Source organism: Glycine soja, chromosome 8 (genome assembly GCF_004193775.1).
Source record: "Glycine soja cultivar W05 chromosome 8, ASM419377v2, whole genome shotgun sequence".
NCBI classification, from domain to species: Eukaryota; Viridiplantae; Streptophyta; class Magnoliopsida; order Fabales; family Fabaceae; genus Glycine; species Glycine soja.
In genome coordinates, this window is record NC_041009.1 from 43,738,412 (window position 1) to 43,858,093 (window position 119,682).

At 31.4% G+C, this 119,682-nt stretch overlaps 10 protein-coding genes across 14 annotated transcripts; 5 read left to right on the forward strand and 5 right to left on the reverse strand.

Annotated features, from left to right (window-relative positions):
• Positions 1–2,461: 2,461 nt before the first annotated feature.
• LOC114423403 (purple acid phosphatase 18-like) lies at positions 2,462–7,146 on the reverse strand. Of its 2 annotated transcripts, XR_003668839.1 has the most exons (6): positions 6,809–7,146; positions 4,867–5,535; positions 3,935–4,123; positions 3,754–3,842; positions 3,216–3,570; positions 2,462–2,850 (listed from the first exon to the last, which is right to left on the reverse strand). XR_003668839.1 is itself a non-coding variant. In XM_028390152.1 (5 exons), the coding sequence occupies exons 1-5, from the start codon at positions 7,049–7,051 to the stop codon at positions 3,351–3,353; spliced, it is 1,410 nt and encodes a 469-aa protein (XP_028245953.1). In that variant the 5' UTR covers positions 7,052–7,146; the 3' UTR covers positions 2,924–3,350. The 2 variants fall into 2 exon arrangements, 1 of the variants encoding a protein (XP_028245953.1); XM_028390152.1 differs by lacking the exon at positions 2,462–2,850 and having other exon boundaries at positions 2,924–3,570.
• An 8,448-nt stretch (positions 7,147–15,594) lies between these two features.
• LOC114423404 lies at positions 15,595–21,706 on the reverse strand. Its single transcript, XM_028390153.1, has 4 exons — positions 21,303–21,706; positions 18,528–18,954; positions 16,444–18,158; positions 15,595–16,148 (listed from the first exon to the last, which is right to left on the reverse strand). Exons 1-4 carry the CDS (start codon positions 21,678–21,680, stop codon positions 15,672–15,674), a joined length of 2,997 nt encoding a protein of 998 aa, XP_028245954.1. The 5' UTR covers positions 21,681–21,706; the 3' UTR covers positions 15,595–15,671.
• An 11,299-nt stretch (positions 21,707–33,005) lies between these two features.
• On the forward strand, positions 33,006–41,466 carry LOC114423405 (nuclear pore complex protein DDB_G0274915-like). 2 transcript variants are annotated; one of them, XM_028390154.1, is made up of 11 exons: positions 33,006–33,358; positions 34,229–34,350; positions 34,448–34,599; positions 37,502–37,583; positions 37,681–37,717; positions 38,211–38,470; positions 39,068–39,307; positions 39,415–39,516; positions 39,611–39,661; positions 40,048–40,129; positions 40,902–41,466. In XM_028390154.1, exons 1-11 carry the CDS (start codon positions 33,139–33,141, stop codon positions 41,069–41,071), a joined length of 1,518 nt encoding a protein of 505 aa, XP_028245955.1. In that variant the 5' UTR covers positions 33,006–33,138; the 3' UTR covers positions 41,072–41,466. The 2 variants fall into 2 exon arrangements, with proteins under 2 accessions (XP_028245955.1, XP_028245956.1); XM_028390155.1 differs by having other exon boundaries at positions 38,226–38,470.
• Positions 41,467–44,073: 2,607 nt separating this feature from the next.
• On the reverse strand, positions 44,074–47,900 carry LOC114423406. Of its 3 annotated transcripts, none has more exons than XM_028390159.1 (3): positions 47,750–47,900; positions 44,673–45,897; positions 44,074–44,512 (listed from the first exon to the last, which is right to left on the reverse strand). In XM_028390159.1, exons 2-3 carry the CDS (start codon positions 45,870–45,872, stop codon positions 44,381–44,383), a joined length of 1,332 nt encoding a protein of 443 aa, XP_028245960.1. In that variant the 5' UTR covers positions 45,873–45,897; positions 47,750–47,900; the 3' UTR covers positions 44,074–44,380. The 3 variants fall into 3 exon arrangements, with proteins under 3 accessions (XP_028245960.1, XP_028245957.1, XP_028245959.1); XM_028390156.1 differs by having other exon boundaries at positions 44,074–44,521; XM_028390158.1 differs by having other exon boundaries at positions 44,074–44,521; positions 44,673–45,893; positions 47,750–47,898.
• Positions 47,901–56,958: 9,058 nt separating this feature from the next.
• LOC114423407 (heat shock 70 kDa protein 16-like) lies at positions 56,959–63,205 on the forward strand. Its single transcript, XM_028390160.1, has 10 exons — positions 56,959–57,111; positions 57,486–58,792; positions 59,109–59,321; positions 60,087–60,182; positions 60,273–60,419; positions 61,032–61,226; positions 61,686–61,832; positions 61,904–62,032; positions 62,120–62,250; positions 62,751–63,205. Exons 2-10 carry the CDS (start codon positions 57,623–57,625, stop codon positions 62,830–62,832), a joined length of 2,310 nt encoding a protein of 769 aa, XP_028245961.1. The 5' UTR covers positions 56,959–57,111; positions 57,486–57,622; the 3' UTR covers positions 62,833–63,205.
• An 803-nt stretch (positions 63,206–64,008) lies between these two features.
• Positions 64,009–77,507, forward strand: LOC114423408 (dipeptidyl-peptidase 5-like). The gene is made up of 18 exons (XM_028390161.1): positions 64,009–64,367; positions 64,865–65,052; positions 65,680–65,784; positions 65,897–65,968; positions 66,409–66,556; positions 67,486–67,568; positions 68,243–68,298; positions 69,057–69,193; positions 69,278–69,371; positions 69,660–69,725; positions 69,801–70,023; positions 75,401–75,502; positions 75,759–75,844; positions 75,932–76,054; positions 76,454–76,523; positions 76,614–76,705; positions 76,846–76,950; positions 77,022–77,507. The coding sequence occupies exons 1-18, from the start codon at positions 64,009–64,011 to the stop codon at positions 77,133–77,135; spliced, it is 2,223 nt and encodes a 740-aa protein (XP_028245962.1). The 3' UTR covers positions 77,136–77,507.
• A 2,317-nt stretch (positions 77,508–79,824) lies between these two features.
• LOC114424604 (E3 ubiquitin-protein ligase XB3-like) lies at positions 79,825–83,135 on the forward strand. The gene is made up of 7 exons (XM_028391473.1): positions 79,825–79,942; positions 80,079–80,150; positions 80,470–80,591; positions 80,711–80,842; positions 81,300–81,407; positions 81,833–82,076; positions 82,689–83,135. The coding sequence occupies exons 1-7, from the start codon at positions 79,847–79,849 to the stop codon at positions 82,893–82,895; spliced, it is 981 nt and encodes a 326-aa protein (XP_028247274.1). The 5' UTR covers positions 79,825–79,846; the 3' UTR covers positions 82,896–83,135.
• Positions 83,136–83,705: 570 nt separating this feature from the next.
• On the forward strand, positions 83,706–86,312 carry LOC114423409. The gene is made up of 4 exons (XM_028390162.1): positions 83,706–84,187; positions 84,271–84,366; positions 85,620–85,792; positions 85,924–86,312. The coding sequence occupies exons 1-4, from the start codon at positions 83,875–83,877 to the stop codon at positions 86,116–86,118; spliced, it is 777 nt and encodes a 258-aa protein (XP_028245963.1). The 5' UTR covers positions 83,706–83,874; the 3' UTR covers positions 86,119–86,312.
• Positions 86,313–89,390: 3,078 nt separating this feature from the next.
• Positions 89,391–94,457, reverse strand: LOC114423410 (myosin-11-like). Its single transcript, XM_028390163.1, has 3 exons — positions 93,815–94,457; positions 92,512–92,640; positions 89,391–91,565 (listed from the first exon to the last, which is right to left on the reverse strand). Exons 1-3 carry the CDS (start codon positions 94,229–94,231, stop codon positions 90,015–90,017), a joined length of 2,097 nt encoding a protein of 698 aa, XP_028245964.1. The 5' UTR covers positions 94,232–94,457; the 3' UTR covers positions 89,391–90,014.
• Positions 94,458–106,004: 11,547 nt separating this feature from the next.
• On the reverse strand, positions 106,005–109,879 carry LOC114423411 (peptide methionine sulfoxide reductase-like). Its single transcript, XM_028390164.1, has 3 exons — positions 109,685–109,879; positions 107,669–108,198; positions 106,005–106,509 (listed from the first exon to the last, which is right to left on the reverse strand). Exons 2-3 carry the CDS (start codon positions 108,026–108,028, stop codon positions 106,258–106,260), a joined length of 612 nt encoding a protein of 203 aa, XP_028245965.1. The 5' UTR covers positions 108,029–108,198; positions 109,685–109,879; the 3' UTR covers positions 106,005–106,257.
• Positions 109,880–119,682: the final 9,803 nt, after the last annotated feature.

Genomic DNA, 119,682 nt, shown 5'->3' on the forward strand with positions numbered 1-119,682 from the left:
TTTAAGATATAATAATAATAATAATAATAATAATGTCTTAGACAATTTTAATACATATTATTTTATAGTATATAATATTATAAATATTTTTAGTTATTTTATGAAATATATATTTTAATGTAAGCATAGTCAAATATTTTTTAATTTACTATTTATGTAAAATTTATTATTTAAAATAGTATCAAAATTATATAATCAGTGTTCATATATTTAAATGACTATTGATGAACTTAATGTAAAATTATATTTCCCAAATAAGTTAACTTAAAGTTCAAGTTTATTTATTTGTTTTTTTTATACCTAAAATTCAATATATATAACGATTTCCTTATTTAATACGATTTAATAATATTTTAATACATGTAATCATTAAATTTTATTGGTATTCATTGTGTAAATTCAATGATATTAAATTAATCTAAAATATAATTAATTTTTTTTCATCATTCGAAAAAGTTGTTTTAGAAAATATAATTTAAAATTAAAAAATATTATTAACTTTATCATACGATAAATTTTGTAACATATATTTTTACATATATCTATTTTTATGTAAAAGTGAAGCAAATAATATTTATTATTTAATTATTACATTTATAGTTTTTTTTAAAAATTAGTTTATGAAATAAAATTTACAATAAAAATAATATAAAAATTCTTAAATTTATATTAAATATTAGTCTTTTATCATTAATTTACACTTATCTAATTAATTTTAATTTAAATAATTAACATTGAATATAACTATTAATAATTTTTGTTTTAAATATATATATATATATATATATATATATATATATCTAATTTTTATATTTTTTATTTTCATATTATATTATATTATAACTTTAAAGTCATGAATTTAATTTATTATTTTGCCATAAATATATTTTAAAGTAACCAATTATAAAAATAAATAAATTTGTACATAGATGATAATATTAGATCAATGTAAACTTTTATATTTATTTTATTTATAATTTTTCTTCATATTAATTTAATTTTTAAAATTAAATACGTAAAATGTTATTTTTTTTTCAAATTGGTGATGTGATAGCGTGATATTGAGAAGTTTTTTATTCCTTTAAATCATTAATTTTACTGACTTAATAGTGTGATATTGGGAAGTTTAATTTTTATATATTATAAATAAATAGATTTGATGAAAGAAACTATATATATATAGGATTAGCTAGAGTATGTGGTAGGAGATTTTCTGACTATAAAAAACTGATAAAAAAAACCAATTTATATATAGTTTAAACTGTGGAATTTAACTAAACTCATCATTGCACGCATGGAATAAAATAGCAAATGTTTAACCTCATTCTTTTCTTAAGATGCTTCATATTCTCTCAATTGATGTTTAAAATTAAAGTTGGAATTTCTTCAATCTGTTACTTGTATGATAACATTTCAGTTACCACTTAAATAATAATCATATTTCAGAATAAGCTAAGGTTTAGAAATTTAAATTTATAAAATCAAATTTAATACGTATGTTTCTATATAAAAAATGTAAATTTATAAAATTCATACTTAGCAAGCCATGCAATTCTTTAGGTGAATTTCAAGTCTCGGGCAGAGAAAATAAAAGGGTTTATGATTTAAAATGTATAAACTATATTTAAAAGAATAAATAAGATATGTACTGAAATTAAAATTTGCAGTACTGCCACCCAAAAGAATAAATTACTGTTTTTTATCTTATGCAGGTTCACAATTTAATGAGCTAATTAATAATAGAATTGTTTTAGAAAATAAAGAATTTATTAAATTAGAACCACAAAAACAATGAAGACAAGAGTTAAGAACATTCTTCGCTTCAGAAAATGATAAAAAAAAAAGAAGGAAATCTTCCATTTGGTTTAACTTTTGCAATAAATTATTCCAGCACACAATGGACAAGCAAAGAACCCTATAAAGTTTGACATGGTTCTTATTTCACATGAAACATTGGCATGGTAGAAATTACTCTTTCACAAAGGGAACCTATTTCTTCATCGTGAAATAGAAGAGTATCAATTTATCAATTTGCTAATGTTCTAATTAATATAAGTTTTATTATGGTATACAATAGCAACAACAGCAAACTATCCAAACTCATTACCACTATATCCACCCTTGGGAATTAATTAACGTCAATATATTGAAGTGTACTTTTGCAGCACTCTGTTTGCTTAGTACACTATTTTCAACACCAATCCTTATATCATATGGGAAAATGTTTGATAAGCATCCCAAATGTTATCCAACACTTGGATAGAGAAAAAAAAAATACAAGTATAATAAAATTTTTGATGTAATAAGATTAAAGAGATAAAAAAAATAAGATGTATTGATAGGGTATTTAAAACAAAAAGTGATTCATGTATCATCCCTCTATTATATGGAAGGTTTTAAATTTTGGTTGCGACCTCTACATTGCAAGTAATGGTGGGAAACGTGATTGATGTGACCATAATTGCAGTTGCAAACAATCGAAAAAGCATTACGTTACAGTCACAGGTACAATTGTGGTTGCGGACGGAAGTTTAAAACCATGATTCTATCTTTACATGTTATAGCTAATGATCTTAACGGGTTGGCCTGGTTTGGTTGAATAAAGCTCAACCATTTTTATTTCAACAACACACACCTTTCCTCGTCATAAGCACAATCAGTTATCAGGAGAGCATCATAAATGAGAAACTTCACCAACTTGCCAAATGCCAATCACGTGTTCATCCCCTCCTTGGATATTAGAACCTTGGCCAATTTTGAATATGAAAAGGGTCTAGACAATACCCTCCATCCTCCAAAATATCTAATAAGAAAGTTTACCATTTTCCCATAACAAGCAACAGCATCATGCTACAAAGAAACAAAAAAACCAACATTATGCATAATTCTAAATTATATACTTAAAGAGTAATACAAGAGCAAATGTAAGCAAAGTACTGATATATCGCTATCTACTCAAACGACACAAGGTCAACTCACTCAAGCTGCTAACACTATAGAGTTACTTCTCACAACTTTAATAAGAGTTACTCAAATTGCTATCAGTATCACTACTTCACTAGAGTTACTTCTCCCACAACTCGCAACAATCAATACCATCAACCGCAAACAGAGTAACAGATAACTAGCCTTATTCTTAATTTATAGATTATGTATTTAGATTAAATGCATGAACAACCGCAAAATAAAGTACTGAAATATTACAATTTACTCACTCCAAGGACCCAAGGTCAAACTACTCATGCTTCTAATTTAGTGCTATTTACTAGTATGAGGAATTGTCTCATGATTTGCATACACGACCAAACTCTTGCTATTCTGTCGTTGAGAAATAACAAGATCAGGGGATTTTAAGGTGTCATAAGTTTATTCCTGAGTTCATTTCTCTTCTGATCAACACATCCTGAGCAGGTCAAAGATGTTATCCAGATATCATCGGATTTTACTGGCTCATCATCATCATTCCTGTGCCAACTCCAGAAAGCATGCGTAGAGTTTACAATCTGTAGCTCACCATGACCAAAACTGGCTTCACGGAATTCTGACCATATTGGCTGTGGATTTATATACCTGTCAACAAACAATGATGTGACCATAAAAATGGTAACAATGATATAAGAGCAAATACAAGCGGCATGCATGTTGAGTGTTGACAAATTGAGTTTGAAAACAATCTCAATATAGATATTTTGGGATGACAAATGGTTCAGAGAACAGATTTATTCGGAAAGTTTATGGCTAAACCAAACTTACTTAGGAGCTAAACCTTCTTTGTTTCCTCCATCACCGATGGTTATATGGACTGAACCACAAGGATCAAGTCTTTTATTGTATACACGTTTCTGTCAATCAAACAAACAACAGTTTAAAATCCTAATACAATTAAGAAAAAAATATTTAAAAAGAAACGGAACTATGAACTGGATAGGCATACTGAGCGTTCATAAGCATGCACATGACCGGCAAGAACTAAATCGGCGCTAGCAGCATAAAGCAATGGCTCCATAGATGCCATCATATCAGCCCCTTCACCTTGATGAGCTGTGTTACTATTATACCATGGTACATGAAATAACACAATCAACCAAGGTGTCCTTTCCCTATCCACCTTTGACAGATCTTCCTGTAGATCACAGACAAGAATAAGCCATGTGCACATAAAAACATTTAAGCAAGACAGGCTGTATATATATGTGGATCAATTGACTTTATTGAGAATATCTATAACAAGACAAATGAAGAACAATGGAAACAAGCTAGGACATTGTGACAGTTGAAAAGTAATATAATGTATCAACATATGAAGAATACAGGACAACAACCTTGATGCTTTTGGTTTTGATTTAGAAAAACTTCTGTTGGCAGGTATAATCAGAGACAATTCGCCAAAAGAAAGGTATAATCACAGTTGTTTATAACTGCAAGCAATCTCTGCATATCAAGAAAAATAGAATTTCCAATGCAAGATATATCCATGACAGATTCTCTTTGGAAAAACAGATGAAAGCTAACATAGTTTAAAATTTCAAAGTGAGGATCCTTCTGCATGGCTATGATGAATCATGCATTAAATATCCCAAGAGTCCAAGACGGCGACAGACATCAAACTTAATTTTACCCTGTGATGTGATACGTGCTATTCCTAACAATGAAAAACATTATGTGCCTCTAGCCATTACCGAGAATGCTTTTCATTAAAAAGGTGTAGACTAAAACCACAAAATAAAAAGTGAAAACTATGGCAGAAGAAGCTCTTGTCTTCCATATTTAATCTCTCCAAGCACTTACTACTTATTAGTGGCAATAGATAAAATCAACACTTGTCTGAATCTAGTAACTCCTAATGAATTGGTGCAACCAACTAACCTTTAGCCATCCATATTGTTCAGAGTACTCATCATAATCTGCATAGGACCCAAGCATGATAATGTGAACACCTGCAACTTCAAACGAATAATAGAGATTTGAATTTGATCCGCTTTCCTCAAATGGCATTTTCCATCTGGAATTATAGGACAAAAACCCATCCTTTAACAAAGGTATGCTCTCTACTTCATGGTTTCCTTGTGTTACCATCCATGGTCTAGCACTAGCAAGTGGCTGCACTAGCCTACCAAACGAGTCCCAGCGATGCTGGATATAATCAGCATATGAAAGGTCTCCCGGAAGCAGGTGAACATTATATTTACATTGGTCAATGTGATCCAATGTTGATTTAGTCCATCCGGTTTGACCCAAATCACCAGCCACGGCAAAAGTGATTGGAAGTTGAGCTGGAGGAGTTCTGAGCTGGAACTGAGGACCTTGTCCACCACATCGGTAATAGTACACAGAATTATGCTCTAAAGGCCCAATTACAGTATGGTGTATCTTTCCTGAGCTATACAACAGATAACTGTAAGAGGTGGTTTCTCCTTCAGCTACAGAGTCATATCGCCCTGGTGATGTTCCATATTCTACAATTGAAGGTGCAGAGTTATCATCAGTAATCCAGGTAACTCTCATGTGCTGTTCTCCTGCTAAAGAAATGTGTACCTGAAATGTAATACACTTTGCCGATAAGAATCTGAACCATCTGATACTAATTGGGTATCACAAAGTAACATTCACATACTTAAAATGGTTGATATGATTAATTAAGCAAAGAGTCATGGTTCAAAGTTCGCAGGTAATTGTCCAAGAGTTGGAAAATAATTCACCAAATTTAAGTTCCAAATAAGAAACATTTAAATGAAAATACGTGTCTGAGTACAAGCATTACAACAAACAGACAATCATTACAAATAAATATCATTTCAAGATTCCTCACCACTTGTCAGACATCAAAATTAGCATTATTATAATCCCAAACATAACAAGGACGGGGATTGAATACCATCCACATTGCAGTGCCAACCTCCTAAAGAATTTATCATCATAACATTATCAAGAACAAACACATGACTACAATTACAAAATGCTGCTAATCAACTAGTTTAATGTCACGTTACTCAACCAAGTAGTGACAAATCAAACTAGTGGGGCATCGCTGAATCTCACAACTCTCCATAAGTCACTACTTCTATCACCCAAAATCCGTAATGGAAAATGAATATGAAGGAAAGCACTACTGTAGCAGGGGCCAGAAACCAAAGAAGAACAAGGAATTGCACTAAATGAGGACAAACAACAAAGTAACTCCTTCGTGTATGCAATTTGCAGAGTAAAGGGAAACATTCTAAATTTAGACATTAGGGTCAGTTTGATTCTCTTTTCACTTTTGGGGTTTAAAAACTATTTTCTAAAACAAATTCACAATACTCACCAGTTAATTTCACATCAAAATTCTATTTAAGTTCTGAAAATTAGTTCCAAAACAATTATCTAAAAACCAAATAATAGACACACTTAGGAGATGTTTTCCCATTTTTATTTGCATCTTATTCAAACTCTCTCAATTCTACACTCTGCCATGTGTCTTGTACCACTCTTCACCAGCTCTCCGAGCAACCTTGTTTAGTTTCATTTCAAAACAGAAATGAAACACACCCTTATTTTTCTCTTTTTTTTTCCTTAAAAAAACACAGATTCAGAACCAAAAACACAATAAAAATGGAAAAATTGTGACACTGGTCAGCTAGTAAGCAAAAGGGTATAGAAAAAAAAGTGATTTTTATTGAAGAACACGACTCAGTGATGAAATATAAGGTTGGTTTAAGAAAGAAAGAAAGGGAGAAAAGTTGTGGGTGGATTCCCCTGATAACAAACAAACAATTAATGTTTGCCGATTAAAAAAAAAACGATACAGTGATGAGATGAAGAGTGTGACCTGTTGAGGGTAAGAGGAGGGTTTAGAATGCCATGGGAGATGGAAGGTTTTTCGAGGCTGAGGTCGAATGTAATCAGCTGCTGCAGTTGCAGAAAGTGACACCATCATTAAAACCGTTATTAGAAGTAGTTTCAGTTCCATTTGTGTGTGAACTGTGAACACAACAGAAACCTCTGCAAACGTTGGATCAGCAGCACGACAACAATGTACTTCAAGTTCAGGAGAATCTATTATCATCAGCATTCACCACGCCGTGATTGAGGTCCGTGGATTTTGTTTCTCAATAGTACATCCCTTTTTTGGTCACTGTGTGGCTAATTTGTTGCATAATTTCATATTTAAATAACTTTTTTGTTTCGTGCAATATACTTTTAATTTTACTACTTTGAATAAAGTAGCATTTGGGTCCCCAAAAAGTCTAACGTGTTGTTGCGTCAGTTTCTCGAATTAAGAAAAGTTTATATAAATCTTTGATATTCCAGTTGTTTTATCTAATTAAATTTTTAAATTAAATTATTTACTGCTATTTTGATTTGTAAATATACATTCGTTTTATTACTTAAATGATGTATTTTTCTCTCCATAAAACAACTTAAAACTGATATGTATAAAGAGAAAAACTGCTATCCAATTACAGAGTAAGTATAGTTAATTGTTTCTCATTAAATATGTTAATTAGAATTTTATTTTTATGCAAAGAAATCAAATTATACCGATATAGCTTAAATAATTATTACACTATTTAATAATTTTGTGATAAAATGTGATATTTATTGATCCAACAATTTAATTATATATATATATATATATATATATTAGTTAGATTATTTATGTTAAATTTTATAAAAAATTAAATCACAATAAAAAATAATCAAATGATTTTCATTTTAACATATTTTAAAATTTTTATATTATATTGATTTTAATCAATATGAATAAGATAATAAATAATTTTAAATTAATATAATTTTTTTATATTTAATTTATATGAAAATAACATTCAATCAAATAACTAGTTTTAATAAGAAATTATTTAATTAAATGTTATTGAATGGTGTAATAATTTGGTCAAAATTATATTAGTATAATTTGATTTATTTCTTTTTATTACATATAAAATAAATTTATTAAAAGAGAAAATATTATTTTAGAAATATCTACCATTAAAGATTTAGTATCTAACTATAAATTAAGAATCCATTGGTCAGAGACTGCGAGAAAAAATGTATGATGTCGGTTGTCCCTTTTTTAAGAGTGGTGGCATGTCACGAGTGGTACAGGGCTCAAAGCTAAAGGATGTGCATTCTAGTGAAGTAGTGATTCTACTTTTTTCAGGTCCCTTATGCACCAAATATTTATAATCGATGTTGACCCTATATTCTTGAATAATATAATTAAACTATACAATATTATAATTAATGTTGAACATGATAATGATGTTTTTATAACCAGGACTAACACAACAATAAGGATTAATTAGACATTTCGATAATTAAGTTTTGGTGGCTGGTGGCTAAAAATGTATTGGGGAAGTTTTAGGACCTTTGTTTAAGTTTTTCTTCAAAGCACTTTTTTAGTAGAATAATTTTATTTTAATTTTTAATTTGTTTGTCTAAATTATTTTTAAAAAATATTTATTAGGAACAACTTTTATTTACTTTTGAAAAAAAATTAATTATAAAGTTTTTTTACGTTTAAACAAATTAATCTTTAATATATATATATATATATATATATATATATATATATATATATATAGTGTGATATATAATAATGATTGTATACTTAGTTATAAATAATAATATAATGTAGAAAGAGAGAATAAATTATTAAATGGGAAATAAAACTTATTAAAAATCATAATTTTCAATAAATTCTAACTAATACTAGAAAAAATCACCAAAAGAGAGTGTTAGAGAGAATATTACTAGTATCTTTTTTCTTATTTCTTAATAGATTCATCCATTTTTTTCTTTTTATTATTATTAGGTTAAATTATATTTTTGCTCTCTAATTTAGTATTTGAATTTAATTTGGTTCTTTAATTTTAAAATTGTTTTAATTTGTATTTTTTATCTAAAGTAAATGATGTGTTAGAAAATATGTGTTTTGTGACAGTTTAAAATCACTTAGTGATAATTTTAACCCACCACAAAATGTACATTGCTAAAAAAGTGCTTTTTACGATAGTTCTTAGGAATTCTTTTACGATGATTTTCAATTGTCATCGTTGTGAAAGTCATGACTTTTCATGACGATTTTAAACTGCCTTAGAACAATATAGCTTTTAAGACGGTTTGGTCTTAAAATCGTCTTAGAATGTCTTTTTTTAAAAAAATAAAAATAAAAAATTAAGAATTGTAAGACGAGTTAGACTTTTTAAGACAGATTTGAAAAAATTATCTTATAATATTTTTTTAAAAAAATTGAAAAAATTGTGGATTCTAAGATGATTTTTCCAAAAACCGTCTTAGAATGTAAACTTTCTAAAATGATTTTTCAAATAACTGACTTAGAATGTCTTTTTTTAAAAAAAAAAAAATATTTTTATTCCTAGCCACATGCTATTTCAATTTCTTATATTCTTATGATAATTCATTTCACATCACAAGTTTTATAAATTTTGAAATAATAATAATAATAATAATATAACTATTAAGCATAAATATATTACATTTATACCAAATTTCCCAAAGCATTGGTATCTTTTTTACTATGAGAATACATATACAATGATCTTGTAAAGATTTATTAAAGTATATAAGTTGACCCTTAGCAGTTATTTCTGGTAATTGTTTATGCTAGTTTTACTCTTGATAGTTTTATGCATAAGGGAACTCGTTAAAATTGTATACAAAGAAACCAACACAAAAGAAGTAAGCTTTAACTCATTGATGCAATATGGTGGTCTTAAACCCAATAATAATCCTTGCATTGACATTTACATGAGATTAATCTCTTCATTAAATAGTTATTCATTGTAGGAAAATAGATAAAAACATAGTACAGAACAAACGAGAAAAGAACTAATTGAAAGTTTTGTTGTGCCGTGAAAACCACTTCCCTGAAAGCGACATTCGACTAGACATCGGTGCAATCCAAATTGTCGACGGCTCCCCAAAGGTTAACACAACGAGCCTATGAGCTCGTGCACTCGTGGTCTTAGGCTATGAAAACCACAGAATAATTACCAAGATTATTGACTTGGGAAAATAGAAAAATGAATAGGAAATCATAACAAAAGAGAAAGCTTTTCTGAACACACATTTTCCAAGTTGTGTGAAGCCTTTTAAAATAAAATATCAGTGTAAAAATGATTCCCCTTATTTTTCTCTAACAGCTCTGCCACTTCCTCAATATTAGCATCACCACTAATAGCACTTCAACCTATTCAAAAAATGCTAATAAAGTGGATGTTACAAAAAAACTGATTTGATAACTAATAAAGAGCATTTAAAGAAAATGTTTTTTAAAATTTCTACTTATGTGGGACAACAAAAGGCAACTATAATATATGCTTCTGTTTTCTATGGTCAAACAATCATTTTCAACTTTATAGCAAGATTAATCAATCAAGTGGTTCATAAGTCTTTTTGTAAGTGCAACCATTGTAAATTTTCTTTTACTTGTCTCACTTCTTAATATTATGATGTGGTTAATATTAAACAAACTTGTGGAAATTAGAATAAAGGGGACCAACATGTTTACCAATGAGGTTTGAATATGAGATAACCATTAGTAAACCACTGAAATTGAAAGGAAAAGTTAATAGAAACATAATTGGCATTAATAGAAACACACACCAATTATGCAGCACAACACTTACCACAGAGTAAAATATTCCAATTAATTCCAGTAACATTGGGAAAAGTGGCAATTTGTCAATGGCCTACATACAATAATGACAAAAACAAAATCTGTAGGGTGCAAGCATTAGGATAAGATCTACAAACACTTATTTTTCATGGTAAAAATATGTACATGCTCAATAGCCAAATGAAGAAAGAAAGAAGGAATATCTTGTGAAGTTGTTTTCACTTAAAAGATTTTTTCAAATCCTTAAAAAATAATGATTTTCTTATGGATCAAATTATGATAGCCCCAATGGAGTTGTTCTTCCACCATCAGATCATTTTTTTTCTAGCAGTGGCCATATCAGTCCATATGCTATGAAACACTTGTACGGTTGTACCTGCATTTGCTTCACATGTCCATAATTCAAACCCCTAATATTTTTGGATACTTCATTGATACACTTGTACCTACATTTACTCTGTCACCAATCAAATATTACATCACAACAAATTACAATGTTGTGCAATTGAGTAGTCCCAATTGCAATAAAAACTCAAACAACTTAAATATAATGTTGAATTCCAATGAACTAAATAAAGAAATGAAAGCACACAAACATTTGATATCATACCTATGCCCAACATGTCAAAAGAATAGACCAAAGGGAGTATTTGATGCTTTTGAACCACCAGAGTCTGTTGTTTTACCAACCTAAAAGTAGTAGTTTTTTAGCTTGACACCAAAACTTTTAGATAATAAAAATAAACATGCAATATAGGAAAAACAAAATTCATGCATCACCATTAGTGAGATAAATCATAAGAAATTAAAAATACAATAAGCAAGAATGATAGAATAGTTATAGCCCATCAAATCTCATCTTGGTTTTTTACAAAAAGGTCTATTTTTTTTTTTTGCCAACTGGACTCTATGCATGACTTTACCAAGTAGTGATAATTTAGAGAATAAAATTATCATGATAGGACTAGCCCGGCTAGAAATAAAAACATATAAACAAGAAGATTCTTCCAAATATTTTTTATGTGTGACATATAGATCTCTTATTTTTCATGGAAGGGCTCAAACAACAATAAAAAAAGGCCTGAGAATTTAGGTTTTTCAGTAGCTCTAGCACTCAAATAAAATTTTTAAGTCCATAAGATCTACATTTGATTAGTATTAGTATAATATACAAATTCACATCTTATAAAAAGAGAGGTGGCATGAGACAAAAAGGTCCCAAATTTTTAAAATACCATCTTAAGCAATACTTCCAAATACAAAAGACTTGTTAGGACTCCACTGAAACAAATCAAAATTGTAGGTTAAAAAACACTCAATTGGGTAATTGATTATAATTGACATATGACTATTAACCAATTAGCTGGTTGTTGTAAAAAATTGTCCAATTCTTTGACCGTATAGTCCCTGAACCCAGTGTTAACCTAGACCCTCTTTTTTACTAGGTGGACAAAGCTTTAAGCAATAGATGTGGTATGGGTCAAAACCAATGCAATGCTGCCACTAAGCATTGGCAACATTTGTACCAAGAGACTTATATGCTTAGATGGTAATGGTACTCAATAAAATATTTCAACAAAACAATTCAAATTAAAATATGCAAACCATGGTTTTTATAACACAATCTAATAATGAAAAATAGAAGTGAATACATGCACAAACACAAAATGACATTGAAAATAGGAAGGGTAAAAAAAAATTAAGCCTTAAATTTCAAATAAAGAAAATGGATGTAATATTGATACATATATTAGAATAATAAATGTGTAAAGAACATATTAAATATGATGGGAAATGTCAACCTAAATATTAAAATATTTGGTTAAAGAATTAAAAATAATAAATATTATTCAAAATATTATCAATTCATTCGCACTATAATTTTAACTATGCATTTCTAATTGGATGACATCTAGCTAAAATAAATTGGTTCGCAAAGGATATGGTATTGCTGAAACCTGTAAACATGCTTATCATAAGTTGAGTCCAAGACTCCAAGTTTAGTGTGAAAGTTATATAACCACTCCCCAACAAAGGCACAAGAAAGATACACACATTAAAGCTCCACTACGAGCCTATTATATCAAATGATGCCTACCAAAGACAAAAAAACTCTCTTATATACACAATATACCATGTGAAACATATTTTTTTTGCCTTTATTGCCTACACTTAGATTACCAATATCTTGTAAAGTACCACCTTTTGGTAAAGACATTTGATAGTTAAACCAAATCTTGCAAAATACTTCTCCCATATAGTTGAGTTAATAAAAAATGAATGAATAAAACAATTAATGTGATTCATATTTTTGCATTGTATTGGATGGCTGTTAATAAAAAAAAATGATATCATGATACCCGAGTAGTTATTTTTTACATCTCCTAAACTCTCACTGCTCAACTGTTGCTCGAAAAAAATGACTAAATAAAAATTCAACTATCTCAAGGGAAAAGTATTAAATATATTTGATTCACCCCCTATCTTTTTTTAAAGGAAAAGATAACATCCATATATACATATATATATATATATATATATATATATATATATATATATATATATATATATTAAAGAGCCACATGTATACAAAAGTATAGTGAGCCACTATACATATACTACTCCAAAAAAAAAATACCAACCCACACCCCCCTGCATCACATTCATCGTTCGATTTCAAGTCATACAGACACACCTAAATTGGTTTCATGTACTTGTACCAAACATGTTGATCATCGAGAACCATTTTTGTAAGTGTGGTCTTTCTCGTGCCACACATCCTATGAATCCCTATAGCCTTAAAACCATCATTATTTGATTCAAGCCAATTCACAATCTTTTTTGATTTCTTCGATGAATATAGAGAAGATTGGTGTGTTGTCCTTTCTTCTAGGGTACATGCACGAAGTGTATAAGGTTGAGGTTGAGTTCGCTTTCACTTTGGTCATCCCCACCTTAATGAGTTTGTATTTGATATCGATCAACGCCTTCTCGTTGGAACTTTCTACCGAATCAAGACGAGAGAACAAGGAGAAGGTTTTCTGGTTTGCTCTACATTCAGCAAGTGCATGGTCAAGTTGGTACAAATAAGAGAGGGACTCAACAAGGGGAGGTGATCAATATACATTGTTCTTTGTGAATTCATTTTTTATTTCATTTAATAGGGAAGTGATAGTAGTTGATAAGTTAAGCTCCTTCTCTTAGACAAATTTCAAGAAATTTTCTTTAAGGATTTCAGTAATGTTTGAGGCCATGATGGAGGGAATTGAAGAGCTAGGGTTGGATGGATGAAAGGAGTTATAAGTAGTGGTGATGATTGGGAATACAAATCAATGGTGAAATGTTCACTACAAAAAAACCCGCTTTCCATGACGTTTCTAAGGGGCTTTTTATGACAGTTTTCAACCGTCTTTGAAGCTCTCGTCATAAAAAGTCAAAGTCTTGACTTTTCGTGATGGTTCTCAAACCTTTTTAGAAGGTCTAAATTTTAAGACAACTTTGTCAAGAATTGTCTTAGAAAGTGTTTTTTGAAAAAAAAATATGGATGTTTCTTAGGTGGTTTCTGGGAAAAATCATCTTAGAATATGTTTTTTTTAAAATAAAAAAATAAAGATTTTAAGGTGATTTTCCAAAAACTGTCTTAGAAATAGAAAGTAGACTTTTTAAGAATGTTTTTCAAAGAACCGTCTTAAAATGTCTTTTTTTAAAATAAAAAATCAAATATTCTAAGACAGTTCTTTAAAAAATCGTCTTTGAAGGGGTATTTTCTAAGATAGTCTTCTAAAAATCATCTTAGAATGTCTTTGTTAAAAAAAATAAAAAAAAATTAAAGAATTCTAATACGGTTTTTTGAAAAACTGTCTTAGAAAGTGTCCATTCCAGAATAGTTTTTTAAAGAATGGTCTTAGAAAGTGTTATTTTTATAAAATGTACATATATAAATCATTTTCTTCCATTATTTAGTTATATATAATTAAAATTAATTTTTAAGACAGTTTTTATAAAACCGTCTTAGAATGAGAACCTTCTAAGACAAGTTTTACGAAACGTCTTAGAATGACAATCATTCGTAGATGGTTTTCATGAAATCGTCGTGAAATGATAGTTTTCAAGATGATTTTTGTAGAATCGTCTTTGTTTAAAAATCATATATTTACAAAATTGTTACCGCCTTATATACTAATGCGGTTTTTGAAAACCATTGTGGAATGTACATTGTAAAGAAACCATTTTTTTAGTATTGATTTTCACTTTTGTTTCTACCTTGTGATGGAAAGGCCTCGGGTGATTGCAAAGTAAACATTGTTAGTTGTCTCAATCACCAAGGAACATAAATTTGGGATTAGATTCTTTTCTTGAAGAGGGGAACAATGTAATTAATGGAGTAGCATGCAAGTTTTCTTGAGGGGAAAAGAATGATGCCATCTCAACTTTGGACCTGGCTTCTCTGATGTCCTTTTTCGTGTTGTCCCTGTGCTGCCCCATTAAAATAACAATGCATAGCAGTTGTATTAATATTTAATGGTGATATTTAATTTTAAAAATCATGAAAACTGTATAGTTTTAAATGGCAGCACAAGGACAGCACAGGAAAGGACAACAGAGAAGCTAAATTTCTCAACTTTTCGTATATGTTTCTTGATTTTTGGTTTATCCACCCTATTTATTAAATTAGTTCCAATTTATGTATTGTGTAGAATATGGCCCATAGGTGATAAGTGGAAAAACCAAATTATTTAAATTGCTAAGTAACATTTCTCGTCTTGAAACATAGCCAAAGGTTACTTTGTACATGGATAGATAGGTACCCTTACACTCTTTTAATACCAATATATTTTCCTTGATAAAGAAAAATATACACCAATTCTTTGGAACCAAAAATCCTGCAAAAACATGGATTGTTTAGTCTCTATATTTCCTACCAACAGCAAACACACATGACACACTGTTTACGCATGATGTCACATACATACAGAAAATAAACAAGGACTTTTACTTCTTCAGGTCTTAGGACAAGGAAAGAATTAAGTAACAAATTACAACTAAGTTATTGTTTAGTTTTAGCTAAGTTTTGTTCAATCTGTTCTTCTTCACCTACTATCAATTTTGCCCTCGCATGGCCTTCCTTGATTTGAAACTGCTTGGCAAGGCCTAAATGAGTCATCAATAGCCAAACAAGGGAAAGGAACTCTCCACCTTTACTAAGTTGTTGGACATGGGTAATGGGTATGCAATTAGCTGCTGCATATGACAATAACTCCACCCATACTTGTGCTATCATTTTCCATTTGTCTGCCTTTTTCCATTTGTCTGGCTCTTCTAATCTTAAACCGTCTATAACACTGGCCAGTTTACAGGCATCAAATAACAAAGATTTACTCCTATCTCCCTTCACAGCTGAGGGTTCATGATCAACACACACTTCACGGAGTCTCATGCATGCCTCCTGCTCGTCACTCTTTTCTGTTCCATTCTCTTCTTTAACTTGGAAAAAGTTTCGACGACAGCTAATGCTGTTAAACACCTGGAGAAGAAAAACGTATAGATATAATAAATGACATAACTTGATAAAAAGAGAAAAAAAATAATAAGTGCTGATATAATATTTAAAAGTGATTAAAAAATTATTATATATCCTGGTTTTAAATTGTGGTTCACAGCTAGTTAGGATTACGACTAGAAAGGAATGGTTGTTTAATTTACCATGACCATAATGACTGTATCAATTGCATTTTCCAGCAATTTTCCATATTATAAACTGCAAATTTAAAACCATATGCTATGTAGCATCACTCTTTTATGTTTTCAAACAACTTTACCTTTTTAAAGAACTCAATGAATCCATCATAAAGTGTCTTGCACATGTCCTTTGCCTGCAGAGCAATACGCTGATCCGGTGGGAGCCTCATGGTGTTTGATTTTTGAAGTGCTTTTTCTTCGTCTCTCTTTCTTTTTTTCCCCTGTGCTTCCATTTTTCTTTCTCCTTCTGCCATCATTTGCCTCTTGCTAAAGAAGTTAGTGGCCTCAGCACACGTGTCTTGGAACCTTATCTGTGCAATTCCCCTAACAGCAGACATCATGTTAGGTTGCATGATTACAAGGTACAACAAGTAATCCGACAGTAGCTTACTAAAATCCCTGAGCTCATCAACATCTCCAAAATCATTTTTAACAAGGTCATCTTTATGTCCAGCATTTTCATTCTTTTTTTTCCCTTCAGCACTTCCTTTGTTCACATCATCTGGAGCAATTTCATTCTTTTTTTGCCCTTCAGAACTTTCTTTCTTCACATGATCATCCGGAGCAATTTCATTATTTTTCTGCCTCTTATCAATAATTCCTTTCTCCAGATCTTGAGCATCATCATTTTCATTATGGTTTTGCCCATCACCACTTATAGGTCCTTTCTTGAGATCCAGAGCATCATTTTTTTTGGCGTCATCATGTTGTTTCTTTTTTCTCTCATCCTCTTCATCTTTATCTGCATAGAACAAGAGGTCAGTGGCAATGTGCCAAAGAATAAGACACTGATCAAAGGTAACTTCGTTGCGCTCCACATAAGACATCAACTTGTTTAGATCCTTTCGCGGTAACTCGCCTTCTTGGAGAACCCACTCACCTCTTGAAGAGCATATTCTTTGAATAGTTTCAACATCATCTGCGTCCGAAGATTTTCTTTCCAGCTCGGTAAATATAAAAATCCAAAGCTTTTGGAGCAATGGCTGCTTCTTCTCACATAACCATTGTTCTAACGGCTCTTTGAATCCAATGTACTCGATCACCTTATTATCCACCAAACGTAGTTTCCTCTTATGTAGGCAATACGATACCAAGTTGAACCCCGAAATGGACTCAGACCATCTACGAACTAACATGAACCTACACAATATCTTATAGCTCTTATTTTGAAGCCATTTTGGCTCCTTAAGCTTCTGTTCTCTCCATTTCGGTCTCTTAAGCTTGAGGAAACAACTTAAAATAGAGGCTAATTTGGATGTTTCTTTGCCACCATCAGAATCACTAATTTTTTTAGAGATGTGAGGGTAAATTAATGCAAATGAGTGGTCAGAAAAAATGAGCATGAACGCGGACACGAGATCTAAGGCCACAGCACCATATAGTAATGTGTAGGTGACTTTAACATCAAAGGGATTGGAGCCACGCTTTTGGTCATAAACAAAAACCACCAAGGCCGCCACGAGTGAAGCAAAGGACCCTAATCGAAAGAAAAAACCTACCTTGTTGGTTATGACTGATGCCTTGGTGTAGAAAGCTTGATAGATGAAGTTGAGTTCAACCTCTATTACTCTCAAAGCATCTAGTGCTGTTCTTTGGAGTAAATAATTGCGACTGTCACTACGTTCCTGGAAGCTGAAGATCATGTCAACAACAAGCCCTTTGAATTTGTTGAAGTAGTCATAAGCACCCTTCACTACCTCCACATCGGTTAGCACTTCTTGATCATTGATCTTGGCATTAGCATCATCATCAAGTGTTTTTGGGGGAGCACCATCTACGTCTTGAGCCTCTCCATCTGAAGAGCCAGTAGGATGGTGAGTGTAACATAAAACAGATTTTGAAAGAGACTTTTTTACTTTAAACGAGGGAATTATATAATGGATGAGTGCTAAAAACACACATTCTTGAACTCGTTAAAATATATTAAAAATTATAAAATTATTATGGAAGATCATTAAATATGATGAAAGATTTACAAAATTGTAATTTTCACTAAATTTTAATCAATAAAAAATGTGTTTAAAAGAATTTGTCCCTAGCCTTTCTCGATCTCATGTAAAGAACTTTTTTGCCAACATATACATAAAATTCTTTATTAAAACTAATAGTAAATTTTTTTTTTTTTTTTGTTGGTGAGCTAAAACTTGAATTATAGATGTCTTACTGTTGGGCTGGTCCTGTGCATTATCATTAGCATGTGGTTCTGGCTTATCTGATTGTTGGGAAGTGTTATTAATGGCACCAACTACTTCATCATCTGTTTTGGGGTGTTCATGATCTGGATTGACACCACTTGTTTCGGGCTCATCAATGTCTAAAAATGGATCATCTGAGATTTCTGGCATGGTTACTATTTCGGTGGGAAGTCCAGCATCAACCCTAGATTTCAATTCCTCCATGAGCTTTGCATAATTGGGACCTGGATCTGGTTTGCGAACTATAGATTGTCGAAAGTGGCCAACACTTGCAAGTTGAAGAGACCGAGTCCGTTCTGCAAACTTGATGATCCCAGCAGTGAAAACCAGGGCTGTAGGGATCCATAAAGTGTTCTCAGGCAGTGTCAAGAGGAACACATAAGCAGTTAGACATACCTGTAAATATAAAAGGTAAGCTCCATCTAACAAAAAAAAAAAAATTAAATAAATACATAAATATATGATCTTTTAATGAACATGATTCTCTCATGCATGCATCAGTATGATATCCACCTTAATTTTATTTTATTTTTAATTCTGGAAGGGCCGCAAAACGCCAAGGAAACAAGACTACCAGCCTTACAAAAAACACTAGTTGATGAGTCAGCTAATAAGTATAAGAACAGAGACAAAAAAGAAGGAGCAAACTCAAACATCAAGGAAGTCTATATCAGTTGAATGAATAAAATGTATTTTATTCAATTCCTATAAATAAAAAAACACCATACACCCGGACTACATATGTTTAGCATGACTATCAAAATATAATAAAAGAGACAATACCAAATAGTAATGAATCTATCATAATCTATACATAAAGTGTTTTTTTTTTAATTAATAAGATGTAAAAACACAAACCAAGATTTAAATTATACAGGAATTAAAATTAAAAGTTAGCATAATGATAAAGAACAAAAATATATGTAAGCTTTAATATGAGAATATGATATTTTGTCATAGGCAATAAAATAAGAATAAATTGAATAAAAAATGTAATACATATTTGTTAGATTTATTAAAAATATATATATTATTCATTTAGTGTAATAAAATTGTGTTACAAAAACCAAAAAAAAAATAGTAAATATGTGAAAAAGTATAATAATTTTATAAAATTAATCTTATTCACAATTTTCTTTTGTTGGGAATGATGTAGCAGAAAGCAACATTCTAAAAAATATAGTTAGGGGTATAAATGAAAAAAAATATAACAAACTTACTCATTTGATCACTAGAATTGTACAAACTTTATCTTTTAATTCTTATACTTAAAAATCATCCATTTTAGTCTATGTATAAGCACTTTTGGATCCTTCTTGGTTCCTCTTGTTGCACAAATTTTACCTTGTAGGGAGTAAAACGTAAAGTTTGTGCAACTAGATCAAATGCATAATTTTTCTAAAAAAGTATTTAAAATTACATTTGTTTTGACTTAATTTTTATTTTAACACAGCACTTATTATAGGATTAAGAGGATAAATTTTTTATTTCATCTAAATTTTAAAATAAATCTGCAATGTAACAAAAATTAATTTTCAGCTCGTTCCTTATTCATTTTCTGGATTCTATATATTCTTTCTTATTATATTACCTCGAAATATTCCCTAACATACTTATATCTTTTTCTATTTTATATCATTATTTTACTAGATGTTAAATGATATTTGGGGTCTAAAAATATTTTTGAATAATAAATATATCAATGAGGAATGGAGGGTAACTTATTTGTGGATTGCATAAAAAATTAGAAAGGTGAATTAGGATAATGTTTTATGGATTTCAAAAGTTACAAGTATCATGAAAGAAAGTGAACAAAGAAATATATATAAATGATAACGTGATAAGTGATATGATATAATATAAAGATATATATCCTCTAAAAAATAATAAAAGATATATATACACTGGGATTTGGGATTTGTTAATGTACATATTGCTATTGTTAATTAATGCAGCGAAGCATAAGGAAAAGGGAAACCAGTGTTTAACATCTTATTGATTCCTAAGAATACCAAGGATTGAAAATTGAAAAAATCTAAATTTTTATTCAACTAAAGAGTCTGCCATCATAAGGAGGCTTAGATACATATAATTAGAAAAACACTAATCAACAAAAATCCTAAAGCAAGAAACAATAAAAATCCCAAAAGGCTCTTACATAAAGAAAATACCAAAAATACCCCCTAAAATACGATAAACGATAAAATTGTCATTTTAACTCCTTAGATGATAAAATTTGGCTAAAATATCGACCAGTGCTTTGCCTGAGGGAAATGCAATCTCGATTAGAAGGTTGTTCGCATACGAAAAAGTGTATTCATTCGTAAAAAAGAACATAATTGACTTTTTGGGTCTATTCTATTGGTACCCTACACTGCATCACTAATGATGTAACTCTACTGCACTCATTAAAAAAATAACCATGCTTATGTTAACAAATTTCATATATATATATATATATATATATAAATTATTTATATTATTTAAGTGTTCATATATATTATTATTGGTGAAATTATCATGAATGTGAATTTGATGACTTCCTTAAAACTTATAAGAATTGTAAAATAAATAAATATAAGCATATATATATCAATGAGTCCAAGCATATATATAAAACTGATGAAAAACTTAAAGTGATGCAGAATATAAAAACTGTTTAAATACATCCTATACATATACAGAAATTTAAACAAAAATTGATACAATATAAATTTCAATAATCATTAGCGTTACATAGTTACCTGAACAATGAGTCCAAGCATGTGCCTGAGCCAAAGTTCATTATCCTCCAGAGCAAAAGCAGTGATGGTATCAGGGCCTCCCAAGTGCAGCAGCAGAAAGGGTGTCCAGAACGCGAGCAAGAAGTCGTTGACACTGGAAATGGGCGTGTCTTCATCCCCATATTTGTTGGAGATGAGTCCAACACAGAAGTTTGCAGTGTAATCAGCAAGAAGGTATGTGGACCAAAGCAACAAAACCAAATAGGATTTTCTAGACCTTTTTCTGAATGGTGCTAAGAAGATGAGAGTTATCTGCAAGCAGAGACTAACGAGGATAACACCACGTATGTTCCACTTGGACCATACATTCTTTGCAAACGTTGGGATTGGGTTAACCATTTTTCTTTCTCTTTCTTTTTCCTATGGTGTTACAACATTATAAATAGGAGATTGAGCGTGCATAAGCATGCATGATGTACATGACATGACATTTTTTTTCATTCCTTGGAGTTATCTTTTTTTTTTTTTATGATGCTATTGATACCAAATAATACTTACTAAAATTGGTGATTAATCTTCTCAAGCTCACATAAAATAAGTATTTTTTTTCCAACCTAACATGACATTTTTTTTATTCCTTAGAGTTATGTTTAATTAGTAGTTAATTAACATAAAAATAATAATTATTGTAGAATGACCACACAAACAGTTTCCACGTTGTGCACAACAATTCAGCAAGTTAACTTGTTACTTTCTTTTCTTTTCTTAAAGAAAGATTCATAGCCAGTGCACAAAAAGAGCCAGTGTCTCTTTAATAATTTGCTTTCTCTGATCAAATTATTCTTCCTTCCTTCTCCTTTTACCACAGTTCAGGGCCTTGGAGTGGTTGTGGTGTAGATCTTCCAACATACTCTTCCGTTTCATTCTCTATCTTTATGAAGTTGGCTATTACCTAGCATATGGGAGAAAACTGTGTCCCTTCCCTGCTTTATTTCTTTTGGTTTGCTCTTTATTGTCTTTTTGTTCACAGGGAAATGCTTCTCTTTTGCTTTGGCTGTAGACAAGTTACTTCAATAAACGAACATGACTTTGTGCTTTAAAAACTACTAGCTTGTTATCTTTCAAGACACGCACAATTTTAATTTTTTGCAAAAATCTAACCGCGTGTTATGAAATGAAATATTTGGTGATACTACTAATACTTATAAAATTTAGAAACGAATAAAATCTTCTCTTGTCTGGTGAGCTTTTGAGTTACGGTAAAGTTTGATACTTTAAAACTGTCTTTTTTTACTATTAAATGTTAGGATAAAATCATAATTAACAGAAATATATATTAGACTAAGAGTATTTTTAATGAGAGTGAATGAGTTGCTTAACTCTTTTTTTATGACAGATAACATAAAGTTGTTTATATAAACAATTATTGTTTAACAAGATTATTCTATAAATAACATATTTTTTGAACATTGTGGAACCTATAAAATTAATTTAAGCATTCAATTTAGCAACGTTAACACTGGAATGAATTTTTGAATAGAACATTTAAATTAATATGAAATTATAAGACTAAAAAATTAAGATAAATAATTCATCTAAGCAATTATTGATTGTAGATGCTCTAAAGAATGAGTCAAAAATTAATCTCATAACCAATTCAAAGAACCAAAACTTATGGTATATTTTGAGTCTCGTTAGGAAATCAAAAGTCTTATTAATGAGATGGAATAATCTCCCAGTCCACTTTTATATGGCTATCAACCCAATTTTTCCTCTCTTGGTTCTCATAGAGTGGAATATTTCCTAAGCAAAAATGATGATATTAACTTTGTCTTCCGGAGGGTTATGAGCAACCAAATGAGACATTATCCTTTTGAGTTTAAATGCAACAATCATGATTTTAAAAATATTTCTGCAACCATATTGCATCTGTTATATCAAGGTATTTTAACTCATTGCAATGCAACCGTAATTGTGATTACATCAGTTGTATTTTCCTACAATTATCCGTAATATAAAGGTTTTCTTGACTTATCACAATGCAACCGCAACTGCGACTGTGACTGCAATTAATTAAAACCATGGCAACAAAGTTTGTAATGGATTAATTTTGTAGATCACGTTGCAAGGAATTATTGGCTTAAACTGAATCACTAACACAGTGTTATCAACTATTGGTATATAAGAGTAGAATTAATGTCCTCATAATTATCAAACTCTTTAGTTAATTCATTAATTTTTACGAGTTTACAAGTCCACTTGTCTTTTACGAGTTGATTTATGAGTAAAAAAATTTTAGTAGACTCTAGACAAACTTTATAAACTCCAAGTAAACTCGGTAGACTCTCGAGTTTATTATTGAGTCAACGAGTTAACAAGTTAAAAAAATTATGTCAAAATATAAGTTATTTTTTTATTGTTTTTTTGTCTATTTAGCATTCAACATAATTTCATTTAGCGTGTTATTCTCAAATACAAATTTTTACCTTTAATAATATCAAATCCTTATTCTCTAAAAATATCACTATTATAATCTCTATAAATTATTATCTAGTAGTGATGTGTTATTACTAGACTTGATTATTTAAATATTTTAAATTTCATAATTTACTATTTTATTTTATTATATTGTTGAAATATTTAATTAGTATATTATTTATAGATATTTTATTATTATTTTTATATAAAGTAGACTCTTCCGAGTGTACAAGTCGAGTTCACGAGTCGATTCTATGAAACTCTCATGAGTTTATTTAAATTCTCGAGTTTGATAACCTTAAATGTCCCTAATCTTCTCAGGGACGGTGGAAACACCCCTCAATGACCGGATTACAAACAGATTGCTGAATGACAAGGGTAGAAAGAGATCATCCAATTATTTTGCGAGCAGCAAAACATCTTGTGCAGACAGCATTGGGTAAAAAGACGGCAAGCGAATCTCTTGCTATAAATGATAGTTGGAAAAGCAGTACAGAACGGTTGCCAAATGAAGAAACGATTTTTTTCGGGTATAACACGATGCCAAATCTTCTTCCAGATTCTAAAGGCGTGCATGCATAAGTTGGATGTTGAAGATACCAACTATAAGTCGAAGAAGCCATATAAATCCCTTGAGATGGAGTTGCCAAGAAAAAATATATATGACATCGTTGCCTGAAGGGTTTCAAGACATAGGCACTTGAAGGGTAGAATTATTTTTTTTGGGGGGTTATCAGTAAAAAAGACTCATTTATAGATAAAAAGGGGTACCCAAACCCTAAGCACAGCTCTAAACTTGTTGCCAAGAGCAAAGAAACACATGGATCCGGAACCAAACCAACGTACATGCAATTGCATATATTCTGTTCCCCTCCTTAAATTATGTTTCTTTTTACTGTAACTAGGATGCTAGATGCTATTTGTCGCAATGTAGTAGTAAAATCCTATTCCTATGTGCTTTACTCTCTTTGTATCCCCTCAAAAATCAAAATAACTACCTCACCAAATTAAATACCCCTTCGATCCGTCAGCTCCAGATTTGTACCGGGGAGAATCTTCAGCTATATATATATATATATATATCCACCAATTGGAACCCGCCATCATTAATCTTAATTTGCTAATTCTACAATGTTATTTTATGATAGGTACCTTTAATCGTTTCCCCACCTGTCACCATAAGCTGTACCATGCTAAGGAAGCAAATGGCATAGCTAATTGGCTAGCTAAACCTTGAGCCAAATTGCAGTAACATTTGATTCATTTGGAATGTTTGTCCTTCGCCTATTAATTGCTTCTGTTTTGTTAGCAAAATGCATTAGGACTAGCTTGCTGTTCCTAGCTAGGCTTTAGTTTTGCTTGTAATTGTTCATACTAAAAAAAATCTTTATTACAACAAATTATCAGTAAAATATAAATATAAATAATATAATATTAAATAACTAGAATATTTAGGGGGAAAAATTATCATTTTCATCATTATTTTTTTTAGACTATAGCTATTATTTATGAAAGGCATTCATATTTAAACTAAATATGACTATTATAAGTAGTAAAACATTTTCTATATAACGTTGTTGTGTAAATTTAAGGCTTGAATTCAAGATTACTATTTAGGTTAAAATAATGTCGTGCGAGTTCATTTACACATTGCTGATATATAGATATTATAATTTAAGTATTCAATACTTTTTATTTATAGAATTTATTAGAATTAATCAAATTAATAATTAAGATAATTTTCAGACCTAAAATGCACACTATTATAGTTATATCGAATTTTCTTGGACATGTTAGTATGCACACAAAATGCTATTAAAGGTATTTTCGTCATATAAAAAACTAAATGCGATTTTGAAAAAATGCAAAATTTTCCCTTTGATTTTTTTTCATACACTTTAAAAAAGATTTTGCAATATTCTTATTCTGATAGTTGTTTTAAGAAAAGAATAACTAAAACTTCATGACTCACTAAAGAATTTAGAAAAACTGGCAGAATAAGCAAAGAATATCTCATTCTAAGTTTAAAAGCTCTATTTTCTTGTGCAGGCTAGAGCTGAATGTCGAGTACTTGCACAACACATTTTGATTTGAGGATATGAAATCATCTTTCTTCATCAGTTCGAATCCAAAGTAAATAACCAGAGAAACATACATAGACAAATTAGTTTCTCCCAGTTAACAGTATTTTAAACCTTTTGTGTCTAAAAATATACATATTTCAATCTTTCTTATGTTTTTTACACAATTAATAATTATTATAGGTATTTTTTGGGTATCTTTTCCTGCAAATTTATTTTTTATTTTTTATATTTTAAAATTTTTTACAGCTATGTTTTTAAATTCACAAGAAATCTTTAACATGAAAAAATTTTGAAAAAAATATCATATTATAGATTTTTTATAGGTAATTTTTGTGTATATTTTCTTGCTAATTTATTAATTATTTTTAAAAAAAATGCAGGAAGACTTAAAAGTAATTATTTTGATTTTCACAAGTAAAAATTTTCGAATTCACAACAAAAAATAAATAAAATAAAAGCAGAAGACTTTACATTTGCCTTTAATAAATATTATTAGTGATAGCTCTCTTCACTATTTGATTGATCTTCTCTATTTCTCTATAATTTTTCTGCATGTTAGGTGCTTTAATTTGTTATTCTCTTAATCTTTCAGCCCCAAGTTAGCTATCTCATCGTCCTCTTTTCACTCAGGTACTCGATCTTATTTGTTTAAATATATCTACTTGCTATTTTGCATCTCATTTTTTAATCAATTTTAGAATTAGGGATGCAGGCTAGGATTTGATTGACGTGTTCTACCCCAAATAAACTCATTTCAACATTAAACAATAATTAAGTAATGGATCGAAATTTGTTTGTCAGGAATAAGACAAACGAATTTCAAATCAGTCAGACAAATTGAAAGTAGAAGCTATATATTCACTTTAGGTACTCTTTTCTAATTGCTCCATTCTCTAATTCATGAATTTGAGCTTGGTATTCTTATTTTAATTTTTAATATAATGATTAAGCTTTTCCTTGTATGATTGATTGATTCCTCAAAGCTGAAGTTGGCTAATGCCTGAGGTATGTATATATGCCTGTAATAATCTTCAATAGACAAATTTTAAATTGTTTGAGGTGCAAAATACATTGACAACATAATTTTTTGGCCGTATGTCAAGTGAAAAGAGTGTTAATATGAGAGGGCAAGAGAGACAAATTTGGACCATATAAACATACATTATTGTGTGCATCTTGGTGTTCTTGTTTTTGGTGATTGGGATCATTGTGTGGATCTTGGTGGTGAATTGGCATCGCGTGGAGCTCACGTTGAGCATAATCGGGGTCGCTTCCCACGCACTTTCAAGGAACATGGCTTTGTTCAGGGTGCTACCTTGTTTGTCTGATGGGCTGGTGTTGTATTTTGTTCCAATCGTGGTTTTCATGGTGTTTGCGAGGTTTAATGGGAAGATTGTTGTGAAGAATTTGAAGAGTGGATATGATTGTGAATGGAAGAAGGATTCTTTGGGTGCCAACTTATTATGCTTTGGTTGTTCTCACCATGTTGTGGTTTGTGCCAGCTATGGTTGAAGATCAAGTTTATGTCAGTGAGACTATTGCTAATTGGTAATTCTTCAAGGAACATCAAACTCTTAGAGTGATAGAGTGATACTTTTAATGTGAATTAAAAAATATGTGAAAATAAAACAATAAGTTTTGTTAAAATTCATCCTAACCATTAATTTTAATTCAATGATTATTATTTATTTAAATTGAAATTATGTAATCATTTATAAATTGAGGAGATCCATTTCCATGATATTCTCCCGTTGCAACAAAGCTTATGAAAATGAAAGTTCTCCTTCACAACTTCACACATTCAATAGACATATGCCAAATAGCTTGGAAAAGTCACCGCCACTTAGAGCAGATTTTATATACAACCATGATCCATGCATAATGAAAAGACGATTTTCTCTGTAACATTGAGACTTCTTCATCAATTTGTCTTGAAAAAAAAATACAATCAATAAAACACCAATATTTTTCATAATAGATATTCATAGGTAAATAATTAGTGGCAAACTCCTATCTTTACCATAGATGTTCACAACATCTATTTCATAATGATAATTCAAACCTTCGTTTCTAAAACTCCAAAAGAAACAAAAATCACTAGATCCCAAAAAAGTTTAGTCTAAAACTTTAGATAAAAAAAATAGGATTTAATTTTTTTTGTGATTGAGTTTCTTTCTAAATTTTCTTTGACATTGTTGATGAAACATGATTTTCTTTATCTGGACAAGTTGTAACATTGTGATCACTTCTCTTGCAAAACGTACAATTTCTACCTTCACTAATTCCTTTCCATCTTTTGTTATCTGGACAAGTTGTAACATTGGGATGACCTTTTGCTATTGAACTTGGAGGATTGTTGATAAAATCAGTAACCTTATTCCCAACACTATCAATAGATGGACCTTTCTCTATAAATCATCCTTCACTTGGCATCTAAAAAGCTTCAACTTGTCTATGAAATTCATCACGACACCAACGTAATGGCAAGTACCTAATTGAAACTTGGAAATAATCCATATGGAGGAATATTGTTGATACATGACGGCAAAGAATACCCCAAAATTCAAAATTCTTACAACTACAACTAACTACATCACCATCCCACAAAACTTTATGCTTTTGTGAATGTTGTTCCTTGTAATGTTGCACAATGTATTCCACGTGATTTTCTTCATATATTTTGTATTGAGCTGCTCTCTCGAACTCCTTGTGAAATTTTTTGAAAGCAAATGTTGTGAAGATATTATAAACTTGCTCCTTTAAAGGGGATAAAGTTCAAAGTGAAGAACCCTTTATTTGTATCCAACTTAGTATGATATAATTGTTGTTGTCCAATGGCCTCAATGGCAAGATCAACCTAAAATATTATATTATATATAAATATATATATATATATATATATATAAACCAATTTAGAATATAAGCTATTTCTTAGGATACTACAATCAAAGTGCCACCAATTATTAAATATTTGGCGATGTAAAAATAATCCACACAAGATAGACAAGAAACAAAAATATCATATGAATTCTTGTTTGAAAAGTTGGATTAAACACAAGTGAGATGAAGTGAAGTGTTTCACAAATTCATTTATACTCTCAGATCTTTCAGTTTTCATCATACCACCCATGCAGATATGATGGTATCCAATATTGCTTGACTTCATACAAATCTTTTGTGTGATTATTTGCTATAGATTGAACTTAGAAACAATGATAGGTCATTCTTTCTCAAAATCATCAATATTGTTGAGGCTGTAAACTCGATAAAAATCAGTACACCATGATGAATATTGATTTTGAAGAATATAAGTAAACCAATCACTAAATTTAGTAGTAATGTGCCATATACAAAAGGCATGTTTTGTGAATGGTATTTCAAGAGAAATTGCTTGAGTCATCCATGGATCTTGGTTGGTAATTATTGTATTTGGAGGCTTCTTCATCAAAGAAACAAAAGTTTGTATGCAAAAAAAGTTGTCAATGAAAATAGACATAATAAGATTACTATTTTTAAAAGAATGAAAGTAAAACTACAAAATTTAATAATAAAAGAGATGTATAATAACTAACTTTCATTAGCCATAGAAATGTAGAAATTGTTTCATTTTGAAGGAGTGCACATCCAAACAATATTGGCCTTCCATGATTGTCAACACCAATGAAAATGCCAAAAGGCATATTATAAGAATTCACCTTGTAAGTAGTGTCAAATGCAACAATATCTCCATACTCTTGGTACAATTCAAAGCAATGAAGCGGTGACAAGAAAATATGCTCCAACCTCTTATGTTCATCAATAACAAATGCAAATTAGAAGCAAAATTTTTTCTCTCTAACACGCTTACATAACTGTAAAAGATCACTAGCATCATCATTCACATTTTGTTGGTGAATGTTAATTGTAGACGTTATGAACATCCTTTTGAAGAAATGGAAGATCTTCATGCATCACATTTTTCTCAAGCTCCATAACACACATTATTTGCTTAACTGAAAGGCCAACATCTTTTAATAACAAGATTTGCTTCTCATCTTCCTCAAAAATGTTCCAATAAGATGCAAGGAAGCGCACTTACTCTAGAGGCAACAATTCATGATTGTAGTCAAATATAAATTCAACAACTTGCCATTCTTTTGGAAAAATCTCAAAGAATTTCTTCAATTTGATTGTCAAGACAGCCTTATTACATCCACATCATTTTTTTTATCTAAAAATCCCCCGTGGTGAGAATAGTAATCTTGCCTATTTATTTTCTCATTTTTATTAACAAATCGACATTTTTGAATTGAGAACTCATTCCTTTTGGCATAATTCTCCTAAAACATATAAGCTTCTTCCTTAATTAAGAAACATTGTCCAATAAAAGATTCAAAATAGTTTTCAACAATATTTTCAAGAGAACCTTCATAGTCATTTTTACTCATATCAACTAGTTCACATCCAAGATTATCACATGGTTCCTCATTTGGAAAATTGTTCAAATCAATCGAATTTGTAACTCTTAACCTACATAGACAAATTGATAATATCATTGGATAGTTAAAATTTTCACACAAATATATCCATATTAATTATTTAATTTGGCTACAAATTGTTTAAAATTAAACAAATAAATTGAAAAAAGAAACATTGAATGTGTAATGTTTAGTAGTCACAAATCTATCAAACATAAACAATCAGTGTCACAATTCAATTGAACAAATAATATACAATTATATATAAAAATTATTATTATTTGAAAAAAAACAGAAGAAAGTAAAATACTCGGTGACGTCGTGGCTTTCTATTAGCTCGGTTCCTTGAGTCTGTGGCATATCCAGCATTTTGGGTTGAAGACTTGAAGTCGATCCACCGAAGGCAAATTTTTTTTTTTTTCTGAATCACTGAAAGCAAACCTATAAATTTATTGTAGTAAAATGTTATAAAAAAGAATCAAATTATTTTAACAAAAACAAAAAGTAGCTACAGTAGTTTTATGAGTTTTTTTTTCTATCTATTGCTTACACATTGTTTATGCTTATCAATTGTTTTCTACCACCGTACACACACAAATCCATTTAACAAGATCACAACAAGTTTACAACACCTAGTGAGGTTATTATAGTAAAGGACTGAGAAGATCAACAAGATATAAAAAGTTATACATGCATGCATTTAAGAAAGCTCAATCATGGACCAAGAAAGGACACATGAGAATCCTCGATTCCAAATCGGAGGATGCGCATCTTTTTAGCCTCAAGTACAAAAGTGAAGAAGCTCGAGACCGAAATGGAACATCGATTCCTAAACCCGAATATACAATCTTTATCCTCTAAACAGTAATCGAGATGGAATGTCAGTTCATGGACTCGGAAGGTGTAAAAAAACAAGAGAGAAATTAATGTAACAACTCTAAGTATCCGTGAGCCTATTACTGAATTATCTCTTCTAAGACTTTAAAAGATGTTTTGTTAGAAATTACTCAAACTAGAAATGTTCTTATAATTACTTTGGCTCATATCTTCTAAACAGTAAATTTCACTCTTTTATATAATTCCTTAATGTACTAAAATTAATTTAAAGAAAAGATTTTTTTTTAACATTTTTTAATATATGAATAAGAGAGAATGTTATTTGTCAATCATATCATACCATATTACTTAACCCTTAATAATGAAATTCTTTCTATTAGTATTATAAAAAGCCTTCATGTAATAAATATGTGAGATGGAAAGTCTAATAATGATTTTAGGATAAAAGGTGTTTTGGCTTCTAAAAATATAATTTTAAAAATTAAATCAGCGATCAGTTGATCAATGATCAAATCAATGTGTGACTAATTAATCTAGATAATTCGGTATAAATAATTACAATATTATATATACTATACATATATATTATTATTTTCTTATAAAAAGTAATTTGTTATAATAGTTTGGTTGTTAAGTTTCTATCTAGAGACTTCAATGACCAAGGTTGGCTTGTGTCAAATTTTTATTTATGTTAAAATAAAACAGGATAAATAATTAAATCATTACATATGTTAACTAAACAACAACAATTGCCTTCTATTCATGTATGTCTCATGTTGGAATCCAGCCTAGTGCAATTTTCAGTAGCTTTTACTGAAATCGACTTGAGTGCAACACATGTCTAGACTTGAGCTATTACATTAATCTCTAAAAGAAAATTTAAAATAGTACTCAAAAGTACAATCCGTTAAAGGACTTACAAGAAAATTTTAGAGACTTGATCAAACAACTTAGTGAACTTACACTAAGAACTATTTTTTTTATTTTCTTATTTTCAAATACTAACATGATCACGCTATATATTTTCAGGGAAAAAATGACCTTTTACCTAATGATTTTATACAAGAGTTGCCACTCGGGACTAAGACTAATTATTGTAAAGAACAGTGGCCATGCATATTGCAAAACTGAACAATCCTCCTAGTCCTACTATTAGGTTTGGAGAAAGAAAAAAAAAAGCATGAATAAATATTAAATAGGTTTATTACTAATTTGATTATTATAATTTTATCATTTGTAACTTTTATTCTTTATAGTTTTAAAATGATTTTCTTAATTTTTATAATTTATATTTTAATTTTTTTTAGTCCAATTTGAAAGTGATTTTTTTAATCCTTTGTATTTTAATTTTCTTTTAGTCCTTATAGTTTCAAAATGATATCTTTATATTTTAATTTTCTTTTAGTTTTTATAATTTTAAAGTGATATTTTTAGTCCTTATACTTTATATTTTAATGGTCTTTTAATTTTTACCATCAAAATATGAGTAATATTATTAATTATAATTAAATAAAAAAATATTAACAAGTAATTCATAATTAATTTATCGTAAAATAATTTATAATAAAAAAATAGTTGATAATTTATAACTAATTTGTAACTAATTATTTTATATATTTTTTTAACAAGAATTAAAAGATAATTAAAATATAAATTATATAAATTAAAAAGATTAATTTTAAACGATATGAACTAAAAAAGAATTAAAATACAGATGATCAGAATTAAAAAAATATTTTTAAACTATAAAAATTTAAAAAAATTAAATTATTAACTATTAAAATTAAAAAATACAAATAACGAAATTATAAGAATAAATAAGTAATTTAACCTATTAAATATAAGTAACAAACAACAACGTGGGCTTGTTGTGTATCGTGCTCGCTCTCTGTCATAACGAAACTCGTTTTTGCAATTGCCAGATCTCTTCACTCAATTGCAACAGCAGAAGAAGCATAAGCTTCTAGAGACACAGAGAAAAAAAAAAAAAAGGAATTGAAGATGGATTGCAGAAACAGGGACTCAATCACAGAGAATCACACTTCATCATCATCATCATCTTCTTCTTCTTCTTCTTCTTCTTCTTCTTCGTGTGATTCACTCAGCGAAGCCTTGCTTTTCACCACCATGTGCATCGTTGGCCACCCCGTCGATGTTCACGTTAAGGATGGCTCTGTCTATTCCGGAATCTTCCACACTGCTTCTGTTCACGCCGATTACGGTTCATTTCCTCTTTTTTCTCTCGTTGATTTCTTCACACTTTTTTTTTCTGGGAAATTCGGTTCTTTTGTGTAGATTCCCTTGTAGGCTCAAATGGGTTGTGAGAAATTTCGTATTTTGGGCAATTCCCATTGCCCTGCTTGAACAATCACGTGTGATTTTCATCTGGGGTGGCTTTCTTTGTCTTCTATTTGTTTTTGCTGAAACATAAAACCATAGATCCTGAGACTGTCGATAGTTTTTAGCTTCAATTGTTTTGTGTGGAACTTGTTAGCTGAGAAAATTTGAGGGATTGAATTAGTTATTAATTCTGTCATCTAATTTATTTATTATAATTGTATTTTTGTATTTGTTTTAGGTTTTAAATTGTTCATTTGTTTTCTATAGATGTTTCCGTTTTAAGTTTTAGTCCCTGTGCGAGTAAAATGGTAATCCTTATAATGCATAAAAGTTAAGTTTGATCCTAAGTCCTAACAAACATAATAGAGAAAAGTTTCTACGTTATAAAACCGTTATATAAAATTTCATTATCATTTTCTAATATAGGGACTGAAACTTAAAATGAGGAAAACTATAGAGACAAAGTGATAGTTTAACCTTGGTTTTACTATTGGATCTAGGGGTTACTGAATGGACTTGTTTATACAAAAAGTTTATTTAACTCTTGGGAGTAAGAAATACATTGGATTCATCTTGTCTATTATTTATGTAGACATGTTAAAATGGGTGATCAGATAAGTCAGAAACCTCCTAACCTAGTTGTTAATGTTTTTAATTATTGAGTTTTGGCATAAAACCTCGTTTAAATTTTAGTGAACATCTTTGGTATAAGTAAAACTCATAGCATTTCTTTGCTTTGTGTTATGTCTAGGTATTGTTTTGAAGAAAGCAAGGATGACCAAGAAGGGAAAGGGCAACTCTAATGTCGGAAATGAGGGCTTCGTGGATACACTAGTGATTCTATCCAGTGATCTTGTGCAAGTTGTAGCTAAGGTAAGACACTCAGACCATGCAATGTATCTTATGAGTTCAAACATATTTTAATTAGAATGTAACTATATGCTTAATGCACATGTTACTTTGTGCATAGGGAGTAATATTTCCTGCAGATGGTGTTGGTGGAAACATAACTGGTGATGATGAGGAAGCAGTTGCACATAATGTTTGTTCCGAGAGTCTAACATGTGAGGTAGAGAATCATACAGGACCTTTGATGGGTGCAAAACAGGTTAATCAATTAAGGTACTATGATATCTCCTATCAAATTCATTTGCATGCATGAAGAGTTGTGTGTTAAGTATACTTAAGTTAATTTATTACTATGTTTTATTACTGACATCCAACAGAAGCATTCACTGTATATTCTTTGCTTGCCATGCACATGCCATTGTTGAGTAATCTTTTCTACAAAATTTGTGATTTAAATAAGTGGGTGTTTTTCTGTCCTTTGCTAATTTCCAATAGTTGCAACCTAAGTTAATGTGTTCAAATGCTCTCACAACTTGAATTTGCCGGTTGCTCAACTATCTTATTTAGGCATTTACTATCTTATTTAGGCATTTAGCTAGCAAAATATGTACATTTTTTGTTAAACACCAGTGTATCTCTTTCTCCGTTGGCTCTGGTCTAAATTTATATTCCTCGTGTAACCTCTTTATTATGAATATGATGATCATGAAGCTTTGTCCATTTACAAACTCTGGTAACTGGGTAACCTTTATTTTTTGGATGATCATGAAGCTTTGAAGCTTAGAATTCAAAGCTTATCTAGAAAAAGGAAAATAATGTCAAATAAGATTACAAAAGGAACTGATAAAAAAAAAAGACTACAAAAGGAATAAGGGTGTCAGGTGGCTTGACTTGTGTCCCACTGGCTTGTATGTGATGAATTTTTTGTGCATCAGCTTTAGTCCTGCATACTTAACATGACAAAGATTAGCATAAGTAGGTTACTGCCGGTATTAGTAGCGGGGGCTTAAGCATCTCAGTCCTTTGATTTGGACATGTTCAAGCTACAATGCTACATTGTTAACTGATAGTTGGGGTGTTACCAAATGATATTAGTAGTGGTGTTATCATGTATCGGGAAAAATCCAAGTCCACCCAAGTCCCACATTGGTTAGAGATAAGGTGAAGATAAAATATATAAGTGGGGGACAACCCTCACCCCATGAGCTAGCTTTTGGGGTTGAGTCAAGCCAAAATCCAAATTCTAAGATGGTATCGGAGTCTATCCTAGATCCATTAAACGGGTCACTCATCATATTATCCACGTACCAGGCCCAAAAGTGTTGGGCGTGAGGGAGTGGGTGTATTGGAAAAAATTCAAGTTTCACATTGACTAGAAATAGTGTTAAGTGGAGGGCAACCCTCACCCTATGAGTTAGCTTTTGGCGTTGAGTTAGGCCCAAACCTACATGCTAAGATGGTACCAGAGACTAGTGTGATCCCTTACCCTATAGAGATATGTGCAGGGTTTTAAATAGCATGCTATAGTGGCATAGCAGCGCAGAGCAACCCCCATGTGCTGCAGGGGATGCCATAGCAGAGTGGTTTAGTAGTGGTCGTAGCGGACCAGATAGCTAGATGAATAGTGTCACTGTATACTTAATCCTACAAAATCGGCTTGTAAGGTGAGGGTTGTCCCCCACTTATATAATTTAATTTGGCCATACCACTAGTTGATGTGGGATCTCCAACAAACCAAAAATAGAAATTGTCCTCTTTATGGATGATTTCAAGAAAGGAATGAGATTGATACTATTCCTATTTGTAGACAATAAGAGGTGATTTATGATAACAATGATTTATAATTTTTATTTTGTTTTTAGTAATGTCTTACAACCATGTTCTTAATTTGGATTTGCAAAATGCAATTATATCTTTATTATGTTTTATGAATTTTTATACATATCTAAATGTGCATATACATGTATCATATCCTGCATATTTTTAGAATAATCATATATAGCCATGTCGTATTTGATACTCGTATGGTATGGTATGAAGTATGTTTCCAATTTGTTAACAATCTTAATCATGGTAGTCAGAAATCAGAATCACGTCCCAACTCATAGAATTGCACAATTCTATGCTTCTGTTATGCCTGGGCATGTTCATCCATGCTCAGAATCACCGTTGTCTGCTGAGCAGAATTGGAAGAATCTCCACTGGAATCAATGAGTTTTTTGAGTTCGCGTGGGTCACATTTTTGTGTGCCAACTTTCAGAAATAGATGAAGTTTTTTTTTTTAGTTTTGGGCTTCTAAAAACTTAAGCCCATAAAACCCAAGCTCCAAAACCAACTTATCTGTAACCCTAACACTGATAATTGAGAGAAAAAAAAAATCAAGGAAAACACCTTAGCAGGCATTGCTGCGTGTTCTTCAACCTCGCACAAATTCTGCATCCTCTCTAAACCATGCCCAAAACTGCTGCAGAAACCACTGTGACCAGAGCTTTTTTTCACCATGTCCAGAGTCCAGAGCACTTCTTGGCCACATCCAAGGTCATCTCTGACTCTCTGTTTTGTTCCTCTGTGTCTGTGGTTCTGTTTGTGTGGTTCACTGGTTCTCTTTCTCATTTCACTGGTTCATCTTGCTAATATGATTGATGAAGGACAAGGACATGGAAAAGGAAGAAATGAGGATATATTTTGTATGATCTATTTTAGAGGTCTAGCCTAGTTGTTAATGTCTTCTGTCTTGTACTAGGAGTAGGCACTAGGCAGTAGGAACTACTGCAGCATGTTAAGTTTTGATTGTCATTTATGACTTATGAGTTCTGTATGGAGTTTTAGTCTTTCACTTTCTTATGCTTCTTATGAATCTAATATTGTGAATTTAAGCTTAATTAAGTATTTGATGTGTTATAATTGTTTGTTCACTTATTTATACTATGGATGCATATATAAGAATTTTTTTGCATATATATTAATTTTATAAATCTTGTAGAATCTTACGCTTTGAGTTATGATTTCACATTTTTAGGATTCTATGACTCCTTTCTGAGTCAAAGTAGAATCTTGAGTTTGACTACCATGATCTTAATACAAGAATTTGCACTCGCTAGAAAATGTTTTAAAAATACAGATTTATGACATTATTTTCTTTCATTTTGGATTTCTGCCAACTGTTCTTTGACAGACAAGCTGGAGACGACAAGTCAAACTCAAAAGGGAAAACTGATGACTGTGGACAGAAGTCTGAGTCTGTTAATGAAAAAATTGTATGTTGACATATGCATAGTTAGTAATTCTAATCAGGATTTCCGCACATTTTTTATGGTTTGGATTTTTTTATTCTAAAGCTTTGATTTTCTACAGGATGAAAAGACTCAAAACCTCAATTCAAGCCATGAAAGTGAGTTAGATCTCTCCAATATCTACTGCATGCAAAATTATCTATATCCACTGTATATCGAAATGGCATAACTACTAATGTTTGTGGATATTTGTTAGTTTGTACACCTCGCTACTTCAGCAATTTTTCTATGTAAAATGATGCGCAATAACCAATAAGGCATGTCAGTTTGTTATTCTGATACCAAGATATATATATTTAAGAACTTTTACGTGCATGGACATCCTTTTTTATCCTGATATCAATATACCCTTTTTTCAAAGCTGTGGTTACCGAAAATAAAATTATTTTTGTCTATTTTTCTTCCAATATTTTTACATAATATTACCTCTCTTTTCTATCTGGTTAACCAACACCTTTTCAATCTAATTTGAGCTATGGCCTGTGGTCACTAACCTTGAATACTTAAATCCCCTATTCCCTGCACAAGATGAGAATATTGCTTTCATAATTCTGTGTTCCCTTATTTAATTCTCTTGTACTTACATTACAGCTGATACATGTCCAGGTCAAGAGGTAGCTGTTGAGCATGGAAGCACCGATAGGACATCAAGTCCTTCGGATAATGGATTACTCTGCAACAATGCCCCTGCATCTGTTAAGGCCAATGATCGGAATAGTGAAAGGTCTACTTCTGCAGACTCTGTCTCTAAAAATTTAACCCAAGGTGTGGATATCATCCAAGATTCACAGCCAGCAAGGTCCATTGAAATATCTGCTCCAAGGGGTACAGATTCTACCAGAAATGCTAAGGTAAATAAATCAGTTTAACTTAAACCAAACAGCTCCTGATAAAAGGAAAAGATGTAGGTTTGTATGTGTGTCGGGGTGGGGGGGAGGGAGGGGGTTCTTATCGTTGCACATTTGGTAGATGAATTGATAAGATTATGATAAGATTGATAAGACCTGATGATGATCCATATTGACGACAGATAAGCTTCCAAAATGATATTCAGTTAATAAAATTCAGTTAGATACATTTGTGTTTCTTATTTGATGCATTTTATTAACTGAATATCATTTTGGAAGCTTATCTGTCGTCAATATGGATCATCATCAGGTCTTCACTTATCATAATCTTATCAATTCATCTCCCAAGTACTCTGTTAGCTACACTATTCCTAAACATTTTGACTTCGTGATCCATTATCTTTTCATGTTTTGCTCCTTATATATGTCATCCACCATTTTAAAATCCTTAGAGTATTGATTTAAATTTTCAAAACATTTTAGTTTGGTTTACCAAACAGCATAATAGAATAGCTAGTGCCAAGTTTAAAATAATGTGAAAATTTCTTTTAATCAATGTTGATATACTTTTAACAATTTCTTGTTGTGACATTCTTTTAGGAATTTAAGCTCAATCCAGCTGCCAAAACCTTCTCTCCATCTTTTGTGAATCCTATATCAGCAACTTCTGCTGCAAACATGGTATACATACCAAATAGCTCTCCTCCAGTCTCTGTTACTATTCAACCTGAAGTTGGATTCAATACTTTTGCTTCTCGGCCATCAATGCCTGTTAAAGTTGCACAGTACAGTAATTTGACAGTGAGCAATGGTGGCAGTGGCTCTCAATTTTCACAGCCTGTATGTACTAATAAATTTTCTGATATTTTGTCTCTCGTATGCATCCATGCCAGCCTGTACGTACTCAATACTCATTCTAGTTATTTTGTCGATTTCTTTGGCAACAGATTGTTGGACATGTGGCACATAGAACCCAACCTCTACGGTATGCTACACATTACAGTCCAGTTTTGTCTGAACATGCTTATATGCAACCAAGCTCTCCTGCTGTACGTACAAAAATATGGTTTAGGAGATAATCGGTATTCAGTTAACTGAAAAATCAGCCATAAGCAAGATATGATCTTTTTTTTCTGAACACAGGTTATGGTTGGACGTTCCCCCCAGTTAGTCTATGTTCAGCCAGTTTCCCATGTAAGATAGCATGCCCTATAATTTTCAGTTTGGAAGTTTCTTAAATTTGACTTGATAAAAGAAGGTTAAGCCTAAATTGGAAGAAATTAATTTTGTAGAAGATTTAAAAACAAACTAAGGAATTCTCAGTGGATAATAAGAGTGCTGCAGCTTTTCAACTATACTACAGATTCTTAAAGGGGACGTGTCTTCTAAGAAAATGGACGGCTGTGCTTGTATCTTATTATGTGTCTAATTCAATCAAGAGATAATTGCTACACTTTGCTATAAATTTTATATTTACATGGTCAGTCAAATCAAATTATAAGCAGTTTTTCCCTCTTGAAATGCTTATGATATTTGGCCATCATTAGCTTAGTCTTTTTACATTTTACTTGTGATTGTAGGATTTGATTCATGGAACAACAACTGTCCCACCAGTCTCAGCTCGCCCTCTGTTGAATCATGTACAATTTCCAAAGCAGCAGGGTAAAAACTTAATTTTGTTAAAATGAAAAATGTCTCATTATTATTGCATTATCTTTATTGTTATGCATAACAACAACCCCACCTCAGGGCATAGTTTTCATAGCTATGCTTGGTGAGATATGCATGGTCATAGATCCAAAAAATCATCTTTATTACTGGCATCTTTATAAATTCTTTATTTACACGGTCAATAAATAACAAACACATTTTGACATACCTCATTAATATCTTTATATTTTTATGGGGTTTTACTAATGAGTTTCCTAAGTGCAGTTATTAAGTATTAAAAATAAAAAATTGTTGAAGAAAAGTACAAGATTTAATACATTGAAAACTTAACAAGCTTTTACTTTTCATTTAATACTGTTTGTTTTCTAATCCTGAATAAGTATCTTAAGGACACTTGTTAACATTTGCCTTTTTGATACCATAGCATGTAGTAATTGAAGCTATGCTTATGCTAGAATTGCATTTAATCCTGTTTGGATAAACTTCTCCGTAAATACTTTCAAGAGAAGACAAAATGAATTGAGTTTTTTCCGTAAGCTAAAATCAATTTATGCACTTAAATTTTATAGAAGTTCTCTCATCTAACTTCTTCAGAAGCTTAATTCATTTTATCTTTTTTATTTTCTTTTTCTGTAAGCACTTATGGAGAAGTTTATGGAGAAGTTTATCCAAACAGGACAATAGTTTCCAATGATTTTGGCTTCCAAATTGAAAAATATAGACTTGCATTTCTTGTGATAATAGTTATATTTTCCAAATACAGGAGGAACAATTGGTCCAGCAATGCCAGTTTCTGTTCCCCCTCCTGTCCTAACAAGTGGACATCAGCCCTTTGCACTTCAAAGCCACATTCCCCTTCTGCAACCTGGCTTTCCTGTCACTCGACCTATTTCAGTCCCTGGACCAAATGGTTTCTATGGCACTAAGTATTAGTGAAATTTTTATTCAGATTCTGGTGTTAATATCTCTGAGTTAAGGTTCATTCTTCTTTTTTCTTTTCTTTTTTTCTTCTTTTTTTTCTAATAGATTATGCTATAAAAATTTTGTCTTCTCTTATTTGTGAGAACTGAGTGTACAGTGGCTTTCAGCTGGTAAAATTACTTGATATTTTAGCTTTATTCGTTTGAGAAGTTTTTGGGAGTCCTCATCTGAAGATAAGGTTCATTTGTATCTTTGGAGTTGGGAAAGATTTTTCCTTTCAAGAGTTGATATTGTATGTTTTGGAAATTATTTTTGAACGAGTTCTTTATACACATTAAGCATATTGAATGTAGACCTCCCGATTATTTATTTATAATGATCTCTGACAAACTGATGTATTACCCATATATATCACACAGCACCCCTTTAAATTCTTCCTAGGTAATTTTTTCGTTAGTTACTGATTTTGTCAATATTTTATATTAATTTTTTAGAATTATTTTTAAAATTATTGGAATCATATTCTCTCAATCATTTTTACTTATTTATTACATTTTTACTTAAATAGTGAGTTTTTACTTAATTATTACATTTTCTAAAGCTGCTCATAACTAGAACAATTGGAGGACAGAGAAAATCAACAACTAAGAGTGTTTGTTTTACTGTTTCAATCTGTGGACACGTGTTCCTGTGTATCATTTTGTGAGAAGTAATAAATTGTTACTTCTCCTTGAACGTTCGATTGGCGGATGTTCAACAAAAAAATACACACACTACAACAGTAACAAGACTTTTATAGCTATAATGATTGGAGGACTCTCAGCAACAATAGTGATCAAAAGTCACTAGTGGTGAGTGGTGAATAGTTTTTGGTTCTTAGACCCTCGATGTAGTGATGAGAGTTTTTTTTTTAATCATGTAATTAGGATTTATTTTTTTTGGAATCTTAAAGATATTCTTATAAGTTTTAATCCTTTACACCAATTAATAGACTAATCTTTGTTATCGAAGTTTAGTGACTTTAGTCACACCTAAACAAATGACTGTAAAAATATTTAAGAACAATGGTAGTAGTATAGGTGTGATTTGTAATTAAATGACAGTAAAAATATTAATTATATATGAAAAAGTTAATTATGCATTACAATGTAAAACAAATTTAAACTATCATTTAATTATAAGTTATGTATGTTAAGTCTGTCAATTTTTCTAATAATTATTTTAAAAGTTATATTAACAATTATTTCTTATTGGTGGAATGTGTAAAACTGATAGTAAATGACATTAAACTAACTATTTATCCATATAGAAATGTTAAATAAATTAATACCATAATATAAAATATTAATTTTAAATTTTATCATGATATTTAAAATTAGTCTTAAATACATTTTTTGTCCTTATAATTTAACATTTTATTCATTTTTGTTTTTATAAAAAAAAATTGTTTTAATCTTTACAAAATGTATTTGTTTTATTTTTTTCTTTAAATGTTTTAGATAATATTTTTAACAGTGTAAAAATGTTTTGAAGAAAAAACGTTATCTAAAGCACTAAGAAAAATAAAATAAACACATTTTACAAAAACTAAAACGAGAAAAAAAAATTAAAGACAAAAATGAAAAAAATAATAATAAATTACAGGGACCAAAATATTTTTAAACCTTAAAATTATAATTTTAATATTAAGGAGTAATAAAATATATTATAGATGAGTGCTAATAAGAGACCCTCTAACTCTTATTCCTTAACTCAATTGAAGTGAACCAAAAATTAATTTTTCTATAATAATACACGCCTAACAAAATGTTGAAATAGCACCTTAATGTTATTTTCCTTACTTTTTTTTTAGGTAAAGATAAAATAATTTTTCGTGTGTGTTTTTAGAGGAGAAAGAAAGAAAGAAAGAAAAAGCAAACTTTTTTTATTGGTTAAAAAGAAAATAAGAATGCGCTGATGTTAAATCACTTTTTTATCTACTAATGAGTTGGTAAGTAAAAGGATAAATTTTTCGTTTCAAAGAAAAAAAATTATCCCTCCCCTTTCCATTTTCTTTGAGAGAAATAATATGGTTTTATAATTTACCCTTCACCTAATTTCTCTATATCCGATTAAAGGATTAGGGAGGTATATGCTATAGAGGCAATAAAAAAAGTCAGAAACGTTTTATAAAAATAACGTTTATATTTAATTATGTTTATATTTTTTTTTTAGTCACATGTAACTTTCATGAGAAGTAATCCTCCTTTAGCTAGATAAGAATATCTTCTTTTAACAAACACTAGTAATTAAAAACAACTGAGAAAGTGTAGTGATTTTCTTTATTAAGTGGCATTGCATGATTAATTGATATAATTTTTATTGTGAATTAATGAGAATTATTCACCAAAAAAAAGAGATTAAATTTGCAGTGCAGCTAAAAAACTTTAGAGAAATAAATTTACAGCTCTGGGTGAAATTTAAATATTACTCTTGTAAACACTTGTGGATACACAGAACACTCTTATGTCAGAAAGGACTCCATACCAGAAACTCAAATTGAAAAAACCTACCAAAACCCCAAACACACAAAATTCAAAACCCTAAAATGAGAACCACAAAAAGAAGACTACACAGAACCACATCTGATATGCTGCTTTGTGTGGCACAAAAGGAAATGCGACAATGGAAGTTATTGTCAGAATTCTCATGTATGACAGGGGCAATGTCGAACATCTGCCCAATGATCTTGGAGAAGATGGGGAGGACAAGTTTCAAAAGGAGTTGGTTCTGATGATGAACATGCATAGGTGGAGGTCTCGATTACAAGAGATTAAGGGACGGAGTTCAAAAATTAAAAACAAGAAAGTGAAAACCTTTTTTACTTTCAAAACTAGAGAAAGTGTTTTAAATTTAAATAATAATACAAACTCAAATTTTATCTCAAAACTAAACCCAAAACCTAGGCTAGATAAGCAATAAATACAACAGTAAATAACAAATGTAACAATAGCACCATAAAGCACACAATGCAATTAACTGCCCAATTAAATGGATTGAAAGATTAAATTAAAGTTTTGGACAATATTCGATTGCTAGGAATGTAATTAACATCCGACTTGAAGGTATGGTCTCTAATGTAAAAACAATAAATACAACTATAACAAGCTACCTTTTCTCCACAAGCTTGCAAGTTTAAAATTATTTAAGATCCTTGAGACTAGAACTAAAAACTCTAAATATTTCACCATGTCAGATATTTACCTACTTTATGACAGATAAATCTGCAGGCACAATAAATAGCCACAAATGATAGAAATTTATAATTCAGGTATTCAATGCTCAGAAAGGCTTTGCTGATTGAACAGTTCCACCATCTTCAAGTCCAGTTTCTAAATTCCTTATATCATCCAACTTGTTTCCAGATCCTAGCTCAGCTGCTATGGAGGATGCCTGATTCTCCGTTTTGTTATGCTGCAAAACCTTGTTAAATTATAGCACATTAATACATATATGTCACAGTTTAGGTACATAGCATACTAAAGGGTAACAAAGTGTTGGTTTCTTCCATCACCCCCAAATTCCCACCATTTACATGGCTAACAAATATAAATAAGTTAAAGCTTTGTTTTACCTGCAAAAGCTCATTCACTCTGCCAGTTTCAGTATAGTCTGCAGGTTTTGGAGCAGACGTCGAGCTTTCCTGAGGATGAGACTGTACAGCTTGCAGAGGCTTAATCAAGATGGGCGGTTGATCCATCTCATTAACTTTGTCTTCCTGCCTACCGCTTGGATCCTTCGCTACTGTAATGTCACCTGACTTGCTGTTGTCAATCTTGGTATCCATGGCATCTGACGGAGCTTGGATCCTCTTGACAACTTCAGTAACCAGTTGCTCAAAAGGCATGCCAGGCATTCTCACAGATTTAGCTTGATCTTCATTCGCCACATTGGATGAAGATTGATTATGTGGTGGAGGAACACCTTCACTTTGCATGCTGGTTGGCAATAAATTCTGGCTAGTTTGAGTGTGAGAGACAAGTGCATGGTTTCCATCTACAGGAATTTCTTTAGCAGCAACCACTCCACTCCCTATAGAAACTTGGGTCTTGGCTTGTGATGGTTGATTAGAAACTGGCACCCCATTTGTAAAATTATTAGGTTGGGGCAGAACAGGCACCACATTACCTCTAGGTAGTTGATGAGTGGTCTGGCCCGTCACAGAAGGCACGCTGTTTCTGGTAGAGGCAACTAAGTTACTAGAACTGACAGCTCCTCCAGGTACCTGAGGTACAGATGGTGAGCCATTCATTGCAAGAGTTTCAACTCTATGAACATTCACAGGCTGTTCATTCCTTTCCTTTGGGAGAGGAGTTTGAACCTGAGCAGCTCTTGAGGGGAAGCAAACTTCATTTCTTTGGATCATTGGAACACTCGGAGCAACATCATTATCAGGTGAAATAGGAACGTATCGTCCAGGCTTGAAGATTAGCCCCCTCAAAGTAGTATTAGAATCACCAACTCTAACACTAAGCAAATATCCTGCATCAAATACAGCCTCAATTACACCGGAAACTAGCTGGCCCACCATTGCATTATTTGAATGATTCTCTTGACCCCTTTGAAGCTGTTGATTTCCATTAACCCCTTCAAATCCAGGAGGTACTGGAGCTTGTTCAGCACGAACAGGATTCTGCCTTCTATTTTGACTAACTAGGATATAGGAACTCTCCTCTGAATCTGGCTTTGGGTATTTCCGTGGACGACCACGTTTACGCTTCAAAGGCACCTCTCCTGAACCATCTGGAGTGTTATTTTGGTTTTGCTGGTCCATCTTATTATGTTACTCCAATGTCTACCTATGGAGACAAAAGTGTGTAAGCTACCAAATAAAAAAAAAAGACAGTCTATAGCTTACTTGTAGTTAAACTCAGCATGATAGAATTGTAATTTTCTCAATAAGACAATAAGTAAGAAAAAATTTGAAGTCTGCTTGATAGTGATTAACCCAACTCCTCAAAACACCGACATCATAACACAACTTATGACAGAACTAGCAAATTGCTTATTGTTATTAAATATATTCTAAGACTATTGCCAGACAATTTGGTGACAAACCAAATAACATGGTTGCTTGAAATGGTGTACATCACAATACAAGAGATCCAATACAGCATAACTTCTTTCTAAATAGTTTTTCACTTTTATAAACAAGAATTTAGAGCTTTTATTCCTGTCTAATAAATTTCTCCATAAGCACTTATAGGAGATGAAAATAAGAAGGAAAAAATGAAATGAGTTTCTCCATAAGCTAAAATTAGCCTGTGTATAAGCTAATTTGTAGAAACGCTCTCATATTAGATTCTCTAAAAGATAATTTTTAATTCATGCATAAGCTAATTTTAGCTTATAGAGAAGCTTATTTCATTTTTCCTTCTTATTTTCTTCTTCTAGAAGTGTTTATGTAGAAGTTTATCTAAACAAAACCTAAATGCATAACTACAAAGCCATATTTCAAAAATATATAGTCAGGGTATCAGAGTTTCAAATTTTGAAATCTAAATTTAAAAGTTGGGTAAAATATATTTAGTCCCTATACTTTCATATCATGCAATTTAGTCTTTACAAAAAAAACATGTTTTTAGTACCTCCTCACAACCTTAAGTTATAAAAGTGCAGAAATTGGGAGTAAGCCCGAGCATATATTTATACTCAAGGAAGGGGTATAAGATGAAGGATATATTTTCTTTTATACATTCATTTTTTATCTTATCTTTTCTCATACAACTACTTATCCAATGCAACATTCTCATTTCCACAACACATATTCAATACTATTGTTGACGCTTTACCACCTAGCATTTTGTACCATATAACCCCAATCATGATCATAACAATGGTCTTATCTCACTATATGAGGTCCGTTGCATGGATCACACGATGCCATCAGACCCGAACAAAACCAGATTTTCAGGAATATTATTGGGCATGAGATCCATTTTAATAATTTCCTCTACTGTTCTTTGTCTCCCTCTATCCTTTTTCACAGGGCTATAAACCACTCAATCTAACCCCTTCATTGATGCCTCCAGTGGCCTTTTTTGCACATGTCCAAACCATATTATTAGAGCCTTACAATTTATGATTTGAATCATACAATCTGATGCAATTTGACTAGCTATCAGTTTGTATCTTAAGATGAATCTCAAATGACTTTGAATCTTACAATATATGAATGAACCACAGCAATTTCATATCAACACATGATATGAATGAATCACACGATTCAATAATTACTTTTTTTTTAACTTTTCTTTCACCAATTCTGAAGAAACTGTAAAGTCATATAAGCTTAAATTGATAAGTTGAAAAGGAATTGAATAAGCACTTATGAATTTATCCTATGTGATTATTCTACTACTTTATTTGCCAATCATTCAATGCATGATCTCGATTGGCTTGATTCATTGCTTCAATTTCGTTCTTCCAAAATAGAGACTTCACAAACTCAGATATAACCAGCTACCAAGGAGGATGGCAAATCATGGCGGCAAGCATTAAGAAAACTAAAAAACAGGGCGAACCCTTAAAAACCATGAGGCCCAAGTGAGCCAAAGCGAAGAATAAATAGATGCTTAACAAAATTAAATAAATGAAAAGATTAATTGAAGAATTAAAAAGGTATTTTTTAAAAGCAAAAATAAAAATCACCGAAGGAGGTTGTCGGAGAAGTTCATGGATGGATGGAGGTCGCCAAAGGACAGAGATTGAGGGTGGCAAAGAATGGACAGCGTGGTCGCTTGGGGGAAGCTTCATGAGGGAAGAAGATATGCTTTTCGCCGTCTTATATCTTAGAAAGGTTATCATTCAAATTTAGGGTTTTAAACCCTTATGGGCTCATCTCGGGTCTGACCACATGGCCCAAGTCCTTTTTTTCTTTTTCTTTTTTAAATTTTTGTTGCCATTTCCTCCTTGGGCACACCGTACTATCACTAGCACCACCCTTATGGTGGCACACCATTCTCATATCATGGCGGTCTGTCTATTAAAATTTTGTCACCTACCATGCTACCATCATTTGTTTTTATTTTTGTTTTTATCCTTATAAATTGAAGGTGTTTCTAAGAGGTTTACAATACTCACACATCCTATTTAACCAACTAAATTAAACCATGTTGATTGACACCACCATTTATAACACTAGATAAATCTAATAATTTTGTTTTATAAGACTTATGGTTAAGTTGTTTTATCTATTTCTAGTTAAGAACTATTGCATTGAACACTATATATCATTTATATGATATATTTTAAAGTTATTTTTCCTTGTCTATAAATCTTACGATTTAATATAAATTATGATTAAGATTCAAAAATTTACTTGGCAATTCTCAATTTGACAACCTTGATCCAAACTACCTTTATTGATTTTTTATCATCTTTTTCACTATAGGTGTAACACTAAATATCTCCTCATATACAATAAATCATTTTCTTATTCGTTCTTGTGGGACATCTTAACATATTCATTTATGCTACTCCACTCTTTTTTCCTATTGTCCCTTTCAAACTCTAAATCCCCAAACAGGACTATAGCATTAAATTCATTCTGAACTTTGATTACATGAAATTAAGTGAAGATTTTATTTGCATTAATTTGAGTGAAGAGCTAATATCCATAGTCCATAATATATGATTATATGCACCCTAACCACCTGTAATTTGCATCAAGCTATGCCTAAATTGCAGAAAATCCACTCCTTGTATAAAGTTAAAAACAATGTACCATGATATTCCCAAGAACACTATGACTAGGAATATTATTCCCATCAAAGATGTTTGGTAAATATACTCATCATTCTTTGGAATATTTTTAAATTTATTTTAATTCAAAAATAAAAACATTTTAAAAAATGAGGTAGAATATGATGAAAGTGGAAAGTTATTTGTTAGAAAACAACTTCAATTTCAATAGAAATATTATAGAATTCACACTCTTTTACATGGGAATAGAAAGAGAGAGAAACATGTAATCTAGATTTCTTAGAATTCCTTTCTTACTTATAAGACTTTCTCTACTAATTGACACCCTTTAAAAAAATAGTTAATCACATTAAATCTATCCGTTATTTAGGCTCTCTTTTCATTTAATTTTTACTCATTAATGTTTGGAAATAAAATAATTAAGTAAGAATATATAAGAAAAAATAATTAATACATCTAAAAATTTAAAAAAATCTTATAAAAAAACAAACAAAATTTTAAAATTGATCTATAATTAAAGACAGAGGGTTATTTGTTTATAATTTGTACCAAACGAATATTACATTGCTAGACTCACATTCTTAGGAAATAAATTTGTATGACTCAACTTAAAGGACACTTATCAGGGCTTTATGATTAACTTAAAACTATTTTTTTAAATGATAATATTGTAGTACATATTTCTAACACATAGTTGTTGAGCCACGACAAAGGATGGGAATATTCTAGATCATTTTTCCCGGTAATTGGACCCATTAACAGTTAAAAATCAAGACAACCATGCAATTCTTAAACATTGTTTGAATCAGCCATACCACTGACTAAACCCAGGACACTTATAAATTTTTGGTTTTTGTGAGTCTATGGAAACTACAAATAAAATAGCATAGAGCATCACACTAAAGCTTCATAGACGTACATGATAATATATTTAGTTGAAGGTAGAGAGAATCCATATTTCAATTGTGAATATGTTTCTGAACAAGCTTTTTAGCATAGACAGCCAAAATATGGCAAACTAAAATAAAAACTAGAGATCAGATTTTCAAGGAGTTTAGTTTTTTTTTTATAGAATGGATAAGACTGTCAAAATCCTAAATTCAATTGTCAATCTCATGGAAGAGTTCCTTCTTATTTCCCCCAAAACATAACAAAAAGACAAGCTTCAAGCAATAGAATAAGAAACAGTCAATTTTTACAAGAGCAACTGGCCTTAAGAAGAAGGGATTGGGTATACAACATAGTCCATATGCAAATCACATGCATAAGGGGCAACCCCAATCTACTCCCCTCTTGACTGATATATGGATTTAAGTGTCAGGTTTTTTTTATTGCTAATGTCAGGCTATTTTAGACTTGAAGCTTACATTATTATTATTTTCATGAAAAAGCTTACATTAACTATAAATATGTAGATTAGAATTTTTAAAATTTAAAGAAAAAATTCAGTCAAAAGAAATTATTAAAGAAAAATATATCAACTAATATCATTCTGACTTCAGATATGTGGCACATTAATTAAAAAAAAAAAGAAATACATTTTAGTATGGCTTCCATACTAAATGAGGAAAAGGGAAAGAAGTGAAAAGTGGAACACTGATTTGGAAGATGGGGAATGGTAGCAAATGCAGAAGTCAGAGTAGTTTTTAGTGAAAGACAGAGTGTATCACTAGGAATAACAGACATGACAATTGTAAAAGTGTGTTAAATCAAGTGAGTAGTCGATTGGCAAGTTGATTTTACTTAAATTCATCTATGGATAATACTTAAGATTTAATATTAATATTTAAGATTTATTCACACAAATTAAAAAATAAGTATTTCAAGTAATATTTATTAGGAAATAATTTTATTAAACTATCCTTATTTTCTTTCTTACTTTCAATAACGGTATTAATAAGTTTTTTTTAATCATAATAATATTTATTAGAGTGTAAAATTGAAATAAATGTTTGAATATCTCATTAAAAGATGAAACCATTAGTCAATTTAATTTTTTTTAAAGTTTAAAACTACGGTCATTTTAGGGCATCCTAAAAGTAGCTAGAAAAATTTAATTAGTTTGTGTTAATAAATGGCATAAAATTTTCTGATTAACTAGCATTTAACAATTTTTAAGTACTCCAAATTAGTATTCTCTCCATCTCATTACAATTAGAAGAAGAAAAAATTGTCTAAAAATAAATGTCATATTTGCTTTTCACCTGAATATTAATTATTTTGTACTGATACTTCTAATTATAGTGTGTCCTTTTCGCTTTTTTAATCTAATATTAATAGTTAACATTAGTTTTGAAAAAATATTAATTTTTTTTAATTTGTGTAATAAAATTTAGGATGACACTTATTTAAGAATCAAAAGAGTAAAAAAAATTGTAAAAAAATCTTTATAATAAATGTTTTTGTTATTTTGTTATGAGTTTAATATGTTTAAAAATTTATTGTGATACATTTTTGTTTTTAAAATTTAGTATAACTGACTTATATTTGTATTAATTTAAAATTTATATATTTGAATTTATTTCTATATTAATTAGTTTATTTAAAAAATGTCTTAAAAAACTTTTTAATAATATATAATATAATGCAACTTATAATATTTTTTTATCCATAAGAATTAAATATCATACTAAATATTGTGAGGTTTACAATATTGACACAATGAGCTACGTCCTCTAGCTATCCAACTTATAATATGAAATATTCAATTAAGTAATTCCTCACACACACATTTTTAGAATGCCAAGAAGGAATATTAATTATTTTTTTCATTAGGAATGATTAAAACTAAAACATATAAGTTATGTGAATTTTTTAAAATATCGCTTTTTGAGTAATTACGAGACTTTAACAAACTTTTGATTTCATTTATTTAGCATATGGTTGTATGGTTAGTTTTATTTCTCTTACTCAAATATATATAAAAAAACATTTTAATTATAATTAATGATTTAACAATAATTTTACCTAATTTTAAAACTGACCTGTCAAGCATTTCGTGTACGTTAGTTTTTCATTTTTTTATGTTTTATTTTGTTTTTAAATGTAGAAAGATGTGAGGTTTTTCCCTGTTTGTCTACGTTGCCTTGGGCAACACGTCTTTGGTTTGGCTTTTTGCATGTGTTGCTTTTTACTCTTTATCTCCCTTTTCTTTACGTTCTTTTTTGGGGGGAACTTTGAGACATGCTTTGGTTTGGTAAATTGGTTGGAGCTTCTATCAGTTTTATTTACTTTCAGAGGCTATGGATTGTAAAGTGTTAAAACAAATAATGGTCGCATGAGTTGTAAAAAAAAAAGTAATCTTGTCCATTGATTGGGGCTTATTTCACAAATAAACTAATAGGAATAGTTGCTAATTGAGTTTTGGATATAGAATAAATTATGTTGGATGGAAAATATTTATTTTGTGAGTGTTTAAATTTTCAACAAAGATTTGTCATTATTCCGGTGGAAATTGATGTTATGATAATTGATCCTTTATTAACAAATGAAAAAATAATTGAATCGATCCTTATTCGATTTTTATTTTCTATGCGATGATACTTTTTTTAACGGACAGTGGAAAAGTTTAATTTATATGTATTTTCGGCAATTAAAAAAATTCCACTGTCAATTAAAAATTAATAAATTTATATATATTATAATTTGTAATTAGATAATAATATATAATGTAAAAACTCCTGTAATTATTAATGCATGTACTATTATCTCATAGTGAAATTGATGAAATTCTTACATTTACAAATTTCAAACAACTATCCTGTTCAAGTAGCACATATAATTTTATCTTTTTACATGCATGTTATTAAAAATATTCTAAATAAGTTTCTTTTACACACAAGTTTGTTTTAAAGAAGAACTTCGAATACAGAAATTATAATATTAAAATAATTAACTATACATACTAAGAATCGATCATTTACCCCTTAATTTATTGATTTAACTGTACTTTCCATCTTTTTTTTAAGAATCGAGCACTTACCCCTTAAAAAATATGTACTTTCCATCCTAGTCTATTAGATTAAACATTTTAAGCCCTAAATTAACATGTATTGTTGTATCTTCCCCTTTACATGTGAGTCTACTGTTAACTGAAAAAAAATATTAAACTATGTAATACAATTACTACAAATGATTCAATTCTTATTGTGCATTATTTTTATTATTGACTGTTTCGTAAAAAAATGATCATTTGGCTTTGTGTGATTTAGTTGAAGTTGATTGACTAACTATTCGTAATCTTGCTAAAAATCAAGCCGATTGAATTCATAATTGTGGTGTCTTCCTTAGTTGCAAACAATGGTTTTATTATAATCCATTTCTTTAAGGTATTCAATGATGCTATTAATGGGTTTGTGAATGATACCAATGGTACTAATGATGGGGTGGAAGATTTCACGTGAGTGAGGTGACTATAGCCATAAAATCATTTGGAAGTGAGTCATGTCATGTGTGCTAAGGCATCAATGCTATTGCATGCACTTGAGAAGCAGATAATTCCGTGAACTGTTGTTTTGATATATAGAATCAATACCATGCATTTGTTCCTCCTTTTTGTTGGATTCAAAGTTTTAAGTTGCGAAGCATGCATATGCCAAATTTTTATTATAATATTCTTTTTATTTTTTATTTTTTTACATTGGTTTTGTGCAGCCAAGTCATTCTATATTTTTACCTCTTGCTCTTGCTCATATTACTGATGCCGAAGAGGTATTAATTTTAACTGTGTGATGACCTTTATTAAATGTTTCTATAATAAATTCATTATAATATATGGTCAATATTGGTGCACTTCTTGGAGTAATTCATATAGAGGGGTCATGCATTTTCACTAGAGGATATGGCGTTGGCACACGATATGGTCATATGGATCTCTTGTAGGTAAAGATGCGTGGATATTTGTCTACTATTTGCATATTTTATTTAGATTTAAATATATTTTTGTTCTTGTAATTTAGTTTTTCATTTTAGTTTTTATATAATATGTTTATTTTATTTTTCATCTTTAAAATATTTTAGATAATGTTTTTTCACTATTTTAAGTATTTTTTATTATTCAAAATGCTATCTAACACATCTTACAAGTACCAAAATGAAAAAAAATGTAAGGATAAAAATGAAAAAAATGTCAAATTACAGAGACAAAAAATATATTTAAGCTTTTTTATTTAAGTAAAAAAATTATAGTTGTTTTGTGAAATTAGGGATGAGCAATGGTCAAGTTTGACCAAATTAAGCCTAAAAATATCAATTCGTAACAAATTAAACCCTTTATATTTCAGCCCATTTTTTGTTGTATGTTTCATCGAGTTGAGTGGATTTGACATTAGTTGAGTCATAGATTAGGTGAGTGGATTTCCACTGGTTAACATCTTAGAAACAAGGAATCTTTGACATGTAGTAATGGAGAAAATAACACAAATCCAAAATATATTAAAACAAAAGGGCATACTACTCTAAGCTTTCAACTCAAGCATACTCCAAAGTTTTAAACTCTTTGATACATGATTTGGTCTGATTTAGTTACCAATGAAATTTCTGGGGAAAAAATTAAATCTAACCATTAAAACCCATTTTTTAGCGTATATGATTCATCATCTTATTTGATTTGACTCTATAGCTTTACTATAGCCTCAAATAATCTAAGTTTATGTTGGATGATACTTTTTTGATAACCTCTATTGTGAATGATTCTTAATGACCTTTTTTTTTTCCGACTTGATGTGTGGCAGTTATGCAACGTAGTCAATGTTGATTATCCAAGAAGGTTGCCCTAGTGGTTACTAAAGTGGGAAGGTATAAATGCTAAGTTTAAAAAAGTTGCATCCAAAATGCCAATAGACAAAAGTTTTCTATTTGCGTTTGATGTATCAGATGTAATGTTAGTAGTCAGATGCTAAACTATGTAGCATTTAAGACCAAATGAGTGTGTTGTTGATTTGATCCTTCTTGGAGAGAATTTTAATTTGAATATTCTTCACATGATTTGTAAAAGTGAAAGGAAGGAAAAAGTTTAAGTATAAATAAAGCCTCTAACTACATAAAAAGACGCACCACATTAGACAATGATGCACTTCACTAAATACAAGGTGGTTAGTTTTCTAAAGTTAGATTGGATTGCTACCCAAAGAAGATAATCATAATGCTTTATCAATTGTGGGTGATTGAAATATGACAAAAGTAGGCTATTGTGGGAGAGTCGATTAAGTCTCCTACAGTGGAAAAGTCATTTTGACCATAGGATGTGTGAGACTACCGTAAGATTGCATACATCGGATTATCATTTTTTTTTAAATGCTCTACTTTCTTGTCATGCAAATTCGATTCATTGCCCCTCCACTTCTCTCTCCCTTCCATCTATTTCTTCCTCCTCAAATAGTCAAGCTTCTCCAGCCCATCTTCCTCTACCAACAACTTCACCAAAACCCACTCGAACAAACTAGATTCGAAGTCAACCCATTCCCACCCGTGGCGCCTCCCTCTCCCATTCACACCTTTCCATCAGTGTCCTTGTTGGTGTCAATAAGCTATCCATGGATGCCTCCCACGACTTCTGCAAGTTCACGACAAAGATGAAAATATCCTAAGTAAGGTCGACCACATTAAGATCATAGAAGTGTGTTTATTTTTTTTTTCTCAATTTATGTTTTTTTTATATATTTCAATTTATTTTATGGTGATGTTTGTAATTTAATTTGGGATCTAGTGAATATATGATGATGTTTGCAATTAAATTTGGAAGCTGGTCAATAAATTGTGGCTTATTCAAAATTGATGACATGAACAAGGAGATAAATACACTAATAAAGAAATTGGAAAAGAGGGCCAAAGCTCCAAATCAAAGAAATGGAGAAGAAGAGAGGTCATCTAAAAAAATTAAGTGTAGCCATTTTTACTATACATCAACACTTGTCTCTAGGAAAAACACATTTTACAGCCAAAATGACTTTTCCCACATGTGAGGGACTTAATCTACTCTCCCATAATAGCCTACTTCCAAACATTAAATGCTTCAATACTAACCCAACTTCAAACAATAGATAAAACACAAAAAAGAATATCGTTTGGAGACAACGATTACTTTATCAAGCAAACCTATAAATATCGCTTATGGAACATTATTGTTTTAATGTGTTTAAAATTATCAAAATAACCTCAAAACTTTTGGAGGAAAATTTTGAACTTGTGTATATTGCTTTATATAATAAAGATATATTTTAAATTATTTTTTTTGTAATTAAATAGTGCATGAAACACAATTAAAAAATATTTTAATTACATCTTTTATTTGTGAACATTATTATTTTAATATGTTTAAAATTATCAAAATAACCTCAAACTTTTGGGAAAATTTAGGCTTGTGTATATTACTTTATATAACAAAAATAAAAATAAAGATAAAGATAAAAAATAATTATTTCATCAGAAATTTGTAATGATACATCTAATTGCATCATTTTCATAATATATTTTTAATTATTTTATTTGTAACTAAGTAGTGGATGAAACATAATTAAATATTTTAATTGCATATTTTGTTAGTCAACATTGTTATTTTAGTGTAATTAAAATTACAAAATAATCTTATTGGGGAGAAATTTGGACCTCTGTATATTACTTTATACAATAAAAATTTAATTATTTTAAAATAAATTTATAATTAATATGATATGTCTAATTGCATCATTATCGTAATATATTTTAAATTATTTTATCTATAATAAAATAGTGCATGAAACCTAATTAAATGACATTTTAATTGAACATTATTGTTTTAATGCATTTAAAGTTATCAAAATAACCTCAAACTTTTGCGAGAAAATTTGGACTTGTGTATATTAAAAATAAAGATACATTAAAACAATGGGAAATAATAAAGATTATATTAAGATATATTAAGCATTAATATTTTTATTAAAACAAATTATTTATAAATATGCAAACCTACTTTTTTTAAGTAAACATATCACCCCACTTTTATATATTTAAAAAAAATTCTGAATTAGAAAAAGAGGCCAAAGGGTAAGCCACCACTAGGACCAAATTGTACTATTTATATTTCCATCCCACCCTTGTTTCTTCACTCTTGAATTAGAGGGTATAATTACAAAACCACTTTTTACAAATATGACCCCAAATAAACTCACTTTTCTCATATCTGGCGTCGTTGCTCACTTCTGTAAAAACCCCTGCTTCGTGCCATTGACATAAAGCGAAGATTTTTCTCTCTCTCACTCTCTTTGTCTTCCATCTTCGTCACCACCCGCACTATGCAATCCCAAATGCTTCTTGATTCCACCATCCGTAAGGTATATTCCTTTCTTCGTTGCTGTTCAATTCAGATTGGCTCAACCCACTTTTTGTTAGCTTATGTGGCTTTTTTGTTACATTGAAAACATGCCCCTCTTTTCCCCCCTCAATTTTTCTGGGAAATGAAGGAAAATTCAACGGAAAAATATGATTTTAGTAATGGGTTTGGCGTAAATTGTTGGTTCCCCCTCCCCCATTTCACCATTTCCTTTTTGCCCCATTTTTTACTTTTGTTCCTGCTTGCACCTGATGAGCAATCTAAGGAATTTTCAGCAATAGTAGATGGAGTTTAGTTTGTTAGTACTTTCATTTTGATGATAAAGGTTTATCATTTTGATGTGTCTTTTTAAATCCCTTTTGTTTTGTTTTGTAGTGATTTGTGGTGAAGCCTAGGTTTCTGGGCTGGTTTTGTGGAATCTGGTGAAGTTTTGGATTTTGGGGGTGTTGGTTGAGTAGAGTGGGTGAATTGGATTGGACTAGTTGGTTGAAGTTTGGTGCAAGTGAGTTGAGATGAGTGTGGTGGGGTTTGACATTGGTAATGAGAACTGTGTCATTGCTGTAGTTAGGCAACGTGGCATTGATGTTTTGTTGAATTATGAATCCAAACGTGAAACCCCGGCTGTGGTCTGCTTCAGCGAGAAGCAGCGGATTTTGGGGTCTGCTGGTGCTGCTTCTGCTATGATGCACATCAAGTCCACAATATCTCAAATAAAGAGACTAATTGGAAGGAAGTTTGCAGACCCTGATGTGAAAAAAGAGCTGAAAATGCTCCCTGGTAAGACTTCTGAGGGTCAAGATGGAGGCATTTTGATTCACTTGAAGTACTCGGGGGAGATTCATGTATTTACACCTGTTCAATTTCTGTCCATGCTCTTTGCTCACTTAAAGACTATGACCGAAAACGATTTGGAGATGCCCATTTCAGATTGTGTTATTGGGATCCCATCTTACTTTACCGACTTGCAGAGACGGGCGTATCTTGATGCAGCGAAAATTGCCGGGTTGCAGCCTTTGAGATTGATCCATGATTGTACTGCAACTGCCCTTAGTTATGGAATGTATAAAACAGATTTTGGCAGTGCAGGTCCAGCTTATGTTGCATTTATTGACATTGGTCACTGTGATACTCAGGTCTGTATTGCATCATTTGAGTTTGGGAAAATGGAGATACTTTCACATGCATTTGATAGGAGCTTAGGAGGGAGGGACTTTGATGAGGTTATATTTAGTCATTTTGCAGCAAAATTCAAGGAAGAGTACCACATTGACGTGTATTCTAAAACAAAGGCGTGCTTTAGGCTACGTGCAGCATGTGAGAAATTGAAGAAAGTTTTGAGTGCAAATCTAGAGGCACCTCTAAATATCGAGTGCTTGATGGACGGGAAAGATGTTAAGGGATTTATCACAAGGGAAGAATTTGAGAAGCTGGCATCAGGATTACTGGAGAGAGTTTCTATTCCTTGCCACAGAGCATTAACTGATGCAAACTTGACAGCAGAGAAGATTTCTTCTGTAGAGCTAGTTGGTTCAGGTTCTAGGATTCCAGCTATAAGTACATCACTAACTTCTCTGTTCAAGAGAGAACCCAGCCGACAGCTGAATGCAAGTGAGTGTGTAGCTCGTGGTTGTGCTCTACAGTGTGCAATGCTCAGTCCTGTTTACCGCGTGAGAGAATACGAGGTTTGCGTATTTTTTTTCTCCTAATATATTCTCATCTTATCTTATGTTATAAATATATATTGCTGATTAGAATTGAGTTTGTAGATCCTTAGAAATGTAGTAAATTAGTAATTCTGAAAGGATCAAGTTGTTACCTAGGTTTATTCTAACAAGTTTTGTTTTCAACCTTTTGATTGTCTTCCATAGTTCCATTTTTTCTCTCTCTTTTTTTTTTTATTTGAAATGTAATTTCCATTACTCATTTGTATAGACTCACGTGCCTCTCTTTGTCATATTGTTCTCTATATAATTAATGTGATTTCTCATGTCTGTTCAGGTCAAGGATGTTATTCCCTTTTCAATTGGACTTTCATCAGATGAAGGTCCAGTTGCTGTGAGATCAAATGGTGTACTTTTCCCAAGAGGCCAACCCTTTCCAAGTGTTAAAGTCATAACCTTTCAGCGAAGTAATTTGTTTCATTTGGAAGCTTTCTATGCTAACCCAGATGAACTACCACCTAGGACATCTCCTAAAATTAGCTGTGTCACGGTATGCCCTCTTTAGAACATTCAGCTAATGTGAAGCAGTTAAAATTATTTTGTGCACATTTTTATCTGTTTTAAATTTTCTTGTCAACCACCCCACCCCCCTTTCTTAGTAGTAGTTATCATCCTCACTCTCCTGGTTTTCCTGTGTGTTTAATGCAAATCATGCACTATAGCTTTTGTGTGAGCACTTTTTTTAGGGGGTAAATCTATGTGGACTTTTTAACATTCTTTATTTTACTTTTTGGGTACTTAATTATTCTTATATATGTTTAAAATTTAAATCCCACAGAGAAGTTTGTTTTTGGTAGAATATCATCATTCCCACAATCTACACCTTTTCTTTTTGAGCTGTAATATTCCAATATTTAGAATCTGTTGATGTAATATCTCCAAACATTTTGTTGACTCTTCTCAGTTATTGGCATCAAGTGAAAAAAATCACTTCAATGGATCCAGAGCTGTTGCAATAGACCCCTCACGCTATTTCCCAACAAGAGATAAACTTCGTTACAAATGGCCTGTGACTGACTATTACTTGTTTTGACATAAAAGGAAACCATGTTGTAAAACTAATTAGGCATAACAATATGAAAGTCAGAATCAGTTTTCTGTGGATATGCACACACTTGACTAAATCATTATGTTAGGAGAAAGAAGTGTATGTGGTAGATCTAACGTCATTCTTTGTGATGGCAATTCAGCATGCATTATCTGCATGCCCACACCTTGAAATATGCTTATGCATTTGATCACTACTTCATTTCAGATTGGTCCTTTCCATGGATCCCATGGTAGTAAGATCAGAGTTAAAGTTAGAGTTCCACTTGATCTGCATGGCATTGTCAGTATTGAATCAGCTACAGTAAGTAAGAAGCCTCATTTTATCTTTCCATACTGCATTATTAGTTTTTCTAAGAGAGATCTTTGCACATAAACCTTTCTATGGTTTCAGTTGATCAAGGATGACATGGATGATTTGGTTATGGCTGGTGATTATCATTCAAATTCTGATGCAATGGACATTGATCCCATTTCTGAGACAGTTACCAATGGGTTTGAAGATGATACCAATAAGAAGTTGGAATTTCCATGTAGTTCTGTAAGTACTCATGTTTTCCCCTTCTCTTTATCTCACTTTCAGTTTTCCTTTCTGGGAAATCTCAGAGGTTGGAGATTTCTGGCAATTTTATCCTTTGAGCATGGAAAATCGTATAGATAAAATGTAAGAAGCAATTGCCATAATCTCTGATGAATTCTGTGACATTTGTCATGATTGATTTTCATAAAGTCCATTTGTTGTTAGGAGTAAATTTATTAGTTTTAGTTACCCTTTTGGTTCCTATAGTTGCAACCACTTTCCATTTTAGTCCCTATAGTTTAAAATATCTCATTTTGTTCCCTATAGTTGCAATTTTTTTATCCCTTTGGTTCTTGCCATCAAAACTGCTACAAAACAGAAACTTTCACTACCAAAAAATTTAGACAGTTTCAGTTTTGTGGTAATTTTAAAGGATCTGGTGTAAAGGGTTAAAAATTGCAACTATAGGGACCAAAAGGGCATTTAAACCATTTTATTATAATTATCATTCCTTTTCAAAGGCTGATTGTGATTCTGGTGATATAATATTTTTGCGGTGATAATTATGATTGCAAATATGATTCATTTTGGTATTGGGAGTTATTAAAATATTTCTATCATACCTTTTTACAGGCTGATGGTACAAGAAAAGATAATAGAAGGCTTAATGTGCCAGTGAATGAGAATGTCTATGGTGGAATGACAAAGGCAGAGATCTCAGAAGCTCTTGAAAAAGAACTCCAGTTAGCCCAACAGGACAGAATTGTAGAGCAAACCAAAGAAAAGAAGAATAGCTTGGAGTCTTTTGTTTATGATATGAGGAGTAAGGTATAGATGCAATGTCTCAAAAATTGTAGACACGACTGGGTATTTTGATGAAGGGTTATTTGGATTTTATGCGGTCACACACTAAGCATAAGCTATAAATAGTTTTGTCCATTGGCTGATCCTTTTTTTCAAAAAAGAAAACAGACATGTTCCTTTTTAAAGAATTGGATTTAACTTTTGTTAAGTTAATTAAAAGTCTTGAGTGTGTCACATGAGAAATTTTATGGTGTAGTTATTGAAATTTGAAAATTGATTGTCATGACTTTCTGTGGTGATTCATTTGTAAATGCAAGGCCGAGATTGGTTTCTTTGTAATCTTATCTGTGAAGGGTTGGAAATTTTAAATCTTTAAATTTGTATCTCTTTCAATGCTACTGACTCTATACTGGCATTTGAAGATTATGTTTTTGGTTCTATTTTGCTTTGTGAGCTGAAATTTAACTTCATTTATTTGAATAGCTCTTCCACACATATCGGAGCTTTGCAAGTGAACAAGAGAAGGATGGCATATCTAGAAGCCTTCAAGAGACTGAGGAATGGCTTTATGAGGATGGTGTTGATGAAACTGAACATGCTTATTCTTCAAAACTGGAAGATCTGAAAAAGGTTTCCCTCCCCCCCTTTTATTACTGAATTCCATGCTGTACTTCTTGTTTATAATCTATGTACTCTTGTAGCTGGTAGATCCAATTGAGAATCGGTACAAAGATGATAAAGAAAGAGTGCATGCTACACGAGATTTATCAAAGTGCATTTTAAAGCATCGTGCTTCTGCAGATTCCCTTCCACCCCAGGATAAAGAACTGGTACAAAAGATTTATGCTAGTATATGCTTTTGTGATTATGATGCTGCCCTTAAGATCAGCTTTCATGTGATGAGTTTATTGTTTCAGATCATCAATGAGTGCAATAAAGTGGAGCAGTGGTTGAAAGAGAAGATCCAGCAACAAGAATCATTTCCAAAGAATACTGACCCAATATTATGGTCAAGTGATATCAAGAGCAAGACAGAGGAGTTAAACTTGTATGATTTCTGTTTTCTTTTTCAGAAGTGTATATTTATTGTTTTCTATGAATCCATGCGACACAAGTCTAGAGAACAACTATTCATAAAATCTTAGTTAGGCAATCAAATCTATTGATTCATGTGTAATAAAGTTCCACATATGATATCAACAGATTTCATAGGGAATAATATTTCTCGTGATCATTTTGAATTAGGACAATACTTAGATACAATTTTTTAGGTACTTTTAATGTACTTCAATCAGAATTAGAGTTTCATCTTGTTAACCTAAGTTAACATTTAATGCAAACATTTATTACACAGATTACCGAGGTGAAACTCTAATTTTGATTGGAAAATAGCACCAAAAACTCCTAAGGAACCACATCTATGTTTTGTCCTTTGAATTATACACTTGCTTGTTCAAAACATTGTTCATATGGTCTTGTAAACATGCTTGTCTTTTCCCTTTGATTTTATCTCAACATTAACAAATGTTCTATTTTGGTGGTTTTCAGAAAATGCCAACAGATATTGGGATCTAAGGCTTCTCCATCTCCAGAAGACAAAGACAAGCCGGATACTTTCAATGATCCATGAATACATTGATGTGATTATACCACATGGAACTGAAGACCCAAGTTTTCATCACTGATACCATCTGACAAATATAGAAAAAAAAAGTTTCCTTTCATTTTTGCTTTGCAGCGATTTGTATTTTCATAATCTATCTAATATTTTCTGATATGATATAGTTTCTTCAAATGAATCGAATAGATTCTGCTTTAGGGAAGAAAAAAAATGTGTGAAGTATTAGTGGCACTTGTTTCTGCTTTGTGCTCAAATAAATTCTTACAAAATTGATTGGTCAATCTCGAATAATGTCGGAGTCTGTTGTGAAGCTTTTAGCATATAAGAACGTGTTACGCGGCTTTATGATAATGAATGAAATTAAATGACTGTTATTATTATTGTTAGGCTGGCCACAATTTACTTTGCATAACTCTACTTTTTTTTTAGTCTATCAATTTTATATGTTGTTCTTCTATTCAAATTATTATGTTCTATCTTCTATTCAAATTATTATGTTCTATGGTTGCTTGTAACATTAGGGGGCATTTGTTTCATAAATTATTTCTTTAGTTATGGGAATATTTTTTGTTGAGAATATAAATTGGAAATGTTATTTTCGAGTATTTTATAAAAAATATGATATATTCTGCAATAATTTCAATAATTTTTATTGTCTAAGTAACAATAAGAGAGATAATTTTTTCAATATCATATTTTTGGAAATAAATAAATAATTTGTGAAATAAATGCGACCCTAGATTATTTATTTGCTATATTATTATTGTTGTATAGTAAAGACTAACATTACATTTGACTTATATTGCAAATTGCTTCCAAAGGAATGATTTTCGTATTTTATTAACTGGATTGGATAAACAAATCAAAATTGAAATTTTTTGTTAAAAAATATTATTAATGTTAAATAAAATATAACTCAGAGTAAAAAAAAAGGAAAGAAAAAGAGAAAACAAGAGTAGAGTTTATAGAAGATAAAAATGATGTGTATTAAGATGAATAATCCATTCATAATAGTTAATACAATAAATTAGAATATAGTATTATCATGAAAAAGTACATGTAACCTAAATGAAAAAAATAGATTTAAATATGTTTTTTTTATTTTTATTTCCGGTAAAAAAATTTAGTACTTTTTCTTTTATCATGGTATATAATCGAAACAGTAAGGTACTAAAATAACGTAGAATGGCCACGTTAGCCATTGCCGTTCTCACTCTCACTACTCGCTTTTCTTCTTCTTCATCACCTTATTATTCCAACTTCTTCTTCACTCGCTCCTTCAACCATTTCACCACAAAGTTGGTCTCTTTCGAAAAAACCCATCAACGACGTCGTTTCTTTTGCAGCAACTGCAAAAGGGCAATGGCTTCTTCAGCAGCCACCACCATCCCTTCACTTTCTGAGAGAATCACCGCACCATATGGCTCCTGGAAGTCCCCCATCACCACTGACGTCGTCTCCGGCGCCTCCAAGAGGCTTGGCGGCACCGCCGTCGACGGCCGCGGCCGCCTTATTTGGCTGGAATCACGGCCAGCAGAATCGGGGTAAGTGCATATATGGTTTCATGTTGGAGAACTGGTTCCCAGTTCAGAATTCAGAATTGATTTTAGATACATTTTTAAATGTTTGCTTTCACTTTTTGAAATTAGTTTTAACCAAAATCATTCTTACAAACTTAATTTCATTAAAAGTTAATTTTGTATATGGTCACCCGAACACACAAAGTGTCCCTTTCGGTCATTTGTTTAGACAAAACCTAGATATAGTTCCTTAAGTGCTTTTTAAGTGGTTTGATGTTGTTCTCGGATTAAAATTAGAGTTCTTACCTTGGTAACTTATGTCAACATTTATTGCAAACCTTTATTATTATGTTGATTACCAAGATAGAACTCTAAATCGAATTGGAAAGCAGTATCAAGACTCAAGAGTACCTGAGGAACTTGTTGATAAAAAAAAGTACTTTTGGAGAGTTTGGAAGTGGGGAAAAGGTGAAAGTTTTAAACTTTTAGAGTTTGCACATTGACCCTTTTTGTTTTTTCAGACGGGGGGTTCTTGTTGTTGAGCCGGAAAATCCAGGAGGTGAGGCTGTGGACATTACTCCTAAGGAGTTTGGAGTTAGAACAGTGGCTCAGGAGTATGGAGGTGGTGCTTTCACAGTTTCAGGCGATGTTGTTTTCTTTGCAAATTACAAAGATCAGAGATTGTACAAGCAATCCATCAGTTCTCTTGGTGAGCATTACAAGCATCAATTTTCATTTTCCAGTGCCATATTTTCCAAAACAATGTTATTGTGTGTTATTGACAGGTGGAATGGAATAGAGTTTAGTAGGATGGAATGGAAAAGATCAAAGGAATGAAGTTAATGTTTTATGATGTAATGGTTGAAAATTTTCTTTTCCACTAGTGAGAAGTGATTTAAATGTAAGGAGATTAGTCAATAATTAGTTGGTTCCATTTCACAATGGCAAAGTTGGACGAAAGAAAGATAGAGATTGGATGGAATGGGATTGAATAGATTCTAGCAGCTTTTGTTCCATTTCATCCTATTTTAAGTAATCCTAACATTGGCAACTAATTTCATTCCATTCCATGCCCCTCCAATCCACCCCCTTTCCATAAATGTAGCTGAAATGCCTTTTGTTTGTGGCCCTTTTGAATTGACGTGTTGTCTTGCTCTTATATCTGTTGTATATTGTCATTAATTTTTGTTTTCTTTGTATTTAACTTTTGGTAACATATACAGATTCATTAGTGTCTATCTGGGAATATTGATTTGGTGGGGTGTTATTCACAAAAGTGTATGTGAAGCAATTTTCTTAATTAGTGCTGGAAATTTTATGCTTTGTACCATGGCAGATGTGCCTCCCATACCTCTCACTCCAGACTATGGTGGCCCAGTAGTCAGCTATGCTGATGGAATATTGGACGTACGCTTTAACCGTTTTATTAGTGTAAGGGAAGGTAAGCAGTCCAGAATCAGTTTATCTTCAAGGCTTATGTCAGAATGTTCCCAGTGTTTTTACTTGTTAAAACATTCATTTATTTGGTCCTAAATGTATGATCTTGTTGCCAGATCGTTGCGAGAGCAGTCAAAATCCAACTACAACTATTGTATCTATAGCACTTGGCAGTAAGGATGCTCAGGGTAATAATTTATGGCTTACTAGTGAGTTTAACCCGTGGATAGATTGAATGAATACAGAAAATAAAGGTCTGTTCAGTTTGAAAAAACATTTTCTGTTCTGAAAATAATTATAAATATATTACATTATTGTTTTCACTTTGTTTGCTATTTTAAAAGATTTATGTTGGAAGTGTTTAAAACATTTTTTCTTTTCTTTTTACCATTTCCTATATAAATCTTTGAAAACATGAAATAATTTTTTGTAATTATTTTCGAAAGCAAGAAATGAAAACAAAAACACTTTTATTATGTTTTTATTGCTTGTTAAATGTGTTCAAACAGATCATAAGTGTTTCATTATTGCTTGTTAAATGCTTTCATTAATTTTGCTATTCTCGCTTGAGGGCTATTTTCAACATGCAATCAATATTTTATGTCTAACTAGATTGCGTGACGTTCAGAACCACAAGTACTAGTTGGCGGGAGTGATTTCTATGCTTTCCCGCGTCTTGATCCAAAAAGTGAAAGAATGGCTTGGATTCAGTGGAGTCATCCCAACATGCCATGGGATAAATCAGAACTATGGGTTGGCTATATTTCTGAAAACGGGTGAGTAGAACTCTTTATTATAGTTGTAACTTGAAAAATTATTGTTTGTTTATCTTATAGGTCTCCTAATTGAGGTGACAATGAAATAATCTTTGGTTTTTTTCATATTGATTACTAGTCTATCTATGATACAATCTCTCTCTCTCTCTCTCTCTCTCTGGTGAATATGATATACTACCTCTGTTTCTATATATAAGAAACAAATACCCAATTCATCAAGACCAATAAAAGTAGTTAATTTGGTTAACTTTAATTAATAATATCATAAATTTGAATTTTATTCCAAAAATACCCATTGAATCAAAAGGTTTAAGTGGTGATTGCATTTAATGACACTACTCATTTTTTAAGGGATAACTTTTTCCACCAATGAGTATGACTTATCTCATTAGTAATCTTTACAATAAATAAGGGTATAGAAGGAAATTAGCAATTAATACATTTAAAGGTGGTCATATGTTTCTTATATTTAGGAACAAAAAATGTTCCCATTTGTTTCTTATATATAGGAATGGAGGTAGTAATTTCTTTTAATGCAAACAACTGATACTTTTGCAGATATTCAGTTCTTTTCTGAATCACACAATGCATGTCTAATATTTGTTGATTAAATTACATCACATGTTTTCTTAACCCTGAAAGGGAGAAAAAGTGATACTTGATTTGCATATGTACTTTTCAAATCTCAACTTTTGCACTTCTTCAATGTTATTGGTATTGATACAGTTCATAATATTCATGCAATGTTTTCTGACTGGATGATGCATAGTTGCTTCTTCTAGAAGATTTTTCCTGTTTCCCTCCATTTCTGTCTTTAATTCTATGTCCTGGATCTAGTTTCCAAGTTCCATATGATAGTAGGAGTTTCTGTTTTCTTATTATATGCCATGTTTCAACTTGAAGCCTAATCATCTTAAGGTTCCATGCAGAGAGATCTACAAGCGGGTATGTGTTGCCGGGAATAATCCTTCACTTGTGGAGTCTCCAACTGAGCCCAAGTGGTCTTCTGATGGTACATAAACTAGGCAATGTTTGTAACTCCCTATCCTCCTCTTCTCCTTTGAAAAAAATAAGGAATTTTTCAGTTTTATAGAACCAAAAATAGTTCTCAAGATTTTAGTTTTGTTGACTAAAGGTTTTCTGGAGATCATCAATTCGTGATTCTTTTTGAGGAATGCTAGCAACACTCTCTTTAACACTCCATAGTTGGCTGAAATTTATTGAAAATCATCAATTTTGGTGGGTCATGCTTCTCATTTAATGATTCTCTCTCCTGATTTAAAAGTGAGACCCACAAAAATTGGTGATTTTCAATATATTCAGCTAATCATGAATCATGAAGAGAGTGTTAGAAAAGAGAGTGTTTGAGAAAGTGTCGCTAGCATTCCTCTTTTTTTTGTTTTTGTAAGTGATCTTCAAGTCATGATAACCTCAGATATGGGGTCATGATCCTTCATCTATGTTAATTTATGATATCTTATTTTTCAATTGTGTAAAACATGCTTTTACTTCAGGTTTTTTGTCCAATGCTTCTACAGCATATCATTCATTCATGGGTTCTGTTCACATTTGAATGTTATTAATTCAAGGCTTACTACTGATTCCAACAAAAACATTTGTTATGATCTTTCTGTGCATTCTGGTTCACTTTACTTTTTTTTTTTTTTTTTTAATTTAACTATGCAGGAGAGCTGTTTTTCATCACGGATAGGGAAAATGGTTTCTGGAATCTCCATAAATGGGTAATTTTTTCCCTGTTTATTTCTGCAAAACATGAATTATATATAGTGGGTTTCATTTACGTTTGATTCTGTAATTTCTGCATCGATAAATATGCATTGATACTTTAATTTTAAATACACATGGAAGGTCATGTTTGAGATATATATTTTTTGGAGGCTTGGTGGAACACAAATTGTTATTATGTTGTAAAAAGTTCATTGAACAAGTTCAAACTTTTATATTGTAGGTTCCTAACTAGGTGAATTTCCCACTACCTATTTGACTCTGTTGTTTTTAACCGAGTTTCTATGATTTGTCATTTTGGCATGTGTGCGTGTGTGAAGCCAATTTTGATATTTCCAAATTAAGATGTCAAAGAGAATCCTATTATTATGAATAATATAATTCAGAGTTAACTAAAGCTAATTTCATATGATTTGTGCCCTGAAAACAATTGGGTTTTGAATGTCATTCTGCCACGTAATATTTATATAAAAACCATGTAGTGGAAAATATTCTAGTTGGCTTTTTTTGGGCATTAACCTGTCACTGAGGTTGAATATCTCTATTAGTCTATTGTCACAGTATAATACAAATGCTTGTTTTTAATATTTCACTTTACATATAATGACCTGTTCCTTTTTGGTTTGTCTTGAATTCCCTTGTGCAAAAATCTGTTCATGCTTGAATGCATTTTATAGCTGGACATAGAATAGGAGCTAAATATCTAATTGATTGTTTTTATTTTTCTTTTTCTATCTTCTATAATCGGTTACAGATTGAGTCTGAGAATAAGGTCTTGCCTGTTTATTCTTTGGAAGCTGAGTTTGCAAGGCCACTGTGGATTTTTGGTATGAATTCTTATGAATTTCTTCAAAGTCATACACGGAAAAACTTAATTGCTTGCAGTTACAGGTAAATTCCTAGTCTGCTACCTGAAAGTCTCTCTCTTGTGGTCCAATCTGGTGCATGCAATCAAGGTTTTGGTTGTGCTTGCAGGCAGCAGGGGAAGTCATATCTTGGAATTATTGATGATGTGAAGGGCTCAAAATTAACTGTGCTGGATATCCCTTTCACAGATATAGATAACATTGTAATTTTTAAAATTGTTCCTTGTTTTTGTTTTTTGAGGGCGAGCCCTGGTGCAGCGGTAAAGTTGTGCCTTGGTGACTTGTTGGTCATGGGTTCGAATCCGGAAACAGCCTCTTTGCATATGCAAGGGTAAGGCTGCGTACAACATCCCTCCCCCATACCTTCGCATAGCGAAGAGCCTCTGAGCAATGGGGTACGAAGTTTTTTTTAGTTCCTTGTTTTTGTTTTTTGGTCTAAATAAATTCTTAAAGTGCAATAACTGTCTTGTTGTGCAATCATGCCATTGCAGACTTCTAGTAATAATTACCTTTTTGTGGAGGGAGCATCTGCCGTTCATCCATCATCAGTGGCCAAGGTGCTTCCTTCTTCCCCCCATCATTCTCCTTCTTAGTTATTTCAATGCTTCCCCTGATTACTCCGTTGCTTTCAGGTGACTTTAGATAATGATAAATCAAAAGCAGTTGACTTCAACATTATTTGGTCCTCCTCTCCTGATAGTTTGAAGTATAGTTCTTACTTCAGTAAACCTGAGTTGATTGAATTCCCAACTGAAGTTCCTGGTCAAAATGCTTATGCATACTTTTATCCACCAACTAATCCTGATTTCCAAGCTAGTGAAGAAGAAAAGCCTCCATTATTATTGAAGAGCCACGGTAAATCTGGGTCTTGTATCTGGACTGATCATATTCTATTTCATATTCTAATTCATTTGGCCAATTAGATGTTGAAAGCCTGTGGAGTGGGTTCTTCCCCCTGCCACCAGAATTCATATGTAGTTGAATATCTCATGATCAACATACATGATAATTGAGATATTGTGGTCGATGTAAAAAAGATTGGGAACAATTAAAATATTAGACCTTTATACTATTACTGCTGAATGTTATGGATGTCATGAGTGCATTGTATGAAACTGTCAGTAGTAATTTTGATTTTACATTGGTGAATACATACTGACTTTTATTGGAGTATTGTGAAGGAGATGCAGTTATTCTACTGCAGTCCTGGGTTAACTTAGTTAAGATTTAGTTACTAAGTTAGTTAAGTCAGTTAGCTGTTCTAACTGATTAGTCTATAAATATAGAATTGTAACCATTGATTCATTGGGTTAATGAAACTAATTCTTCTCCCCTTTCTTTCCTCTGTTATCTTTTCTATTACAGTATCCAGAGCCTAGTTCGGTCCAACTTTGGCAGAATTGCATAATCCCTTTCCCTCCTCTTCTGCATTTTCCTATTCTTCCGCATTCCCTAATTCGATTGCCGAAAAATTTGATGATTCCAATTTTTTGCTGTGGCGACAGCAAATTGAACCGGTGATTAAATCACACCGGCTTCAACGCTTCGTAGTGAATCCGGTGATTCTGCCGTGATTCCTCTCCGATACCAATCGCAAAATCGGTCATGAAAATCCGGTGTTTGAAGTGTGGGAACAACAAGATCAAATCCTCCTCACATGGCTGCTGTCGATGCTCTCGAAGTCGATCTTATCACGCTGTTTGGAAGCATCCACTTGTATCAAGTATGGTATAAGATTCATGAGTATTTCAACAAGCAAACGTGAGCTCAAGCATGACAACTCCGTACTGAGTCGCAATCTCTTTCAATGAAGGATAGATCAATGTGTGCTTTTCTTCTTAAGGTTCAAGAGATTGCAGATGTGTTAGTGTCAGTTGGAAGCTTGATTTCTCCTCAATAACACATGGATGCTTTGCTCGAAGGTCTTCCTCGAGGTTACAACTCAGTGATTTCTGTAATAGAAAGCAAATTCGAATCGCTTCCGATTGCAGAAGTTGAGGTGCTTCTCTTAGCTCACGAAGCTCAATAAACTGGACTACGGATCACAAGAGTGTCTCTTTCTAGGGTATTCTTCTTCACACAAAGGCTACAAGTGCCTTTCTTCTTCAGGAAGGTTGTTTATTTCCAAAGATGTGGTGTTTAATGAAATCAGGTTCCCCTTGTCATCATCTACTCCTAAAGAAGTGCCTTTCTCCGTACTGATTTGTTTGGATCTTCTTCAGTTTCTTGTAGCACCTTGTCATCATCTACTCATTGTAGTCTCCAGTCTATTCCCTTGGTTTCCTCTTCACCTACTCCTTCTCCCAATCTTTCTGTTGACAATTCTACTTCTGGTGAACATTCTGTCCCTTCTCAATCTGCAATTGATTCTAGTGCTATACCTATAGATCGTTCTGTTTCTGCTGAGATTCACAATTCTGATAGCAGTTTACCTTCTAATGGTGGAACCACTGGTGGTAATGGTGATACTAGTGTTGAAACTACTGGACATTCAGCTGATATCTCTATTCCTAATGTCTCTAACGCTGCATCTACCTCTATTGAGCATTCAGAATATACTACCCTTGCTCATTCATCTTTGCCCACAACCAGCACTAACACTCATCCTATGCGGACTAGATCAAAGTCTGGCATAGTTCAACCCAAAATTAACCCAACTCTTCTTCTAACTCATTGTGAACCTAAGAGTGTGAAGCATGCTATTTCTGATCCCAATTGGCTCCAAGCAATGCAACAAGAGTACTCTGCTCTCATTAATAATAATACATGGGATTTAGTCCCTCTTCCTTCTGGCAGAAAAGCTATTATTGACTGCAAGTGGGTTTTCAGGGTAAAGGAAAATTCAGATGGTTCTCTTCAACAGTTATAAAGCTAGACTAGTAGCTAAAGGCTTTCATCAAGTGCAAGGTTTTGATTTTAATGAAATTTTTTCTCCAGTAATCAAACATGTCACTATTAGACTCATCATCACTTTGGCATTGACACATCATTGGGATCTTTTCCAATTGGATGTAAACAATGCTTTTCTGAATGGTACCCTTGAACAGTCTGTGTATATGACACAGTCTCCTGGTTTTGAAAACTCAGATCGTTCTCTAGTTTGTCAGCTCAAGAAGGCTCTTTATGGGCTTAAACAGGCCCCTAGACAGTGGTTTGACAAGTTGCATTACTGCAGTTTGGATTTACAGCAAGCAAGTGTGATCCCTCTTTATTTGTCTACAAAACTCATATTCTTACTGTTTACCTTCTGGTTTATGTTGATATTATCATCACTGGCAGTTCTTGTACTCTGATTCAGAATCTTACTTCTAAACTAAATTCCAGTTTTCCTCTTAAGCTGCTTGGGAAACTAGATTATTTCGTGGAAATTGAGGTTAAGTCTATGCCCGATCTATTGTTCTCACTCAGAACAAGTATATTTGAGATCTTCTGCAGAAAACCAAGATGACAGGCTCAGCCTATCTCCTCACCTATGACCACTACCTGCAAGTTGTCTAAATCTGACAGTGATCTGTTTTCTGGTCCCACTTTCTACAGATCTGTTGTGGGAGCCTTACAGTACACTACTGTTATTAGACCAGAAATAAGTTTTGCAGTTAACAAAGTATGTCAGTTCATGTCTAATCCTTTGGATTCTCACTGGACAGAAGTTAAAAGAATTCTAAGGTACCTAAAGGGGTCTCTCTCTTATGGCCTTTGACTGAAACCAGCTATTTCCTCTCAGCCACTTCCTATCAGAGGCTTTTGTGATGCTGATTGGGCATCTGCTGTGGATGACAAGAGGTCAACCTCTGGAGCTGCAGTTTTCTTAGGGCCCAATCTCATTTCATGGTGGTCAAGTAAGCAACAAGTGGCTTTTGCTGTTAGATAAGGATAGAAGTCATAGGGTCTTGATAGCTGTATAATTTCTTTATCCAGTTTGGTTCCCATCGAGACTGTCCTAGTCTGGCCATGGGAACCATCTTACTGGTCTCTTTGTAATCACGGTACCTCTGGTACTTAGATTCTTATATAATATATATTTATCTTTGCTGACCAAAAAAAAAAAAAGTAAGCAACAAGTGGTATCCAGGTCAAGTACTGAAGCTGAATACCGGAGCTTAGCTTAAGTAACAGCTTAAGATTTTATGGATACAGACGCTCTTGTCTGAATTGGGTGTTTCCTTCAAGACACGAGTGGTGTTTTGTGACAATCAAAGTGCTGTAGCTCTAGCCTACAATCCTGTACTTCATACAAGGACAAAACACATGGAAATTGATGTATTTTTTGTCAGAGAAAGAGTTCTAACTAAGCAATTGATTGTGCATCATATTCCTGGCCTTGATCAATGGGCTGATGCTTTCACCAAGCCCCTCTCCAACCAGATTTTAGCTTCTCAAGGGCAAACTCAATGTGGTTGATCCTTCCTCCAAGTCTCAACCTCCTTGATTTTGAAGGGGGGTATTGGTGTATTGTAAAGGACATGCAGTTATTCTATTGCAGTCCTGGGTTAGCTTAGTCAATTAAGAATTAGTTACTAAGTCAGTTAAGTCAGTTAGAGTTAGTTAGCTGTTCTAACTGATTAGTCTATAAATACAAGATTGTAACCATTGATTCATTGGGTTAATGAAACTAATTCATATGTAGTTCAGTATCTCATGATCAACGTACATGATAATTGAGATATTGTGGTTGATTTGAAAAAGATTGCGAACAATTAAAATATTAGACCTTTATACTAATACTGCTGAATATTATGGAGGCTATGAGTTCATTGTAATGAAACTGTCAATACTAATTTTGACTTTACATTGGTGAATACATACTGACTTTGATTTATTTACATTGGTGAATACATACTGACTTTATGTTTTCATGCTTTTTCTTCATTCCTTTGTCTAAGGTTTCCAGGATGCCTTTGTTCTTTCTCTTGGTTTTGTAATCAAATGGAACCACAAAGTCAGGTGGAACCACTTCAAAGTCATCGTCATCACCCAGCTCCTGTCTTATGTTTTCATGTTTCTTTTCTTCATTCCAATTGACAAAAAATTTGGGTTTCTATTGAGCTCATTACTTTTCTTGATCTCATTCACACCCTTTAGAATAAGCACATATTTCTGTGCAGAATCAATGTAGATGGTATTTATACCAACTACAAATGTTATTTCATCTTGACTCAAGATATGTTTGTGCTCTCTTTCTACTTTTGGGATGACCTTTAGAATGTGCATACCACCCGAAGTGTATAGATTTTATACATGTGAATTTCCTTGTATGACTTAGGAACATAAGCAGAGTCAGATTTTCTTGTTATGAATCCATATGGTTGACAGGGTTTTAAAAATCTGTCCACTTTTGAGCACGAAATCATACAAGTCATAGTATTTAAGCTGTGACGCAGGTATCATTTGCCTTGCCATGAAACCGGTGGTATACACATTCTAAATACCATCATGAAAGTAGAAAGAGAACACAAACATATCTTGAGTCAAGATGAAGTAACATGTGTAGGTGGTATAAATACCATCTATGTCAAATCTATACAGAAATATGTGCCTATTTGAAAGGGTGTGAATGAGCTGAAGAAAAGTAATGAGTCCAATAGAAACTCAAGTTTTATGTCATCTGGAATAAATAAAACACATAAGCCATGGAAGCTGAGTGATGGCGATGACTTTGAAGTGGTTCCATTTGATTACAAAAAGAGAAAGAACAAGAAAATGAAGACAAATCCCAGAGGAAGAGAAAGAACAAAGATATCCTAGAAACTGTTGACATTGAAGACAAAACCAAGAAGAAGGGAAAGAACAAAGGCATCATGGAAACTGTTGACTTTAAAGACAAACCCACATTTGGGCATTGTTCCAATGACTCTAACTTGTTAAACATTGTACTCGAGTTATACATCGTGTTACTTCCAGTTAATAACCTTGCATAGTACAAATCTATTGTAGTAATTCATGTTTGTGGTTTTAACAAGTTTTATGTTGGTTGTCGAGGGTCTAACACAACCCTCCTCCCTTATCTGGGCTTGGGATTGACTATGAGACCATAGTAAGAGTTCAATATGTTTAAACAAGTTTGTCAAATGTTCTTAATTAAATCAAATTTTGAATTGATAAATACTTTAGTACTTGATTGTTTATTGGACGTAATTGTTTTGGCAAACTTTTTATGCATGGGTTCTCTTAATGAGTAATGACTTCATACAACGCACTTTTATATTTTCATTATTTTGTTTGAATATTTCAGGAGGACCAACTGCTGAAACACGTGGAATTTTAAACTTGAGCATTCAGTACTGGACTAGTCGGGGTTGGGCATTCGTTGATGTTAATTATGGTGGAAGCACAGGTTTGTTTCTCACATCCAGAAAAATTTATTCTAATTTCTGAATTGCACTATCCTTTCTCCCCCATATTTTTGTTTTCGGTAGTTAGGACTGATAATTCTTTCTAGTTTGTTTATTTGTTTGTTTTTTTGCCATCCTACAAGCTTTTGGTTGTTTATGATTCACTATTTTAACTTTCTTCTCTTACAGCCTGTTGTAATCATTTCACTTACTGAAAAGATGTAAGTCAAATTGTCTGATTGGAATATTATTTGGAAGGTTATGGCAGGGAGTTCCGAGAACGGCTTTTGGGACGATGGGGAATAGTTGATGTCAATGACTGTTGTAGTTGTGCAACATATTTGGTATATTTTTATTTTTAATTTTTTTCTAATATTTGTGGCTGATGGATGTGGTATAAGAGTGGTTATATGATATAATCTCTTATGTAGGTGAACAGCGGAAAGGTAGATGGGGAGCGACTTTGTATTACAGGTGGCTCTGCTGGTGGGTATACCACCTTAGCTGCTCTTGCTTTTAAAGAAACTTTTAAGGCTGGGGCTTCTTTGTATGGTGTGAGTGCAACTTCTGATACCTTAGCAGTACATTTTCCTTAAGATTATAGTAATCTACTTAATCATTTTACCATGAAATAGGGTTCATGAATTTCTGACTTGTCATCAGTTCACCTTAGTTGGCTATTGGAGCATGTCACTTGTTTCACTACTTAATCATTTTTCTGACTTGTCGTGAACAATCTTTTTTTTTCCTACTTGAATATTCTTCTGGTGATTAATTTTAATAACCCCTTTAGTTGCTTACAGATAAGATAGTACATATACCTTTCTCAGCCAGCCTTTTTTCAAAATCAAGAATAACGTAGTGCATGTTCTTATAACTTTAACAAAGAATAAAGGTTTAACAATTCATTGTCCTTATAATGGTATGTATTTTCCTATTGGTGTCTCAAACAGGTAGCTGACGTTAACATGCTGAGAGCTGAAACTCATAAATTTGAATCTCATTACATTGATAGACTAGGTGGTAAGTCAATGATGACCATTCAAGGTACCTATTATTTCTTTGGTTTATTTGTTCGATTTGATGTTCAGTCTATTCCTTAATTGATTGCAGGAGGTGAGAAGGGGTGCTATGAAAGATCACCAATCAATCATGTTGACAAATTTTCTTGTCCCATTATTTTATTTCAAGGATTGGATGACAAGGTTAGCAACAATTGCAACTATTTTCCTTTCACATATTTATTACTTAAAGGACTCTGGAGTGGAAATTGTCAACTTATTCCTAAATCTACTCTATATTACTGATAAAAATTAATCCGATAAATATGTCTTACACAATGCAGGTTGTGCCCCCAGAACAAGCTCGGAAAATTTACCAGGCTCTGAAGGAAAAGGGTGTGCCAGTTGCTCTTGTTGAGTACGAAGGAGAACAACATGGTTTCCGGAAGGTATGCGCCAATTTAATTATTTATCTTTTAGAATGAAATAGTGAATGTAATCAATAATGGGTTGGATGCAGGCTGAGAACATTAAGTTTACTCTTGAGCAACAAATGGTCTTCTTTGCACGATTGGTTGGACACTTCAATGTTGCTGATGATATTAATCCCATCAAAATTGACAACTTTGATTGATTGAGAATGACTTTTTCAGAGGTGCTGGTGTTGGCTTTCTTTGTCAAAGCAAGTTTTAAGCAATCTTTGTGAGGTACTGGAAGTGTTATTGCACCAATGAGCTTCTTCTGGCACATAGCCATAGTAGCCCTATATTAATGCGCATTGTCCAGAGTGTGCTGAGTTTCTACTATATATATTATCTTGGAGTTCTATTTGATCTTGTTATCTTGTTTCCTAGTTATCAATTTATATTTTGAAAGTGTGTTGCAGATACTGTACGTATATGTTTGTTTTCTATGATATCTGTCATGCATGGATAAAGTGGGTGATGATAAACTTCATAGTATTGAACTTTATTATGTTTCGGCAATGATAGTCTAATTGTTTTTATCTTATCTAAGAATGACAACTCGTGCAACTAATTAAGCTGAATCCAAACCTTATAAGATTCATTTGGCCAACCTTATTTCCTAACCAAAAATTCCATATAGTGGAAACCATCTGTAGACCGAACTGCAGATCAATCATGATGTTTTAAGTTCTATGGTTGATTTCAAAATTGTTTACCATGCTGCATGGCAACTCTTTCCTGTTATTAAAAAGGAAAAAAAAAAGTATCATATTTTTTCCCACACCAAAAATATATGAATTCTTAAGATATCATTGTGGATACAGAAAGAGTGTAGCAGAAGTTGCATTTTATGGTCCCTCCTTATAAAATAGACGACCAATACCCCAAGAGGGTAACAGTATCAATAATCAATAATAAATACATAAGAATAAATTAAATCCCTAATTTTAGTAACTAAATCCCTGATTTCTAGTAATAGATATAAACCTCGGGTTCACCCAAAATAAAAGTCATATGCCCACGTCCATTTTCGCACCAATTTCATCTATAATAATTTCGTAAGATTTAGCAATTTTCTAAAGATTATCTTTAAAACCATAAAAAATAAGATCTAACTCATTTGGTTGACGCGTGAGTGTTATAAATTCTGTGTTTAATTCCTACTTTGAAAAACAAATCATACTATTTTTTAAAAAAATTATAATCAAAATAGAAAAATTAAAAGAGGAGAATAAATTTAATCGTATTTAACCAATAAGTCTTATCTTTTTCTACAAGTGTAACTAATTAATTGTAACATGCACAACGGACTGACAGAACAATACACATGAGAAAATATAATGATTGCATAATTATTATTCAACCATGCATGTACGTATTACATAATAAGTGCACACATGACAAATATTTAACTTATATGACAAGTTACTCAATATATATATATATATATATATATATATATATATATATAGATAGATAGATATAGATATATATGGTTTAAATGTTTACAAAGTTAACGTGAACGATTTAGCAATGGGAATGGGGCAAAGTAGCGGTTGCAGTTGCAGCAGCAACAGCAGCAGCTGCAGCAGGAGGAGGAAGGACAATAATGGTTTGTTCTATGCAGTTGCTCATGGAAAATTGAAGGATGTTAAGGCCATGGTGGAGGAAGATCCCAATGTTTTGAAACTTACCACTGATGATGATCAAAAACTCTCACCATTGCATGTAGCTGCTGCCACTGGTCAGGTCAAGGTTGTTGTTGTTTCTGTTCCTTTACTCCTTGGTTTTCTGGAATGCTTTACGGCCATTAAGGCAACATAATAATTATTATCATCAATTTATAATTTTATATCTAAGATATATATATATCATATAACTATAATTTTTAATAATTTCAATGATTACTTTTGGATAATGATTTTCCCTAAAATTATTTAAATGCCTGATATTGTGTACATTTGAATTCAGGAAGTGATCTAGTGGAATAGAAAAATCATAGTCTTCAAGTGGTGTGTAGGAAACTTCTTCGATTGATATAGCGTCTTGATTTATTTAGAATTGAAGATATTGAAAGAATTGTTAAAAAAAAATTCATATATCATTAGAAGCGCTATATTACATTGAAATATTATATTCTATTTTAAACGCATACACACTTATGAAATATTATTTCCCATATTATAATCGTTACTAGTATCAAATTAAGGAGGTTTATTGGAAATTAAAATTGTTTAAATTTGTTTTAAGAACAATTATGAAATAAGGTGCATTAGATCAAGTATGTACTATATATTTGCCATATTATTTCTGAGAAATGTTGGAAATACACGTATATAAAACTTTCATAAATGATTTTATACTAAAAAAATTAAGAGAATATTATCACGCATGTGTAGATTAACTAACGTGCTCATGATTATTACACTTTAATATATTAATGGTTTTAAAGTCAAGTCTTCAATATGTAGTTATACTAATATTCGAAAATGAGAATTTTGTTACTCATAATCTTATACCGCTAAAAAAAGATTGTTTTTCATAAAAAAAAACTAACATTAAAAGAGTGGGATGAAAATTGATGGGTAGCATAGTTAGAATCTTAAACATGAATTTTGCTTCAAGTAATCACTAGATGATTGAGGATCACCACTTCATCCATGTTCATCAATCAATCCTTGACACCTAATAATTTCTCACTAAATCTTTTCACTAATACTTTATGAAAAAATATTAAATAAGTTCAATATGTTGAAAACATTAAAAAATAAATAATTTATTTTTTTAGTAAGAAAGCAGCATCATTAATTAATAAGAAGATCATGTTGTAAGAGAATTTAAAATTATTCTTTTGCATGCCTTTTTCTGAGTATTGATCATGGTGTTTTTTTTTTCCCTAAAAATTAATTGTCAGGTTCTTTCCATGTTGTTGGACAGGAATATGAACGTTGACATAGTGAATCACAATAATCAGGTGCCTCTCTAGTCTATGTTTATCTCTAACTGCAATTGTACTATTTTGAATTTTGCACTATCTAGGCTACCCCCTGTTTAGTTTTGTTTCTTATATGCTTTATATTGATTTCATATGGCTTTTTCCTTTGATATAGACCCCGTTGATGTATGCTGCAAAGCAGGGAAAGATTGATTGTGTTAAAAAGCTTATCCAGGCTGGAGCAAATGTATGTTATTCTTTTTGTACTGTTTTTTTTCTTTTTCAAATTGAATGTTTTGAACATTCGACTTGCCACTTGTACCACTATGATGTTGTATGATTGTCAAATAATCATGTCCCTCAAGCGTGTGATTAAGTGTTTGATAAATAGATCTTCGTTACCTTGAATGATTAGTCTCTTGCTCTTGACAAGGGATATACAAACAACATTCAATTTGGAAAATAAAAATAAAAATTAAAGAATACAAAAATTGTCGAAGTTGATCTCCTAGTTAGGGTAGTGATAGTGGTAAACTTATACTGGAGGTATGTGATTCATGTTTCAGGTATTCATGATTGATTCTGTACATGGAGGAGGTTGCTTGCACGATGCAGCTTCTCATGGCCACGTAGATTGCCTTAAAGCCATTCTTTTTGCTGCTCATTTCACAGCTTTTGAAGATTCTCGGTTAGTTAGACTCTTTCCACACACACACACAAAAAAAACTCACAACAACAAATATGGATGAATGCAAGAACATACAAAATTATGAGTGGTGATGCATAATTGTTCAATGGATTTGTCAGGGGATATTTAAGATTTGTCGACTCGAGAGATTTTAACGGTTTTGCCCCACTGCATCTTGCAGCCCTCAAAGGACAATCTGAATGTGTTGATGCCCTTTTAGACAATGATGCTATTCTTTGTGCTAGAACTAGGTAATTGTCTTAGCCTGTATTTGAATTTTTTCTGTTTGCTCACCTGAATGCCAATGCCAATTGACATAAAACAAACAGACACACCCTTGGATGTTACTATCTTATGAAAGTTGGTTAATTTTTACCTAAGTAGCATTAAATTTGTTAACAATTTGTAATATTTTTTCAACATTGCTTTTAAAACTATTGGGCTGATTCTTTTACTTTTTCCACCTGATTAATTAATGTATGCTAGTCATCTCCAATCCTCATAGGATACAGAATAAATTTATCTAATTAATTTGTAGTAATTAAAACCAGAGAGGCAGACAAAATTAAAATGTCATATAAAAAAAGAAACAAATTTTAAAAAATGAGTCTTATACACAGGAATGGAGTTAGTATACATTATTAATTAATCAGTCTTGTATGAGTTTTGATGGCTTTTCATTCAGATTAATGAAAGTAACATATGCAGTAACTGTGGAGGCACAGCACTTCATTTGGCTGCCCGCAGTGGTTCCTTGGACTGTATCCGGATTTTGCTTGCTCGGGGAGCTGATAGACTTCAATTTGATTATCATGGGTAAGTAACTAAATGTCTGATTTTTAATTTTAAATTTGTTTCCTTCACATTTAAAACTAAACTTCATTGGCCGAAGAAACAACTTTGGAAACTGTTTGAGTACTACAATTTGTGCTTCATATCTATAGTATTGAGCACCTAAATATCTTCAAATAAGATTTAGGAAAAGAATACTTATTGATCAGTTTGGTCCAATATTTTACTTGGTTAACTTAAAAGTTATAATATCCTTTGTGTCAGAAGCATTTGAGTTTCACTATTCACATATAGTGTGCATTTTACATTAATGATAAATTTTCTGCATCAAAGATTTTGTTTGTCCTAACTTGGTTAATATCAACTGATAATCTGATTTCCTACTTCAGACTTATTTTTTCTGTCCTTTCCATAATTCTTAAAGATCTGGTTTAAATGATTCTTTTCAGGAATACACCATACACAATTGCCCTGGAGCACGGGCAGGAGGAATGTGCTGCCCTGCTAGGTTCTACGTCGGGATCATCACTTGTTTGGCCAAACCATTTAAGGTTCATCAGAGAGCTTGATAAGAAAACAAAGGCCTTACTGGAAAAGGCCTTGGTAGAACTTAACAAGGAGAGGCAGAAAGCCAAAAATAAGCCACGATCATCACGGAATTCGGAGAGAAATAACAATAATATTGCCTCTATGGTACACCATATTTCTTTCTTGACTGATATTAGTTAAGATTTGTAAGGGTATGTTTGGATAAACTTATCAATAAAAACTTATAGAAAGAAAAAAAAAAAAGAAGAAAAGAAGGTAAAATGATTTGAACTTCTTGCATAAGCTAAAATCAGTTATGAGCTCTTTTCATTTAACTTCTCCAAAAACTAAGGTACATAAATTGATTTTAGCTGATAGAGAATGCATTTTATCTTCTTATAAATGCTTATGGAAAAGTTTGTCCAAAAAGGACCTAAGTTTTACTTTTATGCACTTTGTTGTTTAGTTTGGTTAAAGACTATACCTTGGTAGAGGTCCCAAAGAATGTTTTTGGGACACTTAAAAAATTACACAAAAATACTATTTCATCTGCATGTAGTCTTTGGTATGTTTGTCACTTGATAGGCTTCTTTTTTTCTTCTTCTAGCAATTACTTCATTCATAGGCTTTCAGGATTTAAAATGCAATAGTCACATTAATGTGTCATGTCAATGCATGTGTGGTCTGGTGTTTTTCTGGATTACATGGAATGAATGAACATTTTGTCTAGAAAAGATGATACATGATTTATTTGTTGGTTGTTTTCTCTTTACATAGGCCGGCAAAAAGGAGTTATGTTCCATTTGCTATGACCGAGTGTGCACATTTGTGGTCAGACCCTGTGGCCATGAAATGTGTGCTCATTGTATCATGAGGCTATGCCAAAAGAAAAGTGATATTGATGCACCTCGCTCTTCTAATTCTAAACCAGTTTGTCCATTTTGCCGTGGTGACATCGTTCGGTTACTTGCTAAGACTAAGTAACAAGAGCAGTGAATCAAGGGAGGAGTGAGGAACCTTGAAGACTAATTAACTACTGTATTTTTTCATGAAGGCATCAAGGTTTCTCAGTAGGGGGAGATTTAGAATGATACACATGCTATGTATTTCTGCAGAGAGATTATTAGGTCGTATATTGAAATAAAATTTAAATGTTATATAAGCATTGGTTGTAATATAGAGAACCTAACAGTATTTTCTTTTGTCACATCAATTTATATTTTCAACACATCAAATTATACTTTTAAAATTAAAGTTTGATATCAATGATTTATTATTAATATTGATATAACATCATATTTTTTATCATCATTTCTTTTAAGATATCATTTTGTAATGGATAAATATTTAAATTCATACTCTAGAAGTTTGATGTGGTGACAAATTAATCCTAATTTAATTTCTCTTAAAAAATAAAAAAAATATAAATTTAATCTTATAAAATGTATAATGAATTAATTATGTTTTTAAATTTGTGAATTTTATCATTAAGTTATGATATTTAAATATTAATTTAATAATAAATTATATTTTTTTAGAATCAATTTAATATTAAATTATAAAATTTAAAAATTAATTTATCACTAACTAATACACTTTTTTTCACATTCAACATTTAAATTAATTTTTTTTTTCACATTCAACATTTAAATTTAAAATTTTATCTTTCATCCATCAATTTAGCGGTATCTCATAATTCCACGGCCGAATTTGACTATGTATGTAGTCATTGTTAATAGCAAACATAGATGATGAATGATCATCTTATCCGAACTCCGAAGCATGGTTCGACCCCACAACTAGTATACAATGCGACGTCGTCACTCGTCAGGAAGTGGATCGAGGAAAAAAAATATCATTTTTTAGCTCTCACAGAAAGAGAGAGAGAGAGAGAGAGAGAGAGTGTGTTTATTTGAGTTTGCGATTTGTGATTTCTGATTTGTTGGCCCAACTTGGCAAAGCAATGGCTCTTTCTGTATCCCTTATGCAACTCAGTTGCGTCTCTCTTCTTCACAATAATCCCTCATCATCATCATCACCGGTGACCCTTTTGCCCAAATCCCTCTTTCCTTGTGGAATTTCCCTGAAACTGAAAGGGTTGGTTTTTTGGAGTAAAAGTAGTTCAGTGTGTGGAAGAAGAAGAGAGGGAGTTGGGAGTATCAGTGTGAATGCCTCTTTGGTTGAGGCTCCAGTTTTGTGGGCTGGAAGGCTATGCATCTTCTATGCCCTCCTCAAGGCTGGCTTGGCTGGATCTCAAGCCAACCCACTTGTCTCAGGTGGGAAAATAAATTCATTACTTTTTTTTTCATTTGGAAATTTGCTTCTTTTTTATGTATGTTAGGTGTTTGTTTTCTTTCAGATTTGGAAATTGGGGATACTAATGATGAATCTGCTCCTGCTGCTGCTACTGACTTGGGATTCTCCAAATGGGCCCAGACCATACTAGGAAAACCAGGTCTGTCCAATTAATGTCTAATATACTTGTTGTTGTTGTTGTTGTTGTTGTTGTTGTTGTTGTTGTTGTTGTTGTTGTTGTTGTTGTTGTCGTTCATTTTCCCTGTATAAGTGATAACTTCTTATTGAAGTGTGGATATTTCTGCTGTGGTTTGTGCTATGAAGGCCATTATGGTTTAGTAATTGGTTTGAAGAATGAAGACTTTTGGATAGTAGTAAAGGAGCCCCCCCATTTGTGTTTTTGGGTGGTATTATATCTGACTGTTTTGGAGACTTTGTAGGAGGTTATTAATGGGTAGTATGATGCTTTTTTGGGTGAACCCAGGGTATCCCCAGCTGAGAATCACATACCAATTTCTTGAAATACTGAGATTCATTTAAGGGGTTGACTTCTCTCAACAAATGTTCTTCCATATACACAAACCTGGAGATTCAACCTTGTCATATGCTTAAGGAGCATGGTTATTTGTCAACCATGTCACACCATGGTATGCTGTTGGGTTCTATGATACTTGACTCGTGTTTTGGAGACCAGTTTGTTGGTTGAGTGGACCACTGAGGAGATAGGTTGAGGACTCTAGAAACAATCTCATATGCTCGGGACATGTGCTGAGGAGAAGCAATGGGCTATCTTCCAAGGATGTTTCCAATGTTTTGTTATTCCCTTAGTCACAGGTGGGGAAGCAAGAGAAAGAAGGAAGTTTGGTTCGACCAGACATTGGTTCTCATTCCCTAAAAAAAGTCCCAAGCTAATGGAGATCCATATGACCTATCCTATCAAGCGGTTTTCAACTTCAACCCTTTGTAGGATTGGGGGTACTAGTTTCCTTTGTTCAGATGAGATCAGTTGAGTTGGTTTAAATATTGATGGTCTTTGTTCTTTTGTTATGGGATTACTGGTACTTGTAACAAGGTTAAGCTTGAGGGGGAATGTTAGAACATTTTAGGGTTATTGGTCTTATTGTTAGTGGCTTTAGGCTTGTACTAGTAATACTAGTCCTTGACCTAAATATCTGCTTAAATAGGACTACTGGATTAAAATATCATACAGCTAGTCTATTGTATTTTGTTTATTATTGTTAGTCGCCTTTTTCTCTTTTCATTTTTCCCTTGCCCTAAATCTGTAATTTCTTGACACTTTCAATGCATGCAAATCCAATGTATTTCCTTATCCATGTTTTTTCTTCATTATTGATGATTTGATGTTGTTTCAAAGTGCATGTGTTCAGTTATGTGTATTTTTTAAATGATCAGCAAAAGAAGCTGCTAACGGAAGGAAACTTGTTAGTAAATGGCATCCCACAACAAAGGGTACACTTAGAAGAAACTATAGAGTCCCATCCAAGCTCGAGGGGCGACGTCTTCTTAAAGCTATTGCATCTCTATTATCAGATGATGATCACTTTGTTGATGCCACCTCTCACAAGGTTGGAATTTCCCTCTGTCCTGTTTCAATTGCCAGTCTGTTTTTTTATCTGATTTATTTTTACCCATAATTTAATATAGTTTGATGCAAGACATGCTTGACTTACATGCTGCTAATAAACAACCATTGTAGGGTTGCCAAATCCGTAGGGAAAGTGCTCATGGAGAAAGTGTGTGTTGCAACAATGTGAGAGCTCTTTTTGATGAGCTCCCAACACCCCATATCATTGTGGAAATCACACCTTTTCCTGCTGGACCCCTTAATGACAATGATTACATTAAAGCTGAGAAGCTTGAGAAGGTTCTCAGGTCTAGTCCTTCTGTTTGATTTGTCTATGTATGGGTGTTTCATGCTTTTCATGTACATATTCTTTGCTACCTTGTAAATATTGACTTGATGAACAGAAATTTGTATCCTTTCAACTCCTCAACGTTTTACTTTTGAGGTGAATCATAGTTACACCTTTAAAAGACAATAACATCTTTCCATATTTAGTATGAGAAGACATTTAACATGGAAAATCAGATCGTATCAGTTTTTGTTTTCATTTGACACCAGTTATTCCAGTATTTTATTACAAAATTAATTGTCATAAAATTTATTATATAAATTTACATGTGTATTAAATATATCTTAAAAATTTTAGTGTTATATAGCAATATTAATTATTTTATAATATGATTAACCTATTAACTCAGTTGATTAGAGTATTGTGTTAATAATTTGAAAATCATGAAATCTTGCATGGGTCATTAATTTTAAATTAATTTGTAAAACATTTTAAAAATATATATAAATAAAAAATATGTAATTTGTACGGACATACGGATTGAAAAAAAAAACGAAAAATTGTTAGGTGTACAAGAAAATCGTTGGGTGGAAAGTAATTCCCGAACATATCAACCTGGAATGCCATTCAGCAACTTCACTTTTGAAATAAAACCATTGTTGTAGTGGGCCTTAGGCCCTTTTTTGTTTGATTCTTTGGAATTAAGAGTAAAAAAGAAAAACTTTTATTTCTCCTCCACTTTCCTCTTTCTAGTTCACCATCTAAGGCCCAACACCACAGCTTCAAGAGCTCCCACAATGCTCCTCCAAGCATAAAATCATTTTAGCTATGTTTATACAGAGTAAAAGTATATTGAGCTTGATAGGCGTGAATTGTTAATATAAAAAGTAAATCATTATTTTAGCTCATAGAAGCGTAGTGTTGTCATCTTAGTTTCTAAAATGCATAAAAATATTAGTTTCTAAAATTTTAAAAATGTAAATAAGTTCCTAAAAGTGCAATCTATCAATAACATTAGTATAAAATTTAGAAAAAAAAATTGAGTGATTTAAATGATAATATTAACATATATTTAGTCCTCTTTTAATTCTTTATCCACGTTTTGATATCTGTTAGAAAGTCTCACATCGTTTGTGTCAATTTTCGGAATACAACTTATATATCTATTAGATAACTTTACTTAATACCAATTGATTTTAAAATAAAATCTAACATGCAATGAACATAGAGAGGTTTAATTCAAATTCTTTGAACAAAATTATTGTGAAATTTTTTTTATATGATGTAATGTGATCTCATGTCAACATAAATCAACCACTTATTTTTAACACATCATAACTCATTAAATAACATCAAACATAATGGTTAGACAACTTTACTTAATACCAATTGATTTTAAGATAAAATCTACCATACAATGAACATAGAGAGGTTTAATTCAAATTCTTTGAACAAAATTATTGTGAAAAATTCTTAAAATTATATGATGAACTGCAATCTCATGTCAACATAAATCAACCACTTATTTTTAACACACCATAACTCATTAAATAACATCAAACATAATGGATAGAAAGTAGAAACAGACAAATGAGAGAATACTCCAACCAAAGTGAGCACCAATCACTTTTACCAACATGCACGTACCATCTAAGCTTTACAATAGCATAAACATCACATTTCCTTCATCAAAATAGCATATTTAATAACTTAAAGATGCATCCAAGATCAGATCAAAACACCAAAAATCAGAACAGAGCCAAATTTCGCCATAGACAGGAATTAGGACTTGCGGGAAATTATAATTATAACCCCTTTTGAAAAATCCTAGTTCTTCAAACTTCAAACATGTTCCAACAGTAGCAAACCAAGTAGATTTTTCATCATTCCTCTTGCTCACCTTACTAAGCTGTTGGAGTAAGTGAAGTTGATGATGAATTGGTGCCTCCTCTGATAAGTCACTCCAAGTCCTTTCCAAAATCAAAAGAAAATTGTTAGTTTGATTTACATCGAAGAAGAGAAAGGAATATCAAGACATAGGAATAAGAGAAAAAATCACACCTTTCATTTATAAATTTTTTGGGCCTTAATATTCGGTAGATCTGTTGGGGTATATGTATATGGGGCACATGTTGGATCATCCAATGTTCTTGCCCTCCATTGGGATCAATCCTCTGCTTAAATTCATCCGGCATAAATAAGATTTCGAGAACTTTAAGTTTCTTTAAGTTTTGAATGCCAGAGGGTACTGTCTCTAATTGGCAACTTCCTTAACTTCCCACTGAGGCAAAGCTTCCTTCCTAAGTGCAGATGGGGTTGACATAAATTGCAACTCAATCACTTCATTTTTATCTGTTGTATCAATGTGTAGTTTCTCCAACAACTGCATCTCATTTATTGAGGAACATAAAGCGTTTCCAAGTTCTCCCTTAACATTAGTGATGATGATAACCAGACCCCTTAACTGCTTTAGCTTTCCTAGCTCTCTAATCACCACTCCATCGTCTTCTATTTCAAGTAAAGGTAACTTTTGTAGGGATGTCATGTCTCCAAGACCATCCTTCACTGCAATGGAAGATATTTTCTCAGCCAGAAGATGGCGTAGCTTTCTAAGCTTGCTAATCTCCTTTGGTATGTCAGACAGAAATGTTTGTCTTATATCCAAGGTGTCTCCAAGTTATGGAGCTTACCAATGGATTTTCGAAGACTTTCTATCCATGTATTGCTCAAGCTTAGATACTTCAAGTGAATTAAATTCCCCAAATTTTCAGGAACACGGTCTAACAACATTGGAGCTTGTTCAAAATCAAGTACCTTTAGCGGCATGTATTTTACAAGGATTCCACTGATCAATTGTTCTGATAATTCTTTGAATATTAGAATTGACCGAATGTGTGATCCTTCAATATCTTCAATTAAACAATTGGAATCTGTTAATATTGTTAAGCGTCTAACGATCTCACTTGACTCCAATTGATTATGCTCATCAATATGCTGACAAAACCCTGTATCCCTGATTTTTCAGCGGATCATTTCATGTATTGAGTCATGAACATGACATCCTTTAACTTTGCCATCTATGGTAAATGAAGATACAGGATTTTGTCTCACTTGTTAATAAAAAATTAATTATTAATATTCCAAACATCAGACATAATATCTTGTCTCGTCATTGAAGTTGGTCACTAGCTCAATTTGATTTTATACCTTTATATCGGCAATCTAAAATAGAAGTCAGTGTTCTACCGTAAAAGGGAATTTTCTTTAACTCCCACTTTACATCAATTATTCCTCAGCAAACAAGAGGGGAGAAATAACTCAATTTTCATTATTTCCACTAAATAGTTATACGGTACTCATTATTCCAATGAAACAGTCACAAACAGAGAGGAAGTGGTCCATCTCAACCTTGAAGTATTAAGTTTTATCACTGTTATGAATTTTCGGTCCTGGGACCAGAAATCATCCTCGTGGTCTACAATCTATATGACAAATTCTAAGCCACATCTACTAAGATAGAAAATCAAGATGCTGAAAACATAATGCTACTATCATCTATACCTTATGATGATTTGGTTTCCCTGCATATTTGTCCTCAGACTTAAATGATACAATACAAGCAACATGCTTCTCATAACTTTTATAGGATACTACACAAAATGAAGCAAGGCCGGTCGTGATAAATATAAGTGAGGCATTGACACAAGGGAGTGAAAGATTATATTCTCAATGCTTTAAATGAGTGATGCTGAAGAACTGAAACATGGCCAAAGTCTGAGGCAGGAAAGATGTATTTATTCATGGCCCCCATCATTTCTGAGAAGTTTTTCTAGCAGCAGTAGATTTGTACTTTCACAATTCAAAACAAATCTGCCGCTTGTGGGTCATTCTTCATTTATACAGGTGGGAATCTCTGCCTATGCACACATCACATCTAAATCTTCTGTTTAAGAACATGGCGCAACTGAACCTTCTGGCTTTCCATCCTAGCCTCCAAAAGTCTGGCTTTCAGACTACTCTTCTGCACGGTGCGAGGAATGCACCCTTTCATGCCTCGATTATGCAGATTTGCTGACTCAGGCGAACTCAACTGGTACAGAAGGTCTTGGGGGCTTAGTCCACCATTACCCAGTCCCCAATCAGGGGACATTATGCCCCCACTAGATACCCTTCCATTCATTCCCTCCACAGAGATTATCTTGTAATTATCCCCACTGTTTGGGCCAGACCTCCAAAGCCTTGCTATGGAGGATACCTTCTTTGATTGCTTAGCTGGTACTGAACAGACTTCACTAATTTCAGTTATTGGAGTCTCTAAACCTGCATTTTCTTCCCATTCAAGCACACTCCTCCCTGAAACATCACTCTCTCGACAATTCTTGTTCACCAATAGGGCACTCCCTTCAGGCGAACAACTTGATCCCTGATCCTCAACATGGCTCACAGTTTCCCATCCACTTTCATCTTCTTCTATATCACCATTGTCATCCATAAATACATCAGAACATCTTTGCAAGTTATCCTTACTAATCAATTTGGCTTCAGGACTCACTGTGTGAATCTTTGAGGCATGACTCACTGGAGAGTAAGCAACACATGCTTCAATCTCCCTCTCGTTGGATTCGCCAAAATTTAAATCTTCGAAAATGGCAAAAATATCATCTGGATTAGCTGGCTCATACGAAAATCCCTTGATGTCTTGAATGTCTACAACAGCTGCAGCCTGTTGAAGTGACCTTGCCTCTTTCATCTCCTTTGAATTTGGGTTCACATTTATTGATTTGAGAAAGGTTTCCAAATCCGCTACAAGTTTATTCATCTGTGAGTACTTCTCATCAAGAGCAACTTTTGCATCAATCAATTTCATATGAACACGTTCTTCACGCCATACTTCAGCCATTTGTAACATCCTCCTCTCCTCTTCCACTTCTTCCCTAAGTTTCATAGATTCCCTCTTCAATGCTTCAATTTCAGCCTTGTCTTCTCCAATTTCCTTAGCAAGCTCATCACAAATTTCTTCAATCAATTCTCTGGCCTTCCTTTCCTTCTCATAATCTTGCATGTACCGTTTTGTTATTAACTTGGCATCTGCCAACTCATTAACCAACCTGGAATTGACAATTTCAATCCTCTGGCGACTTTTCCTTTCACGATTCAACTCTGATTTAATGTCATCAACGTAAGCGCGAATTTTTTCATGCTCTTTGCTTCGCCATGAAGCCCTTTCCTCACTAACTTTCTTCAAGAAATGTTCAAGTTTCTTTTTGGAGGAGTGGCATTCAGTCTCAAGTTCCTGGATCTGCACACGAGCCTGCTCTAGTTCAGCTTCAAGAGCTGATACAGAAGAAACAGTGCTAACCTTTTGGTCGAGAAGTTTCATTTGGCTGTAGATGTGATGCTCCTCGTCTGATGTTTTTAAACAAACAGGATCCCACTTTGTTGCCCCCTCCATTGCGGTACTCGAAGACTGGAAAGAAGGCTTGAGCTGAAGAAGAAAACAGCAGGTTAGAGATTAGCACTTCAACAGTTTACTCTTTCACTTAGGGAAGGTAAAAGTGAGACACTTTTAAACTCTTTCCTCAACCAGATAAGCTTCCCTCATCACTGATATTTTAGATGACACTTCACTACTTTGGTTTGTCCGACAATATGAAAATGTTTTGCTCATGCATTTTTACAAAGAAAATTACATCTATACATAGCATGGACCTAAGCAACACTCAATTTCATGTATAAAGGCATGCAATCCAATAGATTTATGATCTATATTATATCTGTTTATTTTTTATAAGTTCAAATGGATGGCTGTCATGTCAGCCTATATGAGCATGTCTGTGTACCTTGTACCTGAGTGCTGGACATATTATTACATTTTCACAATATTAGATCATGACCACACATTACTGTAATATAATCAGTTTGTTGAGTATCTATAACCTAACTTAATGAAATAGCAGCCTTTAGAACAAAGCATAGACTTATCAAGATTAAAGCAGGCATTGCCAGTTGATTTGATAATATGATCAAGGGAGATGCTACTAGAAATCCTTCCACTTCCCAAATTATATAGGATTAAGGAGCTTTTGAAGAGGGATTGGCTAGTTGACATCATGCATAACTATAGAGAAGCAATCAAATCTGCAGATAGTCTAGTGTTCTTACTAATCTTCTGACACATGATTGCAATGGGACCCCTGTCAATAGATTAGTCTCCCTGTAGTTTCTCTATCATTTTGGGCCTCGGCCCCATACTTTCACTCCCAAAAAAAATGCATTTGCAGAACTCACTGAGTATCAAGATGATGATGCAGGAAAGCGAATAGTAGTAATTCAGTCTTTACTTTTTAAGCATATGGTGTTCACACTATAATCTTCAATTATCCAGATTCATTACTATATTTATAAGTAATGAATTAAAAAAAACATAATACCTCACAAAAGTGTCCATCCTTAGTCCCAGAAATGGAATGGGGACTTCGTGATGGATTCTTCATAGCAGAACCATGCATCATGCCACTTTGATGGCTGAGAAATTGGTGGTCTACATGGCCAATTCCATGCTGCAGATAAGTGATATCAGTTCTAAACTAAAAGTGAAAAGCTATAAAAAATTTAAAGACAACAACAAACTGCCAAATTTCGAAAATAAAGACAACAAATTACATGACAGTGGCATGCAATGAAGAACAACAATTCTCTAATGATGCAATAATGCATAGATACCTACTAACTTCTAGTAAATGAAGAATACAAATCAGCATACTGCACAGTTCACTAAAGAACAAGCATTGAAAGCATATCAATTAAAAATGCAGACATTTACACTACAGTACAGATACTTAACAACATTTATAACAAATTCAATTATCTCCACAGAAAAACCCTAGTCAAACCATTTCTCCAATTATTACCAAGGAAATTAATGAGTTCTGCAGTAGACCAAAAATCAATCACGAGTCAACTACACATCACTTATTAGGCTTGAAATGATTTTCTTTTCCCTTTCATTTAAGGTCATGAATTACTCCAGTACCAAACTTTCCATTCTTGCATTCCGTCACACATTAGTCATCAAACATTTATTCATTACCGGTTATACTTAATGAACTTCACACATTTAACACAAGAATCAACAACCAATAAAAGTTTAATTACTGGTACTAGAGAGAGAGAGAGAAAGAAAAAAAAATCATTTCAATTTCAACTTAAAGCCTAGCCAAAAGACTTTCATCACACAAAAAGGAACATGCAAAATAATGAAAAAAGATGGATTCACAAAAGGTCAAACCTAAAACTTTAAAACTAAGCAACGACAAAATAAAAGATATGAGAAAAGACTTCTTATTTTCACTTTTAATCACTATTATATCACGCCAATTTCACTTTATTTCTTATCTTCAAAAACTTGTGTTCAGAAATAAAGAAAAAACTAACAAAATAAAATGAGTAAATAATCTATGCACTCGTGAAGGATTTTTACACAGTCCTCCAATTATAGAAATTGTTATGTATGATAAGTTTGCTGAAAATAAAAAACAAAAAGTTATGTTATATGATTTCTGATTGATTCAAGGTCTAAAATGAGAAATTAAACTCATAAAACAATGATAATAGAAAACATTTAGTGAAACTCAAAATTTCAATCAGAATCAGCAAATGCAAGCAAATGGAAGTAAGAAAAAAATAACAAATGAACGATCACTGAACAAAGAAAAAACCCAAAAGGGGTTTTACCTGAACTCCCAAACGATCTTCACCGATTTTCCTCGAAACCCTTCGCCTTCCGCCATCACCCGCCGCTGCTTCCGGTAGCTGCATCCGCCATATCCCGGCTGCAAGCTTCCTCGCCGACACGGCGGCATGCGGCGGAGCCTCCTTCTTCCGGCCGTGGTCCTCGAGCGGATCGCCGCCGCCGCCGCCAATGATGTTCCTCTCTCTTCCGCCGTCGTGGATCTTCCACTTGGACAAGGGGGTTTCCGGCCTGCTCCGTTTTCCGGTGTGTCCACCGGCCAGCCTAAGGCGGCTGGCCGGAGTTCGGGGATGGCGGCGGCTGGCCCTCCGGTGCGGTTGGAGATCGGAGTCCGGAGAGGGGGCTGCAATGGCCGGCGGGAATGGGCGCAGCGGGCGGGTGGAGTCGCCGGAGATCTTCATCGGCGGCGGTGAGTGTTGGCCATTCGAGGTAGAGTTTATTTTCCTTGTTTTTCTTTCTATTGTGGAAAGGAAGTAAGAAACTTGTTGAAAGAAAGAACAATAGAGAGAGTAAGAGTAAGGGGTGGGTGAGGTTTCGGTGAACAAAAGAGAGAAACAGAGAAAGAGGTTATTGCTGTGTGTGTGTGACTGTGCTGAAAAAATGAAGTAGAGAGAGAGAGAGAGGACAGTAAGTGCAGAGATACTGTATACCGTATACGCCCTGGGTATTTCTACGGTCAACGGATCTTTCTTCTACCGTCAATTTTTACTATGTTCTGAAGAAAAACAACACTTTTGTACGATTGCTACTTTACAAAAATTCCAATAATATCAATTTTTAAAAGCTTAAACTTACTATTTCAAGACAAGAAATTTGCTACACTCTATATTCACCTGTATAAAAAATAAAACTGAACTGATGTTCAAACCAAAATGGTTAATATGATAAACATTGCATAAAAAATAAATCTCATAAGTAATTAAAGGTCAATTTGATTCAAAATTAATAGATAAAAGATCAAAATGAAAATTTTAAAAATTTGAAGAATAAAATGAATCTCAAAAATAAAATAGAAAATGAAAAATGTAAATTAGTCTTTTTAAATTAACTAATCATTACCAATTACTAAAGAGTAAAATATCTTTATAACAACTTTAAAATAATTTTTAATCACCAAAATAAAAGCATTAAAATATTTTGTTTGTACTAATAGTCAAGGATGCCTACATAGTATTGTTGTGGCAAAGAGAAAAAAAAATTATTTAAAGTTGATTTTGAAAAAATATACAATTCGATTTCTTGGAACTTTCTCTTGTACATGTTGCATAGATTTGACACTTGGATTAGTTGGATCAAAGGATGCCTTAAATTCTCTTGGGTGTCGGTGTTGATAAATGGTAGTTTAACCCTTAAATTCAAATGCTATAAGGGTTTATGCCAAGGTGACTCATTGGTTCCTTTCCTCTTTTTGGTGATAGTGGAAGGATTAAGCAAATTGATGAGAGAAACTAAATCAAAAGAATTGTTTGAAGGCATTTTGGTGGGTAACAACAATTGCATTGTTAACTTACTACACCATTTTTATTGGTCAGACTCATGCTAAAAATGCCTTCACTATCAAAATCATCTTAAGGATGTTTGAATTATGTTATTCCAACTTGAAAGTTAACTTCTGAAAAAGTAGTTTTGGAGCCACTAGGGTGGAAGTGGGAGTGGTGGAAAGATATGTCAACATGCTAAACAGTAGCGTTCTTGCTTTTCCTTTTACATACATTGGACTACCTATTAGGGGAAATCCTAGGAGAAAGGAGATGTGGCAACTGGTCATCATGAAGTTTTCTAAAAAGTTGGCTATTTTGAAACACAAAAATATGCCTTATGCAAGAAGAATTTGTTTGATCAATCATGTGCTTTCCTCTTTACCGCTTTTTTTTATTTTTTCTTCTTTAAAATGTCAAAAGAGGAGTGGAAGCCTCTTGTGGGGATTCAAAGGAGATTCTTATGGGGGGTGATGAGGAAAACAATAAAATTGCTTGGATGGATTGGGATGTGATGTGTAAGAGTAAGGATTTGGGAGGACTAGGCATTAAAAAATTTAAAGGTGTTTAATGAGGTATTGTTGGCTAAATGGAAATGGAATCTTTTCCATCAAAGAGGAACTTGTGGGGTGATGATGTGCTTGCCTCTAAATATAAGGGTTGGCAAGGGTTAGGATATGAGGGAGTCTTTGTGGTGGAGGGACCTTAAAAAATTGTGTGGAAGTGAGTGTGATGAAAAATGGTTTGATAATGGGATTTCATGAAATATAGGAAGTGGAGTCAATATTAACTTTTTGATAGATGAGTGGGTGGACGGTCAAAGTTTGGCTTCTATGTTTCCTAGACTATCTTCTCTCGGAACAAAAGGAAAAGGTTATAAGTGGTATGGGTAAATGGATGGAGGATAAATGGGTTTGGGAACTTAGATGGAGAAAGAAACCTTTTGAAATGCTACTACTCTTTGGCAACTATGCTCCCATAAGATTTTCAACAACATTTTTGGCAATTCTAAGGTGTTGCTAGATCTAGAGTGGAGGGACGTGTGTGGCAAGTAATATGGTGTGCAGTTATATATCTATTGCATTAGGAAATATCGAATTAACTGTGTTTTCAAGTGTACAAGTACGTGGTAGTGGAAGAGATCAAGTTTCTTATATGTTACTGGCTGCACAACAGGGTTAGCGTATTACCCTTTTCGTTTGTGTCATGGGCAAGTATGTGCTAGTGGGGTCTTGTGATTGTGCTTTCATGACTGACTCGTGTGGTTTCTCATGGATAGAGACTAGCTTGTTGCAATGGTTTTCTTATTCATTGTTGAGCAAGTATATATGTAGAATTTATACCATTGTCAATAGTTGGGTTTATTATGTGGGCACTTATTATGACAACAATTTAAAGGGCTGAGATTTTGTTTGGCACCAAATTCAGTGTTTTTAGTTCCATGTGAGACCCTCATTTGGTTATCTAGTATTTATAATTGTATGTTGTTATAAATATACTACTATAACCGTGAGGTGCCTTGTTTGTACTTTACTTTTGGTACCACTTTTACCATAGTAATATATATAATTAAAATGAATTTATATATCCTGGGAGTTCATACTGAATCTTAATTATTAGTATCAACTCACGTCAGTATAACAACATTAAAATGAATTTAATTAAAATGTAGGTGTTTTATATTATTATTTAATTATATATCATAATAAACTTATCAATTTTTATAATAATTATTTTAAAATTATAATAAAAATATTTTTCATTAGTTAATAATGTAAAAGAAATTTCATAACGACAGAACATAAAAAAATTGAACTCTAAAATAATATTATTATTTTATTAGTTTATTAAAACACACAAGAAATAGTATTATGCATAAATAATGTTATTTTATAGACTTGGTACTTGTAAAGTGGATAAATTGAAATTAACTATAAAAATAGTTGTTTTGAGTGACCAAAATTGTTCAGTGCATGGTATAAATATTATTTTTTATTAATAAATATTAATTTATTATGCTAGTTTTTATTAATAAAACCAAATGTTCTAGGTTGTGTATCACTAAATTCTCAACTCCTCACAATGACATAATTTGTACACCCGCTATCATCGTCCATTGTCACTGTCAAGTGTTAATTGTATTCACGTTGATTGATGTCTTATACTCTTATTGTCATTGAGTAATTGCACTTAACATTTCCTTTGACTTATTGCGTGCATTGTTATTAACAGTGAGGCTTCATTGCAATTTGTTTCTTGCTTTTATTAAAACTGTCTCCTCTCAAACTTACATAAAAAATTACAAAAAAAATGTGTGTCCTTTAACTTGATCATCGAAGAAATATGCAATGATGTTTTTCTTGTAATCTCTGTCATGTCGTTCTCCCATCCTTTCATTTTATTATCACCCTTAATATCCTTATCTTACTCATAAAAAAATAGCGTACTTATGAAAAGCGCCCTCATTGCCACGCATAAACTCATTGAACCTGTTACAGTGTTATATGCATATTAAAAAGTAAGGAGGGATTAAATTAGTTTATATAAAAGGAATTTTAAAAGAGTTATTTTTTTAAAATCTAATGGTTATGATTAATTAATCGTTATAATCATTAAATTTAAGAAAAATGAATTGTGAAAAAGTTAGAATAAATTGATCTTTCCTCAAGAAATAGCATTGAAAAAAATCAATTGAAGATAACATTAAAATAGAATGTATAAGAGGAAGATAATCCTCCTTCTATAAGTTAGATTTTGAGATTGAACTAGATTCAAATTTATATTTTAATATAATATTAAAATTTATTCTAAATGTATTAGTGGGTTACTCACCATATTAGATATTAGATATATATTAAGCTCAAAAATATTAAACATAAGAAGTGTATATAAATAACTTAATCTCACATCAATTAGAAATAATATTAGAAATAATATCAAACGGTAAGAAGGAATTTTTTTTTAATCAACCAAAAGATTATATTAAAAGGCACTGGAGGTACCGAAAATTACAAGTGAAAGGTAGAGACAAGTCTACAATTAAACAACCACCTAACAAAGAGGCTAGAATTACATGGTTCAGCTCTTTACACCACCAATTGTAAAATAAGTTAACTACCACGTGTCCCTCTACTAAGGAACCTTAATAAGAGGCTCCTCTTAGTGCCAAAGACTATATAAGAAAAAAATAACTTTCATCTTTATATAGAATTGAATTAGGTTTAAATTTATATTTTAAAATATAATATAAAAAAATGATAACATAAGAATATTGAGAGTAAAAATGTGACTAAAAAAGATAATATTAAAGGAGAGACAATGTTTCCGTTCAAAAAAAGAAGAGACAATGTTGGATATTTTTATTTTTAAATAGTATTATATGTGAGATAGAAAATCTTTCTAAATTTATTAGTTATTAATTTATAAAATGTTTATTTTATGTTTCATCATTTATTTGATTATATTTCTCAATCATTTGTAAGATAAAATATAAAATAAACATTTTTATTTAATCGTTTACTCTTCAACAAATTAAACCTGCCTAAGTGTGTCACCTAATAGTGTACTAAGAAGTGTACTTCCCCCATAAGTACCATATCAATTGTTATCAGTATCAACGTTCTTTCAATAAAAAGACCTTCACGAATCTCAGAGTCTTTACTTGATCCAGGATATATATGTGAACTATGTTTGTCATTTTGCCTGTTTTTTCAAAGGAAAAAAAAATCCAAACTAGTTAAATCATACTTTAACAAAATTAAAATGATAAAAAAAAGAATCATTATCTATTTGAAATTTAAAATATCATTATCTAAATTCTGATAGCTATACTAACATTATTAATTTAACTAATAATTTTAATCCTAAATATGCAATTATATTAAATATTTGAAAAGTAAATTTTACCGTCAAAAATAATTTTTTCAAATCAAAGAGAATTAAATTTTATTAAAGACATGCAATTATATATAATATCATGTGTCCGGTCAATTTAAATTTTTATAACTTGTTTTAAAAGTCATACTAACAATATATTTTGATTATTATCAAGCGCGTACATTAATTAATGTTGAATTATTCTAATTTAATCAACAATTTAAGATTTGAGTTTTGAACATGCAGTTAAATTAAATGTTTAAAAAGTAAATTTTACCATTTATAATAACTTTATCTCACTTAAACATAATTGTTTTTTATTGGATGATAGTGTTCTAGAAGAAAAGAAAAAAAACTATATATCCTGATTAATCACCTTATGCACAAGTTAAACTCAGAAAAAATATATCATTATATACACAAGTCATACACTAACATGGACTGATTATTTCTTTGCAAATGGCATCAAGAAAGGGTGCAGTGTAATGTGTTGATATGCAGAGTCTGGGTGGAAGTAGAAAAAAACACAGATCTATCTGTTTGGTCCTTCCCTTCATAATTTAGTATGCAAGGAAACTTCCACGTGGCCATCCTCACAACATGCCATGTGGAACCATTTTTTAAAAATTGCACCCACATGGGTTACTTATGGAAATCCACACCTTAATTTTTTAACTCCATATTCCATACTCTTCTAGTAATTCATTAATTAATTAATAATATTTCGATTATGGACTTATGGTTTATAAATATTTTTTGTAATCATGGACTTGTATTCATAAACCTTAAACGATGATTTAAAAAAAATATTAACAATGTAGTTATTAAGGTACTCTTTTTAATATATACTTCTATTCTTAAATAAATTTTATGTAAATCCTACTTTATATTTAGTAAATTATTATCGAGTTTCGTATAACTTATTGATAATGAAATATATATTTAACATATATGTCAAAAACTATGTTAGTATCATTATTCTTATAAAATTGTAGATATTGCGAAATTTAGTGTTATATATGTTGCTATCTTTGATGTCAAATCTATAATAGTATTATTCCATAAAATTGAGTGTCGTGTGGGCACGTTAAACTTCTTCAAATAGAAAAATGATGTTTTCTAGAAATTTTTCATTCTTTTATGTAACAAAAAATATATAAAATTGGTTCATATATATATATATATATATATATATATATATATATATATATATATATATATATATAATGGAATATAATTTATATATACTATTGATATAAAACATTTAACGTGATTCGATCACTTAGTTATGTTATTTTTCATTAATATAATATAACAAAAAGATAATTTTTAGTTAAACATCTTCATACAAATATTTGATATTAATCATATATATTAAACTCTATATTTTAAACATGGACATGCATTCGAATTTCGAACGCTCATAGAAAAAACAAAGTTGTCGTGTAGCATTTTTGTTGTCGTACGTAGAGCGGAACCTTGTTATCATGAAGCATCAGTGATTCAGCTTTTCTTTTGCGTGATATTTTATTAGATTTGACATAACACTCTTTTATTCTTATAGTTAGATCTAGGTGGGGTTTAAACTATGAAAAGGGAACTAACGGCTATTAATCCTAACTTTATTTTTTAATAGCTTCATTTAATAAGTAAGTTAACGAATGATTTTTAATATAAGTTCCATGTTATTAATTGGCAACCAGATTAGATTTATTAGACAAATAAGTTTTGATGAAATCCATAGAATCTACATGATCCACACTTGTATGTGGGCCACCATCATCACGGTTCCAAAGTTTGTGTGGTCATTCTTTTTCAGTGTTCCCTATGGAGCGGGTTGTACTTTTTTTTTCCCTATAAATTTTAATTAAAGAGACAGATCTATATCAGCTGTTGAAAGAAAATTTTGTTATCTGTCTGTCTAGAGACAACTTGTTACATCTATCTGTCTAGGAATAAGTTGATTTTTAAAGATTATTAATTTTCTATAATAGAGGTTATTAGTAAGATTAAATTTATTATATATAGATAAGCGCACCTGTTACATTTGTTTTAGCATTTTGATCTAAGTCTTCTTGTATTAGAGAGATTTTTGTTTTTCTCTAACTGCGGGGTATGCCCCATTTATTGTTATATCATTTTGGATTTAATACAATTTAAATTTTTTCAAAAAAAAAGAGCCTAGTATATTAGATTCCCTGAAATACTTAGGTGCAAATTCAGTATTGATTCTCAATTTCTCATTCGCCGCAAACAAAAATGAAGACCATGCTTTTTTTTTCTTTTTTGTTTTGAGGCAACGGATGGATTAGTGACTAATCTCACATTTATGGTGTGTAGTTATGGTTGACCTAAAATTTTTTTACACACCAGAGAAATTAAATATAGATTCTCCTAAATAAAATCATCTCCATTTCTTTCATTTTTATGGTTTTGGAAAAATAAATGGTACTCTCCATTTAATATGTATTATATCCATTTTACTTATTTGTCCAAAACTTTAGTAATCAAAGAAATAGAGAGGAAAAAAATAGCAAAAGTTTTAACTTATTTTTCCATTAAATAGATATTTTTGTACATATGAATGCAACAAAGTCTTCACCAAAAATGTTTTTTTTAACTTAAGATACCAAATTTAAATTAAAAATTAAAATGAGGGGCGAAATTTTATTTTATCCTTTTCAACATATCTTTATTTTGATTTCGATAAAAAAAAATTAACTTCTTAACTAATGTCGTGAAATCAATCATTAATTGTTCGAAATTAAAACTAAGTCTCATTAATAAAAAAAAATACTATCACAACTTGAGTTTTTGCTTAGAATTAATTAATGCGTATATAGTAATGTATCTTACAGTTGAGAGGTCCATTGGATTGTGAAAAGAACGCTAAAATAGTGTGGATCACATATTGGTGACCTGTTTTATTTCTACAAGAAACTTTATAATAGTCCTCAAATAAAGTAAGGTTAGCATTTACCATTTTTTGTTTAATGGCAACTGCACTTTGTTCAAATGTCTTTTTCTCGCCCTTATTGCAGCCACTTGTTGCTTTTCCTATCCCTAATTTTAATCTCTATCATTTATATTAGTATTATGTGAAAAGAAATTGGATGAAAGATTTCAATGTCATCTGTGGTGGCATTTTTTGCATTCCAGTTTGGAAATGACAATAACCCTTATATGTACATCCTTCGGTGGGGACTGCATGTCTATAATCAACATTAATTATAACAGTAACATGAAAGATACTTTGCTGAATGTTTATCATTCTTGATATATTATCTTGTACATTTACTTCTCAAGAATTTTTTTAACTATTGGCTATTTGATTTTCGGATAAAATTCTAAGATATTTTCTTAAGTTTTAATCTTTTGAATTGATTATGAGATTAATCTTAAATTTAAAATGCAATTATATTTAAAGTTTTTTATTTTTTCACAAGAGCTTATTATGTGAGAATCCAATCCAATTCTCCCTCACCAACTAAGTTACACTCATTTAGTCCCTAAACAAACTTCTAATTAATTACCATGCATATATATGCAAGTTAATAAATTACTATGTAACTAAAAGTTAGAGAATGGCCTAGCTAGCTTCACTGTAAATTTAGTTTTGTTTTGTGTGGTTAGTTATGCATGGATTTTGATTTATTGTAATTTCTTTATGAGATTATGGTAAAGAATTTCTAAACCTTCTTAATATAATCTTCCTACCATTTATGATAATTATGCATTATATTATTAAAGAGAAAGAAAAATAAAAATATACACTAACAATATAAGACACAGAACACTGTCATATTCAATCACAAACTTAATTGTTTAAGTGATGGTAAGGGATTTTCACACTTCTTACAAAATTTAAGTTCCTTCCAGAACCGTAGACTTATTATATGAAACAACGAAAACGAGTGGTGTCCCATAAAGTTTCTAAAACTCCCAAGAAAGTTTTATTATTGTACTGTACTATAGTTGGAGGGAAGATACATGCATCTTGAAAATAGAAATCAAATTGGTGCCCATAAGAATGAATCATCTAGTGTTCGTTTTTTTTTATATGACTTTATAATATATTCTGTGTATTTTGTTTGTTTTTTCAAGTTTATTAAAATTATAATGTGACATGTAAAGTAAAATAATTAACGACAGATTTCAAACTTTTGATATGATATATGCACATTTTCTGAATAAAAAAAGAATACTATTAAATAGAATTAAGCCAAGTGGCCAGGATAAGCAATTACTATAGAAGGAAAAATATTTTAAATACAGTATTATTTATTGATGCATGGGCAATTACTATAGAAGGCAAGAAGATATCTATAGCCAAACAAGGAAACACAAAAAAACTAACGAACCTGAATCCAAAACCAAGTGTCTAAGAATGGGCGATTACTTCCTGCACTCCCTGCACTGAATCTAGAATGTAAATTTTTACATTCTGAAAAAATCATTCGTGACAGATTAGATGTTCTAAAATCTTAAAAAGGTGCAGGAAGCAGCATTGAAGGTGCAAGAAGCAACTGCCCTAAGAATAATTCCTTAGTACAAGTGATCACTTGTACTAAATTAATAGCTAATAACAACTATTAATTAGTCCTTATTTGATTATTAAAATAATTAAGATTAAAAGATAAATATGTGACCTTTTTTTTAAAATGATTACGTGATTACTAATTAACTTTTTATCTTAATTGTTCATGTATTGTATGTTCTAAATATATAGTTATATATCACCCCACTTAGCACTTGAATAATTGGTGAAGAGTTGTTATAGCTTAATAAATAATTTTGAGTTTGAATTTTGTGTATGTATTATTTAACTCAATGAGGATTGTTTTTCATAAAGAATATGTGGTTTGTACAAAATTGATGTGGCTATGAATTTCCTTATATATAAGCTTCCTCTCATTAAGACACTTTATTAGAAGTACATACCCAGTAAGGTCAAGCTAGCAGCGGTGCTAGTGCTAGTACCTAGTGCTCCAACTACACCAAGGCATGCTTGATGCATTTCATGAAGATCAAAGTTTTTTGCTTGCTAAAGTTTGATGAAAGTAATAGCAAGAGCCAATAAAAAATGTAAAGGGTGTCAAATTAACCGATAAATATTTTGTGTATACATTGAGCAAACAACGTAGAAATATTGTAGAATTGTATTGAGAACAAAAACATGTTTGTAATAAAGTTGTAATTATAAAGAGTGATGCCATTCCTTTACCACATTTCGAAGTGGACAGAGGTGGAGAGAAGAGATAGAAAGAAAAGAAAAAAGATAGAGAGAGAAAAATATAGATATAAAAAGATAGATATTTGGAGAAAATGAGGTAGAAGTGAAATGGAAAAATGATGAAGTTGAAAGTAAAGAGTGAGAATATATGTCTATTTCATTTTGAGGTGGATTGCTGTGGAAATAGAGACGTGAAAAGAAAAGAGAAAAAGGATGAGAGAAAATAACAAATGTGATAAATGGTGGGATGAAAAAGGGAGATTCTAATGTAGGAAAAAAAATGAGGTAAGAACGAGATGAGAGATAAATAGGTGAATAGTGAGTATTTTTTTAGTTGTAAATTATTAATTTAATATTAATATTTCTATGGATGAAATTCATTTCTCTTTTGACGTCACTAAAATCTCTCTTGACACGAAATCCTCCTCACAGATATCTTCTAGCACTCAAAGAATAATTAAATAGTTATGATCGGATAAAATTATTTACGATTTAGACTTGTGCAATAATTATTTGGATAAGCCTATGCTGGCAACTCCAACATATTATTAGCACTCTCTCAGGTAATATTAAAGGTATCTTCTTATTCTGTTTTTTTTTTATGAAAATAGGATAATAAAAAATTGATTTATTCTTCATTTTTCTCTCTCTATAATTTGAAACAAGCTATTTTGTCCCTCAAGTTTCAATTACTTGAGTTTCTATACTTTTCAGATTAATAAAATTTGGTCCAATTATTAATGCTTCATCCAATTTTTAACTTTTAAGATGGTGTGGGTCACATTTTGTGACGTAATAGCATCAAATGACACTGTAGTTCATTAAAAGTATAAATTCAATTGTTAATACTTTACCAAAATATTAACAAAATGTGTTAGTGTGAATGACATTTTGTAACGCGATAATAATCTCTTACTATCTCATGAAATGACGATCCATTTTGACACAACATTTCATTTTAGTCTTACAAAATATAATATGTCAACTCGAATGTTAATAATTGGACAATGATTGAACTATTACAAAATAGAATCTGTCAACTCAAATGTTAATAATTGGACAATGATTGAACTAGATTTCATTACCCTGAAAAAGACAATCTAGGTTTTATGGATTTGAAAAGAATAAAGGTTTGATTCAAGCAATTAAAAGTTTAAAATTGTATGGACAAAAATTACTCTTTTTTTACAGAGGACAAAAATTACTTATGTATCATACTACAGGAATAAAAAACGTTGTTAAGACTAAAAAATTCTTTACTTAAAGCTACTACATAAATTATCGAGGAAAAAATGTAAAATCTATTAGGTTTAGGAAGAAATTAAAAAAAAACTACATTGTAATTAACCCCACTTAAATTCTATTCATATTAGTCTCAAGTTCAATATATTAAATCATTATAGTTTACTAGTTTAATTTATATATATAATGGAACTAAGCTAAGTTCCCTTAAATTTCACTAAAGGTTGTCGATCAAATTTCCTGACTAGGATTAGTCATTAGCAAGTGTGGATATTATGTACCAATGTCATAGGAATAAAAAAAGTATATAAATTATGTTAAGCAATCATTCACCAAACATAACTATTGGATGAAAAACCCAACAAAATAACGATATTTTAACTCGAGAAGAGTCACTGATTAAAGGTGTTATAAAATCAGTTTTTAGATAACTATACATATAAAATACTATATAACTCTAAAACTGATTCGGATTCTATAGTGATCTTCACCCTATAAATAGAATACAGAGAGTAGGTAGATTGTGACTTACTTTATTGGTATATTAACAAATACTTATCAAGAAAACTCCCTGCTTTAAACATCTAGTCATATTAATCTAACCATAGCATCGAATTGGATCATTGCATCCCTTAGAAGCAGATTGCTTGGAACCAAATCTCCCTCCTTTCTCAAGGTACTGTTGATGGTATTCTTCAGCCCTGTAGAACTTCTTGGCAGGAAGGATCTCAGTAACAATCTTCCTGTTCAGCTTCTTCTGTTGTTGTTCTAAAGACTCTATGGCTGCCTTCTCTTGTTCAGGTGTGTAATAGTATATTCCAGACCTGTATTGTGTTCCCACATCATTTCCCTGTCACACAGGAAGATCAAATTGTTAGCACTTAAGCCACATGATGCAACAGTACTAATGTGCAGCTGCATCAGCACTTGCAGATCATAGGTTGACATCATATATTCAAAGTTCATGAATAATGAAAAGAGAATGAGCAAAAGTGGTGTGCTGAATAGAGAGAGTTGAAGATAGCAATGGTTTGAACAGAAAAAGGCAAAAGACAAGACAAAAATGTAATAAAAGAAAGGCCAAAACCTTATATGCAGTTTCTTAAATGTTTTTGGTGTTGTTCTTCAATTAGAATTAAAGTTTCATCTCCATAATTAGAGTAATAAAGGTTTGCATGAAAGGTCAGCATAAATTACTGAGGTGAAACTCCAATTCTAATTGGAGAATAGATGTAACCAAAGGAATTACATGTATGTTTTGTCTTAAAAGAAATAGACAATTCCATATTAAACTGGTTTTTCTACATATCTTGTTCTCAAATTATTAGGGGTCCCTGACATATTTGAAGTTCAACATATGTAAATTGCCCAAACAATTAAACAATTAAAAGCTTGGGTTTCTTTTCAAACACTGGTTTAGCAACTAGTTCTTTATCACAATCTAAACACAAGCAAAAATTATTATATGTAATGAACTCCCAAAATTTAACAGGTTGAGCACTCCTTGTAATAACTTGTGAACTGTGAAGTAACAGATGTATGATGTAATGGTATGTAAAAGTGGAATGAATGACATGGCCAAATACTTCAGTGTAGAAACACCCCACAATTGGCATGACAAAGGAGAAAAACAGGTTAAAAAACTTAGTAATGAAGGAAAGTAACATCAGAGAACATATTGGAGCAGAATTCCCAAAACAAGATAATCACAGGTTGTTGCAGCATAAATGCATCTATTAGGCAGCAGAAAGAATTAGCATCACCTCAGGCAAATAAATCATGCAGCAAAAAGAAAGTATTACAAAATGATGAACTCTTTTAAGGAATCGTTGAACAATTCTAAAGAAACTTTACATTTATAACCCACAAACCAAAACTTGTAATTCAGATCTGCAAAGTCTAGACATCACACTTGAAACAGTAAGAACATGGTATTAATAACAAATTAAACCAATTAAATCAAGCATGGCGAAGTTTATAGCATAACTAAAAAAACACTTCATATTTACCTGCCGATTCAGTGTGGTAGGATCATGTCTAGCCCAGAACACATCAAGCAAACTCTCATAGCTACATACATTGGGATCATATTGGACCCTGACAACCTCCGAGTGGTGTGTGGTCCCCGTACACACATCCTCATAGCTTGGATTATGCAACTGCCCCTGGCTATAACCAACTTCTGTCTTGATCACCCCTGATGCCCTCTGGAAGGCCAGCTCAACACTCCAAAAGCAGCCAGCACCAAACTGGGCAAACTGTTGACCTGGTGCTGGTATGTCATCATCTGGTCCCCGAGCAGTGGTTGAATTCATGTTTTCTGCTGCCCTTGGGCTACCCAACCCAACAATTCTGCTCAACAAGTTCATGGGGGACTTGTTACCAGCAATGTTTGGACGAGTTTGGGAGAAGAAGAAACAACACTTGACAGAAAAAACTGAAAATGATGGAAGGAGCTTCGTTTTGGCTGGACTGGAGAGAGTAGAAGAAAGGAACACACAGAAGGGAACTGGATGTGGCAGTGTGCTGATGCTTATTGCTGCAAGGAGTTTGAGTAAAAATAAGCACACTTTTCTAGAAGGAAAAAATTAATTAAAAAACATCCTTGATAAAAGGAGGGGAAGGGAGGAATACCAACTTAAGAAGCCAGGAAAACAGATTGGCAACTTGATCAAATAACCAAAAGCTTAAAAATAAGATTGTAGTTTTAATCCACAGTGTACCATTGAACCATATGTGATATACAAGATAGGGATAACACAGAAGAACACAAAAGAAACAACTGGAAAATAACTGTTGAAAGAGAGAAACAGAGGCATACAATGCTGAAACGGTGTGTCTCAACTACACAAAATTTATATAGGCTGAATGTAATAATTACAAGTAAATATAGGAGATTTTATTCCTATAAACATAACATGATATGCCTATAAAATAAATCTAAACATTAATTACAAAGATCCTTATCAACTTTCCAACAATAGCAAAGGATATTCTGCAGAGAACAGAATATACCCATCCCTTTCCTTACTCAACCATTTCTGGTTTAATTATAAGGACTCAGTAAAAAGAACTCATATATAAAATACATATTACAAATTATAAACTGAATAAAGACTAAGATGCAAAATAACATATAGCTATTACTAATTGTTGAAAATCAATCTAAACCTTGAGTACACTTAACAATTTTGAATAAATAAATGATACTGTTCTACATATACACATGCGTGAATTAGTATGTACATGAATATGTGTGTGTGTATAAATATATATATTAGTAGTCACAACACGAGAGTACAAACCATAATCAAACAGATAGGAAGAGAAGCCTTTCGTATATGACCACAAAGGTCATCTATTCATGGTTTAATTAAAATTTATAAGAATCCAGTAGGTTAACAAAAAAGGATTCAAATAATAAAAATCTTACATTGTTTCTGATTCAGTTAGTGACCAAACTGGTTTACACTTAACAATTATCTTTCCGCCATGTCAAGAACTAACTTAACCGATAGTCCTTAAATTCAAGGACTAAATTTGCTTTTTCCAATGTCAATGACCAAATCAACCAGCGGTGCCAATTTCAGGGACCAAAAATTAATAATATTTTACCTAAAATTTGAATTTCCCGTACAGATAGCTTGTCTAGCAAATATTCTACTTGCAAACTGATAATAAACTGAATGTAAACTGCAATAGAAACACCAAAATAACAATTGAAAATACATACTGTGTGTGTGTGTGTGTGTTTTAGAACTAGAATTGTTAATAGATGGGTTGGTGGAAAACTCTCCCGAGGCAAAGCAATAATAAAAGCCAGGGAATCTAACATCAACCCTTCAACGAATTATCCCAATCAATCTCCACAAAACACATGCAATAAATTAACTTTTTGGTTTTTAAAAGAAACCCACTACCTGTTTCCATTTTTATTTTATTTTTTTCAGATTGAAGGCAAAAGGGAGAAAAAAAACAAAAAAGGGTAATTGTAAACGAGAGAAAAGAAGAGGAAACACACGTACCCAGTAGAAGAAAGAAATTGAAGAGATTGAGTGGTGCTGAGAAGTGACAAAGGAGAAGAAGATGAAGAAGAAAGTGAGGGATTCGGTAACAGTGATAGCAAAAGAAAACAATTTGAGCGTTGTGGTTTGGTAGAAAGTGACCAACGATGATGTTTCGTTGATATTCCCGAAGTAATTAAAGCTACATCCTCTTCTGCTTCTGTTGATATTCGCTAGTTATTGCTCGCGCGTTTACGTCAAATGACAAAAGCCCCCACACCTTGGTGTTCGGAAACCCCGCGAAGCCAAGGGTAGGAACGTCAATTAAGGTCGCCAATTCAACCGAAAGACCAAAACGCCACGAGGAGAAAGCGAATTAATATTCGATTTCTATTTCTTTGCTTTCTTTTAATGGACGGGATTGGCACAATTGACTGAATTGAGCCGAAAGATTTATTTAGAATATTCTTCTTCAAATCATGGCCCATCTTATTTTCACACCCCCTTTTTCTTTTAGAATTTCTCTCACCCCCTACCCTCTTTTTCTCTTTCCCTTGAACCCTCCTTTCTATCACACCTAGGATGCAAATGAGTCAAGTTATTCATAAACTAACTCATTTATTTTAAATGATTCATTCAAGTTCGTTTGTTTATACATTAAGTTCGTTTAAGTAAATGAGATAAGCTTGAACAATCAATTTATTTTACAAGCCAAACTCAAACTTTAAAAGTTAAGTTTGGTTAGACTCATTTACACCCCTACTCTTTTTTGCACTTCTCCCTACCCCTTAATCACGTTTCTCACCTTATTGCAAGAGTTTGGGGAGGTCCATTCCTAAATTTGTTTCTCTTTCTTTTTTCTGTGTTGGTAGATCCATTTAAGACAAGACCTCTCGGATTAAGCTTGTCTCTCTAAAGGAAGGTTACACCTTTTCTTGAGCATTTATATCCTGCATTCCCACCATTGCATTAAATACCTTCCATTGCATTTTAGAAAGTCTATTCCATAATATAAATTCACATTTCAGAATAAATTTTCCGAAATGTAATGAAAGATGCATGATACAATAATGGGAGTACAAGATACAATAGCCCTTTTTTTTTCTAATGTATAAAATCACATTTGACACCTAGTTTTTCCAAAGTAAAAGTATAATATCAAAAAATGTCTTTCTTAAACTTCGTTCACAACAATGGAAATGCAAACAAGTACTTTGTCGTTAAATAGACTTATCTTAGATCGCCCTTAAATTCCAGTGGGCACCCTTAAGTTCTAGTCAAGCCGAGATCTCCTCTAATCTTGTGGGAATATGGTAAAATAATAATGCTGGAAAATCTAGTAAAGGTGATTTTTCCTCTAATTCCACGATAATAGAAAAAAAAAATAGATCGGTGTTAAAATCATTATGGTCCTTTTTTTAAGAGACATATGGCCCTTGTATACCTACAAAAAAGAACAAAAATGATTAAATAAGGATTGAAGACCTATACGATGAAGGTAATTGCTTTGTGCACCCAGCGTTCTTCTAGTACACTCAATAAATTATTGTAAATTCTGAAAATACCACTTCTAATAAACATATGGATTCGTAATATGTAAGAATAAACTTATGGATTCATAATCCATAAGAGAGTCACGAATTCGTAATCCATTTATGGATTCATAATCCATAAGTTTATGTAATCTGTAAACTTATGGATTTATAATACGTAAACTTACGGACTCATAAACCATAACACGTAATCCATGTACAGATTGACAATCCTTATGTCATCCGTATGTATGGATTACAGTTTTTTTAAAAAAAATTGTTTTACAAATTAATTTAAAATTAATGGGCCATGTAGATCATAACGTTTTAACCAATTGAGCTAATAAGTCAATTATGTTATAAAATAATTAACGTCGCTATATAACACTAAAATTTCTAATGTATATTTAATGCACATGTAAATTTACATAATAAATTTTGTGATAATTAATTTTGATCTAATAATTATTTTTTTTACATATATAAATTTTTATGAAACCTATGATTTTTATTTAAAATTTATATATGTAAAAAATATATTATTAGATCAAAATTAATTTTAATAATGATTACAAATACGTATGTTTATTAGCAGGGATACTTTCAAAATTTATAATAATTTGCTGGATGTACTTGAAGAATGTTGGAAGCACCAAGCAATTGCCTTTATTGAACTAGTAGATGGTCAGGTTTAAGTTTGGGCTTCAAATCATGGGTCTCAAAGAAGCCCATTCAAGTTCAATGGGCTTTATTTACCAATAACAAAAATACTATTCACACACCTAAATCACTATTCAAATTCCCTACCTTTTCAAAAATGAATTTTGTTTACAAAAATACTCCCAACATTTGACAATTATAAATAAGTCATAACACAACGAATACATGTTTTTTCTCTTTATCTTGACCATATATATAGCAAAAAAATGTTTTTGTTGTCTATGTTACATGATTTATTAGAGACCTCCAACGAAACTTTTCAAATATTAAGAATTCATTATAAATAAAAATTTATTAGGAACTAAAAATATATTTAAGCCTTTTATTTATATATGAACCATGTCTAGGTTATGCTCTAACATGATCTTATGTCTTTCTGTGTGTGTTCCAAGACACATTTTTTACATGTTTTACACTACTTGTTACTTAAACCAATGGTCAACAATTCAACATATAACTAATCGGAGATGTCACTTAGACCTGGCTTTTCACCATTTATGTGTCTCAAATGTTTCCAATTAGAAAATTCATTCAAAAAATGCTAGTAATGCACAAGCATAAACATAACATAATACACTTGGATGCACACAAAGATAAAAACACATGAAAAAAGTGAATTTTGTGTTCAATCATCTCATGAGTTAACTCTTCAACATTTGTCTCATAAGGAGTGAGGGTTACAATTGAACCTTCATGTTTCTCAATCCGAAAATTTTCATAAGGTGCAACTTGTTGGGCAAAACAAAAATCATTCGTACATTAATTATAGTTGATAAAAGCTTCAAAATGTGTACATTACAATAGAAAATCAGAAATAATTTTGGAAAACATTTAGAAATCCTTAAATCGACAAAGCAAGTAGAATACGAGCAAAAGAAAAGATGAAAATAAAAAAAAATAAAGTGAGAACCAAACGCAATAAACCCTAACTCAATAAAATTAGAAACACTTATTAAAGAGAAAGAGAGAACGAAGAAGTGAGGGAATTGAAGCGCAAAGTGATGAAGAGAGTAAGTGTGATGTTATTGAATTGATTGGAGTTTTAATTTGGATAAAAAAACAACATTGATTTTTATGTTAAGAATTGATCAAACAATATCAATTTTTTAAAAATCAATATTAATAAACTTAAATTATTTACAATTATGTCGTATACTTTTTTTAACAACGATTTAGTTAAAATTAATGTTAAAATGACAATATTAAAACGATTTTTTAGTAGTATATACTCAACCATTGATTTTTTGTTGCATGCAACTTCACGTGAAGTGTAGAATGGTTAATTTGAAGGTTACATATTCTCGAGTATTAATTGGCATGACATATTTTCCAACATGATTTTAATACTTCATTGAATTAGTCAAATTCTATGACGAATAGTATTTCACTAAATCTGTCCAAAAAAATATTTCACTAAAATAATAACTGCGTTCATCGAATTAGTTGCAAAATTCAACGGCATGCTAGCTCATGCAGTCTGCATTCAAAGCTGAACTTCACTATCAATTTCCTTCATATAATTTATTAGAGATAGCAATAACTAAGCTACTGCCACGTATATTACTTTGATTATTAAAAAATTTGATTCAATCAAGCTAAATATTTAACAAGAAAGTATAACATTTCAACTTAATTTAAACCCCACCATTGTACAATATAATATACACATATAAGACCTTGTTTCAAAATTGAAATGGTATATATATATATATATATATATATATATAAAACACTTGCCAGTTTACTGAAGCAATTAATTAATAACATCTACTGTCGGCTATTATTTATTACTAACTAATGAAGTTTAGTAGAAACCAGAGCATAAATTTCCATTCTATCATTAGTTTATTACCAAAGTTGATCTTCACCAAAATCATATTGCATTCAATTAAACATGCAGTCAACAAAAGTTATCACCACATCAAGCCAAAAGAACCTATTTCATTTAGAGACTGCGGATAACTGCTCAATCATGATTTAGAAGTGCATGCATATGAGGATACATAAGATTTTGGTCAGCATTGGATTAATATTTAAAAAGCTAAATATGATGAATAGGGTTCATGTGAATGGCTGCACGCATACCCCATTTACACTTGGGCAAAAAGAGGGTTGGTGCCACGTGCAACTGAATATATGGTTATGGAGTGGGGATGATGTAATTATGTAATTTAAGTCAATTAAAAATTAATTCGTGGGCCCATTAAAGAATTTTTTGGTTGAATATACACTGATATGAAAACTAGTTAGAATTGTGCTTGTGGTTCTGGCTAGGTGTTTATATCCATGAGCATACATATGTTGAGAGAAATAAATTAATTGTATGACATGAGAAGTTTAACTATTTATGATTTTGGTCGCTTTCATTTTGATATCTAACTAGTTAAAATTGTCACTAACTTATAGTGAATACACTTCATTCTAAAAAAATTAATTTTATTTTGCGTTAATTATCAGCTAAATGTTATATTTTTCATATATAATTTTTCTAAGGATAGAATATTTCATATGTTTATTTATAAGAAATATAGTTCGCTTCCTCTATAGTTTTGGATATGTAATTTATTGAGTGATTTTAATTGGAACACGCTGATATTATAAATCTTTTCTACCATATCATTCAATCGCAACTCATGAATTTTTATATTATTAAGAATTATTATTTTTTGTCATAATTATTTTGAATTTAAAATGATTTTTAAGTAGTTGACGATATAAAAACATTTATACCAGCAATATATTAAAATGAAACTTTACTCAATTTCGCTCGAATTAGGATTGTGGGGTTTTTGGGTGGCATAGCTTATTCTGTAATGGCAACTAGCAAACTTAATTAGACTGAAGGAGCCAACTTAGACTCACCCACCATTTTTGTCATATTATGCAATAGGTTTTTGGTTGTTAATTTGCACTAGTGTACGTTGTTCAGCTTCAACATGAACCCTTCTCTATAATTTATTTAATTATTTTGGAGTTTAATTTAACCTAATGGTCATTATTTAATGACACCAAACTGAGTAAATACTAAGTAACAATTGGGTGTTATATCTGGTATAACATGCGTGAATGATGATCTTAATTAATTATATTGTTAATTATTACTTAATTTTGTAGTTTAAAATTACTTTCAAAATTAAGCTAGAAAATTTAATTACGACATACATGTTAGTATAGATATAATTCGCTGGTTTTGTCATGTAGTGTATTTTTGGAAGGATAAAATTGACTAAATATTGTACATTTCAAATCAGTGTAACAAGAATTTGGTACGTCAATTTTGATCTCAAAATTTGGCTACTCTCGTGTTTAAGTTGTGCCACTAATTAATAATTTATGGAAACATTGGCCATTACCAAAATCCTTACTAAAATTTGTACATGTGTTTCAATTTTATTATTCTATCAAAATGGGGGGTGGGAATTTGACAAATAAGAACAAATTAATATACCCGTAATTGATCAGCAAATAAGAGGAGGTGCAACTTGGAAAAACCAATTATTTGACTCTTCAAAGGATAATACGAGGTGAAATAAAAACAGTAGTCAAATTAAATTAAAATTTAAGAGTTCATCTTCACATCACACTAGCATAATCATGCAGTCATTTCATAAGGTGTGAGATAATTGATATAACTTCATTTCTTAAACATGACTATAAATTTATTTTCGAATCTATACATACATGAAAAAATATTTGTTGGAACATATTAATTCTTCAAATAAATTTCAGTAACTTATAATATTAGTTATTGAATTTGGACTGAAAAATACCTAATTAAAAAAACATAATCATGCAGTCAGCATGATTCATGAATTCCTTCTGGTGCCCGTGGCTAAAAAAAATTATTTAGTTGCGAAAACGACGTCGGTTTATCTTTCCCCGCAAAGCACTGTCCATTCGTTATTATTATACCTTGTGAGCCTCTAATATTAATAACCCAGCTCTAGCTTATGAAACTTTTTTTTAATTATCAAATTAATATCTAGTTCTATTAAATTTATATGTAGGTCTTTTATGTAGAAATTAAAATTAAAAGTTTTTTAAAAAGCTAAAATATATAAATACATTAATTTAATTTATACAAGGAGTTTATTTTATTTTATTTTATTTTTTAATTCATTTCATTTTTTCTTGATAAATTTGATTCATTTTATTTGCTTCTTAATAAGGATTTGGTATAAAAAAATAATCTAAAGTAACTCTAAAAGCCGCATATAGTTTATTAAATTTAAAATAAGAAAAAAATATAGTCCACGTATAGTGAGGACTGAGGAAGAGTACAAAGGGGAGGTCATAATAAAGTTAAATCAAACATATTTGTTTTTAATTTTTAATATAAATTGTCTCGTTTTAATGTTTCATTTGTTGGAAATGTCTCAAGTGTGAATTTTGTCTTTCACAAAAAACTGTTTCTGTTTAATCTATTTTTTTTTATAAAAATAAAGACTACACATAATATATTTTCATGAGAAAAAAACAATTTGTTTTTTAATTACTGAAAGTGAACATTATCATTCACTAAAAACGTTTTTAACACGCCATATTCAAGTGTGAATAAAAAAATAACAGATTGACGGTACTCTGCATAGAAATGCTAGCAGATATATATTGGTTCCACTTTTGTGATTTGATGATATATTTTATTGCATCATCATAAGTAAAATTAAAATTACTGGAAACATCAAAGCATGCAAGACCATTTTTTTAAAGAAACCTTGGAAATTGAGGACTGACAGGCTAATTTTTTTATAAAAAAAATTGGAAAAAGTTTTTCTTTAATTAAGATACTACAAATTAGTATTTCCCTGTTTGTACTCAGAGATGATGCACTCTTTAACACCAAAATAAGTTTTAACCAAGATAGTTTAAGTTATCTTAATAATAAAATTTGTATACATCAATTTGAAATCATAAATTTTCCTTAAAAGACACAGCAGGAAGGGATTTTGCAGGCCTAATTTCATTTTATATAGATGACTTAATTTGAAATTTTGAAGGAAAAAAAAAGTTAAAGTTCTTTTACCGGCCCATCTCAATATGTATGGAAGAATTATTAGATTATAGGTGTGAGGTGAAATTTTATATTAGATAAAAATAAAAAAGTTGAACAGGTATAAGTAAAAAAAGAAATTCATAAAACTCTTTGTGTTTTAAGTTAAGATATGATGTGAGATTCATTTATTTAATTACTCAAGATAATTTTTTTTCATATTTACCCCTTAAATTGCACAATACTACCAATTTAATATAATATAAAAGGAATGTTTTCGAGTCAAAAGATAATCTACGTTAGCATGATTTGCTTTTTACCAACCTTGCTTTTGTAGATTTTGATTTTAAAGTTAAAGCAGACCATATCGCTTTACTTTATATAGATCATTCTTTAATTTGTTTTATTGTCCACATCAGAAATATTAAACAATTAAAGAGGTATTAAATTAGGATTTTTAAAAAATTTAAAAGATTCTTTTATAAAAAAATCTTATGTTATTTAATCAGAATTTTTAAATAATATAAATAAATCTTGTGATATTTAATTAAAATTTTTAAGATTTATTAAAGAAGATAAAAAAATCTGGTGATATTCAATTAATATTTTTTATAAATTATAAAAAGTTCGTTGATATTAAAAAATATTGATTTCATTAGACTTTTTTATTATAAAACATCTATTAAACCATCACCAAAATACTTAAAATTTTGTTAGATTTTTTTCTTTCTTTTCTCTCATCACACATATTCTCTTATTTCTTTAATATTTTTCAAGATCTGTATATCATATATATTTCTCCTATTCTTTTGAAATAAAAAAATGTTAAATATACTTCGACCCTATGCATTTTTTTTTTGTTTTCTAAATAAAATTAATGTTTGTCTTATGTGTTGAGACTAACCATATTTTCCTTATATTGACTATGCTTATCACATGTTCGACACAATGTTTTCATGACTGTCATTCTTAATTTTGTCATCCACATAATTTAGTATTTTCATTCAGTATATGCTTGTTATTGTATTTCAATTTAAACATGTTATTAGATCTATTATGAAATAATTGTAATAATAAAAAAATCAAAATTAACATATAATTTTAAATTTATTGTTCAAATTCAAAAGTGAGAATGAAAAGATATTATTGTAAAAAATGTTAGTATAGAAGGACATAAAGCTAGAATGAATATAACTAAATTAAGAAAAACTATATTGGTTTTACTTCTTTTTTTTTTATCCAAATCTTATTATTTCTTATTAATTTTTTTTACTAACTCTTGCAATTTTGAATATGTTTTTAAAAATTCACAAAATTATTTCAAATCTTATAAATATATAAATTCCTTTCAAATCTTTTAAATTTTTATGATATAAATCTATTAAAATTTAAAATATCATAAAATTTTTACAAAAATAATCTAATAAGTCATAATATTTCAACATAATCTTTAAAATCCACAAAGCTTTTTTATACTAAAATAATCTTAATACAATACATCTCTTAATTATAGTTCCTGAGTCATTGGTATAATTTCTTTTTACAAAATTGTTTATAGAATAAAAAAAAAGAAAATCAAATATGTAAAATACAATTATTCATGTAATGAAAAGGATATAATAATAATAATAATAACATAAAAAAATTTATTGTAGTAAAGAAAATAAAAAAACATCTGTTGTAGAAAAAGTGATGGATTCTTTTCTAAAAAGTATGCTTCCATCCTTTGTTACTTTTATAATTATCTACGTTGTGCAGACAAAGTAAGGACAAACTATTCGAATTAAAAGGAGAGCAGCGAAAACGTGAGCATAGACAAGCTTGATAGATGATTGGGATTTAAGATGAAGGAAAAGTGCTTTTGGGTCTGTTTAATGAAGAGAGTTGAGCAAGGTAATTCCCAAACAGCACCCACCTTCCCTTCAAAGATTCCTTTGTGTTCACACTCACAAATTTGAACTTTTTATGTCTTCATATTCCTAACTTTGCCCTTTTCACACCTAAACTCCCCCAACTTCCACCTTTACTGTACCTGCTACCTTGGGGCTTGGATATTAACTCTAGCCACACACACTCTTCTAAATTGTGTGTGGTCTACATTAAATTATGTATGTGTATACTTATATAATGTATTTAATATCATACATATTGATTAGCTAACATAACATTTGTTTCATTTTAAATAAAGGTCTCAAATAGTGAAAGATATAAGTGGTTTACATAAAAAAAAATAACCGTGCATTAAATAAGTAAGGTTAGACACTCAGTTTGATGGATATAATTTTTTTTTTGTTTATCATAATAGATATGAAATTCGAAGTAATTTATATCAAATATGGTGATTATTTTTTCGTGAATGATAAATACATGTAAAATAATTATTTTTCTTTAAATATTCATTTTATATCCAACGACCACTTAAGATTCACATTCTAAATCACTTGATAAAAAATATAAGTCATTATTATTTATATATGTCAATTTTTGTTGGTGTTTGTAGGATATATATTTAAAATAAAGTGATAAATTTTAAATGTGACTAAATTTTAAATAAAAAATAAATCTTTAAATCAATTCAAATTATGAAAGATTAGTAAAAGCGTATCAGAATTTTACTATAGAATAAAAAACTCTTATGGTCGTTATAAAAAAATTATAATGTGCTGATTAATTATTGAACAAAGACAGACTTTAATTATGTTATTATATATTATTAGAATCATATGGTGACTTCACTAACGAGAGGCCACTATATATATAAACATAAAAATAAGGTA

Excerpts from the sequence above, each read along its gene's own strand:
- LOC114423403 (XM_028390152.1), bottom strand. The coding sequence starts at position 7,051 with ATGCTGATGATAATAGATTCTCCTGAACTTGAAGTACATTGTTGTCGT. Across the intron at positions 5,536-6,808 it reads CCTCCTCTTACCCTCAACAG|GTACACATTTCTTTAGCAGG; the intron begins GTCACACTCTTC and ends ATTACATTTCAG. Across the intron at positions 3,843-3,934 it reads TGCATGCTTATGAACGCTCA|AAACGTGTATACAATAAAAG; the intron begins GTATGCCTATCC and ends TTTGATTGACAG.
- LOC114423404 (XM_028390153.1), bottom strand. The coding sequence starts at position 21,680 with ATGGTTAACCCAATCCCAACGTTTGCAAAGAATGTATGGTCCAAGTGG. Across the intron at positions 18,955-21,302 it reads TGCTTGGACTCATTGTTCAG|GTATGTCTAACTGCTTATGT; the intron begins GTAACTATGTAA and ends TTATATTTACAG. Across the intron at positions 18,159-18,527 it reads TGCACAGGACCAGCCCAACA|ATGGAGAGGCTCAAGACGTA; the intron begins GTAAGACATCTA and ends CTGGCTCTTCAG.
- LOC114423405 (XM_028390154.1), top strand. The coding sequence starts at position 33,139 with ATGGATTGCAGAAACAGGGACTCAATCACAGAGAATCACACTTCATCA. Across the intron at positions 34,600-37,501 it reads AAACAGGTTAATCAATTAAG|ACAAGCTGGAGACGACAAGT; the intron begins GTACTATGATAT and ends GTTCTTTGACAG. Across the intron at positions 37,584-37,680 it reads AGTCTGTTAATGAAAAAATT|GATGAAAAGACTCAAAACCT; the intron begins GTATGTTGACAT and ends GATTTTCTACAG.
- LOC114423406 (XM_028390156.1), bottom strand. The coding sequence starts at position 45,872 with ATGGACCAGCAAAACCAAAATAACACTCCAGATGGTTCAGGAGAGGTG. Across the intron at positions 44,522-44,672 it reads GAGTGAATGAGCTTTTGCAG|GTTTTGCAGCATAACAAAAC; the intron begins GTAAAACAAAGC and ends TAATTTAACAAG.
- LOC114423407 (XM_028390160.1), top strand. The coding sequence starts at position 57,623 with ATGAGTGTGGTGGGGTTTGACATTGGTAATGAGAACTGTGTCATTGCT. Across the intron at positions 60,183-60,272 it reads TCAGTATTGAATCAGCTACA|TTGATCAAGGATGACATGGA; the intron begins GTAAGTAAGAAG and ends CTATGGTTTCAG. Across the intron at positions 60,420-61,031 it reads TGGAATTTCCATGTAGTTCT|GCTGATGGTACAAGAAAAGA; the intron begins GTAAGTACTCAT and ends ACCTTTTTACAG.
- LOC114423408 (XM_028390161.1), top strand. The coding sequence starts at position 64,009 with ATGGCCACGTTAGCCATTGCCGTTCTCACTCTCACTACTCGCTTTTCT. Across the intron at positions 64,368-64,864 it reads TCACGGCCAGCAGAATCGGG|ACGGGGGGTTCTTGTTGTTG; the intron begins GTAAGTGCATAT and ends TTGTTTTTTCAG. Across the intron at positions 75,503-75,758 it reads TAATTATGGTGGAAGCACAG|GTTATGGCAGGGAGTTCCGA; the intron begins GTTTGTTTCTCA and ends ATTATTTGGAAG.
- LOC114424604 (XM_028391473.1), top strand. The coding sequence starts at position 79,847 with ATGGTGTTTTTTTTTTCCCTAAAAATTAATTGTCAGGTTCTTTCCATG. Across the intron at positions 81,408-81,832 it reads CTTCAATTTGATTATCATGG|GAATACACCATACACAATTG; the intron begins GTAAGTAACTAA and ends GATTCTTTTCAG. Across the intron at positions 82,077-82,688 it reads ACAATAATATTGCCTCTATG|GCCGGCAAAAAGGAGTTATG; the intron begins GTACACCATATT and ends CTCTTTACATAG.
- LOC114423409 (XM_028390162.1), top strand. The coding sequence starts at position 83,875 with ATGGCTCTTTCTGTATCCCTTATGCAACTCAGTTGCGTCTCTCTTCTT. Across the intron at positions 84,367-85,619 it reads GACCATACTAGGAAAACCAG|CAAAAGAAGCTGCTAACGGA; the intron begins GTCTGTCCAATT and ends TTAAATGATCAG. Across the intron at positions 85,793-85,923 it reads TTGATGCCACCTCTCACAAG|GGTTGCCAAATCCGTAGGGA; the intron begins GTTGGAATTTCC and ends CAACCATTGTAG.
- LOC114423410 (XM_028390163.1), bottom strand. The coding sequence starts at position 94,231 with ATGAAGATCTCCGGCGACTCCACCCGCCCGCTGCGCCCATTCCCGCCG. Across the intron at positions 92,641-93,814 it reads AAGATCGTTTGGGAGTTCAG|CATGGAATTGGCCATGTAGA; the intron begins GTAAAACCCCTT and ends ACTTATCTGCAG. Across the intron at positions 91,566-92,511 it reads AGGATGGACACTTTTGTGAG|CTCAAGCCTTCTTTCCAGTC; the intron begins GTATTATGTTTT and ends TTTCTTCTTCAG.
- LOC114423411 (XM_028390164.1), bottom strand. The coding sequence starts at position 108,028 with ATGAACTTGTTGAGCAGAATTGTTGGGTTGGGTAGCCCAAGGGCAGCA. Across the intron at positions 106,510-107,668 it reads CTACCACACTGAATCGGCAG|GGAAATGATGTGGGAACACA; the intron begins GTAAATATGAAG and ends CCTGTGTGACAG.